Source organism: Plecotus auritus (genome assembly GCF_963455305.1).
Source record: "Plecotus auritus genome assembly, chromosome: 4".
NCBI lineage: Eukaryota > Metazoa > Chordata > Mammalia > Chiroptera > Vespertilionidae > Plecotus > Plecotus auritus.
Genome location: NC_137775.1, coordinates 27,865,064 through 28,009,242, shown reverse-complemented (window position 1 = coordinate 28,009,242; position 144,179 = coordinate 27,865,064). Strand labels below are relative to the sequence as shown.

At 41.2% G+C, this 144,179-nt stretch overlaps 2 protein-coding genes across 5 annotated transcripts; one reads left to right on the top strand and one right to left on the bottom strand.

The window, feature by feature from the left end:
- Window positions 1-28,329: 28,329 nt before the first annotated feature.
- On the top strand, window positions 28,330-99,585 carry TXLNB (taxilin beta). 3 transcript variants are annotated; one of them, XM_080666742.1, is made up of 12 exons: window positions 28,330-28,513; window positions 31,012-31,463; window positions 41,567-41,658; window positions 47,666-47,836; window positions 51,631-51,825; window positions 53,577-53,696; window positions 57,735-57,809; window positions 65,497-65,589; window positions 67,604-67,699; window positions 94,146-94,281; window positions 95,915-95,999; window positions 97,574-99,585. In XM_080666742.1, exons 2-11 carry the CDS (start codon window positions 31,025-31,027, stop codon window positions 95,950-95,952), a joined length of 1,455 nt encoding a protein of 484 aa, XP_080522868.1. In that variant the 5' UTR covers window positions 28,330-28,513; window positions 31,012-31,024; the 3' UTR covers window positions 95,953-95,999; window positions 97,574-99,585. The 3 variants fall into 3 exon arrangements, with proteins under 3 accessions (XP_080522868.1, XP_080522867.1, XP_080522866.1); XM_080666741.1 differs by lacking the exon at window positions 94,146-94,281 and having other exon boundaries at window positions 97,574-97,849; XM_080666740.1 differs by lacking the exons at window positions 94,146-94,281; window positions 95,915-95,999; window positions 97,574-99,585 and adding an exon at window positions 68,918-71,138.
- HECA (hdc homolog, cell cycle regulator) lies at window positions 95,229-143,331 on the bottom strand. 2 transcript variants are annotated; one of them, XM_080666747.1, is made up of 5 exons: window positions 142,950-143,331; window positions 108,824-109,864; window positions 101,665-101,819; window positions 98,515-98,695; window positions 95,229-95,464 (listed from the first exon to the last, which is right to left on the bottom strand). In XM_080666747.1, exons 1-4 carry the CDS (start codon window positions 143,212-143,214, stop codon window positions 98,531-98,533), a joined length of 1,626 nt encoding a protein of 541 aa, XP_080522873.1. In that variant the 5' UTR covers window positions 143,215-143,331; the 3' UTR covers window positions 95,229-95,464; window positions 98,515-98,530. The 2 variants fall into 2 exon arrangements, with proteins under 2 accessions (XP_080522873.1, XP_080522872.1); XM_080666746.1 differs by having other exon boundaries at window positions 95,229-98,695.
- Window positions 143,332-144,179: the final 848 nt, after the last annotated feature.

Genomic DNA, 144,179 nt, shown 5'->3' with positions numbered 1-144,179 from the left:
CTATCCTAAGTAATGAGTCTCAATCCTTGTCAATTCTGTACTCTCATTAATATCTCAACTATCTCAATTAATTTCCTCAGAATGGACTCTGTGAGAAATTAATCTTCTATGCAAAAGATAATTCTGCTGTCAATCCAAATAGCAAATTCTTCAGTGCATTCTTTCACTTGAAAAGTGTAGAGCCCTGGCCAGTTTGGGTCAGTGGTTAGAATATCAGACTGCCAACCAAAGGGTCTCAGGTTCGATTTCTAGTCAAGGGCATGTACTTGCATTGCAGGTTCGATCTCAGCCTCAGTTGAGGCACACGTGGGAGACAACCAATCAATGTGTCTCTCTCACCCAGTCTCTTAACATTCTGGCAGAATGAGAATGGGCAAGATTACCATTCTGACAGACCAGATTTTAATTTTTATGTTTTTTTTTAAATAAATCTTTATTGTTCAGATTATTACAGGTGTTCCTCTTTTTTTTCCCCTAGCTCCCCTCCACCTGATTCCCCACCCCACCCCATGCCCTTACCCCCCGCCACTGTCTTCATCCATAGGTGTAAGCTTTTTGTCCAGTCTCTTCCCGCACCCCTCTCACCCCCTCCCCCCTGAGAATTGTCAGTCCACTCCCTTTCTATGTCCCTGATTCTATTATATTCACCAGTCCATTCTGTTCTTCAGATTTTTTATTCACTTGATTTTTAGATTCACTTGTTGGTAGGTATGTATTTGATGTCATTTTGTTGTTCATAATTTTTATCTTTACCTTTTTCTTCTTCTTCCTCTTCTTAAAGAACACCCTTCAGCATTTCATGTAATCCTGGTTTGGTGGTGATGAACTCCTTTAGCTTTTGCTTGTCTGTGAAGCTCTTTATCTGACCTTCAACTCTGAATGATAGCTTTGCTGGGTAGAGTAATCTTGGTTGTAGGTTCTTGCTGTTCATCACTTTGCATATTGCTTGCCACTCCCTTCTGGCCTGCATAGTTTCTGCCGAGAAATCAGCTGACAGTCGTATGGGTGCTCCCTTGTAGGTAACTAACCGTTTTTCTCTTGCTGCTTTCAAGATTCTCTCTTTGTCTTTTGCCCTTGGCATTTTAATTATGATGTGTCTTGGTGTGGTCCTCTTTGGATTCCTCTTGTATGGGGTTCTGTGCGCTTCCTGAACTTGTAAGTCTATTTCTTTCACCAGGTAGGGAAAGTTTTCTGTCATTATTTCTTCTAATAGGTTTTCAATATTTTGCTCTTTCTCTTCTTCTGGCACCCCAAAAATTCGGATGTTGGTATGCTTAAAGTTGTCCCAGAGGCTCCTTACACTATCTTCATATTTTTGGATTTTTTCTTTTTGTTTTTCTGGTTGGGTGTTTTTTGTTTCCTCATATTTCAGATCTTTGGTTTGATTCTTGGGTTACGTTGATCTACAGTTGAGTTTCTATATATTCTTTATTTCAGACAGTGTATGCTTAATTTCTGACTGGTCCTTTTCCATTTTTTTGGCATTCTCATTAAGGTCCTTGAAGTTCTCACTAAGCTCCTCGGAGGTCTCATCAAGTTTCTCGGCGGTTTTTAGAAGATTCTTGAGTAACCTTATAAATGTGGTTCTGAACTCTATGTCGTCCATTAGTTTGCTTTCCTCCATTTCTCTCATTCGTGACATGTTTCTTTGTCTCCGCATTTTGTTGCTTCCTTATGTTGATGGAGTGGCTTTGTGTGGTAGGTGACCTATAGGGGCCAGTAGCTCAGCCTCCTCAATCACCTGAGGTGGACGCCTTTGGTACACCCCTGGGGAGAAACCAAGATGGCGGCATAGGTAAGCACCTAAACTGCTGCCTCGCACAACAATTTCAAAACTACTACTAAAAGATAGAACGTCTATCACCCAGAACCACGGGAAAGCTGGCTGAGTGGAAGTTCTACAACTAGAAGGAAAGAGCAAACAGCATTGAGGGGTGCACAAGCGCTGAAAAGCTGAGGTACGGAGACGCGCGAATCGGGCTGGTGACGGGTGACTGAAAGCGCTGCTGTTTTCAACCCGAAGGGAGATAAGCTCCCGATTACTCTGAACTCGTTTCTGGGGAGACGCGGGGGACCCAAACTCCTACGGGGAGAAGCTGGACTGTCTGCCGTGGGGTCGGAAAGTGAGGGAGGCTTGCTTGCAGGGCTGCGCGCAGGAACAATTGTTTATTGTGCTGGGGCGCGGGACACGGGGACAGGGTCGGAGACACAGAGCCGCAGAGCCGGCTTACTGGCAGCCATAGCTGTTTGCCACGCCCTAGCCTAGTCACGCCCTGAGACCCCACCCTGCACAATCTACAAACCCACCCAGGCTCCAAGCAGCGGCTTTAGCATATGAATGGCCTGCCCTATCACAGCTTAACCTAGCAAACTTGCAGCCCGGGTCAGACAGCTCCAAAACCTCCAAACTCCAAGCAAAGAGGAGAAAACTGTAGTTCTTGCTGTAGCTCCTGCTGGGTGGCCTCAGACAGTAGCTGACCTGCACCCCATTGGAGATCCAGAAGCCAGTGTACCTAGTGGTCAGTGTGAGACACCAGATTTCAACTCCTCACATCCATAAGTGATACATTCAAGAGGCAGACTCAGTGAGCACCAAAGCCCCACTGAAACAAGTCCTGCACCATAAGCGTGTCTCCAGCGCAGCAGTTCTTCCATTATAGACAGAGCGGGTCCTCACAGCCAATTGGCCTGGAGGTCAATTCCTCCCAGTGTACCAACAGCAATCGAGGCTTAACTACACCAAGGATTTTTATGTTTTTAAACTTGAGTATATTTTAATCCTCCCAATTCATGTATATATACGTGTATATGTAAGAAATTATTTAGATCTTAGTTCAATAGAAGAATTCTAACCATCTGAATAGGAAGATGTTTTCATTAGATATATTTGGTTGCATGCAACAAAAAATTGAGCCTAAACAAAATTGGCCTAAACAAAAAAGGTATTTCTTCAAACCTGCCTGGATTCAGAGCTCCAAAGCTGTCATCAAGCCACCTCTCTACCCAGCTTCACACTGATGGCAAGATAGAGGCCGAAGCAATCGGACCTCCATGCAGTAAGGCTTCTTGTCCAGCTGGGAAGATAGCCCAGAAGGCAGTAAATATCACTGAACTGCCTCGACTCTGATTGGGTGGCTCGGTACTCTCTGAATGAATCAGGGAATGTGATGTTCAGTTTGGCTCGACAAATTCCTGTTAACCAAATGGTAAAGGATTATAGAAAGCCAAAAACCAACTAACTTAGTTACAGAACACAAAAATTCTCTTTCATTTTTCAAATATTTGTATAAAACTTTATGAGGACAGTTAGAAAGCAGTTGAACTTACCTACTTAGGGTCAGAAGAGTCAGCTTAGGAAGAACTATACTAAAATATACGGGACCTTTTTTAAAAAATCCACATGACAATTATAAAGAAAACTCCACATAACAGGTCAGTTTATCTCTCCGAATGTAATTCTAACCAAAATAATGGTTAACATAATGCCCTACCTAAGGAGCTCAGGGTGGAAAGTTGGGTGGGAGGCAGAGAAGGTGACAACTTTTTTTCCTTTATGTTAGGGTTCTATTTTCATAAGTGATATTCACGGAGGACCTCTTAAGAAATTTGCCTTTCTCTTGTTAGTTAATCAAAAAGCAACATACATACTATATTATCTTAATTCCTCACTGAAAAGCCTTTAAGAAAGTTTAATATATCCTCTCAGTGCCTGTCAAAGGTTGATATAAAGAGTGATCACTCCTGGACCTTTTATATCTTATACAAAATAATATTTAAAGATCCTGTTGCCCACTGTGTTCTCAGTTGCTCCTCCGTTTGGACCCAGGAAAGGAATTTCTCCTGGGACATGACTCCTGCCTGGAATACAATGTTAAGAATACTGTTTGCTTGTTTGCTTGTTTTCTCACTGATCATTTATTTCTTTTATAATAAGTAAAGGGAACTTTTGAAGCCATTTTTTGGTCATGACTTCCAGGAAGCTAAATTATTATGATGACCCCATCAGTACTTCGTTGGGCCACCTTTCGCCTTCAGTACTGCGGCGATTCTTCTTGGCATTGACTCCACGAGATGTTGAAAGGTGATGCGAGGAATCTGACACCATGCCTGATGAATAGCACTGTCCAGTTCTGTGAGATTTGGTGGTTGTGGAACCAGCTGCCTGATGGCTCTTTTAACTTCGTCCCACAAATGCTCAATTGGATTGAGATCTGGTGATAGGATGAACTTGATCAGCAATGATACTTAGGTATGTTGTGCTATTCAGACGTTGTTCCACACGAATTAAAGGGCCCAAATCATGCCAGGAAAACATGCCCCAAACCATAACACTGCCTCCACCAGCTTGAAGGGTTGTACTCATGCATGTGGGGTGCATGCTTTCATGCTGTTTCTGCGAAATTCTCACTCTGCCATCTGTATGATGCAACTGGAAACGTGATTTATCGGACCACATGACTTTTTTCCAGTGCTCACCTGTCCAATCCTTGTGTTCCTGTGCGAATTGGAGACGTTTTATCTTGGTAACTGCAGACAGCAAAGGTGTTCAAACAGGCCTTCGGCTTCCATATCCCATATGATGCAGTGTACGGCTAATTTGCCTACAAACGTCAGGTGGTCATAATAATCTGGCCACTCAGTGTGTGTGTGTGTGTGTGTGTGTGTGTGTGTGTGTGTGTGTGTGTGTGTGTGTGTATACTGAATATATAGCTAAATTTATGCTAAATTATATTTATATATTAACTTTACATTAATAACACAATATTAGATTTCTGAATAAAATTTTTCTCTTAAAATTTGACCATTCTTTTTGTCTTCATATTAATTGCCTTGTCTGGTATCTGGAAATGTCTTAATAGTATGAAGGGGCCTCAAATTTTACTTGAAAGTAAGTAAAAAAAAAACAACATATTTTAAATACATGGTACCTTCCTAATGTACATACAGTTAAAATTGAAAAAGATGTTATGTATGAGAACTTTTTGCTACTAAAACCAAAAGCATTATGGAAATGGAGAGTTCTGCGGAGGGTCATTAACCATAAGGCATCAGCTTAAGGTTTTTCCAAAAAACAGATGAGGAAACTTCTACTTAGTGATGATTAATAGCAAATGAGGTAACCTGAGATAAAATACCACACACATCTTGATATTGGTCATCTAAACTTTGCTCTAAACTTATTCATTGCTTGATTTATGTTTTATATACACTGCCATCTCAAAAAATGGATTCCTTCTTTCTCTCAGGGAAGTTCAATCCTTTCCATATACATGGAGTAGTGAGAAAGGAATGGGATACTCTATTCAGTCGGTCATTTATTTATTCTTTTAACAAATATTTATGGAGCATTCACTATGTGGATAGGCATGAAATTTTCAACCCTATTGTTATGGAACTTACAACCAAATGAGGGAAATAGGTATTGGATAGACATAACAAAAAGGTCAGATAAATATATCATTGCAAAATGAGAAATGCTATGCAAATTCAAGAACACAGTGTTAGGAGGAATTACACAGGGAGAAAACTTATATCAGGTATCAGGGAAAGCAGCTCTGACAAAAGGACATTTTTTATGAACTCTGAAAAAACATTAGTCGTTACCAAGTCAAGGAGGGCAAGAGGGAGAGCATTCCTAGCAGAGAAAAAATGGGACAGAAGGACTGGAGGAAAGAAGAGGCTGGCACATTTGAGGAACTGAAGACCAGTATGGCTGCAGCTCAAACAGTGAGGGGTACAAACATGTGGTACAGAAATGAACACCTGTTTAAACCGCCGGATCATTCAAACAAAGCTAACAATGGAACAGAAAGCTATAGATATGGTGTTCAGATAGCTCTCAGATTCTTACTGTCACACAACTGAATTCAAGATTACTACATGTGTATATGGTACTGATTTTGAATAAAGTGCGTTTTTCAAAGGTGAAGGGATTAAAGTAAAATTCAGAGAGAACAGCATGGTGATTACCAGAGGGGAGGAGGGGTGGGGGAAATCAAAGAGGGTATGGGGGAATAAATGGTGATGGAAGAAGACATGACATGGGGTGGTGAACAGACAATACAACATACAGTTGATGTATTATAGAATTGTACACCTGAAACCTAAAGCACCTATATCTTTTTATTAACCAACTAGAGGCCCAGTGAACAAAATTGTGCACTCAGGGGAGGGGGGGCCTCAGCCCGGCCTGTACCCTCTCGAAGTCCGGGAGCCCTTGGGGGATGACCAACTGACGGCTTAGGCCTGCACCCCCGCCCATCCTTAGCGCTGCCACAGAGGCGGGAGAGGCTCCCACCACTGCCACTGCGCTTCCCAGCTGTGAGCCTGGCTCAGGGCTTCTGGCTGAGTGGTGCTCTCCCTGTGGGAGCGCACTGACCACCAGGGGGCAGCTCCTGCATTGAGCATCTGCCCCCTGGTGGTCAGTGCATGTCATAGCGACAGGTTGTTCCACCATTTGGTCAATTTGCATATTAGCTTTTTATTATATAGGATGTCACCCCAATAAATTCAATTAAAAAAAGAGAGTCAGGAAGTGCATGACTGCTTGCTGCTAATTGATGCTGAGTTGTTCTATCATTAGTCAACACATATTTATTATAGTAGGGCTGGGTACACAAAGGGGAATATAATAGACACCTCTGCTGCCCTCATGCAGCTTGCAGTCTTGGGAAGATAAAGGCAAACAGGCAGGCAAATACCTGGGGCTTTGTCACAGATCAACAGTGGTGGAGGAAGAGGAGAAAGCAGTGGTGAACAATGGCCACAGTCATGTGGGTGAAGCAATTGTAAAGATTAGCTAAGAGCCCAAGGCTCCAGTGGACAGAGGCAATATTCCCCAGCCATGAGACATGGACTGACAGGTGTGGAGGATGCCACCATGCCAGGGTTGCCCAGAGCAAATCTCTTCCTAGCTCTTGATAATTAAGGAGGCTTCATTTTATTTCCCTCATAAAATGGATTTAGAGAATCATGCAGCTTAGAATTTGGGTTTTCTTAAGAAAACAATGTTTTTATACTATGACAAAATACTTGACAATTAAATGTCAAATTATGTGACTCTGTGTGTTTGCATTTGAGGGAAATTGTGGTTATAAGCAGGCATACAACTCAACACCCCTTGAAGAATGAGGAAGTGACTCTTGCAGTTAAATTGTTTTGGTCTCTGACCACAGAAGCAGAGGCTAGCAACAAATCTGATTTACAAAGTAAATATAATTTCTACAGTTGGCTTCATCCTGTTGTTTTCTTAAAGGAAATATATTTTGGTTTGTACTGTGAAAAACACAGATTAGCATTTTTCAGAACATTAGGAATCAAACACAGGATCATGAAAGCATAGAAAAAAAGGAACTAATTTTATCTTCCAGTCACAGTTGATGCTCAGAATCAAAATGACATGTGACTAATAGTCAGATATTCAAATCAGTGGGGCTCTGCTCCCACATATTTCTTCTCCACCTCTGTGTCTTTACAGCAGCAGAAGACAAAACTCCAGCAATATTTCATCTGTGTGATGGGGATATGCATGTACAGAATTTTCTCTCTGCCATCTGATTGAGAAAAAAAGTCTCTTAATATTTCCTGACTCTGGAAAGTATTGGCATATATTGAACTATACTCGGAATTTTTTTCCAAGTAAGCCCTAATCTTAAAAAAAATTCTATACTCAAATTAAAATAATTTTAATAAAACTTTTTTTTTTTCCCAGAAGCAATGATATACAAAGAAAGGCATTTAGTAAACTGTGGTCCTGAGCTAGCCACAGTATAAAAATAAATATACAGTATTCACACTGCTCGTGACTCTGTCCCTGAGCCTGGAAGAAAGCTGAAGGACAACCTACAAAAAATGTGGGTCAGGGTTCCCAAAACAAAGCTATGCTCTAGCATTAAGGCTGCATGTTTCTATTTGGTGCTAGGATAGCTTGATCAAAAATGGGAATCATCATCAATGTCAATGTCCCAGAGTACTTTCTGAGGTCAAAAGTGGAGATGTAAGAGTTAATTTGAAAAGAACCCATATGTTTGGAGATGACCATGGGTGGGGGGAGGGGTGGCCTCCATTTACCTTCTCTCTTCAAAGCTCCAGAGAGCATATTTTGGTTCATGGGACCCTCTCCAAACCCTGAAGGCACCAGACTGGACACTGGATGGGCACTAACCAGAGCAACCCATGAACTATCTCCTATTGGAAACTAGAGTAAACTGATTTTGAGATACAGAGACTGAACCAGTTAGAAGTGGGGGATGGGAGCAGACGTTGAAAGGAAGCCCTGAGGTACACTAAGGCCTTGCAAACTGAAGAGGAAACAGAAATTATGAGTAAGCAGCGGAAGTCTGTAAGTGAGCCTAGAGAGGAAAATGGAGCACACTGTAGAGAGGTGCTGAGAGACCAACCACGTGCCTCAAGATTCTTGGTACTATGCCATCACTCCCCAACCCAAGTCCACATGTGTCATTATTATATATGGAAGTAAAAAAGTAAACAAACACTATTTCTTAGGATTGCTATGGTAAATATCTAGATGTTTCTTGCAAACAAAAGGTCCCTAACCACACACCAATCCAAATCCCTACTTCATCTTATATTGACCAAAAACATCAGCAGTGAAAAAAAAAAAAATTTCCCATGTCTTTAAGCACAGGAAAAGCATAGTAACGAACTCAAATGAACCTTCTTACTGAAAAGACTACTGAAATTATTCCTGATCTCTTACAGAAATCCTACCTTAGTATTTGAAAATCAAGAAAGGTCCAGAGGATATCAAGTAATTTAGGAAAACCAACATCAAAACAGTGATTGCCCCCAATAGTCTCTGGCCTGAGACACTCACTGTTCAATGAAAGATTCAGGATAGGGGGTGGGGGGTGGGGATCTTCAATATGGAGATCACTCAAGGGTCTGTTTTTATTGCTTTTTCTTTTGTTTTTGGCCATTTCCCCCTGTCCCCTGGAATGAATGTTGAGTTTTCCCCCACCCCCCATCCTGAATCTTTCAATCTTTCAAAATTCCTGTCCTAGTGGAACAAAACAAAACAAAACACACAAAAAAGGAAATAAGCAAAATATACAGTATTTTAGATAAGTTCTAAAGAGTAAACCAAATCAAATGATGGAAGTATAAAGCTGGGGGTGGGAGCATTGATATTTTAGAAGGGTAACAGGAAGGCCCTTGCAGTTGAGAATTTTTGTATAAAGAAATAAAGAAGGTAAAGGATCTCTCCTTACTGATATCAGGGAAAATAGCCTTTAAGGCAGAGTAAGCAGCAAGTGCACAATGTTGAAGTGCTGGTGTAATAGCGCAGAGGAGAGCATGGCTGCAGTGGAGTAAACTGGTGGGTCATAACAAGCTAGCAATAAATAGTCCTTTTGGTTACCAGAAATTATTTGGGAGCAGAAACTTAAAGGAAAGATAAATAAGTGCAAAATATTTATAAAGAAGTAGACATGTATTTTTAAACTGATAAGCTTTTGAGTTTTTACCTACCATTTTAGTATGTTATATATTACTAAGCCTATTCTAAATTTGCCCATCATTTCCTGTTATAATTGTTTGTCATACTCTATAATTTTTTTAAATGGCTTACATTGTCATTAATTAATTAATGTGAGGTACTTATTCAAAGGATTTATTTGTTCTTCTATTGTCCTTTTTGAAAAGGAAAAAAGGTAACCCAGTCCTGACCAAAGCTGCACTTTCTTAAGCTCCAAAAAAAGTTAACTGCCTTTGGTGAATTCATTGTTTCAGTCTATTCATTTAAGTAAATTAATATTTGAGAGTATGTCTATATCAATAAATACTCTCAGTTTTTGTGTCTGAAAAAAAATCTTTATTATACCCTGATTTTTGAAAATTATTTTCAGTGCTCATAGAATTCTTAAGTTGGCACTTATATTCTTACAGCACATTGAAAATATCATCATCATCATCTAGCATTTATCATTTTGTTTTGTCCTCTTGGTGCTTTTAAAAGTTTCTCTTTGTCTTTGATTTTAAGCAATTTTACTAGGATGTGCCCAGATGTGCCTTGGGTTTTATATTCTTGAATCTTTGGCTTCATGACTTGCTTCAGCTTTAGAAAATTCACAGCCAATATCACTTCAATTATTGTGTATATCTCCCCCCACCCCCATTCTCTCCCTCTTCTTCTGGGGCTCCAATAGCACATATGCGACAACTTCTTACTATTAGTCACATATATCTTGTTCTCTTTTGTATTTTTCATGTTTTTAATTTCATACTTTCTATTCAGCAATTTAGCAGTCCTCTCTTCTGCTCTGTTTAATCTGCTAATGAGATCTTAATATTTGTGTTCATCAACTCTAGAGTTTCCATTGGACTATGTTTTTGTAGGTTCCAATCCTCTGGTAAAAATTCTCTATCTTTTTCATCTATTTTCTTAAATCTACTAATCATAATTATTTAAAAGCCTCTGTCTGATAACTTCAATATGGAGATCAATCAAGGGTCTGTTTTTATTATTTTGTTTTTGGCCATTTCCCCCAGTCCCCTGGAATGAATGTTGATTTATTTTTTTTATTAAATGCCAGTCATTGTGCATGATGAATCAAAAGGCTTCCTGAAGATACCATCCTATAAAGAGCACTTTTCTGTCTTCCCTAAGACAGAGAAGTTATAGATCACCTTTATCCAATTAGAGATTAAAATTCAAGTGGTCTTTGGCAGTGTCTGAATTTAGCTTTTGTTAAATGCTATAAAACTGCCTAAAGTTCTGTTTAACATCTTAGCTTCTACTTTCTCCTTTGCTGCTTATATTTTTACCCTGTGCAGCTTATCAAATACCTCTAGGGGAAAAAATTGTAGGACATCAGGCTGAGTTCTCTGCAATTCCCTTTTCTCCCAGGTCTTGACCACCGAAACCTTGGCTACCTTAGTCATGCTGAACCCCAACTTTTGCCTCCCCAGTTTTGTGAGCCTTTTCTTTCTGCTTATCCTCTCACCTCTGCCATTTACATACTAGAAAATGGCTTGAGAAGACAACCAATAAAGAAGGTCAGGTTTGCCCAGCCAGTGTGGCTCAGTGGTTGAGCATTGACCTATGAACCAGGAGGTCATGGTGCCATTCCCAGTCAGGGCACATACTTGGGTTTGCAGGCTCGATCCAGGCAGCCAATCAATGATTCTCTCTCATCATTGATGTTGACCTATCTATCTCTCCCTCTCCTTCCTTTCTGAAATCAATAAAAATATTTTTTTAAAAGAGTAGAAACCCATATATTTAAAAAAAAAAAAGAATGTCAGGTTTACATCAATGCATTTGCCCTTGTTTCCAGGATCTTATCCCATTAATCCTACCAGCCTTAGCTGTTCTCTGGTGCCTCCAAAAGCTGGTTGTTGTTTTTAAACTTTAATACATTTTACTATGTTTTTTCATTATTCTTTTCAGAGAAAGGGAATTAATATAATACAAGCTACTCTGTCATAGCTAGAAGTAGAAATTTTTTCTGTGAAGGTTTTTGCATTCTTCTCTATATATTCTTACCAAATTTATTTTCTCCCTGTCATTTTTTCACTTATTATTTCAGCTGAAAGAGATTTTACTATTATCACTGCATTATGTAATTTAGTTTTCCATTTTTTCAATTTATTTAAACCTATACCATTTATACTTTCCTGTTTCTTTTCCATCTCTAACCTTAATATGATAATTCAAATTTTCTCTATAAATTTTCTGTGTCCAAAAGAATATCCATTGTAATTCTCTTGTAAATGGCTTATTTCTAAAGTTAGAAGAAAGGAATTGCGATTTTATAAAAACTGGCCCACATGCATTTTATTCTGATTCATGTCAGTATAAATTCTTTTTCTTCTATCACTTACTTTATTCTCACAAAGAGTTTCAAACTCCCTGGCTGAAATCTGCATCCTTACTTTTTACAGTTTGAATAATATATTCTACTAAAAGAGAATATGAAACTTGGAATGTTGCTGGGATGGTATAAATATTCTAATTGTAAAAAATTTATATTCAAATAGTTGCTTCTTTATTAAATTATTCATATGAGTAATAATTTCAGTGAGAGATATAACAAACAAATAATTACATGAAAGCAGATTTTATCCAAAGAATGTAAAAATCATGACTTTTACTCATAATTTAGTCTCTTTCATGCTAGTAACAAGTTAAAAAAACAAAACGCCTTAGTATTGTTCTAGATAAAAATATTGTGAAGTTTGAAATCCCATTATGTTTGGGGAAAATCTGATAAATGAATACTAGAGCTGTCTGCCACACAGGTATCTTAGAAAATAAGGTTGTGCCCTGTTGATATCCAAAAGGTACCTTCCCATCATGAACTTTCCCATATCAAACTCCCCAAGTTGTTTCTGAAAGCGCCACCGAGCTCTTTCTCACAGGGCTCAACAACAAATCCTACATGTGGTTGTTCTGCCCCAAACACTCGGTCAAGGCACTCTTTTCCTTCCTTTTCTGCTGATATGTGTTCTGAGATCACCATGATACAGGAGCAGCTACCGTCCATAAACAATGGCATTGCTAGCAGCCAACCAACCTAGGAGACAGATCCTTCCCTTAACTCTCCATGATGCAGCTAAGTTTAGGCCACAGTATTTAACAAAACTGTACTATGGTTTCTCTTATGCAAGGTATCCAGTGGAAAGGTATCCTATCAATGCTGCTGGAGGTGGCTACCCTCACAATGTAGTCTCAACCTGCCTTCAGGGTCCTTGGAGGGTGCTCTGAGTCAGTCTGAACACAGTAAGGGTCAGGTTATTCCAACCCTAGGGATGGTCTGAGTATAACTGTGCCCAAGAGTCCAGATCACTTAAGACAAACTGAGAGATAGAGAGAGATTTTTACCTTTCTTCAAGTCTAAGGTCTTAAGATTGTCTCCTCTTGCGCAAAGGTGACTGAAGAAGAAATGGCTCCTTCACAGGAAAGTCTGGCTCTTGGTCACAGGAGTGTGATCTTGCATCAGACTCAACCAAAACATAATGGTGCAGTGTTAGTCAACTGGGATTATGTCTTGACTCACATGACATATAGAATGCAAACAGTCCAGTCCAGATGGAGCTGCCACAAGCCCAGTTCTGTTCTCTTTGTTTTTTTCTCCAGCATGAGGTCAAGATTCTTTATGGAAGTCCTTCCTTCAGTTTATTCCAGCTCAGTGCATCCCATGTAAAAACAAAACTAACCACCATAAACTGCTTGAGGAAGAGTATATGTAGCTTCATAAAGTTGCGCAAAAGAAATTTCAGCAACAGACTTTAAATTAATAACGCTAGACACCCCCCAAAATATCACAAAGCAGAGCCTCAAAGGCATGGCCTGGGCTTGAGGACACGATCCAGTTTGCATCACCAGCTGCCTTCTGCAACATTGTCGACCTGCATGCAGATCTGACCACAGACACTTGATTTACGTTTATATAACTTAATTATTCATTCATGGGATCCTATGCAAAATTTGGGGAGGGGAAACACGGAAAAAAAACATTTTAGGAAATAGAAAATCTTGCTACCTTTTACAATGTTAAAATAAATGTTCCTGCCTAATATAAATACATTGATCCCTTACAGAGTAGGAAATGTACTCATCTTAAAAGGAAAAGACTCAGTCTCAATCATTCCAGCTTCTGCTGATCAAGACTTCAAAAATATCAGGGCCACCTCGTCCACCAGGAAGAAAAGAAATCACCATTTAATGTACATCTACAAAACCCTGTATTTTGTACTTTGTGCTTCAGAAATCTTGTTGCATACAATAGAAACTGATTCTGGCATATTTAAACAGAGAGGAACTTTACAGCTAGCCTACTAAATCCAAGAAAAATGGAGAACCAGATTTTAGAAGTGGAAAGGAATCAAGGAAAGAGTCTTGGCTCAGAAATACTCTGATTAAGACTATGCTGCTAAAACCTCTGGCAGTAGTACTGGGACTGCTGGAAACTATCCCCCTCACTGGATACTTACCAACACCCCAGGAAATAACCGTTGTTCCCTGCATCACTGCTTTACTGCCCACATGCAAACCTTCAGTTGGGAGTGTGTTTGGACAAGGCTAGGTCACATGCTCCTAGCTGTTGAGCAAGAAATGGAATGTATGCCTCCTTTATCTTAACAGGGATAGGCAGAACCCTGCCCACAACAAGACTGATTCATTGGTGAATGTGGTTTGAAATGGAAAGAATATTCTAATGCTGGGCAGCCAACAAAATGAGGTCAAATTCACTAGGCAAGTATTCACTGCTATTTACTACTTTAGCTTCTTAGATCTATATGTACCACTTGTTCTTTATCCTATCTAATAAAGAGGGAATATGCTAATTAACCATCACTCCATCACAAAGATGGCTACACCCACAGCTGAGGCCAAGTTCCCATAAGGAGCCTTAACGAGCAATCAGCAGGGACCTGAGGCTATGCCCTCCCCTGCCCCTGTGGGGCTTGACAGGGCACCTCAGGATGGCAGGGCTTGACAGGGGATCTCAGGCCATGCCCCCCACCCAGCAGGGCTTGACAGGGGACCTCAGGCCACCTTCCACACCCAGCAGGGCTTGACAGGGGACCTCAAGGGTGCACTTCCTGTCCTGATGCTGGGCTAGGGGACCTCAGGCTGCTCCCCCCGCCCCAGCGCCAGGCCAGGGGACCTCAGGCCGCACCCCCCCACCCAGCGGGGCTTGACAGGGGATCTCAGGCCATGTCCCACACCTGGCGGGGCTTGACAGGGGACCTCAAGGCATGGCCCCCCATCCCGGTCTGGGCTGGGGGACCTCAGGCCACGCCCCCTGTCCTGGCGCCGGGCCAGGGGACCTGAGGCTACGTTCCCTGCCCAGCTGGGCTTGACAAGGGTGGGACTAGCCAGGTCTGGATCTATCCCAATGTGGGGGGGTGGGGGGGTGGCCAGGTCTGGGTCTCACATGATTTTGAGGCGCATGTGGGTGGGCGGGGACTTGACTCTGGGTCCCGTGGTGTGCCCCAGACTCTGACAGGAGGAAGGTTTTCATATACATTTTACTAATTTTCTTTCATCTCTGACACTTCTATTATAGAGAAAGGGCAAATAGCAATATTAAATTATTTCCTCTAATTAATCCCCTTTTAATGTGCACAAATTTCGTGTACTGGGCCACTAATATTAAAATAAACATTTACCTGGTAAAATAAGTGTTCTTGTCTAATATAAATACATTGATCCCTACAGAGTAGGAAATATACTCACCTCAAAAGGAAATGACCCAACTCAATAGTTTCTGCATTCAGCTCAAAATCTAAGGTCTCTTGGCAATATTTATTCCTCCTCTAGTGGTAATATAACTCTATCTTTATATAATATAACTATGGACTAAATTGTAAAGTAAACCACCAACATAATTCACACACAAAAGTGTGGTGGGAAAGAGACAGAAAAAAATTACTTGAAATGCACGGCAAAAACAAAGAAGTAAAAGTCGAGGCTATAGTCGTCATATTTGTAACTTTTCACAAGATATTTATGAGATGTGGTCTGTATGACTTCCCTGTCCACTACCTACTTCATTTTCCCTTTGCTTTCAGTCAGCATATTGATTGATCAGGGTTGGCTCTGGGGTTCTTTCCAATATAGTGAAACAATAGTCTTCATTAATTTTTGCAGCTGGGCAGGTGTTATCACTTAGGTTCCATCCATACTTCCTCCTGTCCCGATTACATAGTGATAAGCTTACATGCCCCTCATAGCCAGAATCTGTGACTCAAAACAACTTCTTAATAATTACCAGCACCATGCCCCTGCCTATTTGCCTCTTGGTTCAATAGCAGCTAGAGCTCTAACTATGCAGGTATCAGTCTCAACTTTAATTTTCATAGAACCATTGTAGCCTGTGGTAGCATTGCTTATTTGGATTCTAAGATCCTGAGTACAACAGAGCCAAAGGGTCAATGGGCACCCCCTCTTTCACTCTTGGTTCTCAGACAAATGTGTTCTGTTTAATCAGGAGCAAGTTTGTCTTAGAACACATGTCTGGACAAAATCAATTTACATAAAATATTTTAAGACTTTTATACAGATAAGATAAAATAATTATTTCTTAGGCTTTGATAATTCCTGTATTTTTTTACATTAAAACATTTTTAAAATAAATTCAATATTGCCATTAACCCAAGCCAGTGCTTCTCAATGGTTGAGCATCCACCTATGAACTAGGAGGTAACAGTTTGATTCCTAGTCAGAGCATATGCCTGGGTTGTGGGTTTGATCCCCAGTGTCAGGTGTGCAGGAGGCAACCAATCAGTGATTCTCTCTCATCATTCATGTTTCTATCTCTCTCCCCCTCTCCCTTCTTTTCTGAAAGTAATAAAAACATATTTTTAAAAAAATCCACGTGTTCAGATTATCAGAGAATAAAAGAATGCATAATCCATTTTATTTAACCCTCTATGAATACAGCATGGGTACACCCGGGTGGACATTTTGAGATATTCATCATTAAGACAATAAGCTAATGGAAAATATTTTTCAAATATTAGAAGATCCTATAAATCCTATTTAAGCTGAAAATTTTAAATTTCAGTTTTTAAAAAATGTTTTTATTGATTTCAGAGAGAGGGAGGGAGAAAAAGAGATAGAAACACTGATGAGAGAGAAACATTAAATGGCTGCCTCCTTCATGCCCTCTGCTAAGGATCAAGCCCGCAATACTGGCATATGCCCTGACCAGGAATTGAACCAGTGACCACCTGGTGCATGGGATGCTCAGCCTACTGAGCCACACAGGCTGGGCTCATTTTAGTTTTTTTATATTTACCCAATATCCACTTATTTTTCATAAAAGCCCCCTCATAATACATACTAAGTAAATTTTTCTAGCAATAGAGATTATCACTAAAGCTAATTATAAGGAAACAAATTACTGAATTCTAAAAGTGCTACAAATGTTTGTGGTGATTGTTACATTAATGTCCTCCAATAAATCTCACTTCCTGGTAATCCACCCATGGGTCCATCCCTTCCTCAGTGACTCTTGGTGTAGTCACGTGACTTGTTTTGACCAATGGGACATCAGCAAACATGCAGAGGCGCGAATGCAGACTTATGCATAGGGCTTTCTCCCACTGAAATGCTACCACTTCCATGTGATGTGAAGAAGCTTAAATTAGCCTCCCTGAAGGTGAAAGACCACATGGAGGGAGAAACAAAACCACTCAAGTTGTTCTAGCTGAGCCTAGCACCCTGATGATCCATCAGCTGCATGCAACCATATGAGTGAGTCTAGGTGACCAGCAGGAGTCTAGTTTACCAACAGAACTATGATAAATAAATTGTCATTTTTTTAGATCCCAAAGTTTTGGGGTGGTTTCTTATGTCACATTAGACATCTGATATAGTATGCTACATATATACAATGTGTTATTAATATTGAATCCTTATTAATATTGCACAAGAATGAATCAAAGGGTAAAAGAATAAATAAGAATAATAAGATTGTCCTGGAAACCTCTAGAAAGACAGAAAACTATCCCTTAGAAAAGTATGTTTCATTATTTTATGAGAATATTTGAAAGGGCACAATCTCTCCTAAATATGACTATTCAGGAGACTAATCATTAGGATTAGAGACAATAACTACAATCTACTCCTTTCCCCTCTGTCAAATTCATTATCTAACTCACAAATATTTGTTGAACAATAGTGTTGTGCTATGAGCTATTCCCTCAACCTGTATTATTCATTATTTTTGTCAGTGACTTGGATGAAGATGTGGCAGTAAATTTATGAAAAGTATAGATGGAAAAGCTTGAAATTTAAAACATTTAATGGTAGAATCGTTATTCTAAAATGTCTAAATCAGTTGGAATAATGAGTCAAACCTTTCAGTTTAATAGAGATTCAAGTAGAAGTCTTAGATTCAAATAGCAACTTAGTTCAACATACCCAAGTACCTAATTGGAGAATCATATTTAAAATATATCACATTGAAAAACAACAACATAAAACAAAACACAGGGACTTGAGTTGGCTGCAAGTGAGTCAAGAATATACATCAATCCACTCCAGCAAACTATTCAAATATAAATTTTCATATATGCTTTTAACCAATAAAACTACAGTTTCAATTAAGTGGTTGTTTTTTTAAATATATTTTTATTGATTTTAGAGAAGAAGGGAGAGGGAGAGAGAGAGAGAAACATCAATGATGAGAGAGAATCATTGACCATCTGACTCCTGCACACCCCCTACTGGGGATGGAGCCTGCAACACAGGCATGTGCCCTTGACCAGAATCAAACCTGGGAACCTTCAGTCCACAGGCTGATGCTCTATCCACTGATCCAAACCAATTAGGGCAATTAAGTGGTTTTTACAAATTGTTTGCTTGCTGTTGCCTCCCCCCTCCCAAAAAAAACCAAAAAACCCTTATTCTTTAGATTCTAAAATCTCTGATTTTCAATATGTGAGTAGCCTGCTAAGGGTTCTTTGTTTTGTGTTACTTTTGTTTGTTTGTTTTAAGGCAGGGGACAACCTCTTTTGTGTTAATGCACACGGAGTTTTTACCATTATACATATGTATTTAAATATGTACTCTGGGGGAAACAAGTCCATCATCCAGTGACTTGAAAGTAAGGTTCAGGCAGGGGAAGCATTGATTTCTGTGAACAGACTTCTCCTGGTCTGTATCAACCTAATGTATCATGAAATGTTTTATTAGTGTGGGATGCTGTAGGACAGCACTTCCTTGAGTGAGGACCGAGACCTATTACTTATAGACTGTATCTCCAATCTGTGGGGATGGAGTGATCATGTCATGGGAATAACTGTATTTCCAGACAATCTATAGAAGACTTCTTGGTATCCCTAGAGAAGGAATATATGGTCGTTTATGGGGACATCTTAGAAAGGTAGATTTGGGGCTAAGAGCAACAGCAGAAGTTGCAGAAGTTTACTTGGGTGCTCATGTCCCCAAAAGCCAGGCTATCATTATTTTTTAATGATAGTTACATTTTCTTACAACTAAGTCCTTGAAGGTGTCATCTTTTGTACTTGATGGCACTATACAGAAACCTAAGAGGATTTTTCCTGTATTTTTCCTTCATGTTTTTAATGATTTTGCAAGCTGTCTTGGGTATCTTTGAGGAAGGCAATTAGAAATTTGTCCTTCTCATGGATACCATGATTCCCTCTGGCTGTAGGTCTAGGTTGAGTCTAGGACAACCATGTTGCACAAAGCCAAGGGGGCCTCACATGTATTTTGTTTGGCTGGTGACCCCTGAAGTTAGGCAACAGAGCAGCTCTGCCAAGACCCAACTACAATTTGGGACCCTAACTGATTAATAAGATTAATTGATCAACAAGATCAATTTGGCACAATTCCAGATGGATACAAAATGGGGCTCATACAATGGTCAAAAGATGAATAGAAGTGATGAGGTGCTTCTTTCCCAGTCCTTGAGCTTAAATTAAGGAGCACACATGGTGAAATAATCTAGTCTAGGAACAAACAGTCACATAAGCGATATTCAGAGCAGAAAAAGCTCCTAAAGACTAGACGGGCAGATAGACCAGTTCAAATGAATGGTCTCTCTCCCAAACAACGAAGCCCAGGCATCTGTGCAGCACAAAAGAGAGGTAAGGAAGGAACTAAGGAGGATTTTAAAAATAAGGTATCAGAGGTCCAAGCACTTACTCAGTCCTAAACTGCTGACCACCTCTGCTATTCTCAGGGTCTGTGTTGTTACAGATCATATCAAAACCACATCAAATTACTGTGGAGAAAAAGACCACACACTTAGAATTTAAAAATAGATCCATACTCTTTGATAAGAACTGCACTGCAAGAAGGAAGGAGAAAAGTACTCATCAGATCGAAACTAGGTGACCACCACACCCCTGTTTTCTAACACATCAAAGATACCCTTTCCTCTAAACATAAGTTCAACCTTAGGCCCTTTCTGAGAATTGCTTTGTGATCAGCAGGGAAGTAAGCCTCATGACAGTCAGGTAAAGGAAAGAAGAACTCATGACCCTTAGGGAGGAGAATCAGAAGAATCTCTGACACTAATCAGAGAAGAGAAAGATGAATCTGATAGTCATTGCTTAGCAAACCTCAGAAAGACTATTTGAAAAAAAAAATGCCTTTGTCAAAACTTTGAAAGGAGACCCAGTGTTTGTGTAGTAAAATACATGGATCTATTGTTTTGGTAGACTTTATTTTTATTTAACTCCTGGCAAGTAGTGCTACCTTATTAGGAAGGGCTAATTTTTTCATCAAAGTCATCTATTGAGGATAGGTCAGGGTGGCTCTGGACAGGACCTCAGAGTACAAGGGAGGTGAGAAGATGATCTGTGAGGCTCCTTCCCTCACCAAGATTCCTCAGATCCCACAGTATTCACCAAACAAGGAGGAATGAGAAGAGGGGAAAGAGGACAAAATATACCTATTAGGGTGTCCCAGTCCAAAGCCCTTGGTGGCTTGATAACTTCAAAGTTGGGATCACCAGCAGTTGACATTTTAGTCAACCTATATCATTGCCTTCTGGTTACCATTAATTTTGGTATCTTGTGACCAGAGTTCTTTCAAATGAGACATATTTCCTAAGTTTCCTGTAGGGAACATGAGACAGAGGAAGTGGGACACCACAAAGTGGATATACCCCTGTAGCTCAGGAGCTTCTGCCCTAAGGGTATGTTATGATTATTCAAATACCACCAGGGTTTTGCTGTCGATCTGTAGCAACAAGCAGACCCTCACTCAAAGGAATGTCCTGGTATTCCACTGGGAAACCACTGATGACACAAGTTTTAGACAGGACCAGAGGGAGAAGCATCTCCATGCTTCAGCCATGTGGCCTTCAAGCCTACTTGCTGACTCTCAGATGTTGGAACAGTGAAACCTTTTCCAGGGAAATGACTTGGTTACAGCCATTGGCAGCCATTAAAACTCAGCTCTGCCCTGACCAGTTTGGCTCAGTGGATAGAGTGTCGGCCTGCGGACTCAAGGGTCCCAGGTTTGATTCCGGTCAAGGGCATGTATCTTGGTTGTGGGCACATGCCCAGTAGGGGGTGTGCAGGAGGCAGCTGATGGATGTTTCTCTCTCATCAATGTTTCTAACTCTCTCTCCCTCTCCCTTCTTCTCCATAAAAAAATCAATAAAATATATAAAAAAAACAACAGCAACAACAAAAACTCAGCTCTATCCTCAGTGGACAAGTTCTAGATAAATAAGCTAACAGTTCCATGGGCCTGGATCTCTACTACGTTTAGCAATGTGGTAGGAAGGGGGGTTTCAAAGATGAAGGGTCCAATATTACTACAATATAATGGACTTTCGCCTGACCTTCCTTGAACAAAATATAAACATGAACTAAATCTCTCTTATAAAATGCATGTGGCCAAATTTTGTTAATTCAGATGAAACAGAGAATCGGGGTAAAGGACGTAACCTAAAATTTATCTGCATTATTTATAAGAAGAAATTCATGATTCTGTTGTTACCATGCAAAAAGTATTTACTTAAGAAGTGGAGCGCTTTTCAAGCACAAGTGTAGCATCCAATGTTTATGTAAATTTCAAATCATTTTATGCCAGAAAGCTGGTCCACATTGCCCTTTAGTAGACCACCTAATAAAGCTAGACCACCTTTGTTTGCTTAAAAAAATAAAACCAAATTATTTTCATGGGATGTGAATCGCACTTTTCACTTCTGGAGACAAACTGCACACAACTGATTGATACAGATTAAAGATGTGCTAGTTAGGAACCAAATAGTGTAACTTGCTGCCTGGTTTTGTATTTAGACTAATTAAAAATAATCTCTGCTCAGCCACAAGCTCACATTTTCCTCTATTCTAGAAATACAGGGGTGATTGCTGAGTAGCAACAGAGTATACAAAGATTTCTTCCTCACCCCAAGCCAGATCTAACCCAGATCAAGTGTATGTATACCACAACCAGGAGATGATACAATAGATTCACAGACTCGAACTTGTTTCTAGACAGTCACAATTTCAAAATGTTATTGGTATAGAAAATATAAATTCTCATTTCACAGTCTTCACTCAAACCCATTATTATTGGAATTGCAACATAGATTATGTGTTCTTTAGAGAGACTACATTGACTATGTTAGTGTCGTAACAATCATGTGAAACAGTGTAGGAAATTGAAGCTGAAGAAATTAAAATAAAGCCTAAGTAAAAGACAGATCTGGAGTTCATATGGAAGCTGCCTGATTTTTAGGCATATAATCTCAATTGTTATGTGATTTGTTTCCCTTAAACCCATAGCCAGAAAAGTATAGAATTCATAAATTCTTGCATTTGAAAGAGACCTTAAGTGAGTCATTTAATCTGACTCTCCCCCCCGGCCCCTACCCCCCCCCCCCCCACACACACCCAACCCCACCATGCAGAAATTTCTTCTTTAGTATCCCTAAAAGAGCAACCAGGGTCTATTGGATATTTCTCATTTGGGGAATAATTCATTTTAATACTGGACTGCAATAATGGTTAAACAGATCTTCCTGACTCCAAGATAGCATTGTAAAAATCTTTCTAATCTCTTCCTCCTCTGAAATTCACTAGCAAACAAGAAGAGAAACAGAAATAGAAACTCTAACACCAGTGAAACCAGAAGAATTGAATCCATAAACCCCAAACCACAGTGAATGAGGACAAGAACACAAGATGCAACGGAAATGATCCAACAGTAAAAGTGTGCTTGCAGAAATGGGCTTGGGTGACTGCAGGAAAGGCAGCAGGAAGTTGAGAAGCTAGCTAATTTGCCTGGTAGATTCTGAAAAGACTACAAAATTTGAGGTTAGTACTCAGCAAGTGGAGTACTAATATCAAAAGCAGCAGTAAGGCTGGGGGACTATAGCAGAATCATTTGATGGTTAGTTTTTGTTTTGTTTTGTTTTCAAATTAGAATGAACAGTTAGACCTAAAGGTCCCAAATCCCACTCACAAAGTCAAATAAATTCTCTCTATCCTTTCAGGATACCTGAGGATTGTTGTCTGGTGAAGTTTAAACAGAAAGTTCTGGACTGAGGGATGTGAGGTCCAGTGGAGGGAAGGGTGAAAAACAATGACAAAAGGAAAAGGAAGTTTAACACATGAATCTCCAGATTAAAAACCCATTAAGAATCCAATACAATAAATGGGGGGAAAATATTGAGTTTTATCATTGTGAAGCTTCATAGTATCAGAGATAAAAAGAAGATCCTAAAAAATTCCAGAGAAGAAAAAGAAATAGATCACACAACGGACCAGGAATAAGAATGATCTTGCATTTTTAGTGGGGTGTGGGGGGGGGGATGAAAATTAAAAGGCAAGGGAATAATATCTTAACATGTTTGATAGAAATATAAAAAAGTTATCAAAAAATATTTTTTTTACATTTTGTAAAAGTTTATATCCAGCCAAACTATCAATCAAGTAAATATAGGGATAGCAAAAAGGCATTTGAGACATATAAAATCTCCCATAAATGCTCTTTCAGGAAGCCAAAAGACAATATGTTTCACTAAATGAGGAAGCAAAGAAAGAGGAAGAATGGGAATCAGGAAACAAGAGCGAGGTAAAGGGAATTCCCAGGATGACAGTGGGGGAAGTGCTAGGAGCACAGCTGTGCAGCAGGCTGAGTTACCAAAACAGACTGGAGCAAGAAGTCAAGGTTCTGAGGGTATTTCTATGTGGGTGTTATTGCCAGAAAATACTATAATGTATAAATTATCTAATAGATTTGATCTTGAGGAAAATTGCATAGAAAGGTATTTTACAGAGCTCTTGTGTAGTTAGGGAAAACAGAGTATCCTATCTAATAAAGAGGGAATATGCTAATTGACCACCATGCCCTCACAAGATGGCAGCACCCACAGCCACAAGGTGGCGGTACCCAATCCCCTCAGCGCTACCTCATCCAGCCAGAGTCCCCCAGTCCCCTCAGCCCTACCTCATCCAGCCTCAGTCCCCCAGTCCCCTCAGCCCCACCTCATCCAGCCTCAGTCCCCCAGTCCCCTCAGCCCTGCAGGGGAAGGCAGTTGGGGGCAATCAGGCTCGCAGGGGAGGGCAATTGGAGGCAATCGGGCCGGCAGGGGAGGGCAGTTGGGATGATCATGCTGGCAGGGGAGCAGTTAGGCATCAATCAGGCTGGAAGGGGAGTGGTTAGGGGGCTATCAGGCTGCCAGGCAGAGTGGTAAGGGGCAATCAGGCAGGCAGGCAGGTGAGTGGTTAGGAGCCAGCAGTCCTGGATTGTGAGAGGGATGTCCGACTGCCGGTTTAGGCCCGATCCCACAATGATCGGGCCTAAACTGGCAGTTGGACATCCCCCAAGGTGTCCCACTTTGGAGAGGGTGCAGGCTGGGCTGAGGGACACACCCCCCCACACACACACACACACCGTGCACAAATTTCGTGCACCAGGCCTCTAGTTCTTAATAATAAACAGGTTTTTTAAAAAGGTAATCATTAACTCCTGGAAAAAAACAAAGTTTCAAAAGAATGGAACTATAGTCACGGTGTTCTACCTGATTTAGCAGTAAACTTTATTGCAATAATGAAAACATAGAATATGAATTTTAAAATAATATGTAATTTTATTGAGAAGTGAGGAGAGAAAAACAGATGTCAATAATTTAAATCTTCATCTATCATTATGGGAAGACAATAGGTAATGTCAAAAAATGGATGAGTTGACACACAGCAAGGTAAGTGTTTTATTTACAAATGAGAAAGTAAACCACAGAAGAAATATCTGCAAAAGTTTCTGTCATGTCTGGGGAGCATGACAAAGGAAGGACAAGATTATTGTTTCTTGTGATGAGCTTTTAGCATCATAAAAATGAAAATGCTATTTTCAAAAAAGAATTATTCCTTATAGTAACTCAAAGGTTGATTTTATAATAAGCATGGAGCTCTATTAATTTGTCTTCTAAATTTCTCTACTCCAGATCTTCGGGTCTTTAGCATGCCATAGATGGATTCTTGGGAGCCACAGTATGTGTGTTGGTATTAATTTCATTTATAGTTAAAAATGTATAAGTCCATTCTGGATCATCTGGGTAGCTGTCATTTTGGTGTCAGTATGTATGTCAGTCATTTTGGTGTCTTCACTACCATGAATTTATCTAATCAAGTTAGTGAGCACTAAGTAGCACTATTTTAATAATTGCAAGAAAATAAGAAAGAGTAGTAAATGATGCATTAGAATCAAAGGAAGACCTAGAGAAATTATGGCAAGTCATATAAATGAAGCTTATGTAATAATTTGAATGGACTGAGTGTTGAAGAAATTGAATCATTTCACGAAACACACTGTAAAAGTGGTCCATGAATTCAAAGGACCAACATTCAGTACCATATTCATGTTTGAAGTTGCTGTTGGGGTTCAGCAAAATAATCTGTCACATAAAATCAATGTTGTAATTTAAATCATATTTATTGATTTTTCAGTATTTTTAAATAATACTTTTAAAGTTTATCTCATATAACAATAAGCATCAGAAGTTTATACCTATTTTTATAGTAGTGCATACTGGTACAAATAATAATATAATAATTTGGATCAACCATGGTGAGTTCTTTTTTCCCTTTAAATGAATTTCAACATTAAGTTATTCTATTAAAAAATTCTGTACATTATTTAAATGTGAGAATCATTCATTTATTGTTTGTATTTACTGAGATCTGACTGGTTCAGTTTGCTAGAATTCAATATGGGATACCACCCACTTGTGGCCCTCACTGACTATTCAGTACTTACAAGGAAGTACTTTTATCTCTCACCCATTTTAATTCACCAACTTTATTATTAAATGATACAGTTCCATTGCCTTTATCACTGGAATTTCTTCAGCCCGATCTCTACTTGTTGGGTACACTCATTATGGGAAGACAATAGGTAATGTCAAAATTGACATTATATTTTTAATGCATGCCTCCCCTGAACTCGAAGAAAGGGGTGGAAGAAAATAGAAAGTTTAGGATATTTTACTTGCTATGATAACAATTTACCACACATCTATCTAGTGCAGGGGTGGGCAAACTTTTTGACTCGAGGGCCACAATGGGTTCTTAAACTGGACCGGAGGGCCGGAACAAAAGCATGGATGGAGTGTTTGTGTGAACTAATATAAATTCAAAGTAAAGGAGCGGAGGGGAGAGCAAGAGAACCCTCCACTCTTTCGGCTCCGCGGGCTGGATAGAACAGCCGAATGGGCCGGATTCGGCCCGCGGGCCATAGTTTGCCCATGGCTGATAGTGTCTTAAGAACAACACAGATTTATTAGTTTACAGTTCTGGAGGTTAAAAATCCAAAGTGAGTTTCACAGCTTAAATCAGGTGTCAACAAAATTGCATTCCTCATGGGGGATCTAGAGAAAATTCATTTCCTTGCCTTTCCAAGCTTCCAGGACTTCCCACATTCCTTGGTTTACACACACACCCTTCACTCTGATCTCTGTTTGAATCATCAAATCTTCTTTTCTGATTCTGACCCTCCTACCCTGATCTTTCATTTACAAGGACTCCTGTAGTTGCATTGGGCTCATCCAGACAATCTATAATAATAAAAGCATAATATGCTAATTAGACTAGATGTCCTTCCGGACGACCTTACGGTCAACCTTCCAGACAAAGCCGTGGCAGGCCGGGGTGGAGCTCCTTGCATGAATTTCGTGCATTGGGCCTCTAGTCCTATATACTAAAAGCCTAATATGCAAACTGTCCCCTCCACTTGGAGCTTGACCACTCGCTATGATGTGCGCTGACCACCAGGGGGTGGTGTGGAACAAGGTGGGTGTCAGTGAAGTGGCGCTGGAAGCCAGCGACAGTGGAGGCACTGCCGGCCCCCATGGGCCCCAATGAGAGCGGGACTGCAGTGGGATGGTGGAGCAGGTGAGCGGGCCGCGCCAGGCCAAGGCGGGTGCAAGTGGGGCCCAATCAACCTGCCAATCGCCCTGCAGACGGTGACCAGTGGCGGCGGCAGGGGGCAGGGCCACTGCCTGGCTCCCAGGCACTGAGGGAGTAGGGCAGGGGGCCTGATGACTCAGACGGAGGGGGGTGCATGGGGGTCTGGGGGGACCAGGTGCTGCCCAGGGCCCAGAGGTCAGCTAGGGCCTGCCCTTCCATGCCAGACCCCTGCTCTTCGATCACCAGCCAGGCCTAGGGACTGCACCCGTGCATGAATGTCATGCACTGGGCCTCTAGTTATAGATAATTTTCCCATCTCAAAATCCCTAATTCAATCACATCTATAAAGTCCCTTTCACTATATAAAGGAAGCGATATATTCACAGGTTTCTGAATTAGGATTTGGATGTTACTCAGGTGGCATTATTCTACCTGCTACAAAGGGTGTTACTAAATCCCACCTGTTCCAGGAGCAGAAACTCTGATGGAGGAATCCACTTTGGAAAAGTGTGGGAACACATTCTCCAGAAACAGAAAGTAAAAGGGAATGGATGTAGGCTTAAGAGAAGCATTTTATGGTGAATGAGGAGGAGGTGTTCTTTTTCAAAGGAATTAAGGAGCAGGTTGAGGGTGTAGAAAGGGTGGAACAGACCTGGCAAGGCTGATTCCGAAGGTGGGGAAGCCTCCAATTAAGGAAGAAAAAGCACCTGCTTCCCCAGGGGCTTATCTGAGATGTGAAGCAGCTACCCAAGTAAGGCGTGGGATCTGGGGTCACACCGATTCCGTGCACATGAAGATGACCCTAACCCAGCCGTGGGCAAACTACGGCCCGCGGGCCGGATCCGGCTGTTCTATCCGGTTCTCTTGCTCTCCCCTCCGCTCCTTTACTTTGAATTTATATTAGTTCACACAAACACTCCATCCAGGCTTTTGTTCCGGCCCTCCGGTCCAGTTTAAGAACCCATTGTGGCCCTCGAGACAAAAAGTTTGCCCACCCGTGCAAACCCACTGCCAAGATAGCCCTCTAAATTTTATTTTCATATTTTTCAAACAAACCAAACAATGACATCAGAATTAAAGTAGTTGTACCACCTCCTTTTTGTTATGCATTGTCTCTTTTTCCATGATTCCTATAAGAAACCTGATCCCAATCAGGCTAGCATAAGAAGAGAAAAAAAAGGAGATGATTCATAGACCACACTGGAAATAAACCAAGAAATAAGAAAAAGTGATCTCTGCCCAGAAGAACAATGGTGAAAAAGTGTGCTAGCAAAAGGGCTATATGCTGAGAGTTTAAACTGTTTAAAGGATAAAACAGAATCGGATAAGATCTACCAGCTGTGTCTCCTTTCTAAGACGTCTGCCCAAGAGACAGCTACCAAAGCTTAGGTCTTTTTCTCTCTTGCTATGTCATACGGTGTTCCTTTCCCCTCTCCCCCCCCCCCCCCCCCCCGTTGCTGCCTCCTGTGTGTGTGTGTGTGTGTGTGTGTGTGTGTGTGTGTGTGTGTGTGTGTGTGTTTGGTTTCTCTCTCCCTTGCAAGAACCCAGCCGCCTGCCTGTCTCCTGCTCTCACTGCTGTTCTGACTGGCTTTTTGCTGCCTCTTTGCCTCTCCTTTCCTCTTTCTGCTTAGCTCCTTGCCTTTGGGTAAGTATGACAAACACTCCCCCCACCCAAGCAGTCTGAGAAGACGTGGGGTGTGGTTTGTGGTGTTTGAGACTTGCAGATTGCCAGTGAACTGTAGAAGAACTTTCCATTGTTTTATTTATAATTAAAATGTGTTGCTCAGGAAAGGATGTGTGTGCAATGATCTGCTGGGACTGCTAGTACAAGTGAAACATTCTCTCCCAGAGGAGGAAAAAGCAGGCAATGAAGTTTATAGAAGCTAAAATTTACAAATGTTCTGCTGTAAAATTAATTAATCTAGAAAGAGATGATTGAAAAGTAACAGCTCTTTGACCTTGTTTCCATCCCCCTTATAAATTTATCTTGAGGCTACTTTTAGGAATTGAGTTGTTCTGTGGTTTACAATGACTAAGTTATTCCGTTTTAAAGTAAATATGGTACAGGAGTTTAAAAAGTACTCATGGGATTAAAATAAAAACATCAATGATGATGGCCTCTAGTGAATGAAGAATAAAACTAGTCCAAACAAAACACTTGCATGTATACTAACCACACTAAAACTCGTAGAGAAAGTCAGTTTTAAATTCATTGCTTTGAAGTTTGGTTTACTCTAGATTTTATTACATCCTAAAAAGCCTTCCTAACACTTTAAAACCTGCATATGGATTTAAGCCAGTAAATGTTTACTGTTTTCAATTTGTATTAAAAGTACTCTCTTCCCTTGATTTTCAAGGATAAAGCACTAAATGCCATGGCTCCTTTTAGAAGAGCTTAAAATAGCTCCTGGCTGGACAGCAGGTGCTACCCGTCTTTCTCCAAGTTCAGGGGAGGCATAGTTATATATAGATGAGTGTGCCCAACAAGTAGGGGTTGGGATAAAGTAATTTCAGTGATGAAGAGAATGAAACTGTTTACTGTATCATTAGATAATAAATTTGGTGGATTAGAATGGGTGAGTGGGGATTTCGGGGCTGGGTGAAGAAGGTGAAAAGATTAAGAAAAAAACAAAAAAAACACCCTCATAGACACAGACAACAGTATAGCAATTACCAGAGAGAAAGGGGTGGAGGAGGTAGAAGAGGATAAATGGAGATGGATGGATACTTAACTTGGGATAGTGAACACATAATATGATAGACAGATGATGTGTTATAGAATTATATACCTGAAATCTATAATTTTATTGACCAATGTCACCCCAATAAATTCAATAAAAAATAGAATAAAATGGGTGAGAGAAAAAAAGTACTTCCTTCCAAGTTAACGAGTACTCAGTGAGGGCCACAAGTGGGTGGCGATGTCTGTGCGCTGAATTTTCCGTTCTTGTTGGTGTTTGAGCATTTGACATCACTGCACCGAGAAAGGGAGCAGGAAGCCGTGCAGTGTGTAGAGCAGTATGTTTCTGTTTTTGCTTCATGCCACCACCACAGCAAAACCTGTGCATTATGGGGATCCCGTCATATTTTTATCCTGCTAATTAGCTGCATCACCATAAACTATCTTTTATAAATAAAATGCACCATAACTTAAAGGCTTAAGCCAAATCTATTGCAAGCCCAGATTGGTAATAGCCAGAAACCCTGGAATCCTTGACTCAGCTCATTCCTTACCCCCTATTTCCAAAGAGCCCATATTATATCTTGATTATTTCTCTAGTTCATTCCCTCCCTGTTCATTAAAGATTGATATTTCTTAAAAATTAAGTTACCCTAACGCTTCTTGACTGAGAATGTTGTACTCTCTTCTTTTTTTCTATAAGATAGTCAATTTTTATATTAGAACAAAATATTATAGGAATTCAAAGAATTATTATTATTAGCATCACCATGTTTCCATACCAGTTTGTTTGTTAATTTATACCTTTTCTCATTTTCTGTCTTATTCACAAAATGATACTAGTTTGAACCTCAAAAAAAAGTGTTTTCATCTTTGGTAATTATGTGTTGCTCATCTGGGCAAAGGAAAATACCAGAAAAGCAAGAAAGTATGTTCTGTATCCAGTATAATGATTTATATTAATGTACTCATATCAAACAAATCTTCATTAATAGAGTCAAGAACCATTATTATTATTATGAAGGTTTTTAGTAAGTTCAGTGGCTCTTGAAAAAGTAACACCATTTAAAAGTACTTATTTTAAATGTATATATCCAAGTATTCCTAATAATTTTAAGTCTACATAGAATTATTTAAGATAATGATAACACATATTGATTATTCTAAGCAAAATAACAAATATGGCCATGAAAAATAATATCTTGAGTTACTCTGTTAATGCCAATAATAGGAGATGCTACTGGACTTTAAAGACCAAAACCAAAAATATGCTAATAGTATGACTCGATTTGGAAAAATAGCTTCCCACTGTTCCTACCTACCTAATCGAAATATTTATGGTTTGAGAAAGTACATTCATTCTATGTTAGAAACTGTAATTAGTAGGTGCTCATTTGGGGATGTCCTTATCATTTACATGCAACTGGATTCGCTACATTAAACCTGACTGTGCTTGCCACTAGGTACCACTCCCGTATGGAGGCCAATCACTCTGTACAGCTCTCAGGAGAACCCCAGTCAGCATCTCCAGGGGGCAGTTCATCATTACCCAGTCAAAATGGTCTGGGGAAGCCAGGTGATCAGGATTCCTCAACCCCACTCCAAGCACCATTGAGGGAGGCAGACATGAAGCCTGAAACAGGGACTCATGACATCTCTGAAGAGTTGAATAGACAACTGGAAGACATCATTAACACGTATGGGTCTGCTGCCTGCACAGCAGGGAAAGAGACCTCTACCAAGGCCAAGGAGCAGCCTGAGAACACAGAACCAGCTGACAACGGGGACAGGGACTGTGAGGAAGCCACTGAAGAGACCGAGAGAGAACCTGTGGCTTCTGGAGAGCCACCTGCAGTCAAAGAGCCTGCCAGCAATAAAGAGCAAAAATTGGAAAAGAAAATCCTAAAAGGATTAGGCAAGTAGTCACGTTCTATATTATGCTTTTTCTTTGAATTATTTCCAAAAGGGCACTTCCTCAAACCTTTACTAAAAGACCATCTCAAATCTGAATTACTACAGGGTTTCCCTACACTTCTCTTGCTGTACTTGCGTCCAGCTGCTTTCCCTCAAAAGAGCTAAAGTGAACTTTCAACATGTTACCCACCTCCCCTCTGTCCTTAATGATTTAATTCTTAGAACAAAGAGCAAAATTCTTAACATAGCCTTTCAGCCCTAATGGTCTAACCCAAACCATTTTTTTCCAGCTTTATCTCACATTGCTCTACCCCACAACATCCCCTTCCTGAACACTCTGTCCCTATCATCACCACTTCTACAGCTGCCTAATAACTAGTCATTCTGATCTGCTCTTGCAATTTTTTAAACCTGCCACAGGGCCTGCCTACATCCTATATTTCTACCTAGAAATGGGTCCCCATTCCCCAGTTCAGTCATTAGGATACTTACCTCATCATTTGGCTTACAACTCAAACGGCATTTTCTTAGCTGAACTGCAGGTGAAGTCTTACTTTTTTCTGACTATGTATCTTTCCTTCCTAGCATATATCAGCATTTAAGCGTGTACATTTATTCTGTGATTATTTCATTAATGGGCATCTTCCCCACTAGCTCCTTTTTCAAGGGTAGAACAGGGATTGTGTACGTATTTGCACATCATCAGAGGCCTAGGGTCCAGGACAATGGATAGCACATGCTAGGTGGTCAATAAATATTTGTTGTAAGGATGAATGGATGAATAAATGGAAGTTGTTTAAATCAAAGCAAGTGGAATTTGGATTTAAACAAAATATAAATGTTGGGATTTGTACATACAAAATGATTGTCAGATCACTTAGTAATATATCCCATTACTGTATAAAATATTTTTTATTTAACAAAGCTCTTCAGAAATGTGTCAATTTCAGAATGTCAACAACTTCAGAAAATATTTTACTCTCATTATTTCATTGGTTCAGCAAATACTTATTAATGTTTCCACTTTATGAGATACTGTGCTTAAGTGCACAAAGATAATTAAATTGTCACGGCCTTTTAGTCAAGGAGCTCTAGGTATGAAGAGGAAAAAAAAACATGTAAACTAATTATATTACACAGGGTAAGTGCTAGAGCAGGTGCAGGAAAATTGTTAGGAGAGCCATGAGGGATTGGTAACATCAAAAATGGTTGTGAAAGAAGGGTGAGAGAATTAATGCTTTAGCTAGGGATGAAAGCATGTTACTTTGCATATGAATGTTCCTCTGCTTGTCCTCCTTGGTGAATTTTACTGAAACACTCACTATAAATGCCACCTACTATGTGATTCGTTTCCTGACATGCCCAGGTAGAGTTAGCATCACGTTCCTTAGTTCATTATTAAATTTTCTGCAGCAATCATTTGTTTATATAGCTGCCTCCCAAGCTGGATGGAGAATGTATCAAAGGCAGTGATCACATCTTATTCATTTCTGAAAGACAATGTGGCAGACTGAAAGGTTGTGAGCTGTTGTAGCTAGAACTCAATTCAGACTCCAGTAACAGATTATCTGTCAACCCAAAAGTATGTCTGTGCTGGCATAGGACATCACTGTGATGCTTAAAGCCCATTGCTGGCAATGCTTTCAAAAAGGGCTAAAAGACACATTCAAATAGCATACTTGACCCATCCAGCAAAAGATTAACCCAGATAATACCAAGTTCCAATGTGCAAATTCTCTAGTATTTGAGAACTTTGGGAAGGAGAATAAAATTGCCGTGTGTTACAGAGCTATTTTTTCCTTCTCTACCCAGGACATCTCAAAAAAAGTCTCTTTGCATTAGTCATTGTTAAACTTCCCATAAGACAAGAGAAAAATCACATGCAGAGGGAATGGTTTAAAGTGTTTCTAACCAGAAAAGTTATTTTGCTTTCTCACTCTAAAACTACCTCTACATAGGAATTTGTATGTGTTGTACTGAGGGGATGATATGAAGAAAGTAGGAGTAAAGTTAAAGATGGCCAATTTTGGTTTATATTCTGTTCATGAATTATTTCAAAATCTGTATTAGCCTTGTAATTACCAAATAATTTTAAAAATTAAGAGAAAATATTCTACAACTCTAATTCTGCCACTATGCACAAGTTACCAAATTTCAATTGAATGTGTTTGATCAGAACCAATGTTTGTGAATCAGAGTGCCCAGGTGGGTCCACTCTAATTACATGCGTCCAAGCTGCTGACCCTTCCATGCTATTCCTCTGAACACCATCAGAATATTCTTCCAATCATTGTACTATTTCAACTACAATATGAGTTAAAACAACGTTTTAGGCTAATCTAAATATGCAGTAACCACTATTTTAAATATTATTTTAGTTGCCTGCAAGTGATTTTAATAGGCTTCTTGGCTGTTTATCAATTAAATGGCACTGCATATCATTCAGGGGTCCTCAAACTTTTTAAACAGAGGCCAGTTCACTGTCCCTCAGACCGTTGGAGGGCCAGACTATAGTTTAAAAAAAAACTATGAACAAATTCCTATGCACACTGTGGGCCCGGGACGCGTCGGCTGCTAAGCAAGACAGGCAGCGGCACCCGGCGGGCCGGATAAATGTCCTCGGCGGGCCGCATGTGGCCCACGGGCCGTAGTTTGAGGACCCCTGATAGATCAATGGTTTTTCAACTTAACTGTGCATTAGAATCAAATAAAGAATTTGTCAAAAATGCCGCTCCTTAACACAGAGATTCCGAAATGGTAGGTCCAAGGCACCCTGGGTAATTTTGACACAAGTGGATTGTGGAAGCAATGGTTCTGATGCTTCTGAAAGTGCTTCCTCCACCTTCTGGGGAAATATAAAGTGCCAGCTGTGGTCCTCTTTGAAAACCTATCTAGCTCTTTGGGGAATTTTATTAAATCACTAGAGGCCTGGCGCATGGGATTCGTGCACTGGGGGGGGCCATGGCCTGCGGGGATCAGCCCGCTGTGGGAGGACCACTCATCCCTGTCAGCTGCGCGACTGTGGACCACCCTCTAAGCGGCTGCTTCCTGATTTGGCATCTTCCATGGAGCTGGAGCACTCACCACTCCATGGGATCCAGTTGGGGCTGGGCCCAGGGACAATAGCACTGAGAGGTGGCGGAGTAGGCCTCAGGCCATGGTGGCCATGAACCTGCCTCCCAGCCTCTGGGGTCAGCTCTGTAAGCCCGGCAGCAGCACTGCGTGACCTGTAGGCGTCCGGAGGAGGTGGCAGGAAGTGAGGAGCAAGAGCCTGGGACAAGGAGGCAATGATCGCAGCCTGGGTTCCTGCCCATCGTCCCGGGGTTCGCAGTGGGAGCAGCCACTCATCCCAGTCAGCCAAGTGGCGCTCCCACTGTGGTAGCACACTGACCACCAAGGGGCAGCTCCTGTGTTGAGCGTCTGCCCCCTGGTGGTTAGTGCGCATCATAGCAACTGGCTGACCGGTCATTCTGGTTGTTCCACCATTTGGCCGCTGGGCCTTTATTATATAGGACTAGAGGCCTGGTGCATAAAAATTCATGCACTGGAGGGGGGTCCCTCAACCTGGCCTGCCCCCTCTCACAGTCCAGGAGCCCTCAGAGGCGGGAGGTGACAAGGCAATCAGGGGAAGGCGATGCCCCATCACACCTCTGCTGCTGCCACTGCCAGCAGCACAAGCCTCGGCCAGCCCTGGTTATCTGAGCCTCAGGAAGCCCTGGGCGGCTGGGCAGCCACCATCCGAGGCTTGCCTGCGCCTTGGGCTGGCTCTGGGCAGCTGGAGGGCTGAGGGGACTGGGGGACTCCAGAGGCAGGCACACAGAGCTGCCGGACCTGCCTGGGGGTGGGCCCAGCCTTGCCGTGTGCCTGCTGCCCTGGCGGGGCTGAGGGGACTGGGCACCGCCATCTTTGAGGGCGGGGCAGTCAATTAGCATATTCCCTCTTTATTGGCTGTGGGCACTGCCATCTTTGAGGGTGGGCAGTCAATTAGCATATTCCCTCCTTATTGGCTGTGGGCACTGCCATCTTTGAGGGTGGGCAGTCAATTAGCATATTCCCTCTTTATTGGCTGTGGGAACCGCCATCTTTGTGATGGCGTGAGGGCCAATTAGTATATTCCCTCTTTATTAGATAGGATTCTACCCATACCTGAAGATATATGCTTAGACTTCATTTATGTACTTGATCAAAGATGAGTTTTTAATTATTACATGTTTATCAAGCAATATTTGCTTTATTGGTATTTTTAAGGTTCTGAAATGTTCTGACTCTCTAACCCAAAACCTTCCAATTTTGGGATATTGATAATTTCAGACCAAGTTAAAATTTCCCTAACTGCCAGAATTCTCTGACCTTTAATATAGCATACAACAATGAAAATCTCCAACAGTGATGGGCATAGTTTACAACATTTCCTAAACATATTGGACCACAATACCCTTCTTTCATGGAACATTTGTACATGTCTCTACAACCCAAGCACTCAGGACTTATTTGTCCTATAGAGGCTGCATATCCTCCCACAGTCAACACCCTATACACTAGAGCAGTTGGGGGAACATTTTAAAACCTCCTTAGTTTTTTGGTTTTTTTTTTAATATATTTTTTAAATATATATTTCTTTATTGATTTCAGAGAGGAAGGGAGAGGTGGAGAGAGAGAGAGAGAAAAACATCAATGATAAGAGAGAATCACTGATCGGCTGCCTCCTGCCCGCCCCCTACTGGGGATCGAGCCCACAACCCCAGCATGTGCCCTTGGCTGGAATCGAACCTGGGACCTTTCAGTCAGCAGGCCGACGCTCTATCCACTGAGCCAAACCGGCCAGGGCAAAAACTTCCTTAGTTTTTAGAGGCACTTTTTCCTTGGCATCTGAACTAAAAACAATAAACAAAAACCAAAAAGATTCCACATTAGAGAGCACCATGACATAGCTTGTTACCATCTAAAGTATCCCCCTTGCTTCCCTCACACCATCCTCCAGGCTCACAAGTGTCTTATTAATCATTTCTCTGTTAACAATACATGGGCTGCACAAGCACCACATAGTAACAAGCACAAAACAATGATAAAATATAATATACCTTCTGGTATTTAGGTTGATAACTGATCGTATAGGAATCAGTTTGAAGCATAAGCCCAAGAGAAAAATAGAGCTGATCTGCAGGTCCATTCTGAGTTCAGATTCCATCTAGTCAACCCACTGATTTTATAGACAAGGAAATTGAAGCCTAGATAGTTTTAAAGACTGGAAGGGAAGGGAGGGGAGGGAGGTTATTCAACTAATTGATGTGATTGTGAGATTACTCATAATGAAAGCAAGGGGAAGCTCTGAAGTTACTAATATTGCAGAACCAAATATACATAAAAATAAAAAGTCCGTATATTGGTTGAGGAGCATTCACTTAGCTCACTTAATGTGTTTCATCTTTTAGTTACAGGTGAGTTTCAGTTCTACTTTCTGAAGGGCACCTTGATGAAAACATTGCTTTTCTAAAGTGTCTTCAGCCATTTACTTACTTTGCCTTAGAACGGCCCCTTTCCCTGATGATCTGTTTCATCCATTTTAGCTTGATTTCTAGTTTCACTGTGAGAGGGAAACAAACTGCTGCTTTGAAACAAATTCTCAGTTTTCTGGAAGAGATGGTAGGAGACCAGATGAATTCATGGGGAAGAAGAATCAGCAGAGACTGAAAGGTTCACAGTAGATTCACAGGGAAGCTAAAACTTAGGCCAGATCCTGAAAGGAGAGGAGGGTCTAGAGAAGTAGGTGGAAGAAGAGAAAAAAGTATCTCTCAAGCAAAAGAATCAGCACTCTCTTCTAAACTTGAACTGAGGTGAGAAAGGATGTATTCATTTCTTACTGTTCTTTCTAATATGTTTCTTTTTTATTATAAGGTTAGCTTTATTTTATTTTTCCTAGAATAATTTCCTCATTACTAGACTTAGAATATTTTTTTCTTTTTAAGAAGTTTTTCTTTATAGTTATAACCAAGGAATTGCTAGTAGTTTAAACATATTAACAGAACTAATAAGAAGTCCAAAACCACTCTCCAAATGAGAAGCCAAAATTCCAATTACATATAATAAGGTCACTAAAATACAAGAGAAATAAAATGTCAGCTGAATGGAAAACAATGTAACTAGAAAACACAGGGAAGATGGTATTTTCAAAACTGATGTAATTAGTAAAAACAAGCAAAGCAAACCAAAACCGTGACTAAATGAGGTAACAGTGAGTGGGTAAGAGAATCTTTATAAGTTTTAAGAGTGGACCAGAACATTTGAGGTAAACAGATATGTCAACCAAACAATGTTATTTTTTGTTGTTGTTATCTGTATCAAGCTAAAAATAGTTAAAGCTATTTCAGTCATGCAATCATCAAATTTTAGAGGCTGAACTCAGAATCCATTTAGTCAACTCACTAATTTTATAGGCAAGAAAAATGGGGCACAGAAAGTTTAAGAGTCTGCAAAAAGGTCACTCAACTAGTTGGTGAACTATGCAGTCAGTTCTAGAACCCACGTCACCCAACCCGAGTCCAGTGTGAATTTAATTATACTATCCTTCCTGTCTACATACATCGATACATACTATTTCCCTTAAAAGATATCTATAGGTGTTCAGGAATTATTTGTATTACACTCATTATCTTTAAATTATGTTGGAGGGAAAACAAAGTTAACATTGAAATATTCTGGGTCTAACAATTGAAAAGAACATTCACAGTGGTTTTTTTTCTTGCTTTAAGCTTCTTCCACCACTTTTGGGAATCAGAGAGAAGATAGGTGCACATGTGTATTCATGACCAAATTTTAGCACCAAAGTTCTAAAAGATAATTTTACAAGAGAAAAAGCAGTTTTGAACACTCATTAAATCTATACAATTTGTCACCAAAATTTGCATAAATAGTTACCATGCTGCTAAAAATTTAAGAAAAATCCCAGTCCAGATTTCTGTAGCTAACCTCATTGTCTTAATTTAAGGCTTTTAGTTTCTTTGACGTAGAAATAATTCCTTTATATTCCAATACTCCTGCAGTCTACAATAGCATCGATGGCCAGAGCCATGTGACATGGCTGTCCTTGCGGCACAGGTGGCTCTTTTGTGTAGACTTCAACCAAACTGAGCATTCTGTAGGGTAATGGCCACGTGCCACCATATGCCTTGCCCAGCTTCAATGAGGACTTCAGGTCAGTCCCTTGCTTTCTTTATGACTAATTTCACAGTCACGTTGCTTTTGAATGACACATTGAGGAGAAGACAGATCATCGCCTCCCAATAAGTGACCCTGAATAAAGTAATTTTTCCTCTTGTGACCAACACTGCCACCAAATGACCCCATTTCTATGGAACTATAATTACAGCCTTTCTTAAAAGATGAGCAAATCTCTTTGTGTATTCCCCTCCTCTGTGATAATCCCATACACCACTCCAGTCCAGCAAAATCAATGAAAGCTTAAAAATAAGTTCTCTGGTGTTGCTAATTTATGAATTCTACACATGCCTGATCCTGATTTCTTGGATTTTTGTTGTTGTTGTTGAAGGGAGAAATCACTTTTGAAGAGTAGATGATGTTTCTGAATGTCATTCTTCTATACAAAATAACAGCATATGGGAAGAGACCTCAGTGAGTGTGATGATCAAAAAAGAAAGCAACCCTTTTCTCACAGTTAAAACAAAAAGGAGAAAGATACTTAATGTGGGGGAAAAAAGAGAGCCATTGGACTCACTCAAGTGTTTCTATCGCTCCCCCAAACGAGACATGTAATGGTTTACGTGTCCATACTCACACTGCAAGTTATCCTAGCATACACTAAATGTCACCGGTGACGGTAAGACCTATCTTTCCTCTAGCCAGTCACACAGTATTCATTTGACGCTAGTGTGCGCTGGCTGGCTTTGTTTTGTTCCATTATTACCTACATTTGATGAGTACTTGTCACGGAGCAAGCACTGTGCTGGATCCTGGGCCCGATGTGATCAGCAGTGCAGGGACTTGCCTTTCACAGATGACACTAACTCAGGACAGCAGTCTTCATGTGGGAACCTTCCCAAACTGAAGACAAGAGTGAAGGGACGGCCTGACCTGTACCATGCAAACTCATCCCTGCTGCTAGAGAAATAACTCAAAGCCCATGGGGGGAGGGGGGGAACAGCAGTGATTATCAGTTTAAAGGCAGCATGTTATTCCAGGCCATGATTGGAGAGCTGATGGGGCACCTCTCACACCACCTTCTCCCCTGTCTTAGGCCATGTCTCTAATCTGAACTGACTCACTGGATAAAGATAGACAAAACCAGCTGTTAGGAATGAGGTCCTTTCCCCTCCCCCCCAAAATAGTTTCTTTTTATTTCTTTTGGCTTCCCTGGCATCAAAATTCCACAAGGGAGTGAAGTGATTTAGAGCAAGTAGACAAACTTTGGATTTAGGCCTTGGCTCTGCCAGTATTAATCACGTAACTTTGGACTTCCTGGGCCTTAGATTCTTATCTAAGAATCAGTTGTCTGTGTGCTCTTTGAAGTGCTTTCTAGACCTAAAGTTCTTTGAAGCCATTCGAGTTAACAGATTTAGCAAATAAAAACAAAGGATGGCCAGGAAAATTTTAATTTTAGATAAATGATATATAATTTCTTTAGAACAACTCTATTCCATGTCCTGTATTTAACCTGGCAACCCTAATTTCATGATTTCTCTTCTTATCCAGGATGAAAGCAAAAATTCCAGCAAACAGGAAATGCTGGTTCATGAAGGAAAGGTTGTCCAAATCTATAATAATAAAAACATAATATGCTAATTATATGGAACGTCCTTCCGGACGTCCTTCCTTCCGGACAAAGCTGCAGCGAGTGGGGGCCAAGGCAGAGGCAGTAGAAGCCCCTGGCAGTGGCAGCGGCAGACAGGGGCCGCAGCAAAGGCCCTTACATGAATTTCGTGCATCGGGCCTCTAGTTGTTAATATTCTTAAACATATTTATATTGAGAAACATGGGCTCCACTGTGGGGCTTGACCTATTCTGATTAGACAGAGTGGTTGTCACTCTGATCCACCCAGATTGGACTTTTGAAAATGTACACTCAGTGGTACAGGTAGGCCTCGGGGTCCCTCTCCTCCTAATGGCTACTTAGAGACAAGATTTCTGGGCACCACATGAAGGCAAACTGGACAGTTTGAGCTGAAGACAAAAGGAAGAACAACGGAGTGGAGGTGGAAAGAATCTGAGGATTACCATCCAATAATCATGAACAGATGAGTTTTTAGTGTAGCATGAACCCATACTGGGAACAGAAAATGAAACTGCCAACAGAGATTCAGTCCTGGGAGGGAGAAGGGAAGGCCCAGGAAGGCTGCACCTTAACCAAAGAGACACACAAAGGCCTGGAAAAGACCCTGCATGTCATGGGTCCATTTTCTTTATCTATTATGTTACTCTCTGCTGGATAGGAAATATGATCAGTTATTCCCACCCAAAACTCATGGGTGGGCTCATGCACAGAAACAAGAGAATCTGATTCCCCCAAAAGAGAGGAGAAAGGTGCTAAAAGAATAGCAACACCAAAAAAAAGACAGACAAAACTGTCCAGTTTCTCTGTTTTAGGCTGGAATTATAGCAACTCAATGATGGCTGTTTCATAGTAGTCAAAAATTTTGATGGACTGTTTTCTTTCTTTTTTAAAATTAATTAATGTGGACAATTGGTGATCTATTCTTTCATGAAGTCAGTTTATTTCATTCTTTTGAATATTATCAAAATATTTAAAATTCTATTGAACATTTAGAATATGGGGAGTTGGGAGGAACAAGAATGGATTCTTGGGAACTACTGTTACATTGAGAATCTCCCATGACCCTGATGCTGTAGCACATACTTTCACCAACTTCTCAACTAAGCCTCACTTGCTCCGTAAGGTGGGTGTCATCCAAGACGCCTACCTTTCTTATAGGAGAAGAACATGATATCTGAGGCTCAGGTTAAGTGGCTTGGTCCGAGTTGGATAGTAACTAGCAAATGGACAATCTGAGATTCTGGCTAGCCCATATCATCTGACTTCAAGCTCAACACTTACTTTTAAAAACACCTTCACCGTTCTTGTTTTCTCTTAAGGCAAAGAAGCCAACCTGCTAATGCAGAATCTAAACAAGTTGCAAACCCCTGAAGAAAAGCTTGATTTTTTATTCAAGAAGTACGCTGAATTGGTAAGATCTTTGATTAACTCTTTTTACCCGAAAGATTCAGGCTCAGTTAGAGCTGAGAAAAGGGGGCTGTTCGTTTTTTAGGTACATCATTACGACCATGACTGGTTAGCTTAGATAAGCCAAAGCTAGAATTTATAAAAGCAAAAATTTCTATAGAAAAAAATAAACAAAAAATCCAAGGAATAGCAGCCGAGTGGGGAAGGAAGATAGTGCTGGAGTCTACCCCACCTTCGAGTACGTGTGTAATTTGGGGGATGGAACAGCAAATTATAGATAATTGAAAATTCTGGATATTTTAAAGTTCTTTTTGGCTTTGCAATAAAACAAAGGCAAACTTTCATTCCATTCTGTGCTCAGGTTTTTGGAGGGGGTTCCCTCAGGAAGAGGGTTGAGTTAATCCCACCCCCTCAGTTTGTGACACATTCTCATTTAGTCTTGATGACTTTTTAGTTTCAGTTAACTAATTAGTTATTCACTCATTTATTCTCTTTGATCTACATTCTCCAGCCCTCTTCCCGCCCCTCCACCCCCTGCCCCATGGCATAGTGTTTGATGTGAACCATATTGTGCCCAGTTCTAGGTCCTCCCCATTCAATCTCCCTCACAAAAAGTCAAGGCTACTGGAGGAAGGGCAGCCCCTCCCAGACCTCAGAGAAGCCAGGATGTGTGTTGTTTCCTCTCCAGTACTCCTGCAATGGGCAGGGGGCGCATTCAGTGAAGCCAGCCGTCTGGTTTCAATGAACCCGCCTCCTCAAACTTGCTGAAGGAGTGACATCAGCAGCCTGTGTACTACACTGGGGTGTGCAAAGCCCACAGCTGAGAGGTGGCACTCTCTAAAGTGAAGCAAGGCAATGTGCTTCTCTCTCACTTTTGCTTGTTGTCTTTAAAAAATATTTAACTTACTTATCTCTGTTAGCGAAGTGGTGACAGAATGAAACTCACACAGCAGAACAATTCCTCAGGGCAGCAGGTTGCCTTGCTCCCAAGGGCAGACTCACCGGGCAGCCAAAGCAGCTATGAGTCAGGGCCTCTCACGTGCAGGGGCCCCTCTGAGGCCCTGGACATACTTCTCTTTTCTTAATTATGTATTTTGGGTTTTGGTTTTAACAAGAGGAAGTCCAGAACTGAATGAGCTTCAGGCCCACAAACCCCTTAGGTACCTGATGGAGTAGAATTTGAGTGACCTGTTTTCTTTCCCTTTCACTCTAACTTTAGTCCTGTAATCCCAGTTATGAGTCAGGGATTTGCAGTAGACTCACAGAACTTCTGAAATCCTGAGAGACTAGCTTATTGCCTAACTCTGCCAACAATGCTTTTTAATTATTTTTCATTATATAACCTATATCATTACGATATAAGAAAAATGCTGAATACATAATTCAAGTAAAAATATCTCTAATCCCATATTAAAAAAACAAACTTTGATTTATACATCTTCCTTTCCAGTTCTGCTATATATGCAGAGATACCTTTTATTAGAACTACTATCATGAGGTAATACACAGTTGACCCTAGAACAACATGAGGGTTAGGGCACCGACCCCCTGCATAATAAAATATCTGAGTATAACCTTAGATTCCCCAAAATCTTATCTGCTAATAGCCTACTGTTGACCAGAGCCTTACTGATAACAGTCAATTAGCACACATTTTTGTATGTTATATGTATTATATACTGAATTCTTAAAAAGAATAAGAAAAGAAAACATTATTTAAAAATCATAAGGACAAGAAAAATACAATTCCCTGGCCTGGTAGCTCAGTTGGTTAGAGCATCATGCTGATACATCAAGGTTTTAGATTCAATCCCCCGTCAGGGCACATACAAGAAGTAATCAGTGAATGCATAAATAAGCGAAATAACAAATCTATGTTCCTCTCTCTCTCTCTCAAATCAGTAAAATACACATTTACAATACTATACGTATTTATTGAAAAAATTCCATGTATTAGTGGACCCATGTAATTCAAACCCATGTTTTTCAAGGGTCAACTGTAATTTGGAATCTGGTATTTTGGCTCATATGGCATATATTTTCTCATATAGTTTATACTCTTCATAATTATATTTTGTAAAAGCATTGTCATTTCCCATAAAGTGGATATACCTACTGGTTCTTTAATTTTGGGACATTTAAAATTCTTTCCAGTGTTTGCTGCAGTGAACATTATCACACATTCGATTTGTTCCTGCTCTCTCTTTTTTATATTAGGAAAAAGTTCCAGAATTGGGATCACTAAATCAAACAGTATGAATGTCTTGTTTTTGTGTGCTTATGGCCATATTTCTTTCCAAAAAGAATGGTAGAAATTTATAAAGTAACTATCAGTGTATCAATTTTATTGCAACTTATTTGACATTGGCTATTAACCACCTATGAACAATTTCAATACCATAAAAAAGTTAAGTGTCAAAAATTATTTTTCCAAAAAATATGCCTCCCATTCTCATCTGTCCATCCTGCTCTTTTCAATATTTTCCACATCATTTTTCCTTTGCCCCTTCAATGTAGCTATTCATACCAACGCCATGTTTAGTTTCTAGCACCATGCTCCGTACTTGACTGGACTGTGTGGCATTCCAGACTCACACAGGAAGCCATTCATGGTACTGTAGCCCCACAGCAGCACACTGAAGAAGAATTACTTCTCCATTCGGCCCAATATTTTCTTCATAAGCCAGGGCTGCTCACCTTGGTCTCAGGGAACTCCCAGCATCTGCTCACCATCTAGCCAAGCAGTCATCCCCACGGAGGTTACTCTTTCAGAGAGCCTCCTCAGTTCAAGCCTTACTTACTGTACCTTGACATTTGGATCATGTTTAATAAACGTTAAAACCCCAAAGAGCATTCTAGAAAACACAGGAGAAAACTGACCCCCAAAAACCATTAACTTTACTTTTCAAAAAGAAAAAATTATGAGAAATTTTAATCTTTTACTTGGAGACTAAAACCTATTTTCCTGCTCACTGGTTTGAATATTAATACAGAAAGTGTCTGATATATAAGTGATAGCATAGAATAAATCATCAAATTCAAAGCTGTGAATCAGAGTGCCACTTCAGCTCACTCATCCTTACAGATTTGGAGTTTTATAATAGTATCTACTATGGTATTCACTTATAAATGAGGATAAGTTCATTAATAAATAAGAACACCTCATGACTAAATTAAGAAATGAGCTAGGAGAAATATTCTTTGCAAATTTCCTCAATATTAATGTAGTTACAACAACTTTGCTAATACTATTGTGATTTAGTTCTTGGCACCAATTTTACTTTTTTAATTTAATAACACAAAAGAGAGAACAAGAGAACTTTCAGATAAAAATCCTATATGCCTGTTACAAGTGTATAGAACTATGTCTAAGTGCATTGTTAAACCACAAAGCCAGCAAGGGACTGAAGTTGACTCAGTTGCAATATGTTTGTTTTCATTAATCAAGTCACTTCATATGCATTCACATAAATCTGAACTAATTATACAAAATAAGCCACACTCTAAAATAAAAAAATTATCAGAGAGTTAAGGGTTTTTATTTAAAGCAAAGCAAGACTGACCTAGCTAAATTTCAGATGTGTGTGATCTTGTATAAACTACAACATTAAATGGTTGATGAGCAAGCACAGATTATCTCTTCCAACTTATGAAACACATGTACGGTATCCTCCTCCTGACACTCAGATCAACCACATAGGGCAGGTTCCCCCGGAGGGGGCAGTTTCGCCCACCATGGGACAATAGGAAATATCTGTCTGGAGATATTTTGGATGTCACAATCGGGGGTTAGGGGTGTGCTACCAGCATCTGGTGAGTAGGGGTCAGGAATGCTGTTAAACAGTGCACAGGACAACCCCCAAAACCAAAAATTGTCTGGCCCAAAAGATCAATAGTGCTAGGGCTGAGAAATGCTGATATATGGTTTAATATTCAAAGGGTACAGTCTAAAGCACAAAGGCAGTAACAACAACAATATATAAATTTCAAGAAAGGACAATAGATCATTTCCAGGCTAAACATAAGTATAAGAAGTTTCACCCCTATCTAATAAACATATGCAAATTGAAAGGACCTTATATATCCTATGAACAGGAGGTGAGCGTGAAAAATATATAATAAAATATAATTGATTTTTCCAATTGAAATTCAAGAAGGATATCAATATTTATAGTAATATGGGCCTAGTTTTTTCTGATGTTAATTCTCACTAATAATTAAATATTTCCCATAAGTATGAAGATAAAATATCATATATAACTATCCCCACCTAAATGTGACAAGGGTGTATCATGATCATTTCAGTGTGGTAATAGTGAAACAATTTGTGAACTGAAGAAAGTGTGACAGTCCTGTTCATCTAGCTCAGAAAAAACAAAGGTTTCTTCAAGATAGGGTAACTGAGATACATATCAGGACTCATGTCGTGTGTGTATCCATCGGCCTTGGGCTCTGTGAAGCACCAGGAACACCTAGGTCCTAAAGCATAGAGGGGCTTCCCAGAGCTTTCCCTCTTCCTTAGGCAACAAGGTCTTTATTACGACAAGTACGTACCTGGCTTAACCACCATAACCACCATGATTCAGGTGATCAGACTGAGTCCAGCAGAGGACATGGCTCTGGACAAAGGACTGCACTTGCTTGTGGTCACACTGAATGTCAATCTGAGATCCACTCTCCTAGAGTGTGCTAATCTCTGAGGGCTGCTGAAGGTTGATACTCAAACTGCCCCAACCCAAATAGAATTCCATAAAAATGTTCCCTGGCAATTTGGCTTAGTAAGTTGTAGCATCATCCCATACAACCAAAAGGTTGTGGGTTTGATTCCTGTCAGGGCACATACCTAAGTTTCGAGTTCCATCCCTAGTTGGGCACATAGATGAGGTAACCAATCAATGATTCTCACTTCGATGTTCTTTATTCTCTCTCTCTTTCTCCCTTCCTCTCTCTCTAAACTCAATAAAAAATATATCCTTGGATAAGGATTAAAAAAGTGTTGCCAAATTTATCAAATAAAAATACAGAATAGTCAGTTAACTTTTCATTTTAGGTAAACAAACAACAAATTTGTTTAGTGAAAGTATGTCCCATGCAATAATTTGGATATATCTTTACTTAAAAAAATTATTCCTTATTTATTTGAAATTCCATTTTGAGTGGTCCCATGTTTTATCTGGCAACCCTACCCAGATCTTGAGGATCCTGAGATGGAAGGTCCAGGGTGTACTGGCTCCACTTTCCACGCCATCCCTGATGCTTAGTTATGGCTGCTGGAGCGGGGGAGGGAGGCCCCATCATGCTCAGCAGAAACAACTGTCATGACTCATTCAGCATAAGCACGAGGGGTGTGTGGATGGGCAGAGAGCAGGGCACGTTACAGATACTAGTCATCATGCTAAGTTGTGCGGTGGCTATTTGTGAAAATTTGGTGGCAAATCGTCAATGCTTACATAGTCAAGGGGTGCCTTTTCTTCTCCCCCTTTATCACAACCCACAAACGTCATCTTCCTTTTACCAGGAGGCTGCTTTTTTTCTTTCCTACTCTTTAAAATAGTTTCTATAAGCTTATTTTGAGAAAGTATTGAAAACTAAAAGTAAACCAAGTAGACACACCATTGACCACTGCCCCAATGCTGGGCATTAATTAGTATGACTTCTGGCAGTTTACAGATTCTGAGACATGCCTTTCTAATACTGACTGGCATCATTAGAGAGACTCAAGAAAGCTAACACTAGACAATGAAAAAGAAGATAGAAGTAAGAAGAGGTCAATAATAATAGTGATGATAAGGAAAAACTTGCGAATGTTAAGCTGGGAAAACAATATCCACAAGTACTACAAAGGTACCATTGGTGAGGATCATTTGATTGCAGAGGGACGGTGATTAAAAACAAAGAAAATATTTCCAAACAACCAGAGTGATCTTGAGGCATCTCCTCTTTTGCTCCTTTTTTATCAACTTAAAAGAGATTCTTGCCCTTTTCTTTTGCATTCCCACACCCCTTTCTAGCTGGATGAACATCGCACTGAGCAAAAGACTTTAAAGCTCCTGCAAAAGAAACAGGCACAAATCCAAAAGGAAAAGGACCAGTTACAAAGTGAACACAGCAGAGCTATCCTCGCTCGAAGCAAACTGGAGAGTCTGTGTCGGGAGCTGCAGAGACACAACAAGACCCTGAAGGTACGTGTCACCAAGGCCCTGCGTAACACCGTCTGGCCTGCTGCATAGACACAGGCCTCTGCTACCCATGGAAAAAGCTTGAGTTTCAAAATCAGAGAGACTGGGGTTCAGATACTAGCCCTGCCACTTGCTCACTTGTGACCTTCAATGAATTATTTTACCTCCCCGTGCCTGTTTCCTCATCCATAAAAAGGGGGTTATAGGAACTTCACTGCGTGGTTGGGCAGAAATTAAATGAGGGCACATACGTACGGTGTCCATATAGCGCCTGACACAGAACAGGCCCTTAGTAAAATGCATGTCATTCCCCTTGCTGTTTTCTTATGTTGAGCTTGTTTAGTTTTGTTTCTTAGGGAGGCCTTCATTCTACTCTTTAAAATACAAACTTGTAAAAATGCAACATTTTTATATGATAATGAAATCTGCATGACATGAATTAAATCGACACAAAGCTAACTGACACGGTAAAGCAAAACTGAGAGCCAAAATGTCAATAGTCATCTGAAAACACAAGTTACTTGAGAAAACTCTGAAGCTCTTCAGACTTAATTATTCAATCTCAAAATAATAGACTGACCACTTCATTCAGCCTGCATGGGTTTCATTAATTACAGCGTAAGCCTCTAGCAGTGTGCTTATGTGATTACACACAGACACTAGCTCCATTCAATGAAGCAAGACGCAGGGCTCTCCAAGATAATACCGCATGTGTCCGCAATCCCCTTTCCAGCGGAAGATCCTAAACTTCTGACAAACAAGTATTAATTAGACGCCAATATTCCTGGGAGAGAGTTATTACTAGATGTGTTTAAAAGGAAATACTTAAAGAAACAGAGGGATTAAGATCACTGATGAGTTTGTACAATGAAGTTAGAAAAAAAAATAGAAGAGGATAATGTGTCCTCGTATTCGAAAAATGCTTTTTGATATCTGGGAAATGGGGAGCCAGTGTGATGAATTCTAACGCCCAAAAGCATGCGTTGTAGGAGATGAGCTTCTGGCATCTCTTCAATCACTGCTCTCAGGACAATGAGATTAGATGGGGGCCTGGGGAGGGGAGCATCATGTGCTCCAGGAATAGCGCTCTGTGTTTACACAAATGTCCTGACTTTCACTAGTGCTCTACAGGAAGGAGAGAAATTAACCAGATACAGTGGGAAGATTTATCAACAAAGAGGTTTAAAAGTGGAACAGTGTGCCAAGGTCTGTTTGGGTGACATTCAAAGATGGAATGATGGAAGTGGCAAAGGCAGGGGCCCCTGTGGGAATACCCACACACCCTCAATAATGGCTTCCAGATACAGACAATGAAATTTAGCATCATTATTATGATAGAAACTTGGGAAGATATAGAAAGAGAATGCATAGCTCTTTCCATCACCATAACATTTAGCGCTTACTAGTATTTATTAAAATTGATTCTTCAGTGAGTCAACACCCCCACAAAAACCTCACAATTCAACTTAATTTAGAAAAAGACCAGTGGAGGTCTGAAATATGGACTCATTTCAACAAAGTACTACATATATTCAAAGCAATAAATCTGAGCCTCAAATTATACTGAAAAAGAACTGCCCTATAAGGAATAGCTAAGTGTCTTAGGCAACATTATTTTAGTAAAGGAATAAGTATGATTTGTTATAACAGAATTTCACAAAATGTTAATGTGGAAAGGACTATAGGAATCATCTAGTTCAAGCTACTCGTATGTCTATATATAAATTAACAATTCATTGATTCATTAAATAAACACTTACTGAACATCTACGGATCACGTGCCAGGCACAGCACCAGTTCTAAGGTGGATAATGATGCTTGCAGGGTTTATTTTCTTAATATTCAGACTGTGACCCTCAGTCTTCTTTGCCTTAATTTTCACTTCGATTAATGTGCTTGATAAAGAAAATTTTATCTCAGACACCATTCAAATGATTGCATTTTCTTTATCAATTGATTCAAAATTTTCAAGATCATTTTAGATTTATTTTTATCTTATTAAAAACCAATTCAATGTAAAAAACAAGATGCCACTTTGTGGGCCAGAAATGAGTGCTATGATGATTTGATGTGTGTTTAATGCCCTCATAACACCCATACCTTCTTTCAGTATCCAGTTGCCAATGAAAAACTTGTACTTACTGAGTAGCATGGGGTGCTTCTTCCAATGACTTTTTCATTCATAGATGGAATTGTTATAAATGCAAATGTCATTCAGATCATGGTCGGTAAGGCTATGACTAGGAACTTGTTGATTTCTAAGCTAATTAGGAGTAATAAGGAAACAACCACTATCATATGTATATTCCATTTTTCTTAACAAATGGCCATAGGCATTTTTAGTGAAATATGTAGAGTAACTGTTCAGGGAAATAAGATTTCTGATAGTTTATTTCTCCAGGTTAGGAAGTGCAGCTATCTTCTACAATACCCCTAAGATATTGTCACTCAACAAATGTTTATACCATGAATAAATTATGATTCTGATATCAGGAGTCATGTTAAAGTTAGAAACTATGTTAAAATTGTAAAGGAAAGAGGACACCTGATGATAAATTAAAATATTTCCAGAGCATATACTTTCAGCATCAATTTTTATTTTGATCACATTATTCTACTATCATAATAAAGATTTGCACAATTACTTCTGCTTAAATTATCGTTTCATTTTTTTAAAAATATTGTTACATAATTTGATCATAATAGGCAACTAAATACAGTGTAACTTTACTTGCCAACAATGAAGCAAGCTTTCATAATAACAATTAATCCGAACTGAAAGGAATCCTACAAAGTCTATATCACTTGTCAGCAGTGTCTCTATCTTTGGTATGATGGAGCAAGATTAAACCCTTTTATTCTAAAAGAATGAGAGGAATAATCACAAAGCAAACAATTTTCAATATAGATATGGGGGAAATATGGGTACATTGTTAGTAGTTAGCAATGAAAGGAGAGTTTTGGTTTTTAAGAGCAAAGAGAACAGAAATGACATAAAAGTTAATTTCCAATTTGCAAATGTTAAAGCGGAAGAGGGGAAATTAGATGTTTCATTTTAGAGTTAAAGTATATTTGAAACTTAATATTCCTTTCAGATTCAAAATTTACAATGAACAATTGAATGTTTCAATTACCCTACATGACACGTGGGATGATTGTTCTTCAGAAATAAAATAGCCACCGCATTTTTTAAGATTTCCTTTTACATTTTTTTATTGCTGTAATTGATCTCTAGCTATCTTAAGTTTCCCTTTCAAGCTTTTTGATGAAACCTTTTTCTTACCAAGGAAAAGTATACATTGTGGTCACTTTATAATTACAAAACTTGGGTCATGCAAGTATGTGGTTCACATCCCATAATTTTTATAGAGGAAAATAAGATCTATTGTTCTTTTGTACCAACCAAAGGCACATATATATGATCTGTCTCATCTATCAATAAAACCAAGTGGTCTTTTTTCCCCAGGCCACAACCAAGAGATCAAAACCAGGTGACTGTATGTTTGTTAGAAATCGCTGCAGTTCATTCACTCCGCAGGACACCTGTCATCTTTAAAACAAGCCTATTCATCACCAGCTATCAAAGTCAAGGCTCTCATTGCACCTGCTCTCAGTGACTGTGTATTCACAACTGAAACCTTTGCTCATACATTTATTTTGGGGCTGAGCAACATGGCACTAGAGAACTGAGAAGAAACATCCTGCTTCCCCTGCACATGAATCTCCTTTCACTGGCCTTGACTCCTATAAACCCGGGGTGCATGTAAACTAGTGTAATGGAATATTTTCATCCACAGGAGGAAACCCTTCAGCGGGCACGGGAGGAGGAAGAGAAGAGAAAGGAGATCACGAATCATTTCCAGAGTACCCTGACAGATATCCAGGCCCAGATTGAGCAGCAGAGTGAGCGGAACATGAAGCTGTGTCAGGAGAACACGGAGCTCGCAGAGAAACTGAAAAGCATCATTGATCAGTATGAGCTCAGAGAGGAGGTAAGAACCACATCAAACAACTTGGAAGCACTGGATACAGATCCCAATCTGGGTTGTGAAGGTAGGGAACGTGGTTAATATGAAAGTTATGACCAGCCTTCTCAACTGATAAATATTTAGGATTGGATTTCTTCTACTAGCCAAACAAAAACAGATGGTATTGCAAAATACCTGGCTGAAAGTCATATGGAATTTCTTCAAAACTGGAATCACTGTGAAGCAAAGGCAATAAATAGAAAGTGATAGGCTGTGAGTACAGTTATCCTTAGCCTTTTTAAAATTCTCTCTACAGAGCCAAGAAATATTGCACACACTCCCTCTTAAGAATCACCATGTCATTAAGGATCTGTATTCTAAATACCCCACAAGCCAATACCAGTATTAGTAATGTAATAATTATAACCATCATGGTATTATTGATTCAGAGTTTAGTTTTGGTCATGTGCTAAGAACTATACATACAATGTCACTTAATTGTCTCAACAATCTTATGCACTAGATAATAATATATTATCCACATTTTATGAACAGGAAGCAGAGGCTTTGAGATTAAATCACCCCCAGTCACAAAAAGAGGTTTGCTTTAATCGTTCACCTTAAGGGGACTATGAGGATCTTTAATTATTCCAAAATTATATTTTAATATGTAATATGTTTTTAAGACTCCTGAAGTCCCATCAGGATTTTGATTGATCATATTTCTTTTCTCATCCCACCCAAACTTTAAACATAACTCAGTCAAAGTGGTTCTGTTGGCAACATGCTAAGGAAACAACTTAGCATGCCCAAGGCACGTGGTAGCACCACGTAAGGTAAATCAAGCAACTCCTCATAATAAGCCAAAATGCCATGCGACCATTTCATCTTGTCAGGAAGATCAACACTGCTCCAGAGTGGAGGACCAGGTGAACGCGAAAAGGAAGGCACTAAAAAGAAAACAGCCACACTCGTCAGAAAGATCTCAAAGGGGAATGGCCTGGTAGGCTGCTGTAAATTCCTGGGACTGGCTCTAAGCAAGGCCACAGGATAGAATTCCACATGTCCTCTCGCCAGTGGGACCTCCTAATGAGCAAGGAACTCTCCACACTGGGGCCGAGTTGGAAGCCTCTCTGGACCAGGCTAGCAGAGAGGTCAAAAGGGCCGGAGGCACACAGTTGCACATTTGCATATCAACTCAAGGCCCTTGGCCTTGTCTTGCCCACCAGAGCAACAGACTTGACGTCAGGGGGCTCCTGCTGTAGTCCCTGATCCAGGGCCACATGCTGGTACCCCAGAACTTCCTTACAATCCTTGAAGCAAGAACATGGAGGATGTGGAGGAGAATTCACCATGATAAACAATATTAATGTTGTGCTTAAAATTAGTTTTATATTCATAGAAAGTGCCAAAATACCAAGTGATAGTGCTGTTATGATATACACCACAGTCCGTGCTGCCTGGCATATTACCAGCATCATATCTAATAGTTACCAATTCTAGAAAAATAATGTTGGGACCTTTTGGAGTTATAATTGCTGAGTTCTGGCACCTCCACCTTTTGCCACCACATTTGCAAATGCAAAAATGCAGGGGACTTCACCAATTTATGGCTCTTCTGCAAAGCCATCGTGATGCTAATACATTTATTCTCCTCTTTTTAAAAATCTTAAAACCTGGAGAATGTGTGTTTATATGAATACTACTTTTTATTTTCTATTTTTCAGCACCAATAACACGTCAAGCTTGATATGTGCACTTTGTTTTTTCCTTAGCATCTGGATAAAATATTTAAACACAGAGAACTGCAGCAGAAGCTGGTGGATGCGAAACTGGAGCAGGCGCAAGAAATGATGAAGGAAGCAGAGGAGCGACACAAACGCGAAAAGGAATATGTACTTATCATCTGAGTCAGTGTGCTTGTCTGGTCTGCCTCGGGGTCAGAGGACCCTGAGAAAGTTGTTTTTGAGAATGGTCTCAGGGTCATAGACTGATAGAGAAAGAGCCGGAGCTCCCCTGGAGACTAAATTGGCCAGCCGGTAGGAGGCACCGTACCTAAACGACTTTCTACATAAAACAGTCATGCATCCATTCAACAAATCTTTTCCCAGTGCCTGTCATATGCCATGCACCATCCTGGGTCCTGGGGTACAGTGGTGAACAAGATGGAGAAGGTGACGACCCACCTTGGAGACTAGAGTCTAACTGGAAAGAGACAAGCAATTAATGAGCTAACACACAAGGAAGGGTAATTTCAGATAATAATAAGTGCTACTAGGGAAATAAGAAAGAACTGAGAAGGGGCAGAAGGAGGGGACCTACTTTAGACCGGTGACCAGGAAGGCCTCCTGCAGGGGAGGTGGCTTGAGCTGAGCCCTACCTGAGAAGGATGTCTCCAGTAGCAATGTCTGTAGCAGTGATAAAGGCCCTGATGCTAGAACCAGCTTGGCATCCTCTAGAAATAGGAAAAGGTTAAGGTAGCAAGAACATGTTGACCCCGTGGGAGAAAGTTTCAAAATGAAGTGGGAGGGGGAAGCAGGCGCCAAGTTGTATAGCTTTGTAGGCTTGGAAAGTAGTTTGGATTTTATTCTAAAAATAATGAGAAAGGACTGGGTAGCTTTAGCAAAGAAGTGGCATGATCTGCTTGGCATCTGTAAAAGATGAATTTGGCTCCTGGGTGGAAAATGAACTAAAGAGGGACCAGAAAGCAAGAAGACAGTTAGGAGACTACTGCAGCAATCTGGCTGAGCTATGGTGATGGCGTGAATTAGGGAGGGGGCAGTGGTGAAGGAGAGCTGGGCATGGATAAAAGTTATGTTTTCAATGCAAAGCCAGCAGGCAATGCAGTGAACTGAAGGTAATAGTGAGGAAAGGAGTCATCCTTGGCTCCTGAGTTTCTGGCTTAAGAAACTGAGAGGTGGCTTTTACTGACATCTCATTCACCCTAATACTCCGGGACAGCTGTGGGGCCATTCTACAGATGAGAGGCTCACAGATATGCAATTTTATAATTAAGGTCACACACTGTTAAGGGACCAAGATGTATAGTACACCAAAGTGTACCTGCCCCCAGGCCCAAGCTCTGTGATAGTGCATCACATCACACTCAGGGGCATGTTTCAGAGGCAAAAGTTGGAAGTGTGTATCTATTGCTGGGGAGAGAGAGATTTAAGACATACATAGTCAATGGGCCAATCATTGGAATTTGGCCATTTAATAACTGATCACGAGCTTTGCCTTTACTGAAAATCAGATCAGAACCACTTCAATTTGTTAGAATGGTAATTTAAAAATAACTTTTGTTTTCAAATGTAGCAAAAAAAGGACAAATTTTGGAGTACATAACCTAGTGGTCACTAAATAATTTCAAATCAGAAGTCCATGTGCTCTTAATAAAAAGATAAATTTATTAATCCATCTATAACCTAGCTCTCAAAGAAAGAAATACATATAAGAAAACAAATACTCTACTGTTGGCATAATTACCCCATTAGGTAAAATATGCTTCCTAGAGGATCAGTACCTGTGGTCTATAATACATGAGACATGACACAGGAACATCTAGGCAAAGGTTCAGTGAAGGAGACTGGGGGGCAGATGTGGGGTGACCGACCCAGCCTTAGCAAGAAACTCCCATGCTATCTCTTTTCCCATCCCAGTTTAGTAAAACACAGCAGGTTTTGAGTCAAAGAAAAGTAGCCCCCTCGGTTCTTCAAAGCTGGCCAGCCACTGACCCCGTTGCTAGCTCTGATACTTTTCTCTGAAAGTGATGAAATCACTTCAGAGCTGGGGGTTCCTTCACTCCAGGTAGAAATGGCAGCCACCTGCCTCCCCTCTGCCTGGGACCACCCAGCACAGCAGGGCTCCTTAACCCACTGAGGAAGCAGGGGCCATGTACACGGCCACCATGCCACTCAGATGGCCAGAGGGGCCTTCCACCTCACAGCTGCCCCAGAGCACTCAAATTACTTCACTTCTATAATAACCCATCTTCGCTGCATGCTGGGAGGTATAGAGAAATATATAAAACCCATCTTATAAATGGAGAGATCGAGCCACAAGAAAAAAATAAAGCAAAACAAACTAAGATAAGAAAAAAAGTATCTTGAAGGTTTTTTTGTTTTGTTTTGTTTTTTAATATATTTTATTGATTTTTTACAGAGAGGAAGGGAGAGGGATAGAGAGTTAGAAACATCGATGAGAGAGAAACATCGATCAGCTGCCTCCTGCACACCCCCCACTGGGGATGTGCCCGCAACCAAGGTACATGCCCTTGACCGGAATCGAACCCGGGACCCTTCAGTCCGCAGGCCGACGCTCTATCCACTGAGCCAAACCGGTTTCGGCTGAAGTTTTTTTTAAATTTATTTATTGATTAAGGTATTACATATGTGTCCTTATCCCCCCAATCTTCAAGTTTTAAAAAATGGTTTCATTGGTTTGTTGTTGTTCTGATTACAAATGTAATACATGGACCTCATGGACACTTTTTTACAGTAGAGACAAATACAAAGAAGAAAATTTAAATCAGCCTTTCTTCAAATACATGAGAATCTTCTTAACTGACAGCCACCTGCCTAACCAGATTAACTCATGATGTTCACCATCCTCTCTGTAAACGCACTGCTGACAGACGCCCACAACATGTTGAGTCCCGTGGCTAGTAAGCCGCTCTGGACTGTCTACACATGGTTACTTTTGGTTGCCCCCAATAAGTAAGATGGAGTTGACCAAGAATCAGCCCTTTGCTCCCAAACCTTTTCTGTCCGGTTATCCTTGTATTTCTATTCTGTAAATCAACAGAATCACACATTAACTGAATAAATAGGAGTGTGAAAAGAAAGTTGTTTCTATGAAATTATGAATAATACTTCTTTTGAAAGACTAGATATAAGCAAACAGCAAGAAACAATTGTCAAATTAGATGTTAGTAGCTATAAAAGACTGGGAGAATGTTGTAAAACTCTACAGAATAAAAAAAAACCAAGCTGCTTCACAAGTATCTGTCAGTCTAGCACTCTAGCACCTTTGTTTAAAAAAGAAAAAATTCTAAATCTTATATGGCACATCATGGATATCATTTTTGTAAAACAAAATAAACCTTTCTAAGTTCCATTATGAAGGCCTATAACCCCCGAAAAAGACCAGAACCCTATATCAAAATGGATAAATAAGTGAACATGTCTCTTAAGTTAAAAATAACACGTCTGTGTCATTTTTATGCCTAAAACAAGTTCTTCAATTTAACCCCACAGCTCAGAGTTCTGATCCTGTTTCCTATGAGAGCCTTGATTGTATTTGAAAGGCTACCTTATGGAAGAGGGACCTTATTTTGTAAACTTATACAGGACTTATTTTCTAAACCTAACACAGGATTTGGGGCAATAGGTCAATTTCTAACCCAGTGTTTTTCAAAATGTAATCTATGGACCAACATCCAAATCATTTTGGGTATTTTCTCTAAGTATGGATTCTAATCACACATCCTAAACTTCCATAGACATGCTCCCTAAGAGATTCTAATACCTGCTATGGTGGAGAACACTGGTTAGTTAGGAGACAAACTTTGTGTTTTAATATAAAGAAACAGTTATTCACAAAAGTGCCCCAGGTGGGGATGTTCTGGAGATGTTCAAGCAGAGGCCAAATGATGGGTGGGCAGGATTGCCAAAATTTGGTGGGAGGTCAAATTTTGTGTAATTCATGCTTGACTTGAAAATGATTTCCCCCAAATAAAACCACTAATTTTTAGTTGCGAATCCAACCATTGAGACTAGTTGTTTTCTTATATTTCTTAGAGTCTTTACAAAGTTCCCCCAAAATTACTTGAGTGGGTGAATTAGCAAATTATTATGTTTTATACGCAAATTACAACCAAATGGTAATGTAAAAGACAATCTGACTGTCTTTTTCTGCATTCTCTCTTCTCACAGTTGCTGAACCAGGCAGCAGAGTGGAAACTTCAGGCCAAAGTGCTGAAGGAACAAGAGACAGTCCTGCAGGCTCAGGTGAAGTGAGGGGCAACATGCATGGGGTGTGCTCTTCTGTCCCCAAGTGTGAGGCTGTGAACCAAAGGTGGTCTGCAGAGGGCTCGCTTGTGGCAGGGAGAGGGGACCAGGAGTTGCAAATAAAGAATAACTTCATGTCTATGAAGAAAAATAAATGCTCTGCACCAACAACATCCATGCAAATAAGGGCACCAAAATGGTCAATGAGAATAAGCTGGTGTCCAGATTCCCACATACCTGTTCATACATATGTCCTCTCTCTCTCTTCCCCCATCACCCTACTAAGGTAAGAATAAAATGTAAACCATTCAGATGCACATCTATACTGTCAATACTGGAAATGCCCTTGCTTGCTTGATATTATCTTTAATAATAAAAGCATAGTATGCAAATTGACCAAACGACCAAACAGCAGAACAATCATCTAGATAACATTCCGAACAACCACGCTATGACATGCACTGGCGCCAGGCCAGCCAAGGCAGGTGCTATTGGTCAGGGGGCCCCACCATCACCCCACGATCACACCACAGAGGGAGGCCCAGGCCACCCTCTGCAGGGCGATCGATTGGGGGGCTCTAAGATCAATCGCCCCAAAGAGGGAGGCCTAGGCCACCCTCTGTGTGGCTATCGATCGTGGAGCCCCAGCCAGGTGGGCCTCCCTCTGTGGGGCAATCAATCTGGGGCCCTGTGATTGATCACCCCACAGAGGGGGGCTAAGGCCAGCCAAGTGATCACACCCCATGCCTTTTGCCCACAGAGATAGGTGACCAGTGGAGGGGGAAGAGGGGGCAGCGCCGCACAGGTGGCAAGCAATGGCAGTGGTGGGGGCGGGTCCAGCTGCCAGCAGCTGGGGGAAGGAAAGCCCAATAGGCCCTGATCACCAGCCAGTCCCAGGGACCCTACCCGAGGGGTCCCAGATTGCGAGAGGGTGCAGGTCGGGCTGAGGGACAACCTCCCCACCCCCGTGCATGAATTTCATGCACCAGTATGCTAGTTCATAATAAAAGGAAGTTAGAAAAATAAGAGCTTTTGTGCTCTCAGAGGTTGGTTCTGTCAGTGGCAAATGACTAAATGGCAGACAAGTCAGAAACTATTCTCATTTGGCTTTATGATGTCATGTGTGTGTTTTGACTAGATTAAGGGCATTCATATTTCAGAATCAAAAAATAAAGCCTCACGCAGCATCTGACTCTGGGGGAAAGCAAGACCTGTCCATCATTCCTGGGCCTTGGGGCCTCTGCCCCTCCTGGAAAATCTTCCCTGTCGGGTTCCAGGAGAGCCATTCTGCCCTGGCCCACACAGGGGCTCTGGCTCTCCTGCTGGGAGAAATGTCCAGGGTCCTACAGGAACTGTGAAATCACATAGAACAAATTCACACAAGGTGCTGAAATCAGAAGCCTTCCAAACTGACAGCATTAAAGATGTGAGCAATTCACTTGTCCATGTTTATGCACTAACTGCTGAATACTTGTTCATTATAAAAGAAAAGGCAAATAAGAAAAATAAGAAAGTTAAAATCACAAATTATACCACTACATAGATGAACGGCATCCAGCACCGCCAGGGGTGAACCTGTGGTGGGATGGTGAAGGATTAAAGAAAACAGACAAGAGAATGCAGTTGGGGCCAGGTGGATCACTGCACCTGGATAAGGAAACAGTGACACTGCCTGTAAGCTGAAGCTTTATTTTATAGTCAGATCACACAAAGCAAAACAAGGGCAAGATGTTTACAAGGTTCTTGTGAATTTCAAATCTGCTTCTTTTCTGTTGTTGCCATCCTCTGAACTCTATCAAGCCTTGTTTGGCAGCACTTGCTGCACCCCCCACAGCCCACATCCATTAGCTATCTAGGACTGCAGGGTCAGACTATAAGGTCAAGCTTACAACCATAGCCTTTTGTCTATAATTGTGCTGGGAGGACTTTGCCCTCCAAACTGGGACTTGCATGTGGCTTTGCCACAAGTCAGTCTGAGGTTTGATCCTGTTTGAACGCTGTAGCTGCTCTCCACACATAGACAAAAGCATAGATAACATTTGGAAAGCTAACCTTCCTAAAGCACACTTTTCCAATGTGTGTACTGAATGCAAATGAATTATTTTCCCCCAGTAATATATCAAAATAGTTTAAAAATACTAATTACATCAACATTAGAGCCATAAAGTTTGTGACTATTAATAGAATGAAGGAACTCGGAGTTAAAAGACTAAAGTCTAGAGTCATAAACTCCAGATCATCCTTCAGGCAGTCACAAAGCCCATCACATCACTGTGGGGGGTCGATGACAAGCAGAGGTGGCACTCTAACCAGAGCCAGGCAGGGGGAGGAGGTGTGACCTCACCAACTGATGGCATGAGAGAATCAAGCCAGGGCTTCTGGCCCTATCTCTTCCCTATTCAACACAGAGCCTTGAGTGGTACAATAGACAATACTCGCAACTATTCACATCATGTTCCAAGCAATCTCTATTCCTCTTTGCTAAATAAAGAGAATGAACTTGAGAAGAGTATATTAATATCATATGACTCTGGACTAAAGAGTGATTCATTCAAATGACATGACCTATAAAATAAAAACATAAAGGTGTGCCCTAATTTCCACCTATATCCCTCTAAAACTTGAAAAAACATCTCTCTGGGGTTCTAGACTTGTCAATGTTTCTCATTCATCCCTCAATACTGACCTGAGTCCAGGGACCAAGGTCAGAGTCCTGGTTCTTCTGCTGAAAATCTGGGTGACCCTGTGCAATGCACCTAAGCCTCCCTGCACCTAAATTTCCTTGTCTGTAAAATAGGATGATGTAATGGATTAATGATCCCAAGCTGGAGTCCTCTAAGAGGCCCATTAGTTTTCAATATTTCCAAAACATAACAGCATACAAGGCAGCAGCTGCTATCTAAAATGTAGTTGTTTTTGACATTATATCAGTTCTCAATCACGCACCTATGGCTATGGATGGCAATTATGCATATATTTGATTAAATGTTTAAAAGAAAAATTAGTTCATGAATATGTAAATATATGCAGTTTTTTTTCATATTGTGCATGCAAAGCACTTAGCTCAGTGCCTAGATCATAATAAACATAATTAATACAATTTATATTTATTGAGCACCTACTAAGTGCTAGGCATGCTTCTAGGTTTTGGAGATATAATCAATAAAAGACAAAAATCCCTCCCTAATTAAATTTACACTCTAGTTATAACAATCTTACCTAATAATAGACAAACATGTAAATTGACCATACCTCCGCTACACCACCAGCCAATTAGGAGTGATATGCAAATTAACCCAACAAAGATGGCAGTTAATTTGCATACACAGGCGTGAGTGACGGGGGCAGGATGCTTGCGTCATCGCCATGGTGACGACGCAGACGTTCTGCCCCACCCCCGTCTCTCAGGGCCTCTGGGCAGCATGGGAAGGCGGGGCGGAGCGGAAAGAGGCTGCGCCAGGGCCTGAGCGGAAAGGGGCTGGGCCCGAGTGGAAAGGCAGTGCCAGCAGCCAGGGAAAGGAAAGCCCATTCTAGCATGAATCTTTGTGCATCGGGCTTCTAATAATGTTAATAAAAATGCTAACAATTAGTATATGAGCTAATACCAGTACTATTTCATAGGTGAGGACCCACATAGGGATATATGAGTCTAAGGGAGTCTATACACAAAAGTTTAAGAACTACTGGAAATATGGTATCAAGAACCTGTTCAGCTCTAGTTCGTGAATGTAAAAAACTTCCAGAGCTGAAGAAGTGTAGCCATAAACTGAGTTAACCCTGCCTTCTCCTCTTTTGTCCCATTTTCTATGGCACGTGGCTCTCTCTACAAGGACCCACCTTTGTCTGTCTCTTTTGTCTTCAAGGCACTTTCTAACTCCAATAACTACTTAATCGTCAAGAATATAGAGGCCCTGAATCCCTGTATGTAATCATGTTTAGACAAGTTCCTCTTGACAAGTATCAATATTATACTTGTAAAACTTTTAAACCTTGAAAAGCAAAGTCTATCACAGATTATTTCCCACAGCACTCAAACACTTCCTCTGGTTTACAATGTCTTTAAACGGGTGGCTGATAGGAAGGGGAGGCCTTGTTCTCATTTCTCCCATCTGAGCAAGGGAAGTGTCCAAGACGGATTGTGTTTTCCTGGACGGAAGTCACTTTTCAGTCCAACAGCTTGCCAGTTTGGGGCATGATTCTCACTTAGGGAAGAGATGTCTGGCTTTCAATTACACAAACCAAGGCAATAGACTAAATGTCAGAGATGATCAATGGGATGCAATCATCACTACAAATAGAGTGTTCATTGGATCGATCAGGATGAAGATGGTAGTAGAGGTGGAAAGTCAGCAACCCCCGGCAACGCAGACACAAAATACTGCCCAAGGGGAAAGATCAGTGAGTAAACCGTTAGAGATGGGTCATCATCGTCCTTCAACCCCAAAGTCCTCAACTTATCAATATACGATGGGAGAAGAGTCCTCTGCAACTACTGTTATATTTGGATTTATTCCCAAATCAAATCTCACAAGTGTGCTATGAAAATTTCTGAGCACAGTTCCGTTCCCTATGTGCTATGAACGTCTGTAATTAAATTTGGTGCTCGGTTAAAAGAATGTGTGTGTCAGCCCGTTTAAAATAGAAATGTTGAGACAATTATTGTTTACTAACCCGGGAACAGTTTGTTTCTATTTCTGCCTCTGGCAGGAGAGAGAGGTTCTGTGGATGACCTTGGGATGTTCCTTCTACACTTCTCTGAAATACCAAAGTGAGTGCAGGAATATGACACATCCAAACATACACCATGTTTAGTAGTGAGAGGAAAAATACGACCAAATATCCATTTAGTAAACAGGAAGTATACATCTTTAGGTAGCATAAGTGGAGGGTTGGAGTTGGTTACCTGAGAAAGGGATAACCCATAGAGGTTTTGCCACATATGGAAATGGGGTCAAATAGGAAGAAAAGCAGAATATTAAAAACAGTCACCCGAAGGGGAAAATGGGAGTTGTTGTTTAATGGATATAGAGTTTCAGTTTTGCAAGATGAAAAAGTTCCGGAGATTGGTTGCACAATGATATGAATATACTTAACACTACTGCCAAAACCGGTTTGGCTCAGTGGATAGAGCATCGGCCTGTGGACTGAGGGGTCCCAGGTTCGATTCCGGTCAGGGGCATGTGCCTTGGCTGCGGGCACGTCCCCAGTGGGGGGTGTGCAGGAGGCAGCTGATCGATGTTTCTCTCTCATCGATGTTTCTAGCTCTCTGTCCCTCTCCCTTCCTCTCTGTAAAAAATCAATAAAATATATTTTAAAAAATATATATATACTTAACACTACTGAACTATACACTTAAAAGTGGTTAATATGGTCAAGTTTATGATATGTATATTTTACCAAAATTTAAAATTGTTTAAAAGGGAAAAGTTGAAAAAATATCATTCGAAAAAGGCCAGAAAAGGTGGTAATGAAGCAAGACATTATTTCCTGGCACTCTGGATATGTCTGTCATCTCAATCAGCCCAATTGACACAATAAAAATAACATTATGCCTAAATAAAGGGGGGGATGTGGTTACTCCCACTAGAACTGTCAAGGTTGCTTCTGTGAGATAGACCATGCATGCAATCACTCCTGCCCTCTCCACTCTGCAACCTGCAACTAACTGGCTGCAAGAGGGCTTGGGAGACCACAGTATCTGAGATACCCATGTAATTCTGCTGGAATTACTGAAAAGTTGGAAAAGAAAAGAGAGGAAGCAAGAAAAAGAAGTTAATAGGAATGCTTGGCCAAGAATGCAAATAAATGGATTTTGTGATAGAGGGGTAGTTACTCCCACCGGAGGCCACCAGATCATGTGCAATATTAGTAGCCAGTCCCACAGGAACTTACACTAGGATAGAGACTCTCAAATTGAGAGGCTTGACCTATTCATGGGCCCTGAAATAAATTCATTGGATCCCAGCCAGTACTTTGAAAAAAATAAAACAGAATTAAATCTGTTTTGAGAATGCATTGCTGGTAATAAAATTATTGTCTTATACATTGTGTGTGTGTGTGTGTGTGTGTGTGCGCGCGCGCGCACGCGCGCAAAACTTCCCTGGCCTTGAGTCCCCCAATACCCCTTTACCCAGTCTTCCCTAATCTGTATGCATGGAATCAAATTTTAGATCACCAGAGCTGCCCCAAACTCTGTCACATACTCACAGTGCTAACGAATGATTTCAAATGATGGTCAGCTGTTGTCTGGCTTTTCTTTGGAAATATTATATCCAATGAAAAGGTTTTATGTTATCATTCTGTTCATCTTTATTGCAATAAGAACTCTGGTGTTCTGAATCATTTGGGAATGAACTATTCTAGATAAGCATATTTTATGAGCTCTAGGGGTTGATTCCCACACGCTCCCTCTCACTCCCACCTCCAAGACTAAGAACTCTACATTCTACCAGCTTTCAATTGGTCCACTCTTCTCTGCTTTTGAAAGGAAAATATCACAAGTACCACCAGCTGGTTAAGTTGGTGCCTGCCATCTGCCCAGTAATCCAACCACCCCAGTCTACCACCGGCAGTCTTCGTTTCTTGTTTGTTGCTGGGTGTTGTAAGCTTGCTTCTTCATACAAAAGACATTTCTGTGCCCATTTGAGGACTTGGGGTTGTGCCAGGCACTCGAGGGTACCTACAAAAGACTCATTTTAAAATACCAACTTTTATCATTTAAATCAGCCATATTAAATCAATCACCCAAAATACGCTATCCTAAAATTATTTTCAAACACAAAATTTTATTGTTGTATGACTGTCACTAACAATCAAGTATTTACACACCTTCCTTTCCTGTCCTGCTCTATTCCCACCCAAAGGCAAGCTTTGGAATTAAGGATGTGGAGACACAAAGGCTTCTCCCTATACTCCCGTGGTGAGCCGCACACTTGCCAATGCTAACCCATACAATGTAGTTTTGTGCAAATCAGAAAAAGGCATTCCTTCCTCCAGACTCATTATTTCCATCTGTAGAAAACTGATATAAGAAACTGATTTTGATGAGAAGAGACATTTAACAGCTATTGACTAGAACACTATATTCATAAATACACAAAACCTCAATGTCTAAAATGGAAATGGAAATTGCTTACAGTGGCACAGCCTGCAAAATGGCAGCAGCCCCAGTCCGTGTTCGGCCCACATTTCCTTTATCACTTCTTTTCACTTGTCTACATTCTCACTTCCTCCAAGACCAAGTTCAAGGCTCACTTTCCCCACAGAAACATGGCTCCTCCTCTATCTACATTGGCACTTTATGTTCACTGAACACTAGATAGATTGTCTTCGGGATTGTCTTTCCATCAAGATTGCAGGTCTCTCAAAAGTGGGAGCCACATGTCAAATACTTTTGTATATACAATCCATGCATATGTTCAGAGCTCAATAAATGTTTGTTGGTAAAAAAATTATGAAACAATGAAACTATTTTATTATTTCATTTTTCTTTAAAGACATACTTCAATCATAGTCACTGACCTCGGTTGATCTCGAAGTAAATAAAAGAACTGAACTTATTACTAACACTGCATTAGAATTCCCTTAAATCATTTATCTTAACAAATAATGAGCAATGACATGTTGTTTTGTCCTGGAAGCATTCAGAAAGGAGCCCTAAAACAGATCCTCTCTCTCCCATTTACAGCTCACCCTCTACTCTGGGCGGTTTGAAGAGTTCCAGAGCACACTGACAAAAAGCAATGAGGTGTTTGCCACTTTCAAACAGGAAATGGATAAAGTGAGTACTGCTTACCCCACACAAAATATTGACATTTTCTGTTTTGATGGGCAGTTCTCCATTGGGTTCATTTTTCTCTTGCTAAGATATTCCAGTGCATTTCATAGAGTAATGAAACATTTATAGGTGCCAATGAGATTTGGGCTGTATTTTTTCATTGGTAAATATCTGTGTATTAATCTTAAAAAGAGCCCCAAAACACTAGGACACATTTTCATTCTGAGGAAGATTTTTTTTTCTCGTCCATGGATGGCTTAAAAAAAAAAAGACAAGAGCTAGCAGTTTAGCAGTTTAACATTATGTTGTTCATACTGAAATAAAAAAATATATATATCTAATCTAAAAAAAAAATTTAAAAAGCTTTCAGCCCAGCTAGTGTGGCTCAGCGGTTGAACATTGACCCAGGAACCAAGAGATCACCAGTTCTATTCCCAGTCAGGGCACACACCCAGGTTGTGGGTTTGATCCCAGTAAAGGACGTACAGAAGGCAGCCGATCGATGATGTTTCTCATCCATGTTTTAATATTTCTACCTCTCCATCCCTCTCCTTTCCTCTCTCTAAAATCAATAAAAATATATATTTTAAAAAGCTTTCATATAAATATGCAAGAGTAGAATTTTAAAGCAGAAAATGCCATTTTATAAGATCCTTCCTAAAAGAGAAGATATGTAGTATGATGTAACTGACAGAGTATTTGAATAAGAAGATGAATTGAAATTCTGGTGTGTTCTTACACCTCAAGTAGCATTGGACAATTCACTCAGCTTCCCTCAGTTTTATTTTTAATACAATTCAAGGCAATGTCCCCCTTGCTTCCTTCATAAGAATATGGAGTTCAAATAAATTAACATATTTTAAAAGGGCTTTCAACTTTAAAAAATTATTTTACAAATAAAAGGTGTTCATATTATTATGGGATATAACACTTAAATCTTATTTAATTCAATGTTTCCCCAAAACAAAATCAGCATCAGAATTGTGTTTCTAAAACATTGGCATTGACCATTTTTAAGTGTAGAAAGCCTCCTCTTCAAAATATTTTCATAAAATAATAAGATAAATTTCACAATTCAGTGAGCAAACGTAAGGAGACTAGCACTTGTTAATAATTACAGTTTTCCTACTCCTGGGGGGATCTGTCCATTTAAAAAAGCTTAGTTATAGAGTTTTAAGATGAATATTAAAGCATCAAAATTTGTTTTAATTTAAAATTATATAACTTTTAAGATTTGAATAAATCTTAAAGAGAAATCTAAATCTTAAAGGTTAAAAGTAGGAGTTCTTAATATGGAGTTCATTTATAGCCAAAAAATTTGATATGCATATTTGCATGTCTCTTGAGTGTGGTCCCATAGACTTCATCAAATTCCTAAAGAACTCAATTACCTTAAAAAGTTCATAAACTACTAACTTAGTTAAGAAATAAAAACAAACAAACAAAAAACACTCGAGGCTCCTCTATTGAGGCCAGTGGCCAACAGCTGGGCCCAGCCTCTGGCCTCTGAGGGCACCCAGACTCAGGCAGATTGGCACATACAGCAAGTGCCAGCTGCGGTAAATCCAGGTCACTGCACCTGCATTATGTGCCTTGTCTTTTACTTCATCCTAGCAGAGAGGAGATCCAGGATTGTGAGCAGTTTCAGGTTCAAAAAGACAGCTTTACAAGAAGAGAGAAACAAACTCTACAAAAAAGATTAGAGAAGCGAAAATGCCTGAGAAGGATGAGCTATTTTTTATTTTATTTTAAAAGAGAGGAAAACCAGTGACAAAACAGCATGGCCCTAAGTCGTTTCCTTTTTCCTGAACTGGCTCCTGTGCAAACACGTTTGTCCACCCCTGACCTTGCTGGCGGAGGAATAAATGGTGACTTCCCTACTCACCCCTCATCCCTTCACATAGAACTCGTGTTTGCTTCAACAGCTGGACTTCCCTTGACATCGCCTATGGAACCACTAGCTTCTTTGGTAGGTTAACTTTTCAGGATGAATATTAAAACACTCTAATTTCTGCAGACGACTAAGAAAATGAAGAAGCTGGAAAAGGACACGGCCACGTGGAAGGGCAGGTTCGAGAACTGTAACAAAGCTCTGCTGGACATGATTGAAGAGGTGAGGGAGCTTTTCCCTGAGCTTACTTTCCCTTGGCCAGTCAAAGCTTTCATACTTAGAACATTATATCCTAACGCTTACCTTTGAAAAAGGACTGATTTTTTTCTGGGATGTGATATATGAAATTATAATAGAGTAATTAGAGCAAAGTAATTCAGAATCCTACCCAGACTCCTAAAGAGCCTTGTGTCCCTTAAGTCACATATCTACTGTTCCCCCAAGCAGCAGCAGGCCTACAGGACTGTGTATTCCTTAAAGGCTTGATGAGTGTCCTACTTGTCTTTGAATTTCCCTGGCATATAACAAGCACAGAATGAATTAATTCATTGATTTGAACATACTGAGAGAAGACACCAGCCCAAGCACCCAGGGTACGTGCTATATTATAGACAGATATGGAGATATATTGTTTAATTCCTCCAACAGGCATTTAAACACTGATGTTATGCCAAGCCCTAAGGAGGTTTAGAGACTATAAAGACAATGATATATGGCCTTTGACCTGAGAGGCAGGACTTAAAGGTAAAGGTCTTTCCATGTAAACAAGTAAAAAAACATCTTAAAGGGTACAGAGTAGCACAAAGATGGGGTGAAGGAGTAAAATAATTAGGAACAATTTCATGTACAAACACACTGACATTTCTAGAGAGAAGGAAAATCGAACAGTTTGAGCAGCCAGCATCATGAATTAGTGTGTGGTGAGTTTCTCTGGTTATAATTACTATTCTAAAAATTCATCCCAAATTACAACCAATTCCAAAGCATGAGCTTATTATCCATCAACATAAATCAAACCGTTGCTGGATTAGCATATAGCAGTTTATCTATAGAATAGATAAGGCATTGCTGACTGCCAATACCCAATCTACCTCATTCATTTTGCCACATGCATTTACTTACACCCTCTAAGTCTTACAGGCAGAAAATTCATGTACAATTCTAGATGTCCTAGACTGAAGTAGAGAGAGGCTTTGCCATCTTTCTTTTCTAAATTCTACCAGAACCTAGCATACAATGCAAATAATAAAAATAATAATAATAATTGATGCCTCTGACCAAGTGTCTGTCCAGCCACCACTCTGTGGTCAAACCCCAGAGACTGGTAGGCAGATTCCTAGACAAATGGTTTTGCTTATCTCCAGAGAACATTTTGGCAATTTTGCTTTTTGATGTTTTGTGTGTGTGTGTGTGTGTGTGTTGTGTATTTTCAAATCACAGAAAGCATTAAGAGCCAAAGAATATGAGTGCTTCGTGATGAAAATTGGGAGGCTAGAGAATCTCTGTCGAGCTTTACAAGAAGAGAGAAATGAACTCTACAAAAAGATCAGAGAAGCAAAAATGCCTGAGAAAGATGACCAAGGTCAGCACACCTCCGACGAAGAGCCTGAGTCAACAGTTTCCGTGGGCGAAGAGGCCGACGCTGAGAACGCCAACAGTGTTCACGATGCTGTGAAAAATCTGGCCAAAGCCTTTATGGTTATTCACCATTCAGAGTTGACCCTTGACCAGTCCAAAGAATTCCAACCAGAATTCAGCAGTCCTCAAGGGGGCGGTGACATGGCCCTCAAGGAGCCAGGACAGCCCTCTTTGAGCCCTTCCTGCCATTCAGAGAGTTCCCCACCTCTCCCAGCTTCTCAGGCTGGGACTAAAGGAGGCAATGAGGTAGAACCTTCCCCCAAGGCCAGTAATCTCCCTGTGGGGTCCAGAGCAGAGCCCCAAGGCCAGGGTCTCCCCACTGGAGTACTGGCTGATCAGGAGCCCCTTCTGGAGGCAGAAGCTTCTGGTCAGACCCCACAGTCCCCAGTAGAGACCTCCCTATGGGGGATGGAGGCCAATGGTCCTGCTCCACCACCCCCAGCAGGTGAGAGAGTTCCAGCTGGGGTGCCTGGATGTGAGCCCAGTGCGCAGCCTCTGTCAGCAACAGCAGCAGAGGGCCTGCTAGAAGGGGCCTCAGATGGACCCCAGCTGCCCAAAGTGGCTGACACCAACATGGAGGAAGTAGACTAAGCCTCATGGTGCCTCCGGAGGCTGTTCTTCCTGACTTCACATCTTCATCATATCAGACTCTTCTGAAAGAGGCATAAGGGCTAGGGATGTCTAACAGAAGAGACTTAATTAGAATCAAAACATTTTTAAATGTTATGCAGAGCTCATGCAGCCTTTGCTATTTGTTCTCAATTTGGAGCTTTTCTATTTATCACTGGTTGATAGTATAATTTTCCCAAATGGCAACAAAACATGCTAATAGAAAATTTATATTAATTTGCCATTAAGATGGTACATAATTCAATTTGTTAATCAACAGTAAGATTTGGTATTTAAAGACTTCCACTACAATATATAAATACTGAAAATGTGATGTTCTATTTATCTCCAGATGTAGTTTAACACATTCTATAATAAGTAATGGATGTCCAGGTTCTATTTAAACATGATATCTGTAACATATGCATCTGTGTACATATATACATATGTACATGTATGTAAATGCATACAATATATATGTGTGAATCTATACGTATGTGTAGTTATGCACATATATACACATGTGTGTATCATATACCAGTATATGTATATATTTACATACATTTCTTTCATCCTTTTTTAAATTTCTTTCATGCAAAATATTTAGAATCTAGTCAAAAAAGTATCTTACTTGCACTTGGGACTAATGCTCTATGAATCAGTAGTGGGTTCAAAACACAAGTATTTAGGCCATGTAATGTTGGGCAAATATAAGTAACCCAGTGGTAGGTCAATAAATTCAACCAATTGATCAAATAACATAATAGCAGTTGGGTTAGACTGCAAGTCTGTGTAAAGTACATAGACACAAAGATGATCACAACAGGTTCTAAACAGAAAAGGGGGAAAATCACAGTTGTAAACTGCTCACTTTTTCTAGCTGCTTCTTCTACTCAATTCAGCCCATTGCCTTGCAACCCAGCCTATTCATAGCTTCCTGCAAAGAAAGGGTTGCAGGAAGCTATGAGGAGAGGTCATGCTCACCCCTGGCCTCTTGTGATACCTTGGTTCTTGAGACAGATATTCACCTGGCCCTGCCTGCTGCTCATTTCCCTCCCTGTCACCTACCTCTCTCTCCAGAGGGTTCCCCACCACTTCTTGCTGTCACTGCCTCAGTCTAGAATCTCAAAGCATCTGCTCCTTCTTTCCAGCAGGAAATTATACCCAATCCGCATTTCAATTATTGTTAAGTAAAAGCTATTATTTTTCCAGAACAGGGTCTCAATATGAGTGATGAGGCTTACAAACGAACACAGTTTCTATTTTCAGGAATTCTCTACTGCCAGAAGTACAAAGCAAAGGAAAAAATGGGTTCCTACTCAAAATGACTTGAAAAATAAGTGAGGATCCAGGAGAAGGCAAAAGCTAGAAACACCTGGGGCTGTCTATATGAGTATTATATTATCATTGCTTGGCAAGAACCTCTAATAATAAAAACAGCATAAGTTACTCTGTCTAGGACAGTGGTTCTCAACCTTTTTAATGCCGCGACCCTTTAATACAGTTCCTCATGTTGTGGTGACCCCCCAACCATAAAATAATTTTCGTTGCTACTTCATAACTGTAATTTTGCTACTGTTAATAAATCATAATGTAAGTATCTGTGTTTTCTGATGGTCTTAGGCTCTACAGCAGCAGTTCTCAACCTGTAGGTCGCGACCCACAGGTTGAGAACCGCTAGCAGGGTCGCCTAAGACCATCGGAAAACACAGATATTTACATTACGATTCACAACAGTAGCAAAATTACAGTTAGGAAGTAGCAACGAAAATAATTTTATGGTTGGGGGTCACCACAACATGAGGAACTGTATTAAAGGGTCGCGGCATTAGAAAGGTTGAGAACCACTGGTCTAGGGTAAAGGGAGACTTCAACAAAAAAAAAACAATAAGAAGAAAGAGATGGAGAGAAGGGGGGAGAAGAGAGGGAGGGAGGGAGGAGAGAAAAAAAAATCTAACCCAGCCCTACCTTAAAAGTTGAACTCAAGTAGAAAAATGGATAAAAGCAAGATCCTCTATTATTCATGCAGGAAATCATTCTTCAGTGTCGCATGTGGCTGTCTGCCAAGGCACACAAAGTGCTTGTAGGCAGCAACCATATGCTATAAGAATTGTAAACTGCATAAAATTTGTTTGAAGTAGACAGTGAGGATAATAACAAAATGCTAGTCGGGGGCGGGGGGAGCATATAGCTATTTAAGAACCCATGTATTTTTAAAGACCTAACATATTACAACCACAGGGTATCCAGCCAAATTCAACATTACATGAAGTCTTAGAGATTTAAAGATTCATTTAATTCAGAGCCAAATGTTCACCATAACAATTCTGGAGGGTCCCCTTTTCCACTACTTACATAGGCTAAACTTCCAAGAATGGACTAAGATTTGATAATCATAGTAAAGTCTCAGTCTGAACGTTTAGCAAGAGAAACAGGCAAGAGAGGAGCCAAAACCCAGTAAATCAAATATCCTAATACCCAAAGTTTTGTTTGTTTTTTCATCCAAAAAGCTTTCATAGCAACACATTACTCACTATATATCTTGGGCAGAGTTTCAGATATAATAACTTGCCTGAAATTTGCAAAACTTTAGGCTTTGGGAGAATTATTTTAATATTCAAAGAATGTTTTATTAGAGTCCTTTGTGTTAGAATCATGCCTTACTAATTATAACTATATGTGTGTGTGTGTGTGTGTGTGTATGCTAAGTGTTTGACCATCTGACCAGTTGCTATGACATGCACTGACCACCAGGGGGCAGACGTTCAACACAGGAGCTGCCATGATGCGCACTGGCCATTTACAGAGAAATAGCACCATGGACCTGGCACCCACAAACCAACACTCACCTTTCCCTAAGTGGGACACAGGCCCTGCCACCAACCCAGAGCAACACCCCACCAAATCACAGCCAATGCTGCCGAGACCCCATGGCACAAAATGCAGCCCACAGCCCAGCCCAGCTCAGAAACAGTCACTTTGGGCACCAGGTAATGACATCATGTAGCAATGTCCAGCTTCCTCTCCCTAGCAACTAGCCTCCTTGGAGTTTTTTCAGCCCAGGAACACGACTTGCTTTATAGTCAGGTGCAAACATTTTACACTTTAACCAAATGTCTGTGAAGCATTTTCCTGTGCCTCATCTCATTTGATCCTCACAGAAGTCCTGGAGTAGGTAGATAGGAGATTTGGTGGAATCCTATTTTCTTTTCATTAGCTGGAAAATGGAGATTTAGAAAGCTTAGAAACTTGACCCAACTGAAAAGAAGTAAGAAAAGGTGGACCTTGAAAATGACTTCAGGTTTTCTCACTGCACAGAATATAGTAAAACATTGCTATAGTTAAATATTTTACCCTTTGTTCTCCCTACATGATCTACAATAATCATCTGCTTCCTGTTGATATGTACTGCTGAAAATTACCTGAAAGAGAAGTTGGGGTGCTTCACTGGGCTGGAAAAAGTTTAGCTAAATCAGAAAGCAGGTCTAATTAAGCAAGTTTATTCTATATCTATAAAAGGCTAAGTTGTCTCGCACACGCGCAATACATATAAAGCTCTCACTGGCGCCAATCACATGTGTGTGTTTCAATCTATTATTATTGATCATGAATTTGGTTGGCACTTCTATTATAGAGAAAGGGTGAATAGCGATAAAATATTTCTTCTAATTAATTTCCTTTCAAGGTGCACAAATTCATGCACCTGGCCACTAGTAACTCATAAGAACTGAAAGAATAAGGTCCTTATCAACTTTATGTAACTATTTCTAGAGATGCCAAGTCTACTTTCCAGAAACACAAATTGTTTGGTGTTTTCTAAATGAAATAACTATAATTTATCTATTAAAAAGGTACTTCTCACCCCAAATGCTTTGGCAATGGTTTTATCTTTTAATTTTAATTTATGTTTATATTAATTTTTGTTACTTCTATGTCTCAACAACACCTAACAAAGATTATGGTTTTATTCTGCTGTTGGTTGTGTGTGTTTTTTTAACTCTGGGTATAATGTAGTGGAGTGAACACTTTGCAAAATCTCTTGTTGTGTGTGTGTGTGTGTGTGTGTGAGAGAGAGAGAGAGAGAGAGAGAGAGAGTGAGAAGAAGAAGAAGAAGAAGAAGAAGAAGAAGAAGAAGAAGAAGAAGAAGAAGAAGAAGAAGAAGGGAAGGGAAGGAAAATAGAACATGATGCCCTGGGCTAACAAGAAGAGGACAGATATCACGTGGCTGATGTTTCTCTACAGTACCAGCCTCCCATGAGATTATGTTTCCACAGGTTGCTCTGCCATGTGTCCTTCAGAAATACTCTGAAGAGCAAGGGAGGGTGTGTGGAAGGTGTCAGCTCCTTTTGCCTCTACCTAGTCCCTCTAACTACCCCAAGAATTTTCTCTAGCAAGACCCCAAAAGACACAGCTATTCTGCCTCTGCTTAATTTCTCAGACCATACCGATCTGGGAGGGGCTTCCTGAATATGGCATTTCCTAGCATACTTGAATAAGAGGATTGTTTAGCTAGAATGGAAAAAAAGATTTAATCCTCCCCTTAAGGCTGTTTTTCCTTCTTCTTGCCTGGTATAGATACATATTTTTAAATAGCTCTCTCTTTTTTGAGATAATAAAAGTATTACGTGTTCATTGCAAAACTGAGGCTGCTTTTCAGTAAGGCAAAGAGGTTATTAAAAGAGAAATCATTTCAGGAAAATTTCTTTAGCCCCTCCAACTCTAATTAGTTAAATCTAGTATTTAGGAAAAATCAAAGTAATTTAAAATGTAGAGAATTCACTAAAAATCCTATATAATAAGAGCATAGTATGCAAATTGTCCCCTCAACTGGGAGTTCATCCAGGAGTTTGACCAGGGGACAGGGCTGGCCAGGGGAAGGGAGGGAGGCCCCGGCCAGCAGCTGGCAGCCACTAGGGACACTACCAGTGCACGAATTTTGTGCACTGGGCCTCTAGTATGAAATAAAAATGATAACCTTGGTCTTTAAAATTTGTTCCATTATAAACTGGCAAGTCGGATTTAGGAAGCACATTGCATATATGGGTTACATATGCACGAGATTTAAATCATTTCCTTTTCTGTACTTTAGAATCTGAAAATTAAAGTTATCATTATATCAGCCATGAGAGCACTCCATTAGAATAGCATTCATAAATGATGGTAATAAAGATTTTTCTCGACCCTGGTAAGTTATGGCCTCAATACCTGAAGTTAAGTCTCATTGGGGGCGTCTCCCGATAGTGCTAGTTGTGGTTGTATGTGTGTGTGAATGCACATACATGTGCATACATGCACATGAACACACATGTATAAAATTTGACCTGGATTTAATTCTGCTGCTGTAGGTGAGTCTTTGTCTCACCTTCATGATTCTATGTCTAAGAGTTCAAATTTACAGACCTAGTACAACAGAGATGCTTTTCATCACACCCAATGTCATGAGGGTAAACTTATGTCAGATGGGAGTGCTCCAGTGTTGTAGACTAGATTAGAATATAGCAACTGCTCTACCTAGACTAGTGTAATTCCTCACAGATTGTTGTAATGCTCTGAGTACAGAAATTCATGGTTTAATTCACTTGTTTTCTTAACATTCTGATCCAGGAATTAACCCCCTGGAAAAACCAGTTAAGTCTAATCAAGGTAAAAGTGTAAGAAAGCACTAGAACAGGAATCAGGTTACTGGAGCACTAGTTTCTGTTCTGCTACCAAGTAGCTGGGTAAATTTGGAGAAATTACTTACTATCTCTGGGCTTCAGTTCACTCATTTATAAAAGGAGAGCCTTGAGCCATGTGTCTGAGGGTTTTGGAGTCTCTGATTAAAATCTTTAAGAGACTTGTGAAGTTATGTAAGGCTTTCTACTCTCCAGGGAGGATTTTATTCTAAGATATCTACACATCACCTTGGTCACTTTTATTAAGAATCAGGTAAGCAGAAGAAAAGAAGAAATTACTCAAAATTTGTTTAAATTAATTTTAAAAATTAGATAAAGGCAGCATGAAGGGGGCAATCACAAATTCTTGGATTTATTCAACAAACACTGAAGGCCTTCTATGTGTGAGGTTCTTGGATGACAAGGCTAAACGAAGGATTTCAGGACCACCCATACCTTGAGCTCCATCTGCTCAGAAACAGAGCACCTGGTCATGTGACTGGGGCCTGATAGTTCCTCCCACTACATGCACCAGGGACTCATTACCAAGGAAAGGGACTGTAAGAGACGCCAAGAGGTTCCACTAAATCACAATGTTCAGCAACCAAAAAGCAGAAAGGAAACTTCTATGAGCACTTTATTACAAATGATACCCAGATCTCTAAGTGGAAAAGTTTGTGTTCCTGCACAGGAGGGTTTTATAAAATGTGTCTGTGTGGTTATCTGTCTGTGACCATAAATGTGTGTGAGGGCATGCCTGTATGTGAGAGTATGTATGAGTACTTGTGTGTAATATGTGCATATATATTTATATAGTTTTGTGAAAGTATGTTCTATGCATGTAGTTCTATGTGAATGTTTATAATTATATGTGACTGTATTTATGCATAATAACTTGGCACAAGCCTATGTGTGTATAGTTGTGTGTGAGTTTATGGTGTGTGTGTGATGGGGCTGGGAACTGAAAAGCTGAAACACTGCAGATGTGGTTTTAGTCCTGTGACTAGCTTGTTTTTTATAGGATCATGTCTTGTTACAGACTTTTGTTTGCACAACTAATCCTCTTTCGCTTACAGTGTCACAGGGCTCATTCCTTTTTGGCTGACAACCTGGCTTCTGAACAAACAGGCAGGTGAGGCTACAAGTGTAGTGGCAGCGACTCATGAAATAATTGCACCTACCACCGGTCCCAGGCGACAGCCACCACTGGCTCACAACTCCCACCCTCAGGCAAGGCCATGGGCATGTCTGGATAAACTCTCAGTGCTTTTCTTCACACACACCAGCCATGGCTTGAGCAGGGAATACAAGAAGTGGTAGCAACCAGGTGAACTTGATTCTGGTTATTCCAAATGAGAAAAGCTCCTCAGGTGGCCACTATTTCTAACAAAGTTGGCATCCTTGGAGGCAGAGTTATAGTCTGCTTTATCTCCGCTGCTATCATCCAGCTGAAATAAAACCCCTGAATATCGAGAACATTTCCCTGAATTAGGGACGGTGGGAATGGGTGAGAAGAGATTATATATAAAATGCATAACCCATGGATACAGTGTGGTGAAGGCCTGGGGCGGAGGGGCAGGTGTAAGCTAGAAGGGGGAAAAGGGACATCTGTAATACTTTCAACAATAAAGAGACATTTTTTAAAGCCAAAGAGAAAGCGTCCAACCCATTTATGATTTAATTGGTAAGTCAGAGAGAGCAAACGAGAGTTGATTGCAGATGCTACCAGCCAACCAGCACGCCCATGACTCATTCTTTGCGCAGAGGGATTTTTGTTTCTGTGATACAATTCATCTCCCAAAAATATCTACTATTGACTAGCTGTGCTGTCATAGCTGGGCCATCTGGCTGCTGCCTTGCCTGGTATTAGGAAACTGATCCAGAAGTCCTCTGATTCATTCTGGGAGCAATTTAAAGCAATACCCAAAGGAAGGAGAGTGAGAGCTTTTTATAACAAATTAATTGCCTGCCATACAAGTAAACTGATGATCTTAGAAAGTTAAAGGGAACAAAACAACTAAACATAAATAAAATTCAAAGATAAGACCAGAAGGGAGAAGATAGTCACAATAAATACAACAAAGCATAAATGTTCATAATACAAACAGAAATCTTACAAAGCAATAAGACAAACAATTCTAAAGAAAGTGGGGAGGGGCAGGGGGAGCCACCCACCCAGGTGCAGGTGATGAGGGGCATCAACTTCATCATTCTAAGATTCCAGAGATTCTTCATGTTTCCCTTGAGCTCTAAAATTAAATGATCCCCTGTGACTCTGTCTCCTTAAAGTTGCTGTTTCTTTTAAGAACCAACTATGAGGACCTGTTTTGTTGTTTCAGCTAATATTTTGGCCTTTATTATTATCCTCCTATATAATAAAGAGGTGATATGCCAATTGACCATCACTCCAACACACAAGATGGCCACCCCCATGTGGACACAAGATGGTCACCACAAGATAGCCGCCACAGATGGCTGGCAGGGGAGAGCAGTTGTGGGCGATCAGGCCAGCAGGGGAGAGCAGTTGTGGGCAATCAGGCCAGTAGGGGAGGGCAGTTGTGGGCAACCAGGCCAGCAGGGGAGGGCAGTTAGGGGGGACCAGGCCTGCAGGGGAAGGCAGTTAGGGGGGACCAGGCCTGCAGGGGAGGGCAGTTGGGGGATACCAGGCCTGCAGGGGAAGGCAGTTAGGGGGGACCAGGCCTGCAGGGGAGGACAGTTGGAGGGGACCAGGCCTGCAGGGGAGGACAGTTAGGCGCAATCAGGCCTGCAAGGGAGGGCAGTTGTGGGGGGACTAGGCCTGCAGGGAAGGACAGTTGGGGGTGACCAGGACTTTAGGAGAGGACAGTTGGGAGGGACCTAGGCCTGAAGGGGAGGGCAGTTGGGGGTGACCCAGCTGGCAGGGGAGGGCAGTTAGGGGCAACCAGGCTGGCAAGGGAGGGCAGTTAGGGGTGACCAGGCCAGCAGGGGAGGGCAGTTAGGGGCAATCGGGCCAGCAGGGGAGCAGTTAGGCGTCGATCAGGCTGGCAGGGGAGTGGTTAGGGGGTGATCAGGCTGGCAGGCAGAAGCAGTTAGGGGCAATCAGGCAGGTAGGCAGGCAAGCGGTTGGGAGCCAGCAGTCCTGGATTGTGAGAGGGATGTCCCAGATTGGAGAGGGTGCAGGCTAGGCTGAGGGACACCCCCCCACCGCTCCGGTGCATGAATTTCGTACACCGGGCATCTAGTCTAATATAATAAAAATATTAAAGATCAACCATGGTTCAAACCAGACAAATAAGTTTTATCCATGTGCCAAGACTGATGGCCCAGCAGGAGAATATGCTGTGATAAATTCATAATCCTACCTTTGCAAGAGGGGTGGTGCAGCATCCTTGTCAGGTGTTTATCAGACACATATGAGATGGCCTACAGGTGAATTCATCTCTCTGAGGAGTTCCTTTCTATCATCTTAAATTTTAGAAAGACACAGCTATTGCCTCTCTCTTGAATGTGGACAAATTTGCTAACATGTCAGATAGTCATCCCATAAACTAAAAGACTAGCAAAACTAAATTCCAATGGCTGAAGGTTTCCCATCACTTTGTATAAGAGTTTATGAGTTTGAATTAGATAGAGAGATGAGGCACACTGTTGGTTGTCTTAGTGCATTTGGGCTGCTACAACAAATACCATAGACTACAACAGAAATTTATTCCTCACAGTTCTGGAGGCTGGGAAGTCCAAGAGCAAGGTGCCTACAGATTCAATGTTTGGTGAGAACCTGCGCCCTGCTTCATACATGGCCATCTTCTCACTTGTATCCTCACATGTCAAAAGGGAAGAAAGCTCTGTGGGAACTCTTTCATAGGCCCTAATCCCATTCATGGGAGCTCCACCCTCGTGACCTTATCATCTCCCAAAGGCCCCATCTCTTAGTACCATCACACTGGAGGTTAGGATTTCACATATGAATTTTGGGAAGACACAAACATTCAGGCCATACTATTGGTTGAGACTCAGCTGTCAGGAGATGGAGGGTAAGTGTGGTGACCATATTTTCTAAATCCCAAGTAGAGGCACCATCTGACAAGGGCTAATGTTCTTATATGAGTAACAAGACAGAACACTAGAAATCAAGACTGACGAGGAGAAGCCAGCATTTAGGTATAAATAAATACAATTCTGTCACTAGTTCAAGATATTCTAGATTTTTACTAACTTGATTCCAGGATGGGGCTTCAGAGAGTTAGGCTTTTTGATAAGATCATTTCAAACCAGAGTAACAGAAGGGAAGGACCAGCCTGCGCTCTGGTCCCAGCCTCCACGCTGCTTCCAGACTTGTCTACAAGGAACCAGATAACTGACTCCTAACCAGCTTATTTTGGACCAGCAGCTTCACTTCTCAACACCTCCACTCTCACAATCAGAATCCAAAAGCCTCTACTTTGAAACTGCCTGCAACTAGGGACAGACAGCAGCAGCTGTCACCGCACAGATGCCGGGCTTGTGCTACTGCTTGCCCCCAAACACTGCCATGAATTGACGATTTGCTTTCCTGCCTGCCCAAACCCACAGCCTCGTCATCACAGAACAGCTTCAGCATGGAACAGGAGTGCCACCTACTGAAGCACTAGAGATGCAGCCAGCGTCTCGGCCAGCCCAGGCCTGCTTGTCACCCAGCAACAGGCCTGAAAACCACCTTTGTATAGCAATTAAGTAGGCCTCATCTTCTGCCAACTTTGGTGATTGTTTACCACGGTTAGGCTGGAAAAGTCTCAAGGAAGTTAATTCAGCTCTGAACAAACAAAACCCAATTGCAATTGGGATCCCGGCTGTATTCCACTCAAGCAAGAAGTGGGCAAGCAGCAAATGCAGCTTAATACAGAGCACAGTTATTAAGTACTTATCCTAAATCAGACGCCGGGTAGAATCTGGAGCTAAAAGTGCGAATGGACCGACACTAGAGAAACAATGGGAAAATGATACATCTCTATCTGTATTCCACAATTGACAAAATACACTCAAGGAACCCAGCCACAATTTATTACACAGGAAACATGTCTCAAAGTATAGAACTGGGGATCTGCATTTTCCATTTTTCCCTGGGTTCTATCACCACTGTCACTAAGCTTACATTAAGAAGTCATGATGGATTCTTTAATTTTTTGAGTCACCAATTAATAAATAACATATATGGAATTTTGTGCTCAAAATAGCTGCTTTGCAGGTGCCCAAAGCATCCTTTCAGCCTGCCTCTCAGAAAATGTTGCCAGGACAACTCTCAAAGTGCTAAGTCCTTTCCCTGGATTCACGGACTCCTCTACAGTGCAAATAGCAAATTTCTGACCATGACCAATAAATTACCTTTTTAAATATTTTTAGTGTCTAATGACATCAGAAAATCTTACAATATGTACACACATACTTATAGTAGTAAGTAAACACCCTATCAAGTCAAGACCCCAGCACACGGTGATGTGCTCACACATTTGCAGCTGGGTGACAGAACCTGAACACCCCGAGGGGGCCCCTTCCCTACTGAGAAACCCTGGTGCTTTAGCCACTGTGCATGGCCACCACCCAAGCATATTCTAATGAGCTGTACAGGTGTGCCTCCTTCCCTCAGAGGAGACCCGGTAAGATCAAATGATAGGAAATGGACAAAGAAGTATCATATTGGATGCAAGATTTATAGATTTAAGGAGAAAGCAAATTCACAAACTAAACTAAACTATTTTAGGTACTACTGTGAGAATTATATTTGAGGCCCTGCTAAAGTTTCTGGTGTTTTGCTATGATTTTATCTTGAATGCAGTCCTGGTGGGTACAAATTTAGGATTATGCATTATTTATATTTCACACATAAACATACAACCATCATGTTTCCCATCCATCCCTACCCCCTTCTTTTTGCAAGAAGTAGTTTTAAAAGATGTCTCCATTCAATAGTTCAGATACTTACTGATAGGGTTTTCTTATATGCCTTATTCTGTAATTCCCAAAATTTAGCTCAAAGGGGGCATTTCGAGCCGCTGTCAGGGGCTACAAATCCACATTCAGCAATTCGGTGAGCTGCTGAGAGAACAGGCATGCACCAAGCTGGATATCTCTCAGAACCTTCCACAAAACACCAAGGCCACTCCAGCTCTCATTCTTGCCAAAACATCAGCAGTATTCTGAGAATAGGCCTTATGGCTTATCTAGTCTCTTTTTTAGTATAGAGACTGATAAGTACTGGGCAGGACACAGAGGCTGAGTCTCAACTTTCATTCATCTCTCCTTCCCTCCGTTCCTATCCCTCCTGCTCCATCCTTCAAGGTTAGCAAGGAACTGCCACCTGACCAAGGCAAAAATGCTCAAGGCTTGAGGATAGCCTTGGTAAAAAAACAAACATGAAAAAAGATAAATTAACATAACCATAGATGCTGATATAAGAAGGAAACTTAAAACCAAGTGCCTTTCAGATGAGTGGATAAAAAAGCTGCAGTAATTTACACAATGGAAGAAACACTACGCAGCTGGGGGGGAAAAAAAGGAAAAAAGGAGGATCTCTTATCCTTTATGACAGCATGGATGGACCTGGAGATTATTTTGCTAAGCTAAATAAACCAGTCAGAGAAAGACAAATATCACATGATCTCACTCATATGTGGAATATAATGAATAAAATAAGCTGACGAACAAAATAGGTCCAGAGACATGGATGCATGGAAAAGACTGATAGATCTTAGAGGGATGGGACAGAAAGAGATTAACCAAAGAACATATATATGCATAGCCCATGGACAGAGACAATAATGCAGTGAAGGCCTGGGGTGGGGTGGGGGCTGAGTGGAGGTGGGCAAAGAGGGGTGAGGAATGGGGGACATCTGTAATACTGTCAACAATAAAAAATTTTTAAAATAAATAAACTGTATTAGGTTATTATGAAGATTTATACAACAATAAAATGTAGAAAAACACAAAAAAGTAAAGTTCTATGTGATCCCAACAGAGAACCCTTTCCTTGATGATAAGAGAACCACATATTTTTAGAAGTTAAAACTGTTAAGCTTACAAAAGTGCAGGCACCAAAACACTAAACAACAACAACAAAAACACACACAAACCCCTGCAATTCAACCTCTTACTCAGAGCTTCAGTGCCCTCTACATTTCCTGCCCAAGAGTCATCAGCACATTAAACACCTCTAGCGATAGGAATTAGTAACTCCCCAACAGCTCATTTGATACTCTGATGATTCTTTTGCATGTCAGCCAGAATATGACATAATAATAGCTATCATTTGTTAGATATTCTATGTTTTATATGTCATATTGTTTATTCTCCTCAAAATGCTGTGGGAAGATACTAATATTATCCTGTTCAACAGATGAGAGAGCTGAGGCTTAGAGATGAACCTGCCTGGGGTCATCCAACAGATAGGAGACAGTGTGGAATTTGAGCCCAGGCTGTCTGACTCCAGAACCTCTCTAAAATATTGGGTTTGCATAGCATAATGATTCCTGCTTCCTCTAACATCCACGGATTAGTCTTTGGTCAACCCCATGGGCCATGAGGGCCTCTAATTCCTCTTCCGTTAGATAGCCTTGGTACTTAGCAGATAGGAGGTGCTATCTCTTCTTCTAGTTAATCACCCTGGTCCTTCAACATGTGTTATATGACATGGTTTTTAGTTCTCTCACTTTCCAGGCCCTCTACTCTGACATGTTCCATTTGGTCTATGACCCTCTAAAATGTGTTATTCAAATTCTAACATAACCATATGCCTCACCATATGGTTAGAAAGATATGACAGCCACCTGCATTCTAGATTGACACTGTCCAATACAACTTTCTGCAATAATGGAAATGTTCTGTACTTATGCTGTCCTACTCAGTAGCCACAGGCCATTCTTGGCTAATGAGTGCTTGAAATGTGACTATGAAACTGAGGAACTAAATTTTTATTTTATTTACCTAATTTCATTTTACAGAGCCACATATGTTTAGTGGCTACATAGTGGAGAGTGTCCTTCTAGATTCTATATTTCTATATCACATCCGGATCCTTGTTGAATGAAAAGTTCTCAATAAGCATGTCATCCTCATCCTATAGCATGGAGCTGGCTTTGGGGACCTCTGAGGATATTTTACATTTATCTTTGACAAGTGCCACCTCATGATCATTCCAACCTATTAAGATCATTCCCAATGTGATTTTGTCATTCAGCGTATTTAGGATCTCTCATGCTTTATAGGCCACCTGCAAGTTGCCTAAGTACACTTGATACATCTTTACAGAATACAGTTAATGATGTAATAGTAATAAATGTATGTAACATTTATTAGAGTTCGGAGCTGTGCTAAGTACTCTATATACATCTCCTCATCTAAACCCAGGATGGTCTGACTCCACCACTCACATTCATACCTACCAACTAGGCTGCCTTCCACAATGAGGAAACATCCATGCATACACATGCTTACACACACACACACACAGAACAACACTAGAAACTTTCTTCCACTTAGACATCAGTTATTAATCTACATTTTGCACACCATCATTCAATCACAATTTCCTTGCATCCAAGACAATATTAACACATTCATAAGAATTTATTGAAAATCCTCATCAAATATTGAAGCACATATTCAGAATGTCTCTAAGCACTACCCTGAACTACATAAGAACCTTTTGGAGACAGCATAGGAACTTAGGCCTGGAAATGGAGAATTCCAAGAAGCCAAGTTAAGACTAGGTAGCCAGAGGAATGTTAGATAAACTGACCTCAAGAATGGAGTGACCCTTCCACTCCCTACTCAAAAATACAGAGGTAGCTGATACCATCTCCCTTCAAATCACCTATGTTGAAACTACTGACCTGCAGTCGCAGTTGACCAATGTTTTACCGCTATAAGATCTTCCCAGGGTGGTGGTAATGAACAGCCTTCATCTTACATCCACAGCCCAGGAACATGAACATAGTTACCAAGCAACACAGCTGGAAAGGAAGTCACCCAAGCCCTAAATGGAAAATTCCACAAGCCTGCCTTTTTCAAAAAGCTCACCCACTTTGTTCCCAGCTTACAAAAGCAGCCAAGAGGACCTTCCTTTCCTCTGTGCTGCCTCCCTTGCGCTCAAGCATAAGCTTAATAAAATCTGCCTGGAAATTTCTCTGGGGCTTCCTCTCAATTTCTATCTTGGGGAACCCAAGAGTCCCAATGCCAGTACAATTTCAGAAATGTAATTAGATCAATTTACCCTGATTTGTTCTTGAATTCCTTCTGACTGTTGGAAATATTCACTATGTATTCCTTGCTTAGTAATTCAGTTGGTCAAGGGCACATTCACATGTCCATCAAGAAAAATGTAAAAAACTAAGACATTAACAAAAATGTTATTTCAACAGCTGTCTAGCTTGTTAAACAGAGATGCATTTAACATTTAGAACAAAGAACAGTTTGTAATAAAAAGCAAGACTTAAAATGAGAACATTTTTTAAAGATACACATGCTAACAGGATTTTTTTTTGTCTGTTGCCCCAACTTAAACTCAAGTCCCAAGATGGAATACACGTGACAAAGCACCCTCACATTCTAAAGGGTGAAGCTGGACTGTCTTTGCAGAACTTGCTCAGGAGGTGGCCTCAAACCACCGTCTGTCAACTACCTATAGCCTATATTTGAGAAAATTAGAATGATAAAGGACACATTGGTGGGTGAGGATGTCTTTGCAGAGAGCTGTCAGACTGCTGTACAATTCCTGTCTCCTCTCTACCAGAGGGTGTGTAGTAAGAGAAGACTAAAGAGATGATAGAGAATGACTGCTAAGCATCCAGAGAGATAGAAAGAAAATTAGGTGAGTGCATTGTCATGGAAACTAAGGGAAGTGTTTCAAGAAAAAAGGGAGTGGGCAGCTTTTTCAAGTGCTGCTGAGAGGTTAAGCTAAGGAATGAGAGCATTTATTGTATTTAGCAATAATGGGACATTGGCTTCTTTGATTAGAGCAAATTCTTTAGAGTAGTAAGGGTAAAAATGAGATTGCAATAGGTAAAATATCAGCCAGAAAATCCAGACAATTCTTCAAATTAGGCTGTGAAATGGGAGAGAGAGAAAGAAAAGTCACTGAAGTTAAATGTAAATTCCAGAGAAGAAGGTTGAAGAATTTAAGTCAACAGTTAAAATGCTTAAGGAAAATAAACCTGCAGCTCTATATGTACTACATGGAGACCATATCCTGGAGTGTAGTGAAACAATGGGTCTTGAAGTACTATATGTATATACACATAATTTTTTAAATAATCTTTAAAACAAAGGTCAAAGTTCGTTTGTTCAAGTCCTGCTTAACAAAAAGTAAAATAAAATAAAAAGGAACCAATTGATCAGTTAGAATTTGAAATTCCTAAAATATCTGATTTACTAGTATGCAACTGTGGAAGACTTCTCAAGGTTTCTGAGAAGTCCAGGACTGTATCAGCTAAACCAGAGGCCAAACAATTTGCATCATTTAAATGGCCCTGGGTTAATTCAATAAAATTTAATGTATAACCACAGACATACGGATATGATCTTTGTTGGTTAGATTACTGATAAAGTCAGTCTCAAACAGGTTTCTAAATTGTGCTAATGTAACCACATACAATTAAGAAACTTTAAAATGAACACTTTATATAGTGTTATTTCAATCAACAGAAAATAATTAAGTTAAGAATACGTATCACTATTGGGAGAGAAAGCAGTGGTTATGGATTGTGTACTAAGGGAGGTGGTGGGCCATCACACACCAAAAAGGTTAGCTTGTGCTGAATAGGAAGCATTTGATTTTCTCTAGTACCTTAATCCTATTAATGTGCAGCTATTGAAAACTAGGAATGTGGCTTTTAATTTAAATGTTTAAAATTTAATTTGAATGGCCACATTCAGCCAGTGGCTACTGTATTGGATGGACCAGCTCTAGAGGTCTCAGTTCTAAGCAATCCTTGTGTCTGTTTCCCTTTCTCTAAGGGGGCTGAGAAGGAAGATATTTAAGGTGCCTTCTATTTCTGACATTCTCTCATTCTAATTTTTTAATCTTAACTACTTACACAATCTTAAACATGATCACCTTTATGCTAAACATGTGAGAGATAAAGTGGTTTTTACCAAAGTCCCAGAACAGAGGTTAGTTCTTATAATCCACGTATCTTCTTTACTTTTAATATTTTGGTTGTTGACATTCTGAAAGGAATCCCCAGAAGAGCAGGCATCGAAGAGTAAAACCAGGAAGCACAGTATAATGTACACCATAGCACAAGAGGTGACAAGAAAAACTTTCTGAATTCTCCCACAACCAATTTATTTGAGTCTCTGGTGTGCAGAGCTGCCAGTCCATTCACTGAACGGGTTGCTAATGGGTAAGGCCCTGTATTCGGGGCCTTACAGGATGTCAAAAACATAGTCCCTGCCCTTGAGGAGAGGATACTCAGTGGCGTTTGCATGGAATCCCATCACGTGCTTCCAGAGCACAACAGTCTAGCAACTTCTGAGTACCTCACATCTGAGCAACTTCATGCCCAACAAGATCATCCTTGCTAAATGCTGACATTGCAATCCTGGAAACCTCTGTTTTCATCTGGCTCTGCCATTGCCCCACCTGTACTCCCACAGCTGCAAAGTCAGTATTATCTTTGAGAAATTGAGAGCTTACTTCCTTGGACAACTAGTAATCTGACTCAGAAGTATATACTTTCAAACTGCGTACATCTCCACAGCAGAGAACGTGTACTTCAAGACGTGATTTCCTTTCTTTGGGATTTAATAATAAATTTTGAAATCTTTAGACTCATAATTAATATCTTGTTAACTAAAATTATGTATAAAGAAAGAAAAGTGCCAAAGTACTTGCTCCAACCTTCACAGAGGCAATTCTAGTAACAAACGCCTTCAACTTGACTATTTTAAACAGAATCCTTCTTAGATAAAATCATCTCTTTTGAATTTTTGAACTTAGCAATTCTGAATAAGCTTTCTTGCACAGCTTAGATGATTTGCTAGAGATATTTTCTTAAAATTTGCACATCAGCTTGAAGAGAAATCCTAGTTTTTAGCAACAGAAACAGAATATGCCTATTACCTCCTTTGCAGTGTTTTTACCCCAAAAGTTATACTAAAACATTAGTACATCTTACAATAAGTATCATTGTAAATGCTTAATGTCAAAATCCCAATTTCAAAAGAGTCAGAACCACAGCCCATATCCCGCCTACATAGACACCAGATTAAAGACATCTAGAAAATGATGGAGATTCCAACTAAATTCTCCAAAAAGCTCTTGCTCCCCTGCACAAGTACCACATATGCATTAGTAAGCCTGACAAAAATGTAAATGAGAGCCATGCCAGGAGTGAAATTTCTCTTCTGAACTTCTTCAATCTAATACAATTCTTCTTAACCTAAAAACACAAACCTTATAGTCAAAGGCTTTGTTATAATTCCAATTAGTTCTTTTAAAAAAGAATCTACATTTAAAATTTCATTTTAGTGCTAGGATAGATCACAGATGAACACAGTAATTCTCAGCAAGAACTATTTTAGGTGCATATACCTCAAGCAGACTTGTCACCTCTCATGGAATGCTGACACTTCAAAAGTAGAATCTGGCAACATTTGAAAAGATGTTCTCAGCAATTGAAGATGATCAGCCTTTTGAACAAATAATCATGGCCCCCTTTAGCTCCTATCCCTGCACACAGTATGCGCTCAATAAACGCTAAACTGAATAGTATTTAGCACATCAAGCATGACATGTGAAAGTGAGACAGTCACAGCTGCCTCACACCAAAGAGCAAAGGCATCTGGGATAGCTGCTATTTTTTTAAATTTGGAAATAAATGGAATCATCACTGATTTGCTCACTTCAATCAACTCACGTGTCTATTTCTCACTGAACAGTTTATAAATATTTAGCCTATTAATTCGTTAAATCTCACTTAAGACTATTAGAAAGTTGCATTTGTGTTTTCATGCCATAACAAAAGCATGACCTACAGTTTAAGTGATTTCCCTGAGTGTGTCAGAGGCACAGTGGAAACCCAGGCCTCCTACCTGAGACCAGCACTCTTGCCAGGTTCTTGGCCCTGGTTGGCTGTTGAGTTCAGATGCCTTCCAGGGCTTCCTGACCCTGAAGCATTTCAGCAGGAACAGCTTGCAGCCTAGATCCCCCAGGCTGGTTCTGGCCAGAAGCAGCACACACTAACAACTACAGGGCCTCCTCCTGGCCAGCGGAGAGTGAGGTGACATTGCCATCGCATTCCACGTGTTAGCCTTTGTGACAGTCACGGCACTATGTCAAGAATGCGGATGCCATCCTTCATGAGCATTCTTCAGATTAAAAACACAACAACGACAACACATATACACAAAACAAAAATCCAGCCACTGTCACGCAACTTGTGGGCAGCCGCTTGTTTTCTCCACCAAGGGGGAGAGATGGATCATCCTTCACAAAATTTCTAAGCCGCCCTACTGAGTGAGATTTCACCTGCTTAGTCTTCTCCCAGCCTCCTCACTCCTTCTCACCTGAGCGCCGCACTCACTGCGTCCTGGTTTCACCTGGCTTCGCGGGCCCACTGATGAGGAATGTGGAGGAAGCCGACGACTCAAAAGCAGAATTCGACAAATGGGTTTAGAAGATGCTCACAGCGCTTTCCGAAGAAGCGACGAGATGGTGGGAGTGGAGAAGCAGCGGACCTTTCGCATGCTCACCTGTAGAGCGTGGGTCTCCCCCAGCTGCTGGGCTGGCCCATTGGGCGGTGGTGGGACCGAACCGAGCCTGGGCCGGCAGAGGAAGCCGCACTGGCTGCCCAGCGCCTGCGCGAGGCCAAGGAGTGGGGCGGGACGGGGGAGGCACCGCCCACGGAGCAGCCCAGGTGGGGAAGATGCACCGGCGGGACAGGAAGGTCCTGCCAGAGATGGTGGGCCGATCAGTGGTGGCGTCTACAACTGACCAGGTGGCAATCAAGTCTGAGATGATTGGCCACTACCTTGGCGACTTCTCCATCACCTACAACAAACCGGTGAAGCTTGGCCAGAAGGGCAAACAGAGCCAGCCCTGTCCTTCTGCTTCAGCCCCCTCAAGTAGCCAAGAAAAGCACAGATTTCTCTTTAAAAAAAAAAAAAAAAAAAAAGGCCCTGGCCAGTGTGGCTCAGTTGATTGGGTGTCGCCCTACGCACCACAGGTTGCCTGTTCGATTCCTCATCAGGGCATTTCTCTCTCTCTCTCTCTCTCTCTCTCTCTCTCTCTCTCTCTCTCCCTCTCCCTCTCCCTTTCTTTCTCTCTAAAAATCAATAGCAATATTTTTAAAAAGTGTTCACAGCTATTAGACGGTCAGCTTTCTGAAGAGTGACATAAGACCCACAATTCCTCCCCTAGTATAGGAGACGCTCCACGTTTTCAGGAGCCTTTAGTAAGCCCCCAGGAGAGCTGCCTCAGGGTTACCCACTGGGTGAGGCTCCAGACCTTGAGCCCTAGCTGCTGATGTGTGTGCTGCCGAGCCACTTTCCCCTCCCCATCTGTAAAACAAATGGTTTTAGAAGATGCTCAGACAATATCTAAGGTCCTTTCTGCCTTAACTTTGTAAGAGTGCTTTCTGAAATAACGACATGATCATAACCAGGCACATTTTCAGCACCTACTCCATGCCAGGGATTGTACTAAGCACTTTACTTACATTACTTCACTTATACCTTAATAATACCAATACCCACAGGTAGATCGTCTTAATATTTACAGATGAGGAAAGTGATCATGAGAGAGCTTGAGCAGTGGCAATCTCCCTCAATTGACCTTTGTGTACCCAATCCAGCACATGCACTGACTCTAATTCATTTTGTAAAACTGCAGTGTGATGAATGACCTCAGTTTGAGAATTCTGGTGGCTGGTGGCCTCATTATTGGGCAGGGTCTGTCTGCATTCGGTTTTCCCCAGCAAAGTTTGTGTGCTCACCAAAATTAATTGTGTTTGTCCCAAACTTGTTTATGCCAGTTACACTTGTCACTGCAATGATGAAATTTAATAAGAATAGCACATTAAGCCAATAAAATATAATTATAAAAAGAAAACACTATTTCAATAACTCAGGAGGATGTTTTCAAAAGATAAGGCAAATTACACACACATAAAAATATTGACTGAAACATAGGCATAGGGGGTATAAGAGTAAACAATTAGGGGACAAAAATCCCAAAATTCTAGAAATTTCTTATATGCATATTGTTTCTCCCAAAATTCTAGAGTTTATATATATACTAGCGGCCTGGTCATGACATTTGTACCCTGGTGGGGGAAGGTCCCTCAGCCCGGCCTGCGCCCTCTCGCAGTCTGATCTTTAGCGCTGTCACAAAGGCAGGAGAGCCTCCCACCACCACCACTGCGCTCACCCGCCGTGAGCCCACTGACGAGCCCGGCTTCTGGCCAGGCAGCACTCCCCCTGTAGGAGCGCACTGACCACCAGGGGGCAGCTCCTGCATTGAGCATCTGCCTCCTGGTGGTCAGTGCGTATCATAGCAACTGGTCATTCCGCCATTTGGTCAATTTGCATATTAGCCTTTTATTATATAAGATATACATATATATAATTTCTCATGTGTCTTTCAAGTTCTGTTTGTTTTAAAGAGAATCAATGGAAAGTATTGTTAAAGAATGCATTACAAAAGGAGGTTTGCAATAAAGGTACATGGTCCTACAACTGCAGGTATCACACATTGAAACAAAACAAAATATATGTGAATTCCTGAGTTCAATTTAAATAAAATGTTTACGGTATATAAATCATCCCGGGGAAGGGTGTCACAATACATTCATAAGCATTTTACCTAAATGGAATCATACAGTATACACTCTTTTCTCCCTTGGGCTCCTTTCACTTCATTGTTTTGAGATTCATCCATGTTGTTGCCAGTATCAATAGTTTGTTCTTTTTTATTGCTCAGTAGTATTCTACTGTACAGATATTCCTTTTTTTCTTTTTTGTTCATCCATTGTGCTGTTGATGGACATGAGGGTTGTTTCCGTTTGGGGCTATAACAAAATAAAGCTGCTACAAACATTCATGAATAAGTCTTCCTGAAACATGTTTTCGTTTTTTCCCAGGTAAATAGAGAGGTGGAATGGCTGGGTCATCTGATAGATGTATGTTTTTGTGAAGCTGCCACCTGACTTCCAGTGGCCATGTATGAGAGTTCGTTACTTCACATCTTTGCTAGCAAGTGGTATTGTCTTTTTTAAACGTTAGTCCTTCTAACAGGTGTGTAGTGGTATTGCATTGTGGTTTTAATTTACATTTCCCTAATGACTAATGATGTTGAGTATCTTATGTGTTGTGTTCGTCTGTCTTATTTTGGGGTGGTGGTGAAATCTCTTCAAATATTTTGCCCATTTTTTTAAGCAGGTTGTTTGTTCTCTTATGAATTCTCTTTACACTTTTGTCAAATATCAGTTGACCATATATGTAAGTGTGGATCTACTTCTTGTCTCTCATCTTGCTGTTGATCAACTTATCCATCTCTGTGCCAACTGTAGGCATCTATTTTTTTAACTAACTTTTTAAATTTACTGACCAACTCATGTCTGGGTTTGTCAGGAGATTTTACTGCATTTAGTGGTTAAGAAACTTGATGCCACAGGAAAGGCAGGAGGACAAGGTAGGAAAGAGAGATGGCCAGGTACAGAAAAGAGAAAGCAAAAGTATCACACAGGAAAAGGATTAGAAAAAGTAGGCACTTTTTAAAAAATGGCATTTCCCAACTCTGTCATCACCAAAGACCACCACCCCACCTTAATATGACCCTAACCAGTTTTGAAAGGTTATGTCTATAAAATAAATAGCATTTATTAGGTCATAATTCATTTGTGTTCTCATATATTATTCATCAAAGGCATATGCTACTGCCAGTGTTTCTGAGCAGTATGAGATAACCAAGGTTGCTTTAACTCCTGCCAAAAATAAATGACCTTTTAGATATCCTGTGCAGCCTTGTGGTGGGCAATGTTATGTGATCTCTATTAAGCTTTTTGAAATATTCACAACAGCCCCCACGATTCCCACCAGCCACTCCTGCCCAACCCACTCTCTTTTTAGAGCCATGGGAGATAAACCCGAGCCTAGGGACTTCACCCAACTTTTCTTCCTTCATCAACCATTTGCTGTGTCATCAGAACTTCAGAAAAATATATGAATTGTTAACATGATGAAAATAATATGAAGATGTAAAGCACCGATTGCCAATCCATGGTTTTGAAATAACTCGGAATATCACTAATGATTAGCCCCTAAAAACCATGAAAAAAAAATTCTCTAAAAGAAACCTGTAACCAGCACTTTTTTTCCCCTAAGGTTTCAAATAAACACTAACCAGGTTTAACAACTCAAAAATGTCTGTGATACCAGACCTTCAGACAAGATAGTAAGAAACTGAAAATGAAACACTCCAAGCTATTTGAAAAGTTAGTAAAAAAGGAAAACCCTGTACAAATTAGATAAATTAATGCTATCAAATATGACGGCTTGACATGTCTGAATCTAAAAACATCTCAAAGTCAGATCCCAAGGTGAATAAAATGGATTCTGAATGTAGACTGTTGAAATGTCACCTTGCAGCCACAGTTCTCAAATGATGATCTTAACAAAAGGGAAGAGATGTCAACAAATTAATGCGTGAAAAAGGATAGAGGACACAATTATTGATTTCAAATATTATTTTTCTTTTAGTTGTTTTGTTGTTTGTTTTTCTTAAAAATAAGGGTTGCTTTCAAATGTGCATGTCACCCTTATGCAGGGGCCCCAGCAAGCATTCTCAGAATTACTTCCATTTTAGCACCTGGGCTGCTATACCTTTTAAGTTTACTGCCTTGTCAAAACAAGCCCAAAGTCATCTCTCAATTGAAAACAATGTACCCATTTGTTGATCTCATTTTGAGGAAGGACTAGGAAGGGAAATCCAGACTTAATTCCCAGCTAGACATTAATTACATGAACTTATTTAGATTTAAGTTCTCTGGGCCTCAGTTTCTCTCTAAAATGAGTTTGTTAATGAAATTTAACAAACATATATTATTCTGAATACAACAAAAACCATAGCCGTTGCTCTAAATTCTGTGACGATTATGGCTATGACTTTCCCACTATTAGGTTTATGAGGAATGTAATTAGGTTGTTCTAAATTTGATTTTAAGATATGATCTACATGTTCAATCAGGTGTATCAGACCCACTAGGCATGGGGTCCATCACCAGGAAATGGTGCTGTGGTGGCCCATCCATTTGAACCCTGACAAATGTAGTCAGTGTTGTTATACTGAACTCCGTGAGACAAAGTGCTTTGTCAATTTTCATTTTTGCTCTCCCTGGGGCATACCAATAGCAGATCAAGCTTATATAAATTATCACAATGCTACAGGCTGTCATTAGAAGAAAACTATGCCTTAAAAATACATTATTTCCACTGTACAGTACCTCTGTATAGCACTTTACTATCTTCAAAGATATTTCACACGTATTAGATAAGGTTTATCTCAGGTATGGAGAGCTGAGAGAACATGAAACAAACCAAAGCTCAAGGTAAGCTTTTTTTCTTCCAAAACTTAACTCCTTATTACTAAAGAAACATTGTGGTCTACATAATTAGCGATCTAACTGCTGCCAAATTTAAGTCAAAACAATATTAGCAAGATTTTAAGAAATGGAAACTACTAACAACAAATCAGATTTTTCTTCCATTAAACGTAATTCTTAATTACTGTTTAACTTTGTTTTTTCTCTCTACTACAGTACGAATTATACTTTCCTTGCAACTGCAAGGGAATTTTGTTGGCATACATTATACTAGGAGAAATCACAATATCCCAAGTCCATGAGCCCTTAATGAAACAAAATGCATGCCGCAGGTGTCGGAAGCAAGAAAGTGGTAAGACAGGCTTTGAATTCACTGGCAGACTGGGCTCTTTCCTCACCCACATTTCCACATTTTATCCTGTGTTCTAATGATTGTGTGCATTTCAACCCATTGGCTGAGAATATTTGAAATGAAGGGCAACAACATGGATGAACCTAGATGTTATTGTGGAAGTGAAATAAGTCAGCCAGAGAAAGACAACTAACATATGATTTCACTTATGTGTGGAATCTAAAACACACACACACACACACACACACACCACCACCACCACCACCACCACCACCACCACCACCAACAACAACAACAACAAATGAACAAAGAAAATGAAACAGACCCACAGATACAGATATAAGGCTAATGGTTGCAAAGGGGATGGGGGTAGGGGGGTTGTCTGAAAAGGAAAACAAACAAAAACTTTCTGAGCATATACCTAGGCTTTAAAATATACTTGCTGAATGTTATTGAATGTTTCAGTGACTGGTTAGGGCTCAAAAAAGAAGTGAGGAGTCAAGGAGATTTGAAAGATAAACTACACTTGATCAAAGTGCATAAAGTCAGCAAGAAGTTTAATTACAATTCAGTTTCCATTTTCTTATCATAAAAAAGCATATGGCCAAATCTTTTCATTATGAAAAATGTTACACGCCTAGGAATCAAGGAAAACATCTGTAGAATAGGATTACCTATCTATTCAATAGAATTCCCTATAACCAGAACAGTAATTTTAGTTTATGCATAGGGAATCAACTGTTACACAGAATGCTTATTTTGTTGCAAAGGGAGTTTACCACGTTGTGACAAACCACTTTCAAACAGCATACAAAGGTCAGTTTTTATTAGCTGCAATAGCGACTGTGAAATGGTTACCTGAATGGTGAACAAAAAAACCTCAGAAAATCTTCTTCACTACTTTTTCTGTTAACAATTCCAAGCTCAAAAAATAAAGTGACACAGTGTAAGTTTCTAAAGCTTTATTATTTTTATTACATACATTTCACAAACAGAAACCTTCTACCATCACACACAATTCCATAACCAAATGTTTCAATTTTATCAACTTTCTTGAACTATTTACATTGTCTTCCCTCCACAAAAGTGCAATCCAAGACATCTTGACAAGAAATCTTTAATGACAAGAATACATTTCAGCTGGTTTTAAAGATGTCCATCCATTATGTCTTCTTTCTATTACCTGGAAGGGTAATAAAGTCAACAGGATATGGAGATGAGCTGAGTTAGGCAGCGTCAGGTTATAGGAACCAAATCTCCAACTAAAATTACTCAACAGCTGCTACCATGAGACTAATGAAAAAAGCAAGCTAGAGGTACTGACCTGGCACAGGAGAACAGAGGGCAAGTTAAGAAGTGGTCTTATAGGACAAAATGAAAGATTTCAGCAGGTTAGTTTTGGTGGTCTAGTCAGTTATGTATCAGTTTATCTATTAGTTTTAGGGTTTAAACAACTAATAATATTCTTTTCTGATTAATTAACTTCCCCAAAACAGATATGAAAATACTTTTTACTCTGAAAATGAACTTTTTTTAAAATAAAAACTATAAAATAAAGACTGGGGAAAGCTCTTTCTTAAGTAGAATGGAATAACTGACCCCACTCCCCTGTTTCATAAATGTCTCTTTTCAGATGCAACCACAAGAAAGTGGAGAACTGAGCTGGTCTGAAGAGAAAATGATGAGACCATCAGAAATAGTTTTCTCACTAAACTAAAGTAGGTAATTGTGTTTGTTCAAGGTATATAACTCTTAAAAATAAGTGATTAAAAAGTTAGAGCAGATGACAAATTGCTTTGAAATTATAAGTCACTATGAGTGATTCAAACTATTGAGCACTATTCATCAGAAAAAAAACAGAAGATGGATCTCTTGCGTGACTAATACCTTTTAATATCCAAACCACAACAAAAATAATCATCTTTTTGACATATTCCAATTTCCATCAAGGTACTCAGAGCAAAGTAGTTTGAGAAAGCATGGGGAAAATATTAAGGTCAGCAGGTTTCCAAAATAAGTTTTATTCTCTATATTATTGTATAATTAATTATATTTTATTCTCAAATCAACGAAATTTTCCATTTTAGACAGGAATGCATGCAATGCCTTGAAGGCCAAAGATATCCTCAGACAGGATACCTATCCATGCCTCTCCTTTTGTGTAACTGCAGCATCCATAGCGTCCTAACTTTTTCATCAAAATAAAGGTCAAAAGCAAGTTTTACCTAATTATACCATACTTATTTTTTAGGGAGTAGAAAACAATCTATGGAGAAAATAATGAATGCCGTAGACATTATGCTCAGAGCAGTTTTAGACTGAGAAACTTGCTTAATGGAATCTATACATAAACATTAAGTTGGAGAACAATACTAGCAGGTTTCTCTACAAAAATTTAGGTGGGTTAAAGAACAGCATTACAAATACTTTACTATTCATTTTAAATTCAGAGGTAAAAGCCAAATGGTGCTCGAAAGACAAGAGAAACTTTTGCACTTGGGTACATGAGAGAATCAACAGGGAAACAGTTAACCCACAATTACAGCAGTGTATTACAGACAAATTTGCAAAGGTTATGTCCTATAGACCTGTTTCAGTTGCATCAAATGCTCTCAGACCAACGATGATTTTCTGCTTCTTACTGGCATTGAGCAAAGTTCCCCCACTGTGAAACACTTCTCAGATCATGAACACCAAACCAGATGCGGTAAACTGAATTACAATCATCCAAACTGAAAGATGGAGACTACTAACATGTGGGTTCTTTTTAAGGCTGCGTTATTTCAAACAAAACATCAAATGTTCCATGTAGAACTGAAGCTCACTTGCAATAATGCCTGAACACTTCTGAGAGGAAAAACAACTGTTTATCTGAGGGGAGAAATGGTATAAACCAAGTGAGTAATATAAATGCCCACGTAACTCCAAATTTGGTTACCCGTAAAATAATTTTACTTTAAGCTTTCAATTGGCATATCATTTTTGTGTAGTAATGTTCCAATCCTATAAGGGCATAGGATGTACGTCTAATTAAATCACCAATATCTAATGAACAGAAAGCTTTATGTTGAAAGCCCAATGCTCTAACAAAATAAAGACATACTAGCAGAGTATCATCTTTTTTTCACCATTGGTAAGGTATCATTAGAGATCTTCCGAATGATCTATTTTCAAACATATTGTTTCCCTTAAATTCAGTGATTTTTCCAAAATGAAATACACTTGAAACAGAAATGTTAAAATTATTCTTTTCCTCATACCCTCATAAATAATGTTTTCCTTTCCTTCCTAGGACCAAATTTTTGATTTTGGAAACTCAGCATTAAATGGGTAAAACGTCGCTGTCAGCAATTTGGGGGAAGAGAAATGTGGCCATGAGTGGTTGCGACTCACCAGTGAGGTCTGTGGCTGTGAGATTTACCTGTGAGAACGGTCTGGCATGAAATGGCACTTCAACAGTGCAACCTTCTATATCAGTGCTGCCCAAATCATGTTATTATTCATGGATTCTCCTTGGGAGCTAATGTGACCAAATTCAAATAACAGTTTTCTACCTTTTTGCCCTCTTAAATCCGTGTGCATCAAATTCATTTAGTAAATTCTCACTGCTATAGGTCAGCTTACCTAAAAATATGTGCAATACCAATAGCTCTCATATGTCTCATAATTTGGATATTTTCAGTATGAAAACTGACTACAAAACTAGAAGAGTGATGGAAATAGCCCTCATGTTAACTTTCAAATAATCTGTCAATGAGTGTAAACTGCACGTCTAAGTGCGCTGCAGAAGCTAAACAAGAGGGACTGACACACCATCAGCTCCAGGCACAGACTTACATTACCTGTCACATGTTTTCCCACGGCACAGAGAAGAGCTAAAGCGGGTCTTTAAACGATTGACTTTGAGAAAGAGTACGCTCCCAAGTCCTACCAAACTCTTGGTTTAGAACCACCCAATTCTTTCTTAAGCCCATCCTCCCCAGCACCTTAAAAGCCGCAAGAGAGACTCTTTGTGAAAGGGAACCAATACCCCAACTCACAGGACTGCCCACTGAGCTCTGGCCAGGACCACAGACTGACACTCGGGAGTCAGGGGAGGGCAGGGGCAGCCCATTTTAGTGACCACGTACACAAAGGAACTTTCCTTTAAGTTAGAAAAGAAATTAACATCACAGAATGTTTCCCTAGAAAAGATATGTAATAAAGTAATAGTGTCGATAAAAGAGCTATTACCAAAGCAAAGCTTTCATCAATAAGCTTCCAGAACTTTAAAGGAGGAAAATGGCTTCACAAAATGGTAGTCCAGGTTGCCACAGTGTGGACACTGCTGGACGTTGCTGTACTCGGAGAAGTACTGCATCCCGATCCGCACGTCGATCACGGGCTTCCCGCAGTGCTTACAGTTCAGCCGGGCCTGGGGGGAAACACAGGCACGTGAGCCGCCACACCCTTCTGCCTCCCACACCTGCCCAAGTCACCTGACCCCAAAGGCAAGACTGTTACAGCTGCGAAACTGACCCGGAGTTTAGTGCCCTATCCTTTCTATTACCAAAAACAGGACAGTAGGCAAAGCATGAGATAAGCATAAGACCTACGTGTATTCAGGTATTCATTAGTCTGAAAGATTAACTATGATTTCTCTCCCCATATGTCCACCGCTACAAGAAAATGTAAACTTGTACTGCCCTAAATTTCTCCACTAAAGTCTCCAACAACAGGACATGCCTTCTTCCCCCGCGATTTCAAAGAGTGGCTGAGGCTGACGTCCCCCACCCAAAACTGCATAAACTTCTTTGAAGATTCTAAGTTTATTTTTAAAATTCATATACACATTTCACTCTACTCCTGGCTATATCTGCATTTTCTCTGTGTAAAAATAAAATTTCCCTAAAACGCTGAAGTAAAAGAAACAATCCAGGAAGCAGTGCTGTATTTATGCTGAGGCTTCCGGAACCCACCAGGCACAGTATATCTTCATTCACACCCAGGCCTCTCTAATGGCACATACTAGAGGTTTTCACCAACAGGCCTTAAGTGAATTACCAGAAATGATAAAAACATCAGGCTCTCAATTTAGATTCATTCCAGCCCTAACCGGTTTGGCTCAGTGGATAGAGCATCGGCTTGCGGACTGAAGGGTCCCAGGTTCGATTCCAGTCAAGGGCATGTACCTGGGTTGCAAGCACATCCCCAGTAGGGGGCGTGCAGGAGGCAGCTGATTGATGTCTCTCTCTCATCGATGTTTCTAACTCTCTATCCCTCTCTCTTCCTCTCTGTAAAAAATCAATAAAATATATTTTTTTTTAAAAAAAAAATTTAGATTCATTCCAGAAATGTAATAGAAAAGTATAACCTCATTTTGTCCCTGAAACACTCCTGGTGAGGTGGGTAGAATTCTGTGAATTTTGTAAAGGGACATGCCCGAGACCATACAGTTAGGAAGCAGAAAGGCTGAGATTTGAACCTAAGCAGTTTAAATCATAGCCCACGCTCCGAGCCACTATGTGGACTACCTTTCTCTAACCTGAGAAAACCTCCTTTTTACTGACAAATCTCTTTGAGCAACAGTAAATACTGGTGAGATTCCGGGCACATCTTTCTTTAACTTGTTATTCCTTTCTAATAACTAATCGTTGCTTATGTTTGGCTCAAAGTCTGACTGGAACACTTTCCTTGATTCCTTAGTCATGTCTAACACTTACACCTTCACAGTGACTACAGTTATTTGATTTTTTTTAAAGCCAAACAGCAATCAAATGTGTTGTCCATTTCAGTAGGCGGGGGGGGCGGAAAATAAAAGTCTGGGCTTAAATTGTTTTAAGGAAGAAAGATACAATAAGTCCAACAGGTTGGGTGTGCAGAAGGCCATTCCGCTTTTCTCCAAGGTAAGAAAACAATCCCATTACCTGTCAGTGGTGCACTAGAAAGAGCACCAGCCTGGGAGGTCCGGGTTTTACTCATCGCTGTGACACATTTGTGTAAAACCTTCTCCTTTTCCAGGCCTCCATTATATGTGGAAAATAAGGAGGCTGGACGAGATTCCCCCAGGTCCTTCCAAGCGATAACATGCTATGAATTACAGGCCTAGCCACGCTTTTATTTCCTTGTTTTTCTAAAAGACAGAGAAACAAGGTGTTTCTCTCTGGTGTGTGTGTGAAGAGAGAGGAGCCACTTCCTTTTGTTTCTCTCACCTTGTGAGCTGGCATTAAGGCACAGTGCGTATTATAAAATGCTACCGTGAATAACCGATAGACTGTAATATCTCATTTCTAAGGCCAAGTTTTAAACAGAATAGAATAGCATAAAAGTAGTCAATTGTGGAATTAAATGACAGGCTATCGATGGCCATTTAGGTCTCTCACGGCCCTATTTCACCTTTAAGATCACTAGTATAGACAAAGTACAGGTGAAATACCGACTCTGCCAACATTTTAATTCAACCGACACAGGGTATGTTCTGAATAAACTGCGAATAGTCAGGATATTCTCTTCACAAAAATCAAAGCATGCTAACGATGCAAAACTATGTAGTACACTAATAAAGTGTTTATCACTTTATGAAAAGCCAGGTGTGGCCACTGAAGAGTGAAAGAAAATATCTCTCTGACCCACGAAAATCAAGAAATCATACAAGAGCTTGTTTTTTCCAAGCACTTGGAAATAAACCAAGGTATTTCCAAGGATTTTGTTATCTCCTGTGTTTCTATGGACTTATTTAATGTTTTCGCATGTTACTATTTCCCCGTTTTGCTGGTGACAGCTAAATGTCAGATGCTCTCTGAGCAGTGCTAACTGCCTCTTTCATGTCAACCTCAAACACCTTACAAGGCAGGCAGGTCCTGGGTAACAGTACTGGTCTCACAGGAAGGAAACCAAAAGGAAATCCTGTCTATTACAAAAAGCGAAGCTTTCTTCTTCCTTTTAAATGAAACTCTGCTTATTAGAAACTCAGTACATGTTAACTATATAAAACATTAGAAAATATTAGTAAGCAAAAAGAAAACTAAAGAACCGCTCAGCATCCCACATCCAGAAACCAGACGATAACTGGATAGCAGATTCCTTTTTATGTTCATTTTTTACCAATGGGAACATTTATAATCCTTAGAATTTTTTAACTTAAAATACTGAAAACATTTCCCACATACTTAATCACTACTCTACAATATCCCTTTCTGTGGCTGCATAGTCCAGTGACCACTGCAGCAAATCCACCACCACTGCTGGACTTTGGGGGAAGTCTCAAAGGCTCACTACTAAAGCACCTTCCCCAGGCCGTCTGCCTCCCCACTGTAACGGCAATGCTGACTCTAACTCCTCCATGTTCACCTGGGGACAGAAGCTGATGTCACCAGTGCTCGTTCTGTGGGGGTCAATACCAACCTGACAGCACGGAGAGGCGGCCAGGATGTCGTAGGTATACATGGTGCCCAGCTGGTGCCAGCTGCCGTCCCACCGCGACTTACACTTGATGCAGATGATCTTGTGAACCCCTTCCAGGCAGTCCACGCACACCGCGTACAGGTGCATGAGTCTCCCTGTGCACAGAGACACAATGCTGAGGTGGCTATCAAGGAATTCATTCCCCTTTTGTCTCCAAAGGGGGTTAAAATTGGTGCATCTATCAATTATAAGCAAACATTTTATCATTTGGATAAACGTAAAAAGCAAAGTAGATATCACATGTCCCCAAAGTTGTCCTTTTAGAATAATGATAAATTCCAACTATTGTCAATGGAGCATGTACTTTAAGTTCAATATTTAAGTTTAAAAATTGCTTCAATCCACCTTTCAAAAAAATGCTGCCAGATTGCCAATACAGACATCCAAACTCGAATGACCAAGCCTCAGGTGCTCAGAACCAGCCTGTGGCAAACAGGACTTTCTTCACTGAAGCCTACATGTGGCACACAGAGACTGGACTGGCAACACTGGTCTGTATTCATGGGCTCTGTCATCCATTAACAGGTCCCATGATAAAGTCAAAAGTCTGTCCCGGCATTGGGAGCCCAGAATTATACCACAGCCAAAATTGCTATGTTAACTGTCCTTGTCCCCAAAATTACTCAGCCATCAGCACATCTAATTTAGGAACCAGAATTATATCTTACTTGTAAGTGGTATTTTAAAATGAGTTCGATGTCTTGTTATTTACTGGGCTCTTAAAAGTCACATCCCCATTCCTCCATTAGTTATTAACACCTAAAAAACAATGCCACCCAGTTTATATGGAAGGCTTAGGTTAGGGCTCAATCATTGGGAAAGAGTCAGAATGTACAGGATCTGCTGGAGTGATGAGTAACAGCAACAATGCTGCTCTCTGTGTGGGGATCAGGAAGTTCCACTGTGCTAGAAACTACCATCAGGAGCACACCAGCTCCTAAGCGGCTTCTTATTCAAAACCAGAGGCCCGGTGCATGAAAATTCATGCACTGGAGGGGTCCCTCAGACCAGCCTGTCCCCTCTCACAGTCCGGGAGCCCTCAGGGGATGTCCTACTGGGAGCAGGCCCAAGCCACAGTCTGGCCTCCCTCTGCGGGAGGTGACTGGGCCATCAGGGGAAAGCAATGTCCCCAACACACCACGGCTGCCTGAGCTTCGGCCCTTGCAGCCACCGCGGCCCTCGCAGTGGCAGCTGCCATCCACAGCTTGCCTGAGCCTCGGGCAGGCCCTGGCAGCGGCAGCCACCATCCGCGGCTTGCCTGAGCCTCGGGCAGGCCCTGGCAGCAGCAGCCACCATCCACGGCTTGCCTGAGCCTCGGGCAGGCCCTCGCAGCGCCATCCGATGCTTGCCTGAGCCTTGGGCAGGTGCTGCGGCTTTGCGACATCTACTCTAATTAGCATGTTACCCTTTTATTAGTATAGAAGTGCTGTTTGCTGCCTTCAGCCAGACCATGGCCCATCACTCCTCGGTGCCAAGGACCAGCGTGCTCCTTAAACTGGAGAAAGGTGTACAGTTCTTCAGAGATATCTTTTACAGCATTTTGTCTCCTCTATTGAGGACTAAGTCTTAATCATTCTTGTAGGCTGAGTCTAGCATAGTGCCTGAAATGTGAAAAGCACTCCACAATTAAGTTGAATGAATGGATGGGGCTTATCAATAGCCAAAGACAATATAACCTTGGGAGCCTCCATGTCAAAAATAGGAAGGATGGTACGAGCTTCTGGCAATACTGTCCACCTCTGCTCTAGGGCACTGAAAATAAAAGGTCACACGTACCATCCCCACTCCAAGTGGCCTGGGGACATTTCAGGATATTAATTCAAGCATCCAAAAGATACTAGATAACACTTCATTCCTAGTTTCCCTCCTGGACTTACTGTAATTCTCAACTATTCAGACATGCAGGCAGCTGCTAGGAAGGGTCGGGGTAGGGACAGACAAAGGTCAGGTGTTGGTAGCAATGACCCTAATGATGAGGTTGACAGCAAGCTTTTGCTGACAGCTTATCAAGGGTCTGGCACTGTGCTATGAAGCTACCTGAAGCATTGCACTTAACCCTCACAGCAACACTATAAAGAAGCTATTATTTTTATTCCCATTCAGAGTGGAGGAAGTGAAACTGAGAGAGTTTGAGTAGCTTGCCCACGTTCATAAAGATAATGAGCAGCAAAGTCCAGACTTCAATTCATATCTGCCTGACTCTTAACCTCTAGACAAACTCCTGGTGTGGACTGAGCCTCTGGATTTGTTTCAGTTACTATTATACATTGTCCTAGATACAGAGAAGTTTAATTTCTGAACTCTAGGGTTGTGAGATCAAGCAGAAAGTGGAGATTCCTGAGATAACAGTCACTTGTGGTTCTAAGTGGAAAAGAAGTACAATAAAAACTTCCTCATTAGATCAATCTTAATAAATATTCAAGTCAAACAAAAATACCTAATCAGAGGAAGAGTCAGTGAACAGAGGCTGGAGCCGGAGGCTGGGGAGGGCAGTGAGGGGTAGAGGACATGGAGAGGGGGTGACCATCCATACAGCCAGCACTGAAAATAAGTTATTTCGGCAGCATATAATCAGCTGCAGCCAGGAATCAGTGGCCTGGAATGTGGCCTTTCTATTGGAGTTGAAAATGCTGTGAGGAATACATGGCCAGGACTCTGATGGCAGAAATGATTTACACTAGTTTGCTATAAAAAGGACTGCATGCCGAAACCGGTTTGGTTCAGTGGATAGAGCGTCGGCCTGCGGACTGAAGGGTCCTGGGTTCGATTCCGGTCAAGGGCATGTACCTTGGTTGTGGGCACATCCCCAGTGGGAGGTGTGCAGGAGGCAGCTGATCGATGTTTCTAGCTCTCTATCCCTCTTCCCTTCCTCTCTGTAAAATATCAATAAAATATATTTAAAAAAAAAAAAAAAAAAAGGACTGCATGGACTTCTCCGAGATGTGACAATAACAACACTGGCATATGTCAAGGCCCCACAAAGAACACGACAGACATGATAGAGCTCTTTATTATAGCTTGAAAGTGCATCTACAACCTGTTCTCCATCTATGCTACTCATTCTCCACTCTAGAACCTCTGCTCAACCAAATGGTTCTCTCCAGCTTTCTCACTGCCTCCTAATTTTTTCTAAACCACTATTCCTTTGCATAGTGCTTCCTCTCCTTCGCAACAAACACCTGGTGTGGCTAAAACCTCTACTTCAAATCAGTCCACCTTTTGATATATGCCTTCGCATTGCCTCTCACTACGCAGGCCAAAGGGGCCCCTTGTTCCTTTGAAATTACAGGACCCTTAATGTACATAATATCCAGATGTTACTAGGTCCCCTTGTAGCACTAGAGCCATAGGCCTGGAAATTAGTTATATTTTTATAAAAGCATCATACATTCTAAAGTTATTAACCAATAAAAGGTAAGGACCAAGAGTACCCAGCTCATGAAATTAGTAAGTTTGATTGGCTGATGAATGAATTAAATGAAAAGAATTTGTCCATCATGAATGGAAAAAGAACACTACTACTCTCATGTACCCTCCATCCTTGTACCCTCATTCATCTTCACAAAGAAAATTTCCAGCCTAAAAATGGAGACTAAAGGTGTTTCAACTTACTACCCTCTAAAATTATCCCCAAACAGTATGAAGAACAAGAAAAACACAAAAACTCCATCTTCTGTGAAACTAAGAGTTATCTCAAACCTAAACCAGACTATGAGGCCAGAAGTTGGATGGAGGAAATGTAAATGGTTTACCTTCAAACTGGACAGCGAGCACAGGGAGAGTGGGAAGAAGTGCTGAAAGGGAACGAGTGGGGTATACAAGTAATCAATAGTCAATATAGCTTTTTCCATCAAGAAACAGAGTCTATTTCATCATCCCCTGAACCTGGGCAAGTCTTACAACTTGTTTTGATGAACAAAATGTAAAGTTACTCAGGTCCACGCTTAACTTTCGCCCTCCTGGGAATGCCATGTGCAAAGCCCAGGCAAGCCCACTGGGAGGTGAAAGGCATTACAGAACAGGGATGAGCAATTCCAGCTGAGGCTCCCGAGGCCAACTAGCCTGCCAACTGTTAGATGTGTGGGAGAAGCCATCCTAACCAAACAACCCATAGAACTGTGAGAAATTATAAATCACCACTGTTTTAAACCACTAAGTTTTGGAGTGGTTTGCCTTATAACAAAGGCCAAATGACACACGGGATTAGGTGAAACTCTAAAAAATGCCTGAGAACAATCCCTGCAACTTCAGCTCCTTACCCCACTGAGAAGGAAAAGAAATTGCATCCATGAAACAAGAACAGAATACTCTTAAAAAGAGCTCTTAGAAATTATAAATATGAGAACAAAATCTTTAAACTCAGTAAAAATACTGGAATATAAAGTCAAGGAAATCTTCCAGAAAGCAGAATTAAAATAAAGAGATGAACAATAGGGCCAAAATATCCTATCTTTTAATAAAAGAGTAATATGCAAATTGACTGTCACTCCAACCCACAAGATGGCTGCCCCTATATGGACACAAGATGGCCGCCACAAGATGGCCAGCAGGGGAGGGCAGTTAGGAGGGACCAGACCTGCAGGGGAGGGCAGTTGGGGGGGACCAGGCCGACAGGGGGGACAGTTAGGGGTGACCAGGCTGGCAGGCCAGGGCAGTTAAGGGTGACCAGGCCGGCAGGTGAGGGCAGTTAGGGGCAATCAGGCTGGCAGGGGAGCAGTTAGGAATCAATCAGGCTGGCAGGGGAGTGGTTAGGGGGTGATCAGGCTGGCAGGCAGAAGTGGTTAGGGGCAATCAGGAAGGCAGGCAGGCCAGCAGTCCTGGATTGTGAGAGGGATATCCGACTGCCCATTTAGGCCCTATCCTACCGGCCTAAACGGGCAGTCGGACATCCCTCGAGGGGTCCCAGATTGGAGAGGGTGCAGGCTGGGCTAAGGGACACCCTCCACCCCCGTGCACAATTTCGTGCACTGGGCCTCTAGTATATAATAAAGATAAACCAAAAGTAATTTCCCCATACTTAAGAACATAAGTTTACAAAGTCAAGAAAGCACCCTGTCCAATGAATGAAAAATAGAAAGACCCATATCATGGTGAAACTGCAGAATGTTAGGGAGAAAGAGAAAATCTAAAAACCCTCAGGGGAATAAAGGAAAAAAGAGTAATATTAAATAATATTGGACTTCTCAATAGCAACACTGGAAGACAGGAGACAGTGAAGAAATGCCTTAGAAATTCTAAAGGAAAAATAATTGTAACTTGGAAAATTGTAACCAGCCAAACAGCAATTGTGAAGATAGACTCAAGATATTATTAGACTTTCAAAGTCTTAAAACATCTATTTACATGCTCCCTTTCTCAGAAAATTCACAGGGGATGTTTAGCAAGTTGAGGGAATAAACCAAGGAAAAAGAAAATGTGGAGTCCAGGAAGCAGAAGATAAAAAATAAGAAAGAATTAAAGAAATTCCTAGGAGGGCAACTATGTAGTATAACAGGTATTGAGTGCATAAGGACAGACAGGAGCAAGAAGATGAAAGGTTCCATGAGGGAAATTTTTAGAAAAAAAAAATCCATAAAATGTCAGAGGTATGTGGAAATGTTTTTGAAAGGCGGTTTGCACTGCTGCTGGAGAATGAGAACAACCAGCCAAAGATTCAAAAAAGGCTAAGCAAATGGAACATGAAGCAATTATTAACTTCAACAAAAACAAGAGGTACTTCTATATAGTAAATATAAGTACCTATACTTCTTGGCTCAATACTAAATATTTCCATACTAATGGTTTAAAAAAAAACATTAAGGATTATCCAAGAATCCTATATAATAAAACCCTAATATGCAAATCGACGTAACAGTGGAACGACCGGTCACTATGATGCACACTAACCACCAGGGGTCGGATGCTCAACGCAGGAGTTGCCCCCTGGTGGTCAGGGTGCTCCCACAGGGGGAGCGCCGCTCAGTAAGAAGCCAGGCTCACAGCTTGTGAGCGCAGTGGCAGTGGCGTGAGCCTCTCCTGCCTCTGTGGCAGTGCTAAGGACGACCGACTGCCAGATTAAGCCATCAGTCGGACATCCTCCAAGGGCTGCCAGACTACAAGAGGGCGCAGGCCAGGTTGAGGGACCTTCCCGAGTGCACGAATTTTGTGCACCGGGCCTCTAGTTGTGATATATTATCCTGAGAGAAAGGGGAAGATCATGAAAGCATAGTCATCCACCTTAAGAGCCAATAGGTAGTATTGGGAGAATGAAGATAACAGTTTTAAAATATGATGGTAAAAACCTGAAGAATCACATAAGATTTAAAAGTCTCTGGGAACTCAGATAGCAGGGATTGGTAGGAAGAAGACAGGTGGGGATGTCATTCTCACTAGAAGCCTTTTTACACACTTTTAAAGTTATAAAGATATGTGACATGCATCCCATCTTTACATAAATTCAATAGTGTTACATGCATTGACCGACTGCTCACCTCTGCCATTCAACATACGGTTGAAATGTCACTAAGTCTTTTTATGTCATCCACAGCATTAATAAGCTCCCACCCTTCACCACCAAGGTAATATCTGAGTCTCCAATAATCCTCCACATTCCTTTTGTTGCTATCAAGAAAGTCTCATCTTTCATAAATGTCAAGATTAATTCAAATAATCTAAAAACACCCTGACCCACTCCAACTCCTACTTTCATATGCTTACAAGGATCAAAGAGAATACATAGCTTGCTGGGCACATTAACACAGGTTTCAAAGGCAACTATTTTACAGTGAGTGACATTTTCATGCAATTTCTTCTCTTTAAGTTTCCGCCCAATTATGAAAAACTATACACCAGGAATCCTCTCTTCAAATTGCAACAGAACAAACACATGAAATTACCCACCAGGACAACTGTGCTAGGGGCACAGTGACATTGTAGTAAGCAGACCTCCACCACCTCCACCACCTCCCTGGCATAGCGGAAATATTCACATGTGACCTAGCCCCTGACTAGAAAGGAAAGCACCATCAGTTTACACTGAGCCAGAACAGAGGCGGCCCATCTCGTTTGCTTTCCAGCTCTCCACAAACAGAAAGCAGGCAAGGTGAATGAACACCTGTACCTTGAAGGTGACAAGGAACATCGTATTCGATCTCATCGTGTCTCGATGGGCTTAGGAACAGAGTTCCATCCACCAGTGGGAACTGTTCGAACACTGGGAGCGCCCGGTGGCACAGGGCACAGTTTACAACGTTTCTGTGGCTGGCACTGAGGGCCGCAAGAATGAACTTGCGCAGATCCTCGCCCTGGCCCATTTGGGCATCGTCTTCCATCCGCACGTGGAAAGTGTTCAACTTATGCCTGGGGATGTGGGTGAGGAGCTCAGAGAGGTCCAGCCGCCGCAGGAACTGTACAGGAGTGTCAAAGTGGCCGCCCCTGTGAACTGATAACCCAGCCGGACTGTAATCAAAGTGGGCGTTTCGGAACACGTGGCCCCCAGCCATGGCCTTTTTGTGAGGCTCAAGATGGATGGCATTCTTTAAGAATTCCCCAAGGTATCTGGAGGAGCGGGGGCCGCTGAAGTGGGCAGGGGAGAGGATTGAGTAGCCAGTGGGTGGGGACTGGCCGGGGGAGCCACAGGGGGAGCGACCCCCATAGGCCCCAGCGCTGACCGCCTTCTCTTGGGAGTTCTGCCGGTCCATGGAATGCCGGCGGGGGAGGTCATGGTTCAGGCCTTTCTGGGGCTTGTTCGGGGGCCTGCACTTTTTAGCCTCCTCCACCACCTCGCCGGGAGGCCTCCCTGTGTTCTTCTCCGACCCTGACTTCTTCTTCTTCTCGTCCTGCATCCGCTTCACCTGGTACCAGTCTGTGTCCTTCTTTAAGTGGCCCTGTCCACAGCGGCAGGAGCAGAAGCGGAAGGCCAGGTCGTAGCCCTTCTTGGTCCACATGTTCTGGCGGCACTGCTTCTCGTTCCAGCTGCGGGCCCGGCCGATGCAGTTGAACTGGACCAGGATGCTGCTCTCCCACTCGTAGAAGCACTGCAGGTGCATCCAGCTGCTGTGGGGGCAGTGCTCGTTGTTGCACACCACCTTCTGGTAGTCGTCCTTCTCCAGGTCCACCGGCCTCCCGAAGCTGCAGATCAGGGGCGTGGCACAAGGGGCTTCTGGGGAGAAACACAAAAGGAGAGACATTCAGCCCACAGGACGAGGGGTTCCCAGCTGACACCAGGTCAGAGATCAAATCCCGCTATAGCCCATTCATGCCAAAGGTACAATTTTTCTGGTGTCAGATTTCCACCAGGATTTATGGAGACTGGAGTTCCACTGGGTTCCTGCTATTTCAACGTCCATGATGTTTTCAACAGGCCTCTCTGAAGGCTCGTTCTACTCCCAGTTGGGAACCACTGAGCTTGATCACAAAGGTTCCACATGCCATGCTTAGGTAAGAGCTATCTGTTGTAGCTGAGAAGCTAAATGAGGACTGTGAGCCATACCGTCCCTCAGGTGGAGTTGTTTTAGAAATCTCACCCTGGTGGCAGAGTGGGACATGAGGCTGGAAGCAGGGAGGCCAGAGGAAGGGGGCAGGGCATGCAGTAACCCTGGTGAGAAATGACAGGGGTCTGGGCTACACAGCAGCAGACGACTCCCAGTGTTGAAGATGAGCAGATGCTGATGGACGGCGAGGGACAGGTTTGGAAGAAGACTTGGGGCTGGCCTGGTCTGGGCCTGCTGAATTGGAAGTGCCTGTGTACCACCGAGGTGGAGAAAGATGTGAGTGGAGCTCAAGAGAGCTGGAGCTGTGGATACAGATGCGGAGCCACGCAACCAGCCAGGGAGGTGTAATCCCTGGAATGTGAAGAGTGGAAAAGAATCCTGGGAAGCGACATTAAAAGGCTAGAGAAGAGTTCTCCACAGAGACTGGTAAGGAATGAACTGAGAATTCACTGGACAAGTCAGGAGAGAATTCTATCAAGGCAGTCGGAAAAGGTGTAAGAACAGGGGACTTGGACTGTCTCAGGGTGCCAGGTAAGATCAGTGTTTCTCACTCTGCACTACTCTGGACATTTGGGGCTGGACGATTCTTTGTTGTGGGAGTGTTCTGTGCACTGCTGATGTTGAGCAGCACCCCTGCTAGATGCTAGTCACACCACCTCCTCAACTGTGACACCCCAAAAGGTCTCCAGTCGTTGCCAGATATCCCCTGGGAGCAAAATCACCCCCGGTTGGGAACTGCTGGGTAAGGCAAAGACGGAGAGGTCCTCCCCAGGATGAGCAGTGAGCCAGTCACTGACACCTTAGAAAGGACAGTTCTGGTGGGATGATGGGGGACAGGTGTGGTAAAAAAGCAGCAGCAGTACAGATGACCCTCCAGAAAGGCCTTAACCGCAAATATAACTGTAGGAGGAAAGAAAGAGAATGGGCAGGGTACACAAAGGCTGAGGCATAAGCACATTCCTCAACTGGGGCAATGAATGCCAAAAACTCAGGGCAGCTTGAAGATGCAGGAGAGGGAGCAAGCTACTCAATAACTTCCCAACCTCACCACTGCCCATTGAATTACAAATACTATTTATCCCACCAATCATCCCCTTCAGTGTGGGATTCTAGGACCTCAGCAAAACTGCCCTAACCAACTTGTTTCCGTCCATGCCTGTGACCACTGTGGCCTCCCCATCTACCTCCTAGAAATCCACAATCCTTAATCTTCATTCGTCCAAATCCCACTCCCCTAGTGTAGCAATTCACAGTATGGGCTCTGCAACCAGACTGACTGAGCTGGAATCCCAACAGCACCACTGAGGAGCTGTGAGCTCACGGAAAAGATACTTAACTTTCCTTTGTGTCAGTTTTCTGTGTAAAAATGCATGCACCTTACATGGTGATCATAAAGATGAAATATACCCATTCACTGTGGTGCTTAGAGCAGGGCCTGGCACAAATAAACCTCAACCCCTGCTTTCCAATCTTCAAGGTCCACCTCTAGACACCAGTGTCACCAGGCCTCCCCTCTTCCCCTACATCCTGACCAGCACAGTCTGGTGTGAACCTTACTTGAGTCCCCATTCTGGTCCCCACCAGGTGATGACTCAGGAGAGGACATCTCTGACTCGCCTTTGTGTTCCTGGTACCACTGGCCAGGCCATACACACATCCGGCGCCGAATACAGTTGCATTAAAATGACACTGGCATCCGGCGCCGAATACAGTTGCATTAAAATGACACTGGCACATGAAAACCTATGTGACAAGCAAAGCACAGGAAGAGAGATCTGCAATCCTAGACAAAGAGAAAAGACCTGAATGTACAGAAAAGAAATTGGAGAGTGGTTTGCAAACTGAGTAAATTAACTAGTCTCCAGGTCTATGACCTTTAGTGTGGTTTAAAATGTTAATGAGTCAATTAAACAAAGTTCAGTTGCTTTTATCTTCAGTCCTTCAGAGGAAGAGATGTCTCTGAAATAGAATGGCAGTAATCAGAGTGATATTAACCCAAGACTAATGAAATCAAATTTTAAAAGGCCCTAACTATACTTTGCATTCATAATATCCAAAATTTTAAAATTTAAATGTTGAGACTGACTTGATATTTCTTTAAAAGGTATTTTCACATTTAAAAAAATGTTGACTAATAAGGGGAAAAATCCTATTTATATCTTTCCCAAAAAGCTGCAAATGTATCACTAAACCAATACTGAGCACTTCCGACGTACCAGGTCTTAGAAGCAGGAAAGATGGCAAATCCTGCTGAGAACTCTAACAGAAGTATATGCCTGGATCACAGAGGAGGTAGAGCTCCAATTCTCTGTCCCTGTAGCCTGGTCTGTGATCACCACAGCCATCCTCACCTGCTTTCTACCCTCCAAGACTCACAATAAGAGTCCCCACCCCAACCTGCCGGCCCTGCTTGTTTACAGCTCAGCCACTTTGATGTGGCCTTGTGGCTAGACCTCAAAAACAAAGACAAAGCCAAGGGCTTGTTTAATACCAAATATTATGTGCAACAGACACCTCCCCCTGTTACACACCTCCAGGCTAAGGGCAAGGCTCCTAGGATTAGGTGAGTCACAGGGTGGGCCTTGGGAACAGTAGAGAACTCCTGACAAGGCTTCTACATCTCACACAGCCTTCTGAGGGGTAGGCTGGCTTCTACCCTCAAAGACACGCTTTCCTTTGAGGTTTGGTTCTTAACTCCCTACCTGGTTCCCCTCTCCCTCCCCCTGTCTACACTGCAGAGGCATCTAGAAGGTGCCTATCTGTGATACAAATAATACAGTAAGTGATAAATAATAATACAAGATTAAACTATTTCGTGTACTCACAACTATAAACCTACTTTTGCCTACTCCTGTTTATATGGAAACACAATGTAAACTGTAAAGTTGCATAAAAACCTTTCTGTGCTATCTTCAGCATAACTTTATACCTGTGTACCTGGCTCCCCAACTAAATGCAAATTGCTCCAATATATTTCTACTTTTTCTATCTAATGTTTTATAGATACACAATAGGTGTTTATAAAGTCAATAAATAAATGAATAATGCCAACCCTTTTTTAAAATTTCCTAAATAACCAAAACATATAGGAAAAGACTTTGGAACTGTAAGAAACAGCAGTGTTGGCATTCAAAATGACACATGAGATATTAGCAGTATTACCGAAACATTGGATTGCTTCCTGAAAGCTGTCTCTAACTTCACAAAACCCCCAGCTCTTAAGCATAGCTGTCCCATAAATGGAATACAGGTTGATATGATACAACTAAATCTCTAATGGGCGAGAGGGGAGAAGGGAATCCCACGTGGGCAAGGGCTTGTGCCACATAGATCCCTTGGGACAGTAGTCTAAGCCGTGATAGCTTGAATAACAAGCAATATGGGAAAATGTTCCTTTATGCAGTGTCAGCAGTTTTTAAAAATGTATATAGGCCCTCAGTGCCAGTTTTTACAGCTTCATCACCAAATATTCAGTATTCAGCATCTATTTGTCTCTACCCAAGTAAAAAAATCAGGGCTCACCTCATCCTGGGCAACAATCTCAAATAAAGTCTGGACAACAGAATGACTAGGCTGAAGTCAGGAGGGCAAAGTCTGTCACTCTCCCTAACCTTCACATCCTCTATGTCTGCCTCCACCTATTAAAAGGGGAGTATCTGACAGTAATCATTTACATGGCTGCCCAACAAACACGATCCCCTTGACAAACGTTTTCACACTAACAGGCTCCTGTAAACCAGACGTGGCCATCTTCAGCTTTTTACCCATGAAATTAAATGTTTCACCCTCTTAAAACAGTTGCAAGCATCAGGTAAGGGAGTTTGATGGGGAAGAGGGGTGGTCCTATTCATCCTTGTAAACCCACTACTGTGAAAATCATATTAGTGTTTCATGAATGTCTTGTGGAAGAAAAGTATGGCCCAATCAGATTCAGTACAGCAGGGGACCACATGCCGTAGAGCACAGCCTGACTAGGTCAAGATGAGCTCTCAACGGATCTTCTACACTCAACCCTGAAATTCTTTTTGGGGCAGAGCCTGGCCCTCATCCTCACTTCCTCAAACTTAACCTAATCTATTCCATCCTCCTTTGGTATCCAATTACCAAATGCAAATATTAGGGGTTCTGAACATCTATTTTATTACACGCATCTTTTCCATACCTTAATTCCTGTGACGGTATTAAGGTACACATCTGGGAACACATCTCCTTGCTTGCTGAACAAGTTCTGCTCAGGGTAGGAAGTTCGACAAGAGGAACTTCACCTCTAGCTTCCAGAGAGGCCACAGAGCTTGGGCACTGAGGACACAGACTCTGGAGCCAGCCAACCTGGATCTGACTCTCAGCTCTTCAACTTACTCATTCTCAGATTTTGTCAAGTCAACCTCCCTGTGCTTCTGTTGTCTAACGTGTAAAAGGCAGGAAGAACAGTATCTACCTCAAAGGGTCCCCGTGAGGATTAAAGGAGTTAAGGCAGTTTGAACAGTGCCTGGCATATCATAAGCAATTATTAAAGGCCCTATCATCTGATGTGAAAACCAAATGACGTTGAATGCATTTAGAGTAAAGCTACAAGCAGGAAGTGACCATCCTATCTCCACACATAAATAGGTGCAAGAAATACATTTCTTCCCCACAACAAGCATGCACAAAACAATTCAATAAATATTCACTGATACGTTTTAAAGAAACAGAAGCAGAACTAGCAGTCAGCAGCTGTGCGTCGCTGCAGGTTGCCCAGGACCAAACCTGAGAGGGTCGGACCTGCATTACCACCATTTGTCCACCATCCAGAACTGAAATATCATTGCTGACATGTACACATAAGGAACTGTTTGACATTGAAATTGGGACTCAAAAGAACTGTTGGCCCAGAAAGAAACTCACTACAGACTGATTCATTTGCCTCTCAGCATAACCATTATTGCTTGTCTCATTTTCCATTCTTATATGTGTATTTCTAGTATCACATGATATCACTCATCTATGGGAAATAATGAACAACATAACAGACCCAAAGACAGGAAAGCATCAATCAGACTGTCAAACCTCAGAGGGAAGGTAGGGGAGGGTGGGGGTAAGGGAGAGAGATCAACCAAAGGACTTGTATGCATGCATATAAGCCTAACCAGTGGTCACAGACAACAGGGGGGTGGGGGCATGCGTGGGGAGGGGTTTGGGATGGGAATGGGGGGATAAGGACAAATATGTAATACCTTAATCAATAAAGAAATTTTAAAAAAAGGAATTCTCTTTTTCTAACTCCTGAAAGATGTTCTCCTCAATGTCAGACAAATAAGTACATTGTTATATGTATTTTTCAACCTACGTGATCTTTTCCAAGCCTAGGTAACAGGAATTCATAAAGCATGGTTGCATTTGATTCATGGGACGTGTTCCTGAAAAACTTAACATAATTCAAGACATTATCCCACAGTCTGGGGGTAAAGTGTGGGGAAGGCATCCTCAGAACACATAAATCTGCAGTTGCCATGCTGTCTGGTGCTTTACTGATGCTTGTATTAGCAGCATTAGTTCTAATAGTTCTCAGCTGCATCTCATAAACTGACAGCATGGCATATCATACTGATTTTCAGCACCAGTATTAGCACACTTGGATATTTTGAAAGTTATAATAATGATCTAAATTATAACAGTTCATTTTAAAGTAACACAAATGTCACCAAAATCCTTGAAGTTCTTAAAAAAAAGAACAACAAAAACAAGTGTCCACATACTGCCAAGGGTTAGTAGGTTTTTTTCCTAAGAAAAGGTGATGCCACTGGGTAACGGAGCATTTCTATAATTCAGTCGACCTGCTAGCTTTGAAAATATGAGATGGCTTAATGCATAATTTGGGGAAATGTGTCCGTTGAAATTATGCACATAATGTGAAGCTTCTATTATTATTTACGTCATTAGTTAAAATTTGCATAATTCAATTTGCAAAAAATGGGCTCACACTGTACTAGGAAATAAATTAGCAGGCTGCATTTTCTCTTGTCGAAGCATGATCTTGAGGGTGCGGGATCAGGGAGAACTCACTGCACCCCAGCATTCCATGTACTGCATGCACTCAACCTGAAGGAAAGGTAGGTGCAGAGGCTCTCAGAACCAAATCACAATCTCCTAACATGGGAACAAAACTTCAGATATATCCTATTTCCAAAGACTCCAAAAAAAAACCTCAAGTCATCTGTCAGTACTATTTTCTAATTTTAAAAGATTTTTTTGCTTCCTCTGACACACTACAGAACTTGATTTGTTACCCTTGTCAACGTCTCCCCTCTGCCAGCACAAATATTCAAAATGTGGCCATAATAAAAACTTCCAAATCATATTTTTATATGTGATCCCTATTTACCACATAAGTTATAGCACAGCATTCCCAAAACACTGGCCTGCTTCCTCTCTCTTGGTGGGCTCAAAACAGTACCTGGAGACCAAAGGCCATGGTGGAGTGGGCCCCTCCCCCTACCTCTGATTCCCAATGGCCTCAGCTCAAAAGACAAATGACTTTACCTCCTCCTTAGTCTGTCCAACAGGTAAAACATATGGCTGCATGATTAGCTGGCAACATGGGTCATGTGCAGATCAGGTCCCCGTCACAGAATACAAGCCATAATTCATTGCTGTTCAATACTTTCCGAAAGCTCTACTGAGGGAAACAAGTTTTAAGAAAGATTTCATAGATGATGTCCACACACTCCTCTAGATCAGATTCAAGTGGGGAAGTTTGGCCTGCAGTGTGTCTTATTAAACCAGTACAAGGTTTTTTGTCATGAAATGTAAATCCAAATGCCTTTTAGGTGCATCAAGTACTCTGATCATCCAGGCCTCCCCCCGCCCCCGAGCCCCACTCATGTATTTATTTATGTGCCAGGACCATAGAGGTACTAGGGTATGTGACTCCTGTGCTAGGAAAACTGTCCCTCAGTGAAGCCAAGTGCCACAGAGCTGGTTACCAGGACCACAATGTTCCATTCCCTGGACAGACTCTGCTTTTCGTGACGTGAGCAAACCCAGTAAATTTGTTTTATTTATGAAAGGGACATCTCTCAGTATTTTACAACGTCTTAGAAATGGCTAAGTGATGGGTGTTGCTTTTTTAATCAGATGGACAATGCAGAACATACCACTGCTTCTGTTTGCCTTGTCCCTCTGTGTGCTAGAAATCTGAAAGCCACATTTGTGACCTACCTCTTGTATTGACTCTGGACACCCACTTGTTTTCCTAATAATATTGCCCCTATTACTAATATTCTCACATTTATTATTTAGCTTACAGCATTACATGTATTTTTGAAAGCCACTTTATTTTTAGAAGAAGTTACAAATGATCAAAACAAAAATCCATTTGCCACCTCTTCCCATAACTTTCAAATCAGTTTTGCCTACTATTTATTAACCTGTACTTGACATGTACCAAGGTTCTCCTCTCCCTCTTCACTTTCCAAAGTCTGTAGAGAAGGGTGAGAGAAGTGAAAGGGGAGGCCAATGCTGACCCACGGGTGCCAGGAGCCCCACAAACACAGCACCTTTCCTGAATGGCTACCCTCTCTGCCACACCCCGTGCTGGCTCCTCAGAGAAGCACCTGTGGCACAAGCACGAGAGCACATGAGAGCTCCTGGTCCTGAAGGCGCTCACCTCACCCATCCCACACTTCTCACCATCTCCCCGTGGCTCAGCTCCCTCAGCTTCACTCTGCCCTTCATTCCTGGGCCTCCACCTATTTCCATCTCACCTGCTTTCTCTCTCAGTTCTTCTCTCGGACACATCTTAGTCTGGCTCCTGTCACTCAGTGCTCTGCCAGCCAACTGAGTCCCCCACTCCAGTACTTCTTGCCCCACCTGGTCCATGTAGGTCCCTCCAACCCCCACCTGCTCCCAGCCTCACTGGTGATACTAAGACATAGTGAAGTAGGCTTGGATTCTTCCCAAATCTACCCCACTTTGTCTTCTTCCAAGGGGTCCCCTCTGCTTGGCTCTAAGTTATCCTCCTCCCTCGCCTATCAAATCCAGGAGTTCATTTCCAAAAAATATGAAAAGGAGAGTCCCATATTTACCCGTGAGACTAGATCTATGGGGAGAGGCAGAGGAAGAAGCAATGAATGGAGAAATGACAAGTGATAAAGATGTGACCACATAATCTGAACCTGCTGCTGGATCATACCACTATTGACAACTGCTGAGTCCAACGGATCCCATCTTCTTAGGATGGCTACTTAGGAAAAGTCAATGTAACAACTTAGAAATATAAATGAAAACCACAATGAGATATCACCTTCCACCTGTCAGAATGGCTGTCATCAATAAGTCAACAAACAAGTGCTGGAGAGGATGTGGAGAAAAGGTAGCCCTCGTGCTCTGTTGGTGGGAATGCAGATTGGTGCAGCCACTATGAAAAATGAAACTCCCTTATGGCCTAGCAATTCCACTTCTGAATATATATCTCAAGAAACCCAAAACATTAATTCAAAAGAATATATGCACCCCTATGTTCATTGCAGTGTGATTTACAATAGCCAAGATATAGAAGCAACCTAACTACCCATCAATAGATGAGTGGTGTGAAAAGCTGTGGTACATATAATGGAATGTTACTCAGCCATAAAAAGGAGATGAAATCTTACCATTTGCATCAGCATGGATGGACCTAGAGGGTATTATGCTAAGTGAAATAAGTCAAACAGAGAAAGACAAATGCCATATTATTTCACTTATATGTGGAATCTAAAAAGCAAAATAAATGAACAAAGAAAACAGACTCATACAGAGAGCAGACTGATGGGTATCAGAGAAGAAGGGGTCTGGGGGACTGGGTGAAAAAGATAAAGGGATTAAGCACAAACTGGTAGTTATAAAATAGGCACAAGGATATAAAGTACAGCACAGAGAATGTAGTTGATAATATTTTAATAACTATGTATGGTGCCAGATGGGCACTGGAAATATTAAGAACACGTATAAACTATGTTATTCTCTAACCGCTATGCTGTACACCTGACTAATACAAAATAATATTCAATGTAAATTGCAATTGAAAAGTAAAGTTTTTTTATTTTTTGAAAAGAAATGTCAATGTAACAACTTAATAGTGAGAATAACAAACTACTGTCCTTATCTGGGCTTTATTAATGGCATTAGTAATTATAATAGTAACTTGTTTTAACCAGTTAATTGCCACGATATTTTGAATTTAATTAAAAAGGTCCGCCCGCTTGCATCTATAGATGCTTATAGCGTACAAATGGTTAATAATACAAAAAAGTCATATTCATTGGTAAATTAATCCTATAATGTAGTCATATATAAGAATTACAAGAAAATAATATAATTCTTAAATATAAGAATTAGGAAAGTTATATATGTATACTCATATATAAGAACTGTAAAAAAAAATAAGTTTATTACAGATGTCAATTGAAATAAGGCACACATATTCATTTATGCACATGAGGTTATTGTCTATGAATAACTAGATATAGCCTTATCCCTGAAATTTTATACACATGTACATGTGTACACATACACTACTCTAGATGCAATATTATTCCCACGGTGAACAAAGAAAATCCTTGCATTTTACTTTCATTTGCTTTAATACAGAAAATCCAAAATGCTCTTTCATAGGAAAATTGCTTATCTTCTTATACCTTTTGCAAACAGAAAACTATGAAACGAAAAGAAAAGACAAGGACTTGAATTTATTTTAAACCCAAACTAGTCCTCAAAAACGAGTTATGGTTTCAGTAACCAGGTTCTTTAACAGTTAAATTTTAATCTCATGATCCCTTGTGAACCCGTCGTTTTTTGCCTTGATTACAATTGCCAGTAAACAACTGTTTACTTTATGGGTTGCCCTTTCTCCTGTCGCTCTTTGAATGTTGACTAGCTCAGTGCTATTTGGAATTCTGACCACACTCTCTAAGACACTAGTCAGCCCTTGCCTCCCTGCTTGGCATCAATGCAAATTCAGGGCATCTTCTCCTGGCAGTGACACAGGATTCTGAAGCTTGCCAGTCTAGCAGGTTTGCTTCATCTTTTTTCAAACACTGGAGTAAACAGAATGATGAAAAATATAGAAGAATATACACAAATGAGTATTTGGAAACAGAAAATATTGATAATACTCTATGCATAGATGTGATGACATCAGCATCCCCAGTTTCCTCTTTTCTGTTCCTGGAATGAATCAGGAAACATCAATACAGTACCTTAGAACCCTGAATTTCTTCCATCATCACAACTGATCATGAAAATAATAAAAGTTTGTCATCTGCAAATATTATAGAGTTGAGCCAGATTTTTTTAATCAGCATGTGCTGATAGACTTAACACCAATTTACTAGGTCAGAAACACCAAAATCCTCTGAATTGTTACAATAAAAAAGTCATATATAGGATAATGTGAGTAGTACTTGACTGCAGGTCACTAGAGATCTGGACACCTGCAAAAAAATATACTAGTTACATTCTCAAAATACTTTAAAAACTTAAACTATAAATACAAACTTCACCCAAGAAACATTTCAAAGTGACCCAGTCTCTGAATAAGTCAGTTTTCTTAGCAGGTTTATTGTATACTAGAGGCCGGGTGCACGAGATTCGTGCACTTGGGTGGGGGGGTCCCCTCAGCCCAGCCAGTGCCCTCTCACAGTCGGGGAGCCCTCAGGGGATGTCCGACTGCTGGCTTAGGCCCACTCCCCGGGGCTGCCCTCGGCCCTTGCAGCCCTGGCTTCACCCAGAAGGTCATTGGGCTGTCCGGTCTAATTCACACATTATGCTTCTATTATTATAGATTATTGCCTTAAAAAAAAAGCCTTTGAATTTTCCAGGATACTAACAAACTTGTTAGGGCAAATGTATGTCTTTAAAAAAAAGCTATCATTTAATCAGAACCCTGTTCTAGGAGACATAATTAGGACACCAGGGTTTAGCCCTGGCTGGTGTGTCTCAGTTGTTTGGAGAATTGTCCAGTACACAGAAAGGTCACCTTGATTCCCACCCAGTCAGGGCACATACCCAGGTTGTGGGTTCGATTCCCAGTCGGGGCCTGTACAGGAGACAATCAATCAATGTTTCACTCTCACATTGCTATTTCTCTCTCCCGCTCTCTCTCTCTAAAACTAATAAAAACATGTCCTTGGGTGAGAATTTAAAAAAATAAAAAACAAATCGGGATTTGTCTACACTTACTACAGAAGAAATAAATACATGGGATCTGAAATCAGCCAATTACAGCCAGCAATCAATGTGAGACGATTCAAACGATGTTTTTGAACACCTGTTATGTGCCCAATGCAGAGTGCAGAGTTTAGCATAGGGGATGGAAATGGTGGCGAAGATCATAAGCCATACTATGTTCCTATTTCCTTGAGTATCTTATACTTTTTGTTGAACACTGGACACTTTAATAACATAAGATGGCAACTCTGGAAATCAGTTCCTTCTACTCACTGGATATACTATTGGTACTGTTGTTTATGTAGTAATTGAACTAGACTAATACTGCAAAGTCTGTATTATTTAGCCATGGGCAACCACTGAACTATCTACTCAGTCAGCTTAGTGAGAGTGCTGGATCACAGAGAACTATACAGCACTCACCCTGAAGGAAGGATAGGACCCAGAGTTCTCAGAAACAATTCAGAGTCTTAAAATGGGAAAAAGTACTCCAGATTAAATATATGTGTATGTGCATGAGTGTGTGCATGTATGTGTGCATATATGTAACTGCAGAGAAACTGTCCAGACCACTGTTAAACTCTCCCACTTTTAAAGACTCCAAAAAAGACAGAACTTGATTTATTACCCTTGTCAGCGTCCTCGCCTTGGCTATAATAAAAACTCCTAAATCATATTTTTATATGTAATCCCTACTTATCACCTGAGTTACAGCACAGCATCCCCAAAACACTGGCCTGCTTCCTCTCTCTTGGTGGGCTCAAAACAGTACCTGGAGACCAAAGGCCATGGTGGAGTGGGCCCCTCCCCCTACCTCTGATTCCCAATGGCCTCAGCTCAAAAGACAAATGACTTTACCTCCTCCTTAGTCTGTCCAACAGGTAAAACATATGGCTGCATGATTAGCTGGCAACATGGGTCATGTGCAGATCAGGTCCCTGTCACAGAATATAAGCTATAATTCATTGCTGTTCAATACTTTCCGAAAGCTCTACTGAGGGAAACAAGTTTTAAGAAAGATTTCATAGATGATGTCCACACACTCCTCTAGATCAGATTCAAGTGGGGAAGTTTGGCCTGCAGTGTGTCTTATTAAACCAGTACAAGGTTTTTTGTCATGAAATGTAAATCCAAATGTCTTTTAGGTGCATCAAGTACTCTGATCATCCAGGCCTCCACCCCAGTAAGTCTCCCACCCTGACTTCGCCAAGGGGCTCTGTGTGTTTTGGGGCACACCTTCAGTGCTTCAACAGTTTACAACTCTGTTTCAACCATTACTTTCCTACTTCTACAGAGCTCAGCCAGAAGAGAGAATGAGGGCCTCCTCAGGTCTTTCCTGGGTACCCACACTGGTCTTCCAAAGCACCGGGAATATATCAGAGCTTTTCAAAGCCCCTACGGATCTCTCACTCACAATATAACTCTTTTAAGTTTTTGGCCCACCTCTTGTTTGCCCCCCCTGGTATCACTGCTGCAGGCAGTTGCCATATTAAACAATTACTGCTGATTGTTTTCAACAGACACCCAAGGATAGGACTTTTACCACTGGGTGATCCCTGAGTCAGGTCAAATAAAGCCTCTGAATGAGGCTTGGGAGCTTCCATGCAGGTCAAACAGTGACAGTTCTAGCCCTAGGTCTAGGGCTTTGGGGGAGCTCCTAACCTATTCTTCCCCCTCCGAGGACTACTATACTGTTTGTTTCAAAGCTACTGGAAGCTGGGGAGGAGCGGGAATACAGCAAGTTAACATACACAAAATTCACTGTTCTTTACGAAGTCAGTCATTTCCCTTGAATGAACACTCCTGGAATTATTGGTTTATTTCTAGATTGCTGAAAAAGTTATTTTGATCGTTTTTGCCAATGTTCTCATTGTCTTTATGGAGAAGCAGACTTCTAGAAGTCCTTATTCTGCCATTCCAGAAGTGCTTCTCAACATAAATTTAAGTTTATATACATTTAAAAAAAAAAAACATGATAGGATGATCAATAAAAGTCTTTCAAGCAGGACAATACTCCATCTTAGGATCAAATTCTGGGAGAAAAAACTGAATAGAAATGAGGAAAAAAAATGTAAAATTTCTCATTATTATTTTTAAAGAGCTGATAATGGTTATCAAGTTAATGTATTTGTACTCTGTTTTAATACATTTAAATGGAAATATTTACAATTAAGTGGAAACTATACCTTCTAAATTTATGTAAACCTTTAAAAAAAACTGATGTGACGTCAAATGTGCAAGAAGGACTCTGTGTTTTCAAATTCTTTTAGGGGATAAAAAACAAAAAGTCTGACCACCACCTTCAAATCGGCGTTCTGAAAATTACACTATGATTATCTCATACACACATTCAGAAACCCCCAGACTAAAGTCCCAAATCCTTTGGATACATCCAAGGAACTCCACAATCAGGCCTCCTCCTCCCTTCCACCTGATCGCCCACCAGGCCCAGAAGCAAAACCTCTGATCCAACGCGGGTTAGAAGAAGTGGACACAGACTGGTTAGAAAACTAACTGCATCCCACTGGTGCCCCACACCACCATTTACCACGTGCCTAAAAATCACTTCTTAATTAACTGGTGAATATTTTTAAACTGAAAGCTAAAGAGGCTTTTTAATAAATTGTCAAATATTTTGAGACACCTTCTCCTACTAAAATTTTTTAAGACACTAAAGCTGATATATAAAGGAAAGTTAAAACAAAAATATTTTTTCAACTTGCTTCAATTAGCATAGGAACTATAGTAAGCTCACTTAAGCATATCTATCTTAACCTCTGATTTAGTTTATCCTCCCTCATGTTATTGTAATGTAAGACTGCTCCAAAATGGGTAGCAAGTTGAGTACATGGCGATTACAATCAGTTAAACATGTTTTTATGCTTAGAGTAGGATTTAAACACAAGACTTTTACTCAGACAAACCATCCTATCCAAATAAAGATGGAAGCTTCACATTAAAAAACTTGGGCTTTTAACATTCGCTCAATATATTTAGTTTATTCTCACCCACTCTTTCCTTACTTTCAATTAAAACTCACAACCCTACCAAGCCTCAAATTCAAACTAAGCAGAAAGCTATGTTTCTATTTTACCTAATTTTTATTCCCATTTTGGCCTCAATACTCTGACAACGATATATCAATATCGATATCGATATATAAATGTATCATTGTTGACTATAGAGTAGGAATTCATATTTTCCTTAACTAACAGAGGCCATGTCAGGACCCAAAATGACATGGACTCAAAATAAACCTAATTTAGGCTGAAAATCAGGATGAAGATAATGTTTATAGTTATTCCTGAATGTTTCTTAAAAATACCGAAGTTCCACAAGCAGAAATAAGGCAATCCCTTGGTTCAGATTCTACAAACTCTTCCTAAGCCACTTCCAGGTGATCCTTTAGTCGTCTGCCCAAGGTCATTCAACTAGTAAGTTTATTCAAAATGTTCAATGCCATATGAGTCCTCAGAATTACTTATAAACTAGATATAAGGAAAACCAAGTTAAAGAAGCAAGAACTTAAACTCAACTACAATATAAAGATTTCCTGACCTCAATCTTTACATTCTTTAAAAACAAAGATAGACAATGAGGAAAATCTACTCAAGCTAATAGAATTGCTAAACTGAAGAAAAATAAGTCATGAGCAAAGGTCTACTTGTCAATCAGTAAGAATAAAGCAATTTCCTTGTAAAAAAAATATTAAGAAAAAGCATTCTACCAGTACAGAGACTATCAAATTGTACAGCAGGAAAAGCACTGACATTGAGAAACAAAAATTCAGCCTGCCTTTCCTGGACCTTGTTTGGTCAACGAACTGGGCCAATGTACCAACTCCCAGGATGATTTTAAGACTACTGTACTTAAACCAATAAAACCCCAGCACAAAGTGCTCAATTCATTTCCCTATCTTTGTTTTCCATGTACCTTTACTGCACTGCTGAACTCCCTGAAAAATATACTCTTTCTGCTCCCCAGCCCTCCCTTCAAAATAAACCTGAGAAAATGCTATATAGCGATCCCTCCCACCCTAGGAGTCACTCTGCTGGGATTAGGCAGAAAAACAAAGCTTTTGCCTGGGGGCCACACTGCAGGCCAGTGCTTCTGCAACCAAGCAAGTTACAGAATCTGTTGCAACAGGGAAAGACTTGTCAAAGGAGAGGCGTGTCTAAGTGTTATACATACCTCAGTAAAAATGAAAACTAGACTCACAAATCTGTCATGTCTTAAGTCCTGGCCTAGCAGTGCATCATCTAAGTACACTCACACAGCACGTTATGATATGACTTGTTTCCAAGAGAGCATCTCATAACATTTCCTACTGCAAAGTTTAGATCCCATTGATATATTATTAAGCCAGCAATATCGTGGGTTTTTTTAGTTTTTTTGTTGTTGTTGTTAATCCTCACCAGAGGATGTTTTTCCCATTGATTTTTAGAGAGATGGAAGGGAGGGAAGGAAGGAAGGTGGAGGGAAAGAGAGAAACATCCAGGTGAGAGAGACACAGTGATTGGTTGCCTCCCAAATACACCCAACCGGGCTGGAACCTACAACCCAGGTACTTGCCCTTGACCAGGATCCAAACCTGAACCCCTTTGACCTTTCGTGCGCAGGTCAACACTCTTAACCACTGAGCAACAATAGCCAACGTGCCAGTATTGTCTTAACTAGATATTCATTCCTTTCCCAATTACTAACTCTTACAGAACACAGATATAATTTTACAGTATGATCATTATAAAAGACTCAAAACTATTCATTTCTAAACTAGAGGGAAAAAGTAATATATCATTTATAAAACAGCAAAAATATCTAGAAATTTGGCCATAAGAGAATTTGCCATATTACATAAAATTCTATTAACATATGTAAATATATACAAATGTACATATTATATTTCAAATGAATTCTAAATAGTATTTCCATATATGTCAAGAGAAAAACATTTCAAATTAATTCTTTAAAAATTCTTCCAAAATTCTTCCTGCTATGGCTCAGCAGTTGAACACTGACCCATGAATCAGGTCGTCTCCAGTTCGATTCCCAGTCAGGACACATGCCTGGGTTTTGGGCTTAATTCCCAGTAATGTGCATGTAGGAGGTAGTTAATTTATGTCTCTCTCTCATAGATGTTTCTATCTCTCTATTCCTCTCCCTCCCTCTCTCTCTAAAATATATCTATTTTAAAACTTCTTCCAAGTATTCCTTAGATTATATCTCTCATAAAATGTTAAAAAAATAAGTTATGAGGAAAACTGATCTATTCCAAACTCAAATTTTTCAAATATGAATATCTTAAAGGTGAAGCTTACAAATTGTTTTTAATCAACCAAATCCAAGAAAAACAAAGATTCAATATAAACACATTGATATATTTACGTATATACACATGCCAAGTATCACATGCCTATATAAATTACCATGAATAACTCCATAATACAGTTTGATATATTCACAATTCTGTTAATTTATTTTTTTGAGGTAACCATTGGTTTATAACATTATGACGTTTCAGGTGTGCAACAGTATAAACTGACATCTGAACTAGATCATGCTGCTACCAAGTCTAGTTTCCATCTGTCACCATACAATTGACCCCCTTTACTCATTTCACCCTCCCTCCACCCGCTTCCCCTCTGGTAACCACCAATCTGTTGTATGCCTCTATAAATTAGTTTTTCTTTAGTTTTCTTTCTTTGTTTCGTTTTCATTTTTCTTTAACCTAATTTAAAATGCAAAATCTAAAAGGGAAGTAAGGAAACAAATTAAAGTCATATGTAAGCGTTTCAATGCTTTTACAATAATACTTAAACTCCCACTCCATAAGGCCCTAGTGGCAGGTAAAGAGCAGGAGGCAGAAAGGCCTGAAGTGAATCAAAACACGAACTATGTTGAGTCATGATTACAAATGCAGGCAGGCACCTACTCAAAAATCATGTAGTACAATAGACCAAAAGCAAGGCTCTGTTAATCGAGTGGTTAAAATCACAGTGGAATCTGCTGTTATAACGAAACCTGGGTACAGAATGATTCACAGATCACAACAAAAAAATCCCCAAGTCAGCTATACTTACACTGGTAAAAGAACCCTCCCCAAGGCTTCAGCTGCCACAGTCCTTCCCTACGCTGGGGACAGAAAGGTCTTTTTCAGAAACTCCAGAAAAGCTCAACTCATTCAAGGAGCTGGACTTACCCTGAGGCCAGCAGGCAAGCACTGAAGTCTCTGGGAAAATCCACACAGCAAGAACTCCCAGATCTGAACTTAAAGAGAAACTAAAGGCTCCCCCAAGGAAGCTGATTATAAGGGTTTTAGGAGAGCATTTGCTGCAAACTCCAGCGGGGAAAGCAAAGCTCTGCCTGGGTTCTTCCAACTAATCAGTGTGCTTTTCATTACAAATTGGGAAGCGAGCACACTACCACATGACAAACTAAAAATCAAAAACCCAACCAGACAACACTAAAAACCCCAAATCTTGACACGACTATTTGCTTTTTCAAACATCTCTACAGTTTGTTTGTAAAGATTTAGTCACAAACAATGTCATGTTACCCCCACTTCCTAAAGATAAGAACATTTAAACTCAGAAAGGTTCCTTGGCCTTGCAAAATGGCAGATCTCAAGCTATAACCAAACCTCAAATCTCACTCTGTAGAATCTCCAAATCTCAGACATCTGAAAAAGCACAAGGGCTACCAAATCAACATGATGTATGGAGTGGGAATATACTCTTGTTTCAATTGAGTGCTATGTTCTCATTTTATTAACATACAACTGTAATTTCAATCCAAATGCCAGAATGAGAAAAACTAGAACTTTCTTATGACTCAGCATTTAAGTTTGCTATCAAAAGGAGGTCACGGGCAAATTAGCCTACAAGAGGCCTCCGTTTGCAGCTTGGTTGTTGAGAAGAAGTGATAAGGAAATAATGGGCCTTTATGTAAAAGTTTCAAAGTCCTTGGAACTGGCTGGAATAAAAACTTCAAGGGATTTTAGAAATGTACAGAAAGTGATAGGTGTTGAGAACTGAAGCTCGGCTGTCAATTGGTCAGTGGTGGTCAGGGAAGCTGAGGGTCAAGAGGTCAGAGAGGGTGGCAGGAGTTGTGAAAGTGCTTCTAAAATTAAATACAAAAAGGAAACAGATCCTCACAAGTGTAACAGCATTACTGTGCACTGATGCCCAAGGGAACGCAGTCACGAATGGTATGCCATGCCCAACCACTTTTCCTACAAGCAATTTCACAGACAACTTGCTACACTCTCCCCTATCTTCCTCTTGAAGTTCTCTCTCTATGGATGTTCTGTGATCATACAAAACTGTAACATTTCTAATGAATGAAAACACCTTAAACAGCAAAAAGACAAGCCATGAAATAGGGAAAAATGTACCTCAAAAAGAATCCTGAATATACAAAGACCGATGCAGATCAGTAAGAACCCAAATATCCCATTAGTGAAATGGGCAAAAAACACAAACAGAAAAAAATGCAAATGAGCAGTATACATAAAATCCAACAGATACAAATAAAATTAACAATGGGAGGGGGATTTTTTCATCCATCCAAAAATGGTTAAAATCCATGCTGAGGAATGTGAAGAAAGGAGCACTCCGTGTTGGGCCAGTGTTAGCATAAAGAGGTTAAACCAGGGGTGGGCAAACTTTTTGACTTGAGGGCCACAATGGGTTCTTAAACTGGACCGGAGGGCCGGAACAAAAGCATGGATGGAGTGTTTGTGTGAACTAATATAAATTCAAAGTAAAGGAGCGGAGGGGAGAGCAAGAGAACCCTCTGCTCTTTCAGCTCCGCGGGCCGGATAGAACAGCCGAACGGGCCAGATCCGGCCTGCGGGCCGTAGTTTGCCCACGGCTGGGTTAAACCCTTTCTGGAGAATGGGTTGGCCAGGTGCACCAAAGCCTGAAAAACCACAGGCCTTGTGATCAGTGATCCCACTTCGAGGACTTTAGCCTAATGAAGATAATCAGTTCTCACCTGTGAAATGTGACCCATTCAGAACAGAAAGTGCCCATTACAAGAGCAGAAGTCCTATCATGAGAAGGAATCAGATCATGAATATACAAGGTGTGGGCAAAGTGCTTCCTTGCTCAGGTGTTTTCTTGTTTTACAGATTTAAATTTCAGTTCAAGTGTCAAAATGATAAGCATGAGACCTTTTAAAAGTACTTTAAATGGCTCTATTGCTTCCTTGGTTGTTTTATACTGAATTTAAGTCCTCTACTTAAAAACTTCATATTTTATGCACATGTTCATGTCAGTCAAGATGAATCCAACATCAAAGAGGATCCAACTGTGGCATCGGGCCACATCTCCCTGATCCAATGTGCCTTCACTGCAGAAGAGGCGGCTGTCTCGGGAGCTTAGTGTCCTCGTCCTCAAACTTAGACTGCAGACTGCTAGGTGTCACACCTGGTCTTAGTAACCTCTCAATAAAGGACAATGGTAGTACCAGCATCGTTCCTATCACTGGGAACGGTCACTTCTCCTTTCTTTTGATTCTATGGGTTTTGAAGCGCCAACACACCTACCACCCAGGAATCTAACCTCTTTGGCTTCGGTACTGCAAAACCTCACCTGGACCTCTAAAACTGAAGGCCTGATAGAGTCGGAACAAATCACTATAGGGCTAACGTTACGGCAGTGTGTACGTGCTGCCGGATAAGAAGAGATCTGAGGAGCTGGAAACCAACTGGAAGAATTCTTGGAGTGCCTCATGTTAGGCGTGCACGTTCTTGCCTCTACCACTGGAGGACACTTCCTATTCTCAATGCCAGGCTCTCTCCATGGCTTCTGGCACGTTGTATGTGTTCATTAACAACCGTCACCAACCATCCCAGGCTCAGTCTCAGATTACAAACTGCACCTGCTGCCAATCAAAAATAGCCAGAACTTGCTTCTGTACATTCCCCAATTTGTTTCCATTTCTGCCCAGTCATTGAGTTTTGTCAGGCATAATAAGGAGAATGTCACTTTAATAAGAAATTGTGTTATAACAGAGTTCTACTAAAAATTATACTGAAATAATCATTACATTCAGGAGTGCTGATTTAGAAACCTAAAACAGATGGTGATTCAGTTTCAGCATCAATGTCAAAAGATTCTCCTGAGTGCTTTAACTTGAAGAGATATGAGGTAAGCATCAACAAACTTGGGCTTACCCTTAGGGCAAAATATACATTTTAAATTTAGCAAATATCTCCCTGACTCATATGAGCAATTTGATATCCTACTAACTTTTGTCTAAATTCATTCTCTTTATCAGCTTTATAAAGTCATATGCCTTAAGGCTCTCTATTCCTAATAAATTTCCAACAAAATGAAAAATAGAAATCCTGAACTATGATACTATCTTTTGCTATCTGACTATCTATAATTGCTATTATAGGGGTAACATGATTTGAGTTGCAATATATTTTGATGGGGTCCAGAGAATGCCACTGTGGCCTAAAAACTATTTTGAGCTGAAGGCATTTGAGTTCCTGAAATCTTCTATCTGCCCAAAAGAAAGGCCTCTCAAAAGAACTCAATTGTCATAAATCCCCTCCCTAGAAGCAACCAGGGAAGACAGACTCTCATCACCAGAGATAAGTCTCCACACCACACTGAAACGCACATAGTCACAAAACTGTCATATCTCCCAGCTATTCTCTTAGAACCATTTGTCTTTCCAAAAAGTTATTTGTTTTCCTAAAGGTGTCCTTTCTCTCCGTCTCCTTCTATTATGAGGTCATTTGTTTTCCCCTGTTAAGTGGCCTTCTCCCCTCCCCTCCTCCTATGGAGATGGTATATAAGCCGCAAATTCTAACCCCTAGCCCCTATGAGTCACATTTTTTTCTGTGATTAAATCTGACTTTTCTCTCTGCAATCTATCTTTTGTCAGTTTAATTTTCAGGCCTCCAAATACTGAACCTAAAAGGGTAGAGGATATCACATTAAGGAGAAACCATGATGGCAACATAGGTAAACACCTAAACTGGTGCCTTGCACAACAATTTCAAAACTACAACTAAAAGACAAAATGGACACCATTCAGAACCACAGGAAGGCTGGCTGAGTGGAAATTCTACAACTAGAAGGAAAGAGAAAAGCACACTGAGACTCAGGGGAGCTGCGGAAGGCAGAGATCCGGAGAAGCGCACGCGTGCGCAGAGAGGACTGACTGCTGAGTGCACGGCTGGCTTTCTCAAGTAGGAGGGAGACAGAAGCTCCCGACTGTGCTGAACTCCAGTTCCGGATGAGACTCTGGGAACCCAGACTCATTCAGGGGAATCTGGATTGTCAGGAAAAGAGAAAAGCACACGGAGACTCAGGGGAGCTGCAGAAGGCAGAGGTCTAGAGGCACGCGTGCGCAGAGAGGACTGACTGCTGAGTGCGCGGCTGGCTTTCTCAAGCGGGAGGGAGACAGAAGCTCCCGACTGTGCTGAACTCATTCCGGGTGAGACTCTGGGAACCCAGACTCATTTGGGGAGAAACTGGACTGTGTGGCACCGGGCAAAACTCGAGGGCGGCTTTCTCTCAGAGGTGCTTGCAGCGAATACCGAGGGACATTGAGACCCAGGGGCCTCATAGGGCAGGGCTGAAGAAAAGCCAAGGCTGTCTGCTCCGCCCTGAGACTCCGCCCCATCCAAGCTGAGCACAGAGGCTTTTGCAATTTTGCAAGTCTTGTCTCATAAGGCTGTCTCCAGCACAGAAGTTCTCCCAGCGCAGACACAGCTGATCCTCACAGCCAATTGGCCTGGAGGTCAATTCCTCTCAGTGATACCAACAACAATCAAGACTTAACTACAACAAGGCTGCAGACACAGTCCACAAAGGGGTGCACCAAGAGTGTCCACCTCAGATAACTGGGGAGGCTGAGCCACTGGGCCCTAGAGGACACCTAGCACACAAAGCTACTCTACCAACTCAGAGAAGCAGTGAACATGCGGAGACAAAGAAACAGGTCACAAATGAAAGAAATGGAGGAAAGCAAACGACTGGATATAGAGATCAAAACCAAGGTTATAAGGTTTTTCAAGAATTTTCTAGAAAAGGTCAATAAATTTAGCGAGACCCTCGAGGATATGAAAAAGGACCAACTAGAAATTAAACATACACTGACTAAAATAAAAAATATTATACAGAGCCGAAACCGGTTTGGCTCAGTGGATAGAGCGTCGGCCTGCGGACTGAAGGGTCCCGGGTTCGATTCTGGTCAAGGGCATGTAACTTGGTTGCGGGCACATCCCCAGCAGGAGGTGTGCAGGAGGCAGCCGATCGATGTTTCTCTCTCATCGATGTTTCTAACTCTCTATCCCTCTCCCTTCCTCTCTGTGAAATATCAATAAAATATATTAAAAAAAATAATAATAATAATAAAAATAAAAAATAAAAAATATTATACAGAGACCTAACAGCAGACTAGAGGAACGCAAGAATCAAGTCAAAGAGTTGAAATACAAAGAAGCAAAAAACACTCAACTGGAAAAGCAAAAAGAAAAAAGAATCCAAAAATTTGAAGATAGTGTAAGGAGCCTCTGGGACAACCTCAAGCGTACCAACATCAGAATTATGGGGGTGCCAGAAGAAGAGAGAGAGCAAGATACTGAAAACCTATTTGAAGAAATAATGTCTGAAAACTTCCCCCACCTGGTGAAAGAAATAGACCTACAAGTCCAGGAAGCGCACAGAACCCCAAACAAAAGGAATCCAAAGAGAACCACACCAAGACACATCATAATTAAAATGCCAAGAGCAAAAGACAAAGAGAGAATATTAAAAGCAGCAAGAGAAAAACAGTTAATTACCTACAAGGGAACACCCATACGATTGTCAGCTGATTTCTCAACAGAAACTATGCAGGCCAGACGGGAGTGGCAAGAAATATTCAAAGTGATGAATAGCAAGAACCTACAACCAAGATTACTCTACCCAGCCGAAACCGGTTTGGCTCAGTGGATAGAGCGTCGGCCTGCGGACTGAAGGATCCCGGGTTCGATTCCGGTCAAGGGCATGTACCTTGGTTGCAGGCATATCCCCAGTAGGGGGTGTGCAGGAGGCAGCTGATCGATGTTTCTCTCTCATCGATGTTTCTAGCTCTCTATCCCTCTCCCTTCCTCTCTGTGAAATATCAATAAATATATTAAAAAAAAAAAAGATTACTCTACCCAGCAAAGCTATCATTCAGAGTTGAAGGTCAGATAAAGAGCTTCACAGATAAGAAAAAGCTAAAGGAGTTCATCAACACCAAACCAGTATTATATGAAATGCTCAAAGGTACTCTTTAAGAGGAAGAAGAAGAAAAAGGTAAAGATAAAAATTATGAACAACAAATATATACTTATCAACAAGTGAATCTAAAAATCAAGTGAATAAAAAAATCTAATGGACAGAATAAACTGGTGAATATAATAGAATAAGGGGCATAGAAAGGGAGTGGACTGACAATTCTCGGGGGGAAAGGGGTGTGGGGGGTGCGGGAAGAGACTGGACAAAGGTCGTACACCTATGGATGAGGACAGTGGGAGGGAGGTAAGGGCAGAGGGTGGGGTGGGAACCAGGTGAAGGGGAGCTATGGGAGGAAAAAAGAGGAACAATTGTAATAATCTGAAAAATAAAGATTTATTAAATTTTAAAAAATAAATAATAAAATTAAATTAAAAAAATAAAAGGGTAGAGAAAAAGTTTTTCTTCTCTGACAATTTAAATCTGTGAAATACACTGTATTATGAGTATGTATGAGAACGATACTAACTTTCTTATTGATTACAGTCTAAACAATTACATGATTAACATTTAACACTTCCTCTTTATGTCTTCCTCTTTTCTCCCTTTACTTTAAACTTCCTCCTAATCTTTCTTGTTTCTAACTTTAATTTCTACAACTCTTTTCAAATATTATCCTCATAAGTATAATTTGGCAGAAATAATTTGTTTTCCCTTTCTACTTCTGATAAATCAGAACATATAATTATTAAGTAATACAAATGCTACTCACTTTTTGTCAGTTTATAAAAACCTCTCAAGTACAATCAAGCTAAAACATAATGTTGATTAAATAAAGCAAGTTGCTATTTCACCAATTACTGAAAACTGGAAGCGTTCTGAAACACAGAATTAAAACACACATACAGTCACTTTGTACAAAACAACATCCCCCCACCTCATAAGAGTTTATTGTTTTAAAACTGATTTGATGATGATAAAAGCAAAATGACAAACCAAGATAATTAGTCCAACCTGGCACAGAGATATACACTTTGTACCAAAGTATGAAAAATAAACCACAGGGACAGCCCTACTCGCCCCCAGAGAAAAGCCTTTCTGTGCTCCTATGGCCCCAACCCCTCCCTTGGCATTTGGTTCTCTGAAGTTAACCTCAATTAGCTAACCTCCTATGGCTCGGAAGCACCGGGATGCTGGTGCCCACAATTAAGACACATTTTGCACACAGCAGCCTTGGGAGACACTATCACCCTGCTGTGCAAAAACAGCAGATGTGCAGCCTGCCTACTGCTTTACTGAAAAACCACAATCAAGGGTCCACGGCAGGCTGGACTGCCGATCCTTGGCTAGCTTGCCAACAATCTTACATTTATTTCCTTTTGCGGATTCTACTGACCTTGTCCCTGCTGACATACCTCAGGGGTAGTTCTGCACTGGCTACAGAACATCCAGATTTGACTGCCTGGCTCCCTCCATTTCCATCCTCGGGTCCTACCTTGAACCAGCCACAAACTCCTGGCAGCAACCAGAACTCAAAGCTCTTTCCCATCTCCCTCTGATTGAAATATCCTTCCTCTGTTTTCAGAGCTAACTGCTTCTCTTCCTGCAAGACTCAGCTCAACTGTCCCTCTGCCAGGAAACAAATTATTTTTCCCACTGGGCACCCATACCACATTATTGTGGCTCCGGTGTTTACATACATGTCTCTATCCCAGCTTCACCAAGAGCCTGTGGGGGGTGCAGATTCTGATACTCACAAGTACAATTCAACATTATCCTTCCAGTCATAAAAGATAGTAAGCACATAATAAATGTTTAGTAAGTGGATGAGTGTATAGATGAACAAAACAATGAATAAGCAAAACAAATGAACAAGTAAATTAGTGAATGAATTATTCTAACTGTTGCTGGAGAAGAGAGGGCATTATTAAGCTCTGGCGGATCCCTAAAGAACACACAGAGCTCCTTAACTCCTTTCAGCTGCTTTTCAACTCCACATGCTCATTTCGCTTCTCCACATCTTCACACTTAACACAATCCCCCACATTTAATCCAGTATTTTACCACCTCAGAAGATCCTGCCTTTATTTCATAGCTGCCCTTGTGCAGTACCTACTTGCACTTGTTGCTATAAAGGCTCCCAACGATGCCATGTAATTACCTACTTGCACTTGTTGCTATAAAGGCTCCCAACAATGCCAAAAACCCCAGGCCCAGTTCTTTTGTCCTTGTAATCCCAGAGCCTAACACGTGCCTGACAAATAGCAGGCATTCACCATATACATGATGGATAAGTGACTGAAGGAAGAAATGAAAATGTAACAATTCTCACACTTTGCGTTTTACTTTTTCTTTTCTTTTTTAACTAACTAATCTGATTTTTCCAGGTAAACTATGATCAGAGAAAGATAGTGAGGAAAGAACAGATCATTTATAGTTAAATCAGTACTTGAATAAAAACCTGTATACACAGTCCTTTTCTCTAATAGTCACAGATCCTTCACCACCACCTTATTGTCTCAGTGTCGGTTCTCAAGAGCATCACAGTTTAACAGCTTTTGTTATTAAATAAGGTTGAAGAAAATCATAAAATTTATAAAGCTATTGTTGACAGTAACCATATTTTTCAGGCCCTGTGCCAACATTTTTCACATATATTTTTCTTAATCTTCAAAAGCACTCCAAAAGGCTGCATTTGAAAATGAAACTTCCCTCAAAGTAACATTGCTAGTAAGTTGTAGCACTTATAAATAAGGTTTACACCCAGGTCAGTTCAAGACACATGCTTTTTGAGTAAAACTTTAAAAATGCTCAGCCTTACTTCTGAAGATTAGAATAATGGTACGAAAAGGACTTCAGAGCCTATGCTTTTATCTTCACTAAGACCACCAGCTAAAATATCATTCAGCATTATTAAATATTCTGTTGAATCTGTTAACCACCAAATCACTAAAGAGCACATAAGTCCCCAGCAGAAATCAATAAAGGCTTGGAAAATCCCCCTAAGTGTGGCAGCAGCTGCTCCAGGCTGTGGGTCCAATGAGGCCCGCCTATTGCTGAGACATTTTGGGGTACTAGCAATTCTCCAGCATGCCTTTAAAACAGTAAGAACCAGGGATTAGCGAGGCCATAAGCAAAGGGCACTCTGACCACAGCAGGGTCAAACTGGTACAACCTTTCTATAGGGCAATCTGTTAGCATGTATTAAAAGTCATAATAATATGCATATCCTTTGACATAGCAAGTCCACAGGTAAGAATTTATCCTAAGAAAGTAATTGGATAATGCCCAGAGATCAAACAATAGCAGAACCTAAAGATCAAACAATAGCAGAATGATCAAATGCAGACATATGATGACACATTATGTACCTTGGTTGTAGGCTCCATCGGGGTAAGTGCGAGAGGCAACCAATCAATGTGCTTCTCTCACATCGATGTTTCTCTCTCTGTGTCTCTTCCCCTCCCTTCCACTCGCTCTAAAAATCAATGAAAAAATATCCTTGGGTGAGGATTAACAAGAAAAAAAAGTGGTGACACACCAGTAAATTTCTGGCTCTGCTGAAATGCCCACAAAATATTGTATGTGTGAAAAGCAGATTATCATATATAATAAAAGCCCAGTGACCGAACAGCAAAATGACCAGAACCACCGGTCGACCAGTCACTATGACACACACTGACCAGCAGGAGGCAGACGCTCAATGCAGGAGCTGCCCCCTGGTGGTCAGTGCGCTCCCACAGTGGGAGCACCGCTCAGCTGACCATGCACTGGTGGGGGGCGTCCCCACAGGCCACGCCCCCCACCAGTGCATGAGTCCCGTGCACCAGGCCTCTAGTAAAATATATGATCCTCTTTTTTCAAAAACTGTCTGTAAGAACAAAAATTTTAAGGCTACAAGAATATATATCAAAACGTTAACAATAGTGATCTAACTGGTGGGATTATGTATTTGACTAGAAAGTAAAAAAGAACTTTGCCTATCCTCTTTATTTTTTTTTAATTTTCTTCCATAATGCCCATTTTATGATAAAATAATGAAATGACAAAAATACCTTTAATTGAATCAATCCCTTAAAAATATTAAAAAGTTGCTGATCAAAATCAATCAGGACAGTTTTATTCCCCTAAAATTTTCCTTTTGGTACCTTTAAGTCCTTTAAATTGCTCAGAGGAGGATTAAGCTGCAGAGAGTTCCCAGTTTTATCTCCTGTTTTCAGTTTTTTTACAGATAATATATAATCTTGGACTTGAAGGAAAGCTAACATCAAAGGTTTAGTTTCTAGAATTTAAGCTCAGATCCTGCAACAAGTAAAGAGAGAAAGAGTAAGGACTATGCATGAAACACAGTTAACAGAGCACAGAATGGTTCTTACTGTAATCAACAAAGGGCACAAGATGAATCTTTGATGAATTAGGCAATATTTTCTACCAATGCCCATTACAAAGGTGGATTTCAAAGACAAGATCTAAAAGTAGCAGATATTTTTAAGATCCAACAAAAGTAATTTCCAGATAAGGCAAGAAAATGTCTTCCAAGACCACAATGGTGATCTACATACTTTACACCCTCGATAAATATTCCTTGATTAGAAAATAAACAGAAAGCAAACACTCTTCATTTTCCTTTCAATAGATATAGGCCTAAGTAGGCCAAAAACACAAATATTGTCTGTAGGGAACAGGTGGTGCTCTAAAAATCTACTTGTAAACAGATATATGGAATTCAGAACACTTATTCCCATCAGAACAATGTTATGATGGTTGGTAACTCCCAACCTGGCCCCTGAAGCCTATTTAGTGGAGAGAACCACCCACACCTGTGTTTCAGGTGAATGGCGCTAAGTGAGGAAACCCATAATGCTAGGGGAGTAAGAGAGGCTCTCCTTCACTTGGAACCAAAGGCTCTCAATTCAGTCCCTCTACACAGAGGCTCTCCAGCTAAGAGACCTCTTCAGGTCAGACCCTCTTCCCTGGGGCTGCCCAGGTCCAAATAACCAGTCAGTAGGGGAGGGGAGGTTTAAAGGCCCTGCCCCCATGCCGCCAGGTTAGATAACTCTGCAGGGCCATCCAGCTCCAGAGCTCCATTATCACTGCATCACAGTTCAACTCCTCCCCCTGCCCTGCTCCCCTCACTCCGCCATGAGCAGCCACAAGAAACCTCCTGCATGTCAATCTCCATCTCAGAGACTATTTCCAGGACGTAAGACAAACAGCTAACATTTAGTAAGCTCATTTTATAACTCAGACACTGTTTATAGACATACATACTTATATGTAGTATGTAATATGTATTACGTATATAATAGGTAAATACAGATAGGTATCTTACTGTATAAGTATGGATAGGTACTATAATCCCAGTTTAAATATGCAGAAACTGAGGCTCACAGAAGTCAAATGACTTATTCTAGACCACGTGGTAAGTAATTTGAGGAGCCGGGATGTGAATCTAGGTCTACCCAATACAAAGCCAATCACTATATAAACTAATTCCATTTCCTAGAAAAAGTGGTTAAATGAGTGGAGGCAGACTCAGCAGGCCAGGGGTTATGGTGGCAGTCAGGAGTGAGTGGTAAACCATGGCCATTCAGAAAATAGAAACTTCTAAAAGGACTTGGTATCCAGGCCCACTGAAAATGGGATATTATGATCAAGGGTTTATATAATTTTAGGCCTGAAGCAATAAATAAATAAATAAATAAAAATGGAGGTCTAATGCAGGGGTGGGCAAACTTTTTGACTCGAGGGCCACAATGGGTTCTTAAACTGGACCGGAGGGCCGGAACAAAAGCATAGATGGAGTGTTTGTGTGAACTAATATAAATTCAAAGTAAAGGAGCGGAGGGGAGAGCAAGAGAACCGGATAGAACAGCCGGATCCGGCCCGCGGGCCGTAGTTTGCCCACGGCTGATGGAACTATAATTCCAGAATGAAACTGCACTGTCATAATCAACTGTGTGATTACTACATCCTAAAAATGATGATTGGCAAATCTTGTCCATCTATAATCAAAGTATGTGCAGACAGATGTTTACTATGTAGAAGGATAGTGCTTCCACATCTTTTACTACAATCCCTGCAAAAAGCTTCATAAACATAAATGAACAGTATCTAAAAATGTACTAATAGCCCTGGCCTATATGGCTCAGTTGGTTGAAATGTTGCTCAGTACACCAAAGGGTTGAGGGTTCAATTCCCTGTTAGGGCACATACCCAGGTTGTAGGCTCTATCCCCAGTTGGGGTGCATATGGAAGGCAACTGATGTTTCTCTCTCATATCAACGTTCTCTCTCTCTCCCTTTTTCTCCTTCTGAAATCAATGAAAACATATCATCCCGTGAGGATTAAAATAAATAAATATACAAATGTATTAATAAATTTCTTATTGGGATACAAAATCTTTACTATTAATATTCAACTTACCCAAGATGGAAAATTGCAGCAGTTCAACTTCTTCAACTACAACCAGACCAAACTTCCCTAAGCTTTCCCTAGCTAATAATCTGCTTTTCTAGGATAAGTAGTTATTTATACCTACTGACAAACAGTGAGTAACTAATATTACCCTGCCCTGGTGGCCACACTGCCCAAGAAGACATGAAACCATTCCATAAACTCTAAACAACTACAAATAAATATTATTAACTTCTAGTGAAGTCATTAAGTTTGTATGCTTGCAATACAGATCACAACTGACTCAAACAGTGAGACTTAACCTTCTAAAGTTTAATAGACTGTAGATTTACTACATTCTTGGAAAAATTGTTTGATTTGTAATATTCATAATCACAAAATCTAATATAAATCACAGTTAAGTAAAAAAAATTGATACTTAGAAATTCCATAATAGTCCCATTAGCCCGGCTAGTATTGCTCAGTGGTTGAGCATCAACCTATGAACCAGGAGGTCATGCTCCAATTCCCTGTCAGGGCACAGGCACAGGTTGCCAGCTCCATCCCCAGTGGGGGAGCTGTCGATCAATGAATGATTCTTGCTCTCTTCCTTCCTCTCTGAGATCAATAAAAATATATCTTTTTAAAAATAGTCCCATTAATATCATTTTAAAAAATCAAAATAATTGGGCCTTATCAGTTGATTTTGAGAGTTGGCACATACCTTTGCCCCTTCCTTAAAAAATTCACCAATGCTACTTCTCCCACCCCTACTTTGTAATGCACAACTTTAAATGGTAAAATGAAAAGCATCTGCAATTTCCTTATTTATCCATTTTGCACGCAGGTCTCAGCATCCAAGTTCAGTTATTATCAACTTCAGTAAGAGTTCTTCAAATGAAAGTGGATCATTCACTGAGATCTCACACCATGTCAGCCCCAAGAATCTGGCATCATAAAATTCTGCTTACAGTTCTAATACAAGTTGTTTGTAGTTTCTCTAACCCTGATTGTGGCAATGTTTAGCCCATTTCTTCCCTTTTCCCCCCTAATCAATTAATAAAACAAGTTCCAAATCAAAAATATGTATCTTCGCATAGATATATACAGAACTGCTAAATATACCTGCTTCTGCCATTTCAGAGGAGAGTTAATAGGGACATCACAAGCAGATTGTTTACAAATGAGGAGACACCACCAGCCTAAGAACAAAATTTCCTCACACCACCACAAAGTGGTCTAAATCTTTTGGACAAAGAAGAAAGGGAAATAGCTAATTTGAAGCTTCCAAAAAGACAAAAACAGCAAAAAGACAAGCCACAACCACCCCCAGAATAGGAATGCAAGCTCCATGAGGACCAGGAGGCCCTCTCCTTTGATTACCACTATCTCCTTTAATACTTACAGGGTACTTGTAACTGCAAGGGCTTAGTATTTTTTGAATGAATGAATGACTGCGATCATTGTTTATCAATTACTTTTCTTGAGGAACTTTACTAAAGCTCTTACCAAAGTAAGAAGCCTTTAAAACGACAAGAACTAGGGGTGGGGTGGGGTGGAGAAAGGACACTTTGAGCCTCACAATAAGCCTCTGAGGGGGACAATATAATCAGTATACTTCTTTTTTTAATTTTATAGGCAAGGAAATTGAGGTTCAGAAAGACTGACCTTCCCAAGATGACAAAGTTATAAATGGCTGAGCCAGGAGTCTGTCTTCCTCCCCCTCTGTCACATCAAAACCAAAATGAAGTTTAGAGCCAGGAAAACAACAGGACATGGAGAAGACAGTCTGGCCAAATGCTGTCGTATCTAAACATTCACATATGTGGTTAAATTTGGGAAACTTCCTATGTCCATATTGCAGAGACACAGCCAATGAGGCCTACTGTTCTGTTCCTAACCCGCCACACGTCACTGTGGGTTTCTTCTAAGTGCAGGTGCCCCGTTTTAAAAAAAAGTGACTGATGTACATAAGGAATGGATTCAAAAACTGAAAGCTACAAGTTAAAAGCCAGACATAAAGATCTTAATCTTCTTCCATTACAAGCCACCTATATTCCCTTCCCCGAAAATCTGGCTGACCACAGGCATTCAAAGGAACTGTCCAAGTAAGTGAAGTGCTCGCACCCTCCGGCAAAACCTTGTCTGTGCAGTGACATCAGCAATCCTGTCACATCTTCACTGTTCTGTATGGGCCCCCCAAAGGTGCACTCAGGCACTACCGAAGAGTATCAGGCTTCCTTCTAAACACGTGAAGCAGAATTAAATACATAGTGGGTATTTTTTTTAACTCCGGGCTGAGAACGGAAGTCAAGTTCAGATTCTCTTCCTTCCTCAAGCGAGCAACAGGATTAAAGAGCACCCCGCCCCCCCCCCGCCACACACACACACACACACACACACACACACACACACACAGTAAAAATGTCTCTGTGGCCGCTTCACCTGTGGCCATCGACACAGCCAGCCCGGATTTGCTGAGATTTAAGGCTCTTCACTCGGGCGGGGGTGAGGGGAGCGCGGGGAAGAATGAACTGGTGCCTAAGTTTTCAATCGGATCATTCTTCTCAACTTGGGCAGCTCTTCCCCCTCCCGCTCTCCCTCCGGCCCCGGCGCACACACTAGGCTTTGCCAGCGCGGGCACCACGAGCAGGGCCCGAGGGTAGCGCTGCCGCAGACGGGCACCCGGGCGCCCCACGTAGTCCGGGGCGCCGGCTGCCAGGGCGCGCGACCGGTGCGCGGCGCGGACGGCGAGCCGGGGCCGCAGATCCGTTGCCGCCGTCAGGCGTGGGGTCCGGGCAGGGGCAGCCGCGGCGGGGCGGAGGGGCGGGGTGTGCACTTCCTGACTCTCGCATTGTCCACGCATCGCCCGCGCCACCCGCGGCCCCGCCACCGCGCCGTCCCCGTCGGGGAGGAAGTTGGCGCCCGCCCCGTCGCCCCGTCTTACCGTTCTTACAGTCGCCCGCGGCTGCAGCTCCCGCGGCGGCGGCGTTGGCGGCGCCAGTCCCCGCGCCTCCGGTGCCCGCCGTGCCTCCGGTGCCCGGTGAGCCCGCCGCCGCCGCTCCGCAGCCCGCCGCCGCCAGGGCCCCCCCGGCCGCCGCGCCCGCCGCGCCCGCCGCTGCCAGGGCTCCGGCTCCATTTTCCTGCTCGTCCCCGCTGCTGTTGGCGCGTTTGTTTTTGCGTCCGCCTTTACTGTTTTTGGGGTTGGGCATCTCGGGAACGTCCAGGTGCCCGGTGCCAGCGAAGAAGGCTCCCCGCAGCGCGGCCGCTCGGGACCCAGAGCGCTGACGGCTCCGGCACGGAGAGAATGGAGGGCGCGGGCCGGCGGCTCCTCCGGCACCCGTCTAACCGCACGGCCCGCGCCGCGCCATCCCTCCGCCGCGCCCTGCCCGGCTTCCAGGAGCCGGCGCGCGGCACGAAGGCTCGCAGCCGCGCGGGCGCCGCGGGTTCGGGGCACGAGCGAGACGCTCGGGGGCAGGAGGGAAAAGGCGGGTCTCCGGCTTGTTTTGATTCGGCTTCGCTGACACGCTCTGGCCCCGCCCCTCCCGTGACGTCACTGGGGACTCGGCCTGGCCGCGCCCAGCAGGTGACCTCACGGCGGACCGGCCCGCCCGCGTGACATCACGCCCCGCGCTGAGTCGGCCACCTTCCAGTGACGTCATCCTGGCGCTCTCAGCCCTGGCCTCCGCAGCTCCCGGGAGCCCGGGAACCGCCCTTCCTGAAATGGCCCGGATCGCCAGTCTGATGGCATCTGAAGGTATTCGGTGGCCTCCTGACTTTCATGTAATGGAAGCTTAGCACACTATGGTTCGGAAAAATAGGCGGGTGGGTAGAACAGGAACGGAAAACAAAGGATTTCAGATTTTGGATTAATGATCCATTAAAAAGCGTTGCCATTCAGGAACAGCCTTAGATTCAATACTTGCAGAAATAGGGTTGCATTTCTAGACAATGGGAGTGAACTGCAGGGTCCCTGAAGCCATCACAGACTAGTGGTGATAGTCATTCAAACAGGACTCACCATCCAAGGATGTAAGTAAATGTTGCCTGTGACCTAGAAGCAGGCCCTGCTTGGGGGATACCCAATAAGCCTGCGGATAGGACTGAGTTGTCCTGAGAGATAGGTGGCCACGTTGTGAGCAGGCAGAGATTAGAAGGTGACACCTGTGATGAGAGG

Bases quoted from the DNA above. Each gene is read 5' to 3' on its own strand.
- HECA (XM_080666746.1), bottom strand. From the start codon at position 143,214: ATGCCCAACCCCAAAAACAGTAAAGGCGGACGCAAAAACAAACGCGCC. The intron at 109,865-142,949 runs GTAAGACGGGGC...GTTTCTCCCCAG, and splicing joins CGCGGGCGACTGTAAGAACG to AAGCCCCTTGTGCCACGCCC. The intron at 98,696-101,664 runs GTTGGTATTGAC...GTTTCCCCCCAG, and splicing joins CCGCCTCTCCGTGCTGTCAG to GCCCGGCTGAACTGTAAGCA.
- TXLNB (XM_080666740.1), top strand. From the start codon at position 31,025: ATGGAGGCCAATCACTCTGTACAGCTCTCAGGAGAACCCCAGTCAGCA. The intron at 41,659-47,665 runs GTAAGATCTTTG...ACCCCTTTCTAG, and splicing joins TCAAGAAGTACGCTGAATTG to CTGGATGAACATCGCACTGA. The intron at 57,810-65,496 runs GTGAAGTGAGGG...TCCCATTTACAG, and splicing joins AGACAGTCCTGCAGGCTCAG to CTCACCCTCTACTCTGGGCG.